At 45.5% G+C, this 144,179-nt stretch overlaps 2 protein-coding genes across 8 annotated transcripts; one reads left to right on the plus strand and one right to left on the minus strand.

Annotated features, from left to right (window-relative positions):
- Positions 1-349: 349 nt before the first annotated feature.
- On the plus strand, positions 350-5,995 carry DDX39A (DExD-box helicase 39A). The gene is made up of 11 exons (XM_030197142.1): positions 350-430; positions 944-1,153; positions 1,278-1,405; positions 2,113-2,205; positions 2,918-3,101; positions 3,215-3,333; positions 3,504-3,635; positions 4,547-4,656; positions 5,016-5,160; positions 5,397-5,544; positions 5,805-5,995. Exons 2-11 carry the CDS (start codon positions 946-948, stop codon positions 5,819-5,821), a joined length of 1,284 nt encoding a protein of 427 aa, XP_030053002.1. The 5' UTR covers positions 350-430; positions 944-945; the 3' UTR covers positions 5,822-5,995.
- Positions 5,996-17,475: 11,480 nt separating this feature from the next.
- Positions 17,476-99,681, minus strand: ADGRE5 (adhesion G protein-coupled receptor E5). 7 transcript variants are annotated; one of them, XM_030197134.1, is made up of 22 exons: positions 99,567-99,681; positions 78,258-78,320; positions 75,749-75,901; positions 69,422-69,577; positions 69,066-69,209; positions 62,412-62,558; positions 57,961-58,116; positions 57,176-57,337; positions 35,631-35,741; positions 33,676-33,734; positions 32,009-32,104; positions 31,478-31,649; positions 30,724-30,828; positions 28,857-29,056; positions 27,896-28,057; positions 25,367-25,558; positions 24,314-24,534; positions 23,651-23,717; positions 21,231-21,322; positions 19,726-19,894; positions 18,280-18,393; positions 17,476-18,141 (listed from the first exon to the last, which is right to left on the minus strand). In XM_030197134.1, the coding sequence occupies exons 1-22, from the start codon at positions 99,595-99,597 to the stop codon at positions 18,109-18,111; spliced, it is 2,805 nt and encodes a 934-aa protein (XP_030052994.1). In that variant the 5' UTR covers positions 99,598-99,681; the 3' UTR covers positions 17,476-18,108. The 7 variants fall into 7 exon arrangements, with proteins under 7 accessions (XP_030052994.1, XP_030052995.1, XP_030052996.1 ...); XM_030197135.1 differs by lacking the exon at positions 69,066-69,209; XM_030197136.1 differs by lacking the exon at positions 62,412-62,558.
- Between the last annotated feature and the right edge of the window lie 44,498 nt (positions 99,682-144,179).

Below are 144,179 nucleotides of genomic sequence, written 5' to 3' on the forward strand. Positions count from 1 at the left end.
TAATTCTCCGAGACCATTAGCAGACTACAATTCCCACAATGCTGTCTTTATGTCAGGCTACTCCTCTTAACTACCTTTTCGCCCTTACTAAATATGGCGTCACCAACGACAACTAGGCGGTCACTGATACACATCACAACCAATCAGGGCCGTATTCCGCGGACTTTCGGCTGTAATTTGACCAATCATCTGTCGTTTGGCTGCAAAGATAGTCGATTTAAACAAAACTCCACAGCCTTCAGTAGACGCGAGAGGAGTGGAAAGACGGATATCTCATTCAGCCAATCAGAAAACAAGAAGAGGGACTGATAGGCGGTCAGACTGACCAATGGGAATGGAGGAAGCCGTGTACGTGAGGCGGGGACGCGACGAAGGGAAACCGGCAGTTCCGGTTGGCGCCGAGGTACAGGAGAATCGCTGCGGTGGGCATGTGAGTGGCCTGGGGAGAAGGGGAATAGGGGGGTGAGAGCAGACCGTGGAGGGGGAAGGAGAAGGGAGGCGTGGGAAGAAAGATCGGGGAGGAGGAGAAGCGGGGACCGGTTTGGCTGAGGGAGGGGGTCCAAGACCTCCACGTGTGGAGGGAGAGTCCCGGGAACTTGACCCATCTCCCCAGACCTTCAAAGCTATCTGCTCCTGGCTTGGGTTTGCCCCCATTGTATGCTGGGTCTTGTAGTTTTGAGTATAAAATAATTTAAAAAAGACTACAAATCCCTGTATGCAGTGGGGTAAACGCAGGACTGGATCAGTGTGTCCTGATTACCCTACTTCTCCCTCCTCACTCTTCCCCACTCCCAGGTTGGAGGAGGTGGATAGTAGTAGTAGGGAAGCCGTGGGATTATGACCCAGATGCCCTCCTTTCTCTCTCTCTCCCTCCCTCCCTCCCATGGGAAAGATGGGGCACCCTTGGGAGGATCGCTGATAGCCTCTTCTTCTCCCCCCTAAGACATGGCAGAACAGGATGTGGAACAGGAGCTGCTGGACTACGAAGAGGATGAGGAGCCCCAGACCGTCACTGAGACCACCCCAACTCCCACCAAAAAGGATGTGAAGGGCTCCTATGTTTCTATTCACAGCTCTGGCTTCCGGGACTTCTTGCTGAAGCCAGAGCTGCTTCGGGCCATTGTTGACTGTGGCTTTGAACACCCATCGGAAGGTAAGTGCCTCAGCCTAAGTGCAAGGTCAACTGTCCCTGGCCAGCTGTCTTGAGCTTGGTATTATCTCCTTCACCCAGTACGGAGCACTTCCATTGCTCATGTGTGCCTCTCTTTCTCTTACAGTGCAGCACGAATGCATCCCACAGGCAATCTTGGGCATGGATGTCTTGTGCCAGGCCAAGTCAGGAATGGGTAAGACAGCCGTTTTTGTGCTGGCCACCCTACAGCAGATTGAGCCAGTGGATGGACAGGTAGGATGGCTGTCTTCAGGGTTCTCATCACATGTAAATATATTGGGCTGATGAAATTTATTTGTATGAAGAAACGTACACCCCCCAGGGAAGATGAAAGCTCCAGAGTTTTGGGGATCACATTGTAAAGTACAACACACTGCTTCACTCTCTGTTCTCTTGCTCTCTCCCTTTTCCTAGAAGGATGTCATTTCTTTATTTGCTTTTAGGTGTTTCTCAGGTGGTATATCAAAATAAGTTGAACCTTGAGAAGTCACAAGGTTAGACTTGTGCACCATTCAGAGTCCCTTTCAGGATATGAAGCAGTTTATAAAAGTCAAATTAAATTAAACCACCTGTAACTCCCTCGTTTTGAAGATTGGGGTCTCCCCTTTGATCTTGTTGGGGGCACAGTGGTTCTCTAGATCTGTGCAAGATCCCCTTCCCTGCTTCCTATAACAAGTTTTATTTCCTTTCCAGAGTTTCTTTAAATTAGTTGTTGTTAACCGCATTTCTGAACAGCGCTGTGTCAAATAAACTTGAGAGGGAAAATTTTGGGGTGAGGACCGTTTAAAGTGACGCCTGACCATCCCAATCATGGAGCTTCCTGGGATTCTTTGTCCACAATACTTCAGCATTCAGGAGTTCGCTTGGTTGCTGCGGAAAAAGGCTTTGGGCATAAAACTGTGTCTCTTTAACCCAGGCAGTCTTCTGTCTATGTCCTGCAGGTATCCGTCTTGGTCATCTGTCACACGCGAGAGTTGGCCTTCCAGATCTGCAAAGAGTACGAGCGCTTCTCCAAGTACATGACCAATGTCAAGGTGTGTGTTTTGTCTTTCTTGGCTACATGTGCTGATTTCCACACTTCAAGGCTGCCATATTAGGTAACTTTACCGATCCTGATCACTGTAAAGCCAGGTGTCCCTGTGTATCTACGTGTAGAATTCTAAGCCTGGCGTTGTGTCAGTGGTTATTTGTGCCCCAGGGCAAGTGATGGTAGGTGGATGCTTGTCAGCTGGCCCCGTATTACCTGCAATATTTACATTTATTGGTGAGATTCCAGCAAATTAGGTTGAGGGATACAGAGGGGAATGGAGGTGCTATGAAAATTCAGATTGCAGCTGGTTTTGTGACACTGTTCTGTTGTAAACATGTGTAGGAACAAGGTTAGAGGATTAATCTAGTGTGGGAAGGGCCAGGGCATCCCTATGGCTGTGCGGGGCAGGGGAGACAGGGCAAAAAATTGTTCCCTGTCTATTGTCTCCATCTGTGGTGGCCACAGTGCACATGGGGGTGCTAGAGGATATGTCACACAGGGGTAAGATTCTGGTTCAGGACACTCTGGTTGTTCAGTGTACACCATTTCAGTTGCTTAATAATGTCATGTGGTCCCAGCAGGGAGATTGAGGGGGGGGACCAAAAATGTTATTTTCCCTTGTATGCTCTATACTAGGACCTAACTCAAAGTATTTAAAGACCTGGTCTCTTTCCCCCTCTATCCTTCCCATTCTCCCACCTGCATTCTGCTTTTAGGTGGCTGTGTTCTTCGGAGGCCTTGCGATCAAGAATGACGAGGATGTACTGAAGAAGAGCTGTCCCCACATTGTGGTGGGGACTCCCGGCCGCACCTTGGCCCTGGTGCGCAGCAAGGTTCTGAGCCTGAAAAACGTCAAGCACTTTGTGCTTGATGAATGTGACAAGGTGCTGGAGCAGCTAGGTATGGAATAAGCAAGGGGTGGGAATTGATAGGCACCTGATGGTTTCTTCTGTCATTTGAGTATCTTCCTCACTATTATCTCTTACTCATCGTGCTTCTCACTCCTCTCGTAGATATGAGGCGGGATGTGCAGGAGATCTTCCGCTTGACCCCGCATGAGAAGCAGTGTATGATGTTCAGTGCTACTCTGAGCAAGGAGATCCGACCCGTCTGCAGGAAGTTCATGCAGGATGTGAGTAGAGCTGTCCAGTGTGTACCCCCCTCCCCCTGCCTCCTCAAGACATGTGTGGTCTGCAGGTCATGAGAGTGGGAATTCAAGTGGGCTGATTTTGTAACTGCTACCCCCAGCCTTAGGCATGATTCACTCCATGACCCTCCCTGCTCTCCTTCAACCCCCTGCAGCCCATGGAGGTGTTTGTGGATGACGAGACAAAGCTGACGCTGCATGGCCTGCAGCAGTACTACGTCAAACTGAAGGACAGCGAGAAGAACCGGAAATTATTTGACCTGCTGGACGTCCTGGAGTTCAACCAGGTGAGGGGACGGCTGATGGTCTGGGAGGGTGGCGGGAGGAGATGCTTCTGGGAGTCACTGTCTGTGACACGGATGGGACCTCTGATCCTGGGAGACCTGAAATTGTGAACAGGTTTGGGACTGAGATGGGAAGGGGACCCTTGCATTGCATCCACATTCCTTATTTAAACGCAGTACAGTACTTTGGATAACAGAGCAGAAAACACGGTTTAGGTGATGGCAGATAAGGATCTGCTGGTCAGTCATTCTGGCCTTTCGAGTTGTGTTTCCTGTTTCTGCAGATTCTGCTTAAGTCAACCCCAGTTCCCTCATGTCTTACTGCCAATCTTTGTAAGAACCAAAATATTACCAAAACTGCTGGGTGCCCTAGATAAACAGTCAGCCTTTCAACCCCCCCCCCCCCCCCAATAAACTTTCAGGTCGCTAACTTGCAATCTCAAAGATTTTGATCATTAAACTCAACAATCATGATTATCACACAAGTATTCAATAAAAGTGCCGGTCAAAGTAGGTTCTGGTGTTTTTTTTAAGTTTGTGTGGCGCAAGTCTGTAGTTGCTCTGCCAACCGCCTGGAAGCTGATGCCGTAGACGGCTGCCTGTTGTTCATAACGGTTGGGTCGGCCTTGATGAACATTTGAAAACTGAAAGATTGTGGTATACTAGGGTCCTTTGCTGAGGAGGCTGGAATCCTACCACAGGACAGAAGAAAGAGATCTATCAGCAGGCAGGTCCAGAGTCGTCCTAGTGCTGAGTAACTGGTAGATGGGGGATGGTCTCTGGCGTTGGCTCTTTTAACCATTTTGCTTCCAGGTAGTAGTTTTTGAAGTCTCTCCAGGGCTGCTGGCGGTTCAGGGTCACTGTGGTATTGTGGCATTAAGGGTGTATTACTCTGTTCTGTTTGTTTGGTACAGGTGGTCATTTTTGTAAAGTCTGTCCAGCGCTGTATCGCCCTGGCTCAGCTGCTGGTCGAACAAAATTTTCCAGCTATCGAGATTCACAGAGGGATGGCGCAGAAGGAGAGGTGAGTGGGTCGTAGACCCTGAGGACGGGGGTCCCGGGAGGAGAGATGAGGGTGCAGCAGATACTGGGGGCGGGGGTCTCTGGGGGAGGGCTGAGAGCGCTGCTGGTGCTGGGACGGGTGTGGGAGTTACCTAGGGGCACAGATAAGCTACTGTCGGGGAAAGAATACCAAAAGGGCCGTCTGCTCTGGATCTTCTAGAAACCTGGGTTGGTTTCTCTTAAAGGAAGCTGTTCTTTCCTGTACATTTTTCAAACCCTCTCTCCTCTACCTTGCCCTCGTTTTCCCCCTCTCCTCAGCAGTGTGGCATCCTCGCTTCTCTATCCTATTGTGAACCGTACCACCACCTTTTTCTCCTGCAGACTTTCTCGGTACCAGCAGTTCAAAGATTTCCAACGGAGAATCTTGGTGGCCACTAACCTGTTTGGCCGTGGGATGGACATCGAGAGGGTCAACATAGTCTTTAACTATGACATGCCAGAGGATTCAGACACCTACCTGCACAGGGTAAAGCTGCTGGGCTGGGTGCTGTGGCTGGAAGGTGGCAATGTAGGTTTCTTGCTGGGGAGGGGGGTATGGGGTGGGTAGCAGTGTGGGTTTCCTGCCGGGAGGGGAAGGTGGTAGTTGGATTCTCTGGTGGAATGGGTAAATGGTAGCGTTATCGGGTGATTGTGGGGACATTTCCTTTCCAAAACTGGCCTTAGACGGACTTCCTGGGATTCACGTTCTCTCCTTTTGCGCAGGTGGCTCGTGCCGGCCGCTTTGGCACCAAAGGCCTGGCCATCACGTTTGTGTCAGATGAATGTGATGCTAAGATTCTGAACGATGTCCAAGATCGCTTTGAGGTGAATGTAGCGGAGTTGCCCGATGAGATCGACATTTCCACTTACAGTACGTACCCTGAGGGGAGTCAGACATGCAGCATGCTCTCAATTGCCAGTGTGTGGGGATGGATGAAGAGATCAGCTGAAGCTGGGAGGACACGGGGGGGGGTGTAAGAGGATGCTGTATTCCACTTTTTGGGGAACAAATTGTGTAGTAGGCATAAGTACCCTCTTCTGTCTTCCTCTGGGAGTTCAGTGTATACCTGCCCCCCCCCCCCCCCCATTAAACCGCTTTCTCCTACCCCCCTCTCCCTTTCTCTCTTTCAGTTGAACAGAGCAGATAACTTCTGCCATCGCTGCTGCCGCCCTCTGGACCACCCCCTGCTCAGCGCGGTGGACGAGGATGACTGAGGTCCCCACCCCTACTCCCTTCCCAACTGGAACTGCTCCTTCCGCTCTGAGCTCCGTTTTTAAAGGAGGAGCCTGGGTCTATAGTTGCTGTTTTTAAAAATTTTTAATGTTTTTTTTTTTTTTTTTTTTTGTGTATAAAAATAATTCTTTTATTTGACAAAACCAACCTGCTCCTGTTTTCTTGTTTTGCATGCTTGTTGAATGTAATTGGGGGGAGGGGGTGGGAGCAGGACCTCAGCCAGCTTATATTGTACCGTCTTTCTCCCGCCCCTCAGTTTCCTGCTTTGGAGGAGGGGAGAGATGATGTGAGTAGAGAGCACCATTAATAACTGGGAATCAGCAGTGGCTGCCTGAGTTGTCATAAGTACATAAGTATTGCCATACTGGGACAGACCAAAGGTCCATCAAGCCCAGCATCCTGTTCCCAACAGTGGCCAATCCAGGTCACAAATACCTGGCAAGATCCCAAAAAAGTACAAAACATTTTATACTGCTTATCCCAGAAATGAGCAAGTGGATTATCCCCATTTTAATGATGGTCTATGGACTTTTCCTTTAGGAAGCCATCCAAACCTTTTTTAAACTCTGCTAAGCTAACCGCCTTTACCACATTCTCTGGCAACGAATTCCAGATTTTAATTACATGTTGAGTGAAGAAATATTTTCTCCGATTTGTTTTAAATTTACTACATTGTAGTTTCATTGCATGCCCCCTAGTCCTAGTATTTTTGGAAAGCATAAACGGACGCTTCACATCTATCCATTTCACTCCACTCATTATTTTATGTTTCAACGTTTTTTATTGATGATTCAACACTTGGAATAAAACAACAAAGTCATAATATCAAGTCATACGTGTATACATATATCTTAACTGCGTCATCAAAAGTTTTACATTTTCTCCCCCCACCCCCCAGGAGTAGCTTCACATTGAACTTCTTACTTCATGGTACCATAGGCATTACCAGTCTTATACATGAGTACATTTCTGCCAAGCATCACATATGCTAGGGCGTGCCTATGTAATTAAGCATGGCACTTCTTGCCTTGTGGGAGATACTTTGCAAATATTTAGTCCATATATCTATAAACCTCTTTCTTTTCTTAGGATTGCCAGAGGCCTCCCTGGCCTCCCAAAGCATTAATTCATGTAGCCTGTTTCTCCAATACCAAAAGGATGGCGGATCTACTTGCAACCAGTGTCTCAATATACATTTTTCCCCACTGCATATGCATTGCATAAGAATATCTCCATATTTTTGTCTGAAATCCCGTAAGCATCACTTTTATTCAAAAGCACTCCTCTCCAGGAAGGGAGCAATCTTTGTCCTAATAGATGTTCTAGATATTTCTGCATCGCTCTCCAATAAAGTTTTATTCTATCACATCTCCAAAATGCATGCATAAAGGTATTGCTGTCTCTACAACACTTAGGGCATTGGGCATCGGTTGTCCATCCTGCTCTTACCGCTTGTGCTTGTGTCATGTACCCTCTATGGATTACCCTATATTGACTCTCCTGCAACTCTGCCCCACCTACTTGTTTTGGAATTTGTTTTACCAATTTTGCAAAATTTATGCCTTTCAGCTCATATCCCAAATCCTTACTCCATGTCCCTTTTAATGTCTCATATGTACGTGGGGGGGGGGGGGGGGGGGGGGGGGGTTGAGCGACACCAGTGCTCTATGCAAACTCGAGATGGACACCTGTCCATGGGCATCCCCCCCTCAGGAAGTCGCGAATCCTCTGTCCCATCCTCGTACCCAGGGCTGCCTGGTCCAAACTAAACCAATAATGATGTAATTGTCTGTATGTATAATAATCTTTATTGGTTACTGAGAGTCTCTGCTGCAGGTCCTGGAAGCCATACAGACCACCCTCTTCACTCACCAAGTGTTCAAGCAGGGTAATTCCCATTTTTGACCATCTATCAAATATCCCTTTCTCCAGTCCCGGTAAAAAATCTCCATTCCCTCTCAGTGGGAGCTGATCACTAATAATGGGATTGTGGTTCCACTCCTGCATAAGGAAACGCCAAATGCTTCTCAACGGTTGCAGCAGTAAACTGCTACGACAAGTTTGTGGTAGATTTTTTGTTTGCGCTTGCAATAGGAAATTCAAATGCCAATGCCCAAATAGTGTTTTCTCCCAACTAATCGGTGTGTATTGATTTGTATTGAACAACCAGTCCCTTAGATGTCTCAGAAGGCATGCCTGATTGTATCTTTTTATACAGGGTAGCCCTAGCCCGCCTTGCGCCCATCCATTGCATAAATATTCAAAACGTAGTTTTGACTTCCTCCCCCCCCCCCCCCCCCCCAGAGGAATCTCCGACACATCTTATGTAGCTTGCGTATATCTTTACCAAGCAAATGTATTGGCAACAGCTACAGAACGTAAAGCCATCGTGGGAATATGATCATTTTAAATAGATTAATTTTACCTATTAAAGGTAAAAGTAAATGACTCCATCTCTTGAGGGTTCAGCTAGTGTCCTGTAACAGCTTTTCTATATTGAGTTTATAAAGTTTAGTGGGATCTATAGTTAGGCGCACTCCTAAATATCTGAATAATTCCTCCGTCCATTTTAACGGGAGGTGCCTTTGCCAATCTCTGACTTGCTCCCCCTCCCTCTGTAGGACCTCTGATTTCTCTAGATTTAACTTAAAGCCAGAGAAGTCCCCATATTCTGCCATACATTCCAAGAGGGCTGTCAATGATGTCTCTGGTTGGGTCACATGTGCTAATAAATCATCAGCGAAAGCTGCCATTTTAAAGGTTTCGGTGCCCATCTTGACTCCTTGTATATCAGGTGTTTGGAGGATATCTCTGATCAGTGGGTCTAATGTTAGAACAAACAATAAAGGCGACAGTGGACATCCTTGCCTAGTAGCCCGATGTATTGGAAAGGGAGGGGACAAAATGCCATTAGTCCAGACCTGGGCTTGTGGGAGATAGTAAAGTGCTCGGATCGCCTCTTGAAAAGACCCTTTTATGCCATAAGCGTCTAACGTTCCAAATAGGAAATCCCATACCACCCTGTCGAACGCTTTTTCGGCATCGAAACTTACTAGCACCGACGGTGTAACTTTCTTGGACACTGCCTCCAAGGTTACCAATATTTTCCTCACGTTTTTAGTGATAGTTCTGCCCTGTACAAATCCAACCTGGGACTCCTCAATAATATCTGGCAGTACTCGCGATAGTCGATTTGCTAATACTTTGGCAAACGGTTTTGCTTCATAGTTGAGTAACGATATTGGCCTGTAAGATTCTGGTTTCTGCGGGTCTCGCCCAGGTTTGGGAATCACAATAATCTGAACTGTTCTTAAAGTAACATAGTAGATGACTGCAGAAAAAGACCTGCATGGTCCATCTAGTCTGCCCACGATAAACTCATATGTGTATACCTTACCTTGATTTGTACCTGTCTTTTTCAGGGCACAGACCGTATAAGTCTGTCCAGCAGTATTTCCCGCCTCCCAACCACCAGTCCCGCCAGAACTGGGCATTTGTTTCTCCTGTACTATAGTATTAAACATGGATGTAATTGGTTTCGCTACTGCGTCCCTCAACATCTGTAGAATTCTCCTCTATACCCATCTGGGCCCGGTGCCTTCCCAAGGGTCCTTGCTGTATTGCCCATGACACTTCATCTACCGTTATTGGGGCATTTAGCATACTAGGCTCTGTGCACCTATTCGCGGAAGATCCCGTCCCTCCAAATACAGCTGGCGATCCAACGGGGGTGGAATCCGGGCAGCATACAATTGCCTATAATATTCTTGCAAGATTCTATTTATTTGGGCATCTTATTTTCTAAGTTCCAGTAGGTGAGTACAAGGTGTTATTTTTATAGGGCTGTGCCTAGGGGTTTGCCAGCCTAGACCAACATCTTTCCACTTCTATTGGCATATTTATAATTATATCTATAATAAGCGTAATTATGTTGGGCCTTATTGTGTAATCTCTCATTGAGGGTTTGCTGCAGTTCTAAAAGTTGGGCTTTTAGTGCGACAGTATGATGTCGTCCATATTCTCGCCATGCCCGCGTTACTTCCTTCTCTAAATGGAGTAACTCCTTCTCCCTGGCCTTTTTTTGATGACTTGTACATGCAATAATCTCCCCTCTGAGTACTGCTTTGGCCGTATCCCAATAGAGTATGGGAGTTGTCATGTGCGCCTGATTAGTGTCTTGGAACTGCTTATATTTTTTGAGTATGTATTCCCTGAAACCCTGATCTTTATAGAGACGGATGGGAAATCTCCACTGGAATGATCCCGGGTTGTCTTCTGCAAGTTCCCAGACAACCGTTACCATTGCATATCTGATATTTTAATGGGGCCTATTTCTGCGGCGTGAATTTTTGTAAATAAGGAACGGGTAACAAATATGTAATCAATCCTTGACATGGTGGCATGTGCGCAAGACAAGTGAGTATAGTCACGCTCTAATGGATGCAAGGTGCGCCACACATCCACCAGGTCCAAAACCTCACTTAATACCCCTATTCCTCTGGAGTCCGCACTCGTTCCCCTTTTCTCTCCCTGTGATCTGTCCAGTTTAGGATCCCCCACTGCGTTGAAATCTCCTCCAATCAGTAAGGGAATTCCCTCAAAACTTGTTAAATGATGCAAGAGTTGTTTATAAAACACCTTGTTGTATATGTTGGGGGCATACACATTACATATCACTACTGGTTGACGCTCTACTGTTAAGTGTACCATTACAAACCTCCCCGCTCCATCAGCGATGACTTTATGTGTGGTAATTTGCACCCCCTTCATAATTAAAATTATTACCCCCGCTTTTTTAGCCTGCGCCGGGGATTCGTAATATGAGCCCACCCACCAACGGCATAATTTCTCTTGTTCCTTGGCATTTAAATGTGTTTCTTGAAGTAATGCTATTGACACCTGTTGCTTATGAAGTGCCTGAAGTATCTTCTGCCTTTTGATCGGCGAAGAGATACCTCCCACATTCCATGTCACCACCTTGAGGTCATCGCGTGTTATCGTAAATTAAATAATGTGTTACCTTGATATCTTCTCTGATTGAGTGGGGTGGGCATCCCAGCCTATACCCCTTCCACTCATCACTAAACAGAATGCTACACGCATATGTGCATCTTGTGACTCTTAATGTGTTACCTGTATTCTCCTGTATCCCTGTGACCATGAAGTTCCTACTCCTCAACGTACCCCCCTTTACCCCTCTTCCACCTTCCCCTCTCCTTCCCAACATCCCCATACTCTTAACAGCCCCAAGGGAGCCCTTACTTCCGTGCCTCGATCTGGGATCCCAGCCTTGCCAACAATATATGTGTACTTTGTCCCCACCCCTCTTCAACCTTACAGACTTCACAAACATCATCAACATCTGCATAGCTGTAAACTCAGCCGTAACCAAGCACGAGCCTTCACGTCTTCTCTGCTCCTCCACTGTCTAGTGCTTGAGTCTCTCTTTTGCCGGCTAGTGAACTGTTCATGTAGTTCCAGACGCGCTGGGTCTGTCTTCCTCCAGCCGGTCCACGAACGCTTGAGCGGTTTCTACTGTATCGTAGTACCGCACTTCACCATTGTGTTGGATTCTTAATTTAGCCGGATACAGTAAGCTGAACCGTATCTGCTTTTTATGTAATAATCCACAAACTTGTGCGAATTGCTTGCATTGGAGGGAGACTTTGGTGGAGTAGTCTTGAAAACAGAGTATCTTATGTCCATCTACCTCCAGCTTTCCCCCTTTCCGCAGTGCCACTAACACCTCCATCTTATGCTGATAGTGAAGCAGTCGCATTATAACCACTCTTGGCTGCGTAGTTTTCTCTTTCCTTGGGCCCAGGCGATGTGCTCGTTCTATCTTGAGTGGCCCCGTCGTACTATGATTAGATAATAACTTGGCAAGCCAGGGCTCCAAGAAACCTCTCAGTTCCCCGTCCTGTATTGATTCTGGTAGTCCGACTAGGCGCAGATTATTCCTTCGAGAACGATTCTCCAAGTCATCCACTTTATCTTCTAGTGTTGAAACCTTTTTTTGGAGATGTTCAGTGGACTTTGTAACTTCTTGTGAGGAGGTTTCCACTTCCCCCAGTCTCTGTTGGACCTCCTGAAACTCATTGGTAAAGGTTGTTATTCTTTGGTCCATTCCCTCCAGCTTGACAATTATTTGCTGTAGCTTGTGGCTCATGGTTTCCTCCACCGCCAGTTTTACCTCTGTGACAATCTCAGAAGCCCAAGCAGAGCTCACCGATGGTGACGGCGGAGAATTTTTCTCCGCCATCTTTATGCCCCCGCTTTTATTCTTGTCCAACTCTTTCCTAGATACTCTGGTCGCCATACAATGTGCTGGGGTCGGCTAAAGTCAGATCAGCAAGATTTTATTGCTGCACTTTGTCTTGGTTTCTCAGTTACCGGCTGCTGTGGACTGGACAATCAATTTACTTATAGTGTACTGAGCTCCATTTTATGGTTGCTCAGTCCTACGTCTGTGGAGCTGCCTGGTCCAATCTTATAGTGTCTGAGTCTCTGCACTTTTACAAATCTCGGCCTGTACAGGCGTTATGCCTCTCCATGTTCTCCAATTCTACTTTATTTGTTGAGCACTCTTGTGGTCGTTTGCAGATGCTAATGGTGAGTTTTATGTGCTAATCTTTGCATGCTTCTCTTTCCACCGTCAGTCGCTTGGACTAATGCGCTGCTTTACCCCCTAAATCCCGTGTCCCACTCTCTCAGCCGCAGTCCGCCACACCCTCATCCAGCTACTCGCGCCACCGGCTCCTTCCGCCTTTCTGGATCCCACAGATGAGGTTTTTGTACCTTTTTTGTTCTATTTGTTTCCTTGATCCACCTCCCGCAACGGACCTTTGGCATGCCTCCCTCCTGGTTTTCTCGCTGGCTACTGCCGATTGCGGTTCCACGCGGGTGCGGCCGAGCGCTGGAGCGCCGAATTTCACCTCTCTGTCACTGCGATTCGGGTTCCCCGGCTCTCAGTCGTGTGTTAGGGTCATTTTTGGCCGGGGTACAGCGTCTCCGCCGTTTTCTGGGGGTGGAAGTGCTGTTTCTTGTGGGATCCCCGATCATCGCCGTCGGGAGCTCACTGTGCGGCGGCCATCTTGGTCGGCAGCTCCACCGGAAGTCCCCTCCACTCATTATTTTATAGACTTCTATCATATCTCCTCTCAGTCGCCTTTTCTCCAAGCTGAAGAGCCGTAGCTGCTTGGGCAGTCGTCCCATCCCCTTTATCATATCGTCACCCTTCTCTGCACCTTTTCTAATTCCACTGTATATTTTTTTGATCCGAGGGTCCCACTGCTCTTCGTACCTGTTGCACTGTAGAGAGACAAAAACGCCAGCTTCCCATTTCCCTGCAGGCCCTAGAGAGGAGAGAACTAGGGCATAATTTCACCCACAAGATCCCCCCCCAGCTTTCCTTCTACATCTCCCACTCTCTTCCCAAACAGAACACAAGAAATGGGTTTTGTTATAAAACTCTGAACCTTTAATTCCAAACAATCAGTTCGTTATCGAACCCACAACGGAGCAGGAGTGTGGTGAAGAGGAAGAGTAAACACCATGAAGGCATATAAGTGCCTTTAAAGAGAGTACCATACCTATAATCTTAAACTGTGTCTGCTGGGCTGCGGTGTGGGTGGTGAGGATTTGGAGATCTTGGGGGGGGGGGGGGGGCTACATTAGCCACACCATCGCAGGCGACCTGAGCTGAAGCCTAACCTTTAAATTAGTCCACAGAAACTTTTTTTTTTTAAATTGTGGGGGAAATAAACTAAAATATAGCAATCCAAGTGCATATGTCAAGTTTCAGCAATTAGACGTCACAGCTGAACATCTGCTTTCATTAACTAAAACCTTCAGTGACAACAATGCATTGTGGACCAGTCAGACGTATTAGCCATATATCTTTCTTTGAATTTGGTGCTTCATTAGTTCATTTTAAAGCATTTTAGCTATATTTAAGGATTAGAGGGGCAGGGTAGGGATGCTCCATTGCAATCAGAAGAGGAAATCTTTTTTTTTTTTCTTTCATTCTGATGAGATATTGGTAGGTGGGGGGAGGGGGAAGCAAGAGGGTAGGTAACACACAAAAGGAAACAATGGATGACATTTTGTGTTCAACGTGGCTACAATGAGTGCCTTGGATTATTCAGTGAGCTGTTTGTCTTGTTAGAGGAGCCACACGAGATAAGAGTTATCTTCTAAGTGTATCATCAATAAAAATTGTTAAATCATAACACGAGAGGGAGGGACGGGATATGGGATTGGGGGGGGGGGGCACTGTTCAAATATATTTGATGATGTACCATTATCTTGTTTACACTCAGATGGTTTTGTTTACAAATTCTCTTTGTTTTGTATATTGAAGGTGGTGATTGTTCATTTTGCTGAATCATCAATAAAAATTGTTGAAACATAAAGCATTTTAGCTATAAAAAATTTTAAACTTTGTCATTAAAGACATGAGTCGTATTTTGCTTGCCTGCGGCCAGGGGTATTTGGTCTACTGAAAAAATAATATTAGAATCAAACTATACTTTCTACGGATTCAGCACATCAAGACTCTGAAAAATTTCATTTCAATTCATCTTCATCACGCAGCTCTGCAAAATGGCAGCGGCATAATCCTTGGCAAGAAGCAATGGAGGTGGGATTTGCAAACCAGCCATGGGGGTCAGAATTCTCCCTTCCCTCTATGGCAGTGGTTCCCAAACCTGGTCCTTGGAGACACCAGTCAGGTTTTCAGCATATCCATAATGAATGTTCGTGAGATAGATTTGAATACAATAGATGCAGTGCATGTAACTCTCTCTCATAAATATTCATTGTGGGTACTACTACTACTAATAGCATTTGTATAGCGCTACCAGACGCATGCAGCGCTGAACATTTGACATAAAGAGAGAGTCCCTGCTCAAAGAGCTTACAATCTAGCCTGAAAATCTGACTGGCTGGGGTGCCTCCACAACTAAGTTTGGGAACATTGCTCTATGGTATGTTTTCGTTGAAAAGTAAGTTTCATGGTGGCTGCATAATCCTTGGGAAGAAGGAACTGAGACAGGATTTGCAAACAGCCAATCCAGCCATGGTTCCTATAGAGGTCAGAATTCCCCCTTCCCTCTACGGTATGTTTTTTATTGAAAAGTAAGTTTCAGGGTTTTAGATTGTTATTACAAAAATAAATACAGACTGATGTTTTCCTGAAAGTACAGGCCTGATCTACCAGAGGACTTTTTCCTGTTGTTGAGACTAATATTCCACCAGTGTCGTTATGCTCATATTAGCCCTCTCCTCAAGTCACTTCACTGGCTTCCTATCTGTTTCTGCATACAGTTCAAACTCCTCTTATTGACCTATAAGTGCATTCACTCTGCAGCTCCTCAGTACCTCTCCACTCTCATCTCTCCCTACATTCCTCCCCGGGAACGCCGTTCACTGGGTAAATCTCTCTTATCTGCACCCTTCTCCACCGCTAACTCCAGACTCTTCCTTTTATCTTGCTGCACCATATGCCTGGAATAGACTTCCTGAGCCGGTAGGTCAAGATCCATCTTTGGCCATCTTCAAATCTAGGCTAAAAGCCTACCTTTTTGATGCTGCTTTTAACTCTTAACCCCTATTCATCTGTACAATACCCTTATATGTTTTATCTTTAAGCTTAAATTGTGAAAACCCCGGCTGATTATTAGGTGTCAGAAAACTGAATCAAAAATCGGACTGTAAAGGTAGCCATTTGGGATTTCAGTTCCCAGCATGCACTACAGCTACACCGTGCTCAAGCCAGGGTTGGTCTGTTTGAATATAACAGAAAAAGGAGATAAAATTAATAACAGTACTTTAAGACACTAATTGTAATTATAGGTGCACAGAACCTGTGCTTCAGTTTCAGCTGCGGGCTGATTGTAAAGATTTCAAGCATTGCATCAGTCCAGTAACAGTCTTATAAGAGTCTAACAGATTATATGTAATTAAGCTCCATTTATCTGAGATTATTAAGACCACCAGGATCACTGGAGTCATTGGCGAGTGCTCTGATGGCCTACTTTATCCACTTCAGGCTGAAACTGATATTTTTATCCCAAGATGTGCTCAGGTTCAATGTGGCTTACGTAACAATTGAACGTTAGGTATTACAATAAAACATGTATTAACAATTCATGAAATATAATTGACAAATATAAATTGATCTACTATTGTATTAGGCTTTGTTGGAATATGTTTGTAAACAGAATCAACTATAATATGACATTAAACGTATTCAACTACTTAGGTATAATTCTGTTGAAGTTTTGTTCTTTTTACAATGGAAGATAATTACAAGTTATGATGAGTTTGGTCAAAAATACATTTGATAGTTGCAAGTTAATTCCTTTTCCTCTTTAAAGGTTCAGCTGAATAAATGCGTTTTCAGTTGACTACGGAATGACTTGTATTCAACCGTGTTTCTGAGCTGTTTGGGTAAAGGAGTTCCAAATTTTGGTACTTTGGTAGGGAAAGTTGGCAGTATGAATGTTCTTATAGTTTAATCTCTTACAAATGAAACTTTAGGTAGTCTCTGGAGGTTTTAGAAGCTTTTTGAGAGGGTAAGTCAATAAGGTCATTCATATAGGTATTCGAATATGCTTAATTTGAATGATATTCTTTTATTGGGAGCCAGTGAAAGCTGAAAAGACGAGGTGTGTAGGTTTTGTTTATCGTGGCAATCTGCAAAATAGCCGGACAGCTGTTTTTTCAAGTTGGTAATTTCTAATTCCAGCATATATGGAATTGCAGTAGTCAAATTTAGTTAGGACTAACGATTGTGTAAGGTGCGAAAGACAGGTTTGGTAAGTCTTTTTAATTTCCAAAGCGTATTGATGATATATAAGACTCAATGGACTGGTGCAGTGACTGTAAAGATTTAATCAGCCCGCAGCTGAAATGGAAGCACAGGTTCTGAGCACCTATAATTAGAGTTAGTGTCTTAAAGTACTGTTCTTATTCATTTTATTTCCTTTTCATGTGTTATCAAGGTGATATATTTATATTATTGTTTATCCCTATTTTTTTTTTATTGTGTTTGAATACAAGGCATGGCTGGCCCAATGCCGAAAACCAATGGCACCAGGGCTGCATTCTGTACTGTTCCATGATACCCCCTCTCCTGCCACCCGCCTGGATTATCCTGGCCAGGCCGTGAGTTACCATTCCTCTCCATGAATTTTATAGGGGGTGTTTTTCTCCCCGCCTTCCATGAGCTGATGCTGTGACTGGCATCTCCGACTCAGTGGCATGAGATACCGTAGTCCACAGCATGTCCTCTGTAGGCAAGTAATGGCTGCCCCTCTGTCATGCTCATTTCCCCCACCCCTCTCCATCATAGCTGAACTAGGTTCAAAGCCAGTTGTGGCCTTCTCCCTCCTCACTGTTGGGTGGAACGGATAGACAAAGAGTTAATTTGTCTAAAATTAATCGGAACAGATACATAAGTACATAAGTATTGCCATACTGGGAAAGACCAAAGGTCCATCAAGCCCAGCATCCTGTTTCCAACAGTGGCCAATTCAGGCCACAAATACCTGGCAAGATCCCCCAAAAAGTACAAAACATTTTACGCTGCTTCTCCCAGAAATAGTGGATTTTCCCCAAGTCCATTTCCCCAAGATATATACAGACAAAGACAAATAAATAAGTCCTTATATAGCCCCGGAGAAGTTAACGTCCCCTTCTCTGCAAGTCCTTCAGAGCTGCTGCAGCTGGTTAAGTGGCTGGTTGTGGGGGGTGAAAAGCTGCAGAAAGTTTCCAGCACCGGCAGCGGTAAAACCTCAGTTGTTCCTCTGTCCAGCAAGTCTGGTGAGCGGCAAGAATGGGGAAAGGCATCTGCCAACCTCCAGGTAGATGTTAGAGAAGGAAGAGGTCCGCTCAGGATGTTATGGGCTGGCTCTTCACCTGGGGTGGGCAGACGCATAGCTGCTTTGCAAATGAAAAGGCAACAGGAAGCCGTGGAAAGAAGCCACAGCTAGAAGCTCATGGAGCCGTGTCCCTTGACCTGTCAAGTCGGGCCTCGCATACGTCTGCCTGGCGGCTCCTGGAAGCGATAGCTTGTCGGCCAGTTCCCCACAGCGGAGGAGGAGGATGCGAAGGTTGTGAAAGAAGGCAGAGCGCTTTGATTGAGGCCGGAGCGCTGTCGTTCTCAGCACAGCTTCGAGGATTTCCGGTGACTCCTTTTCACAATCCTGACTCCTTAGAAGACTGGTTTCCCTGTAAGAAGAGAAAAAGTTGGTGAAGCAAGTGGGCAGAGGTAACCCGACGCCAGATCAGTATCCTGGGTCTCACTGGCATCAGGACTGAGGGCCATTTCCCCCCATTTTCCCCCCTTTCTCCCCCCCCCCTACATACCCGAGACTGCGAGGCAGAGGAGAAAGGGGCGGCAGAGCTGGTGAAAGGGGAATATTTGTCGGGTTCCTTCAATCTGAAAACGGCACAGAACCACCGGTGGTACTGCTCCCTTACCTGCAAACAAAGACAGAAATGAGATGGAATCCACATTGATCACGAAAGGAGCTGTTTTATGAATGCATACCGATGCTGCACATTGAGAGCATTCACTATAATGGGACTTGGGTGCTGAGATTTCATTGGAGAGTATCGGGGTAACCTGGAATGGGCTCACCTTACATTTAGGGACTTTGCAACTTCCGTGGGCCTGCATGGAAATGCGTGCAGGTGTTCAGCTCCCGCTTAAGCATGTAACGTTACCCACAAAAAGTGACAATATTCAGTATACTTAAACATAATCAAATGACGTATGAATATGAGCACCATGTTACAAAATTGTTCTTAAGTACATAGGTATGCATTGCCTTGCTGGGACAGAGCGAAGGCCATCAAGCCCAGTATCTTGTTTCCAACAGTGGCCAATCCAAGTCACAAGTACCTGGCAAGATCCCAGAACAGTAAAACAGATTTTATGCTGCTTATTCTAAAAATAAGTAGTGTGTTTTCTGAAGTTCATCTTAATAATGGCTTATGGACTTTTCTTTTAGGAAATTATCCAACCTTTTTTAAACCCTGCTAAGCTAACTACTTTTACCACATTCTCTGGCAACGAATTCAATTGTATGTTGAGTGAAGAAATATTTTCTCCAGTGTTTTTTAAATTTACTAGCTAGCTTCATTGTGTGTCCCCTAGTCCTTGTATTTTTGGAAACAGTTGACAGCTCTTAGAATACATAGGATCCAGCTTGAAGATTGGAAGTGTTTTCAGCACTGGGTAAGATACTGGGTCAGTTTGTTGCTGGAGGGTGTGGTAAAAGCAGCTAGCATTTACAGAAGGTTTGGACAGATTCCTGGAAGAAAATGCCAGAACTGTTATTAATGTAGTCCTGTTGAACGCCACTACGTCTCCTTAGGATGGGTAGCATGGAATGTTGCTACTTTGTGGGATCTTGTCAGGTACTTGTGATCTAGATTGGCTGCTGTTGGAAACAAGATACTGGGTCAGATAGATCTTTGGTCTGACCCAATATGACACTTCTTACTTAATCTGTTCTAATGAGGTTGCATACCATAACTGTTTTTGCATATTACAACTCTACCAGCTATGGACTCATTTTCTCCTGGGCTATTTGGGGGAGGGGGGTGTTCATAGCTCATGCAGTCCCTGCCTCTCTCAGCAGGAGGTGCTGTAGAGAATGGCACAGGAGCTGTGGATGTGAGGATAGCTCACAAATTCCTTCAGTCCCTGCCTCTCCCAGCAGGAGGTGCTCCAGGAAATGGTACAGGAACTGTTGGATAAGTCTCCTGTAAGAGGCTGTCTGGTGCCAGTCCAGAGGAGATTGTCACCTGTTTCTTCAGCAGGCAGTGTAGCAGGAAGATGAAGAGACCCTGGAAGCAGTTAAGGATGGTGAAGATGTATGACATCACTAGGGTGTGCCTGGAGAACTGGAAGATACCGAAAATCCAAGTCAAGCCCAGGATGCAGAGCTGGGCAATGGCTGTGATAGTGAAGGTCCTGCAGGTGGGGAGGGAAGAAAATAAAATAAAAGTTACTCCACGATCTGGCTCAGCACAATCTCATGGAAGAACTCAGCACTACAGAAAAAAACTTTACCTGTAATTAAACAATGAATTAATGGAAATCCAATTGAGAAAATATACATAGATCATGAATATTGATTTTTTTTTTTTTTTTTTTTTGGGGGGGGGGGGTGTTGACAGATTGTTTATTCCCTTAGAGCATTATCCAGTCCTGACATGGCTGGTTTAACAATTTAGTCCCACAAGCTAGATGCTAACCAGGGTGGGGATGAGAGGGAGGTTGGTTACTGGGTCATGGATTTGATATACTGTCTTTCTGGGGTACAACCAAAGCAGTTTACATAGATGCAAGATACTTTCTCTGTCCCTAGTGGGCTCACAATCTAAGCTTTTACCTGGGGCAACGGAGGGTTAAGTGACTTACCAGAGTCACAAGGAGCTACAATGGGAATCTAACCAGTTTGCCCAGTTCTCAGTCCATTCTCACCCCTTTCTGTACCCCCCACATACCCAAGACTGCGAGGCAGAGGAGAATGGGGGCGGCAGAGCTGGTGAAAGGGGAATATTTTGTTGGGTTCCTTAAGCTACTCCTCCACTTGGTTTAACTTGGGGAAGAGTGTTTCAGTTCAGCTAAGTCTGGCTCAACTTCATCAGCCTGGTACATTCCTGGGGATGCATTAAGAATAGCTCCCATGAAATTGGTATGTGGAGTGCAGGACAAGCCTCATGGTTTGAGGAACAGGCTAAGACTCAGAGCAACCATGTTCAAATCTCTCTGTGACCCTGGGCAACTTATTTAACCCTCCATTAACCAAGGTGTAAATGTATTTATTTATGAGGTTTTCTATACCATCTTAGTGGAAAAATATATTCAAAATGGTTTAAAATTAATCTCCCCCTCTAAAAAAATATAGAAATAAATAAATACATGAAGGGATAGATATTTAAACCAATTTACCTGGGCAGGAGATGCCCCTTCCTGGTTAAATCCCGGTCACTGGGTTATACCTAGATTTTCAGTGGTATGTAACTGGATAGTAATGCTGTTCTAGGGGGTGGATTTGAGATTCACATAGTTAGCAGCAATATTAAATCCTTTAAGTGGGTCAGTGCTTGGGTAAAGTTATCTGGTGCTGCTGATAATCTAGATATTCAAAACTAGTTCCTGGATTATGCCTGGCATTGAATATCCAGAGCCAAATTTAGCCTGTGGCAGTGAGCGCCTTTAAATTTGCTGACTGAATTCGGAGGGGGAGGGTGTTGATAAGTGTTTAGGGGAAGGCACACCTGGTGCTGACAGGGATTCTCACCTGATTTTCTTAAGCTTCTCGATATCTGGGTTAATAGTGGAAAACTTCTGTGCCAGCTTCCAGACAGTGATGACAAAGATGGCGGCGTTGATCTGTGTGAGATAGAAAAGGCATTGGTGCAACTGATCTTACCTTGTACACAAGGATATGCTATGCCTTAGGACTGAGCGATCTGTTACCTTCACCGCCCCTAGAACTTGTCCAGCTTGATCCAATCCTGGGTTTACCCAGTGCATGCTGGGACTTGTAGTCTTGCTTTTCATAGGGCATGCAATGGGGAAATCAGAACTATGAGTCCCTGCATGCAATGGGGTGAACCTAGGACTGGATCAACCCTGTCCTGTGAATCTGGATCCAGTTGGTAGCCTTAGTTGGGATCAGCAGGGAGGCAGGGGTTTGTTGTTCTATTGCCCAGGGGCTGCTGCATTGTGTTACATCTGCCAGAAGACACTGCAGAGAGTGACACAGGATGGAATCTTTTCTAAGCAGAAGATGCTGGAGGCTATGATGGAATACTTGGTGTGGGAGAACTTGCAGTTCCAGCCTCTCTAGCAGAATGCTTTGTAGGGAATGGTGCAGCAAGGGAGTTAAGGCAGTGATGAGTCAAGATGGTGTCTCGAAGAGAAGGGCAGGAAATTGTGCTGCTCTCTTTAGCCAAATCTCCAGCGATGGAGAAGAGATGTGGAAAGACCTGGGCTCACCCTTCGGTTCAGGCTTCCACTCCCCGACTGTTGCAGACTAGGACTGACCTTTGAAAACAGCAGCTGGCGCTTTGGGTGGCTCTGCCAATATGGCGGAGTGCAATTTGGAAGGGGCTTCGCTTAGTCCCTTGCTACGGCTTCCACCCCCGTGAACTGGAAGTGTTCCTGCAGGAGGGGATGCGGTGCAGTGGGGAGTGAATGTCACAGTCTCGGCTGATGCCGCTGAAGGGATTTCTTCTGCTGTGGTGCCTTCTCACTGTGAGATGGTGGAAGATGGAGCCCAAGGGGGTGTTTTACCCTCCCTTGGGGTGCTTGGAACAACATCAGTGCCTTTTGGAGAGCCTCTGGAGATGGTTATTTCATCAGCAATCAATACGGGAAGCTCTTCAGGGCCTAAATAGATCCCATCAGGTACTCTGTACTCAGTTTTTAAAGCATAATGAAAAGTTACCTCAAGAGCTGTATATTTATCTATCTCTACTGGTCAGAAGCCTGGGGAAGTAAATAATCCACCTGGAACTCAGCAAGCTGATTTGAACTTGACAGAATTCCTTGAATCGTGGTTGGCACTAGTAGCGTAGCCAGACATCCGGTTTAGGGCAGGCCCAAGATCAAAGTGGGTGGGCCAAAAATGTCATGTCCGCTGCTGCCCCACTCCCGCCCAAAGCAAAACCAAAATGTAACTTCCACCTCCCCTCCCAGCACCCTACCCAAAGTACACGAAATACCTGCGCAGGCGGGGATCCTCCAAGCCCTGCCAGCCAAAGACCTCCTTCCCGCCAAACGAGCTTCTTGGGCGGCCACCATCACTGTCCTGAACCGCTGCTGCAAGACACTGGCCACAGCCTGTGCTCAATTTCGCACATGTATGAAAACTGAGCATGCGCACAGTGGAGAGGCCTGCGACTGGCTGCAGCAGCTCGAGGACAGTGCTGGTGACCCCCCAAGAATTACACTCGTTTGGCAGGAAAGAGGTCTTTGGCTGGTGGGGCTTGGGGATCCCCACTAGTCACACTAAGGGAGATGTTTGGGTGGGCCCTGGCCCACCCATGGCTTTAGTTACTAGAAGGTCTACTTTGGTGGTTGCCTTTCTGTTGGAGCCTGACTGCAATTTGGTTCTAAAACAATACTTCAGACATGTGAATGAGCTGTTTTGTTGGCTCTCTTATTCATATATTTCCTGATTTGGTCTCCTGTCACCCAAGAAAGAAGAAAGAGCCTTTTGGCTTTCAAGTGGAGGTTCCTGGCTCTGCCAGGGACATTTCTATTCAATTTTCCTTGCCATTGTTATGTTAATGTTGGTGTTAATACTTATTTTTTGTTTTTGGAGACAAAGTAGCTCATTGAGGACCCCTTTTACAAAGGCCTGCTAACAATAAGCATACACTGAAAACGCTAGCGCACCTCTGTAAAAGACCCCCTGAGTTTTTGAATTCAAGGGAAAAATTAATGGTCCCTGAATAACTGACCTTATTGATTATATTCTTAACCAGTTGCTCATGTTCGCTGTGTACTTTTCCACTGTATACTTTGGGATTCATTGCTTATTTCTTTATCTTCATTCCCAAAATTGTTTTGCATTTCTTGTAATGCATTATTTTCTTCCTTTTTTTTAAATCATTTTTTCCTGTCATTCTTGGTATTGGTGGATGTAATATTTTAAAGTATTATAAAAAACAAAATTAAAAAAAAATCTATATAAGCAGTAAACACATTTACCAGTACAATCAGGCAGACAGGGGCTAGAAAACTCCAGTTGAATCCACCTTCCAGGGACAACCAGCAGCTGTAGGGAGGAGAGGAAAGGGGTTAGTGTCACGGCAGAGCTCAGACCCGGCCAGCCGGCACTCTGAAGAGAACATTTTTCTGGTGCTGCTCTTTTGAACAGGTGGCATCTTTCACCGTCCCAAACTCCTAGATGTGTAGAGCACTGGTTCCCTCATATGACCAGTTTATATAAACTCTTGTGTACACTAGTCTAGGTTTAATCTTTGCCCTGTCATTTTCCTGCGATTAGATGAGAAATGTTTTCATTACAATAACAAACAAGTGGGGAAAGCATGCAGAGCGTGGCTCATGGAATTCTTTCCAACACCTCTATGTGTGTATATGTATTCCCACATCTGTGTTTGTATCTGTGCTGCCTGTCTGTTTTTTGTCTGTGTTATGTACGTGGTGTGTGTGTGTGTTTGTGTATGTGTGTGGGCAGGTGTGTCTTTACATGCTTGTGGTATGTTTGCGTGTGCAATCTACAGGAAGAACATGAGTTAATTTAGGGAAGGGGAAAGGGAACAGAGACAAACCGATGGGAGACAGCAGACAGCACACACGCATATGCGTAGACACCTCATGGGACAGACAGATGCCATCTTGCCGACTCACTAGTTGTTGGTGCCGTATCCCTTGCTGTTGACAGCTGCTGAAATTGTCACAATCAGAGCAGGGATCCCGTAGCCTGCCAGGAACATGTATCTCTTCTTCAGGGTGTGCGTCTTGAAGACCTGAACCACCATCCGGTACAGCTCCACCCCCTCCAGGCACATCCAGCAGAAGGAGGCTAGGAAGAAGAAGTGTAGGAAGCCGGCCACCACACTACACGCTGTCTAGAAGAGAGAAGGACACCCCAGCCAGTGTCTCAGTAACTGCGACTTTTAGGCACAGCAGATCACACTTACACCTTCTGCTGACTGTCATCAAGCACCGCCTCTCTCCTTCCCATCTGGTCCTTATCATGCATCCATCATGCAAGTCTTCTCTCCTTTCCATCTTGCTTTCATCAGGAAGCTACCATGCACAGTCTTACTCCTGACCTGGCTCTCATCAGGAGATTATCATGCACCTCCCCCACTTTACTCCTTCCCATCCACCTCTCATCTGTGCTTTGTGCTCTGGAAATGGCATCCCTTCCTTCTTCCCTCTTGGCTTAAAGTGTCTCCATTTTTCTACTGCTCCTTCCTCACCCCCATAAAATAGAGCAAGATATCCCAGATTCTTGATAACTGTGTTTGCCAATAATTCTTCTATCTCCCCTCCCACCCATACCTGTAAGTATAAACTTTCATAATCACTGAGAAACCAGTGATGAAGGTCCTAAGAAAAAGCCAATTTGAAGGAGGCTTTTGAACCATGTTACAGCAATGAGGCGCGTGTCCTAACTCAGGGGTGGGCAACTTTGGTCCTCAAGGACCTTATATAACCCAGGCAAGATTTCCACGATGAATATGCATGAGAGCTATTAGCATAGAATGGAAGCACTATATGCAAATCAGTCTCATGCATATTATGTAAATCTTGAAAACCTGACTGAGTTGTGGCCTTCGAGGACAGTTGTTACCCACCCTGTCATAACTCCTGTCCTCACTGTCCCTACCCTTCCAATGATACCAGTTGCTGGAAGGTTCTGGTGCTGGTTAGAAACTCTTTTGCCATCCTTACCTGGTTGTTGGTCCTGGAAATGCCGGTGAGGAAGATGGTGTATGCCAGAAAAAGTGAGATGCAGAGGTGCAGGTGGATGGTATTGCGGGTGCCCTGAAGGATACGGCAGAACATGAAGGTGATAATGGAGAATAGGAGGCAGAGCAATGATATCACCAGGCCCACTTGGGTGATGACAGTCAGACGCCAGTCCTAGAGGGAAAAGGAGGCAGAGAATCAGAATTTTACGGCATCACCCATGAGCTGCTTCGGTGCTTTTTGACCCGGGTATGGAAAAAAGTCGGGAAGAGATTTCGTGTTTTGACTATTTGATTTATTTATGCTTTTTTCATTCTTTATTTTGTTTAACAAAAAGTCCATGTTTATATGAAATTTTTGTTCCAAGATAAAACATTGCATGGCAGATATAAACAAATTCACTTTGGAATATTTTTCTAACTCCTCTTACTCTCTTACTTATCTATACATGTTCCATCTTTGCTTATACCCTACGCTGTCTATTACATATTGTGTTGACATTGTAAGTAGTAAACTATGCCATACTTTGTATTGTTATTTGAATATTTTTTACTGCTGTAATTGCCTATTGCTCATGTTTGATTTATTCTTACTGTACACCGCCTTGAGTGAATTCTTTCAAAAAAGGCGGTAAATAAATCCTAATAAATACATAAAAATAAACAAAATGCAATAACATTTCCATTTATAATTTCACCACAATTAGCAAGACCCCATGCTGGGGGGGGGGGGGGGGGGGGGGCTCCTTACACTGCCTTCCTAAGTAAAAAAAAAATGTAACAAACAGAAGCTATGTAAACTCTATCAGCTTCTATTCTCCTTATTATCCACCCACCATCCCCTCGCCCTGCAATGATTACATGTGTTTTATTAAATATTTGTTAGCATTGCTTTTTATTTATCATTTATTGTGTATTTATTTGACTATACTTTCGCTTATTGCTTGGCAAATCAGAACGGTTTACATGTTAATACAACAAAATACACATAAATTAAAACTATTTAGAACTCCATTTAAAATAGGATAGCAGACAGACAAAACTTTCACACTAAAAGATTAAATCAATCAACTTAAACAACAAACACACAATAGCACCAACGCTCAAAAAACTGCTAAAGACCTGTGTAGTCGGCCAGTCAAACACTCAGTGTGTTTTAATGCTACCCGAAACCGAGAATAGGATTCCTCCAGTCTAATAGGCTGAGGCAACGAATTCCATAATGCTGGGGATAAAAAATAGAAAGCTGATGAGCGAGTGGATTCCCATCTTGCCTTAGAAAGCGGAGGCAAGACCAGTCTATTATCGGCAGGCGTGTAAGGGATGGTCAAGGCTGCAAGATAGGATGGGGTGGCAGTATGAAGTGCTTTACGGGCTCGTGTAAGGATTTTACATTTTATTCTAAATTCAATGGGAATCCAAGCGAGGGATGGCCCTATCGTATCTAGATGCCCGACAGATGACACAGGCCGCAGTGTTCTGAATAGTTTGTAAGCCTTTCAGATTGGATTTGGTTATACCAGCATAAATAATATTACAGTAGTCATACTGTGGAGTGACATAGGCATAAGATAAAGTAGATAATGCGTTTTGATCTAGCGAGTTTCTAACCGAACGTAACTGTCGTAGAAAATAGAATGATTTGGGATTGTAATTGTTGCTTTTGATATTTTTTTGTTAGATATTTGCTTAAATAGTGTTTATTTGTTGGTTTCTTTTTATTTAATTGTATTTATTGATTGTAATCTGCACAACATTCCTGTGATGAAAGGGTGGAATATAAATGATTAAACTAAATTTCAAGAGGTCACCTAAGAAACCGGAAAGGTCCTGAATGGGTCATACTTATGTCTTTACTGTGTTACAATTGCTATAATTCTCTCTTTGTCCACTTAATCTGGATTGTAAGTCACATTGAACTCAAGTTTTCTTGGGATAATGTGGGATATAAATGACAGAAAGAATGAATCATGGAAAAATGGAGCTAGAAGAATCCTAATTAGGCCATCTTAGAACCACAGAAAGTTGGGGTCAGAAGAGTTTTAAAGAGGTCATCTGAGAATCATGGAAAAATGAGATTGGAATGGACCTCAAATAATCATTTTAGAGTCATTGATAGAATAAAACAGGCAGGATCTCTTATACTTAAACTATCCCACTTAGATGTGCAACCCACTTGCTCTTAACTCAACTGCCAGTGATGAAGATTCTACCACCCTCATAGGTAACTTGTTTCAGGACTCAACTGCCATCATGATATGGTAATAGTAAGCTTGGACTTCCTCAGGTCATGCTTACCTTCCTCATCAAAATATTTTAATTCAGCCATGGCTTTCTACCCACCATCCTGATATCATTCGAAGCACTAGCAGTCAGACACTCTCCCTCCCTTCCTTCCCCCAAAACATTGACTTAGGAATCTCGGAAACATCCATGCTTTTCCCACATCCTCCTTGATGCAACTTAGCCTCCTTTATGGTGGTACCACAACAATTACATACTGTACACTCACCTCAATAGTATAATGAGCCATAAGCACGGCAAAGCTACTGAGGTGACTGCATGTACACATGGTCTCGGTGGCAGTCCTCTGAAGCTTACAGCAGCCATCCTGGGACCAGCGGTTCTCACTGTAGTTCCAGAATGCACAAATGATTTCTTTTTTCTCAACATCCTGAAAACAGAATAAGAAAAGTATACCTCTGAGTTTTTACAAGCAAGGTGATATTTTTTTAAAATTTCATGTCTGGCCCTCCACTCTGAAAGCAGTGGGGTATTCCAGAAGGCTTCCCAGCTACTTTCTGCAGTGGATGATGAGACCCTTTTAAGATCACTAGAGGGGGTAGACCTTCCCCTGCTAGTGGCACCCAGGCAGCTGTTTTCAGGCAGAGTTCAGAGAGAGTGGCTGGAGGGACTTGTTGAATTAAAGATGACCTGCATTAGAAATTCTGTGACTTCGCGCCTTCTGTTTCGCTGCACCCTACACCTGGAATAAACTTCCTGAGCCCCTACATCTTGCCCCATCCTTGGCCACCTTTAAATCTAGACTGAAAGCCCACCTCTTTAACATTGCTTTTGACTCGTAACCACTTGTAACCATTCGCCTCCACCTACCCTCCTCTCCTCCTTCCTGTACACATTAATTGATTTGATTTGCTTACTTTATTTTTTGTCTATTAGATTGTAAGCTCTTTGAGCAGGGACTGTCTTTCTTCTATGTTTGTGCAGCGCTGCGTACGCCTTGTAGCGCTATAGAAATGCTAAATAGTAGTAGTAGTAGTCTCCATGTTCTCACCGGAACTCCAAGCTAGCAAGGGATGTGCATTGCACCCAGTCATTAGGGAAGCTTAATACCCATGGGAGGTTCAGTGGAACATTGTATTCAGGAAAAAAGTGGGTACCTTCCCTTTCCTAAACTGTAACTGGAGCAACATACACCCCCCTCTCAATTTCTCCCACCTTCTGAAACTCACCTGGTGAGAGAAAGTGAAGTTGACAGGAGAACGTAAATTCTTAGTGTCTTCTGAGCTGACAAAGGCAGTCACCACGTTGGAGATAACCCTCATCTCTGCTTCTTCCCGGGAATCTGCTAACCCATTCCAGTCTTTCAGGCTCGCATTGGAAAGGACGGTCTTCATGTCTTTCAGGGTGAGGAGACCCATCACAGCGACCCCTGCAAAGGAAACAGAGAGCTTCAGAAATCCTACTACCCGAGGCTGAATCCTGCCCTCTCCATGGACAATGCAAATCATGCTAGAATCCAGTATAATTATGCATGTCGGAGGATTCTGTGCTGCTGGAGGTACCATATCTCATAATTCAAACACTCCATCTCATGAGAACACAAGATAAGCCATGCTGTCTGACCAAGATACATTGAGCGAAGCAACCAGTCTGGGGATTCACTAGCTCTGCAGTCTCTTTCTCCTAACTCTTTCATAAGAATATAAGCACCGCCGTACTGGGAAAAGACCAAGGGTCCATCAAGCCCAGCATCCTGTCTCCGACAGCGGCCAATCCAGGCTTCAATAACCTCCCTAATTTCAAGTATTTTGTTTTTCTTTTACTTTTAAATTTAGAATTCTTTTATGTCGGTAATTGTATTACTGAATTTTTACATTGCTTTGAGGGGCATAATCGAATGTCGCCGGCGAAATAGGCCGCCGGCGATCTATTTTGGCGGCGGCGCAACAGCTGGACGGAACCGTATTTTTGAAAAAGATGGCCGGCCATCTTTTTTTTTCCGATAATACGGTTTAGCCCGGCCAAATGCCAAAGTTCGCCGGGTTTGAGATCGCCGGTTTTGTTTTTCAGCGATAATGGAAAAAAATGCTGGCCATCTCAAACCTGGCGAAATCCAAGGCATTTGGTCATGGGAGGAGCCAGCATTTGTAGTGCACTGGTCCCCCTGACATGCCTGACATGCCAGGACACCAACCGGGCACCCTAGGGGGCACTTCTAAAAATGTTTATAAAATACACAAATACCTCCCAAGTGCATAGCTCCCTTACCTTGGGTGCTGAGCCCCCCAAATCCCCCCCAAACACTTAGCACCACAAGTGTAACAGGTGTGGGGGGTGGGGGGGTGGACCTGGGTCTGCCTGCCTGAAGTGCACTGCATCCATTAAAAACTGCTCCAGGGACTTACATACTGCTGTCAGGGAGCTGGGTATGACATTTGAGGCTGGCAAAAAAGTGTTTTATTTTTATTTTTTTAATGTGGGAGGGGGTTGGTGACCACTGGGGGAGTATGGGGAGGTCATCCCCCATTCCCTCCGGTGGTCATCTGGTCAATTGGGGCACCTTTTTGAGGCTTGGTCGTGAAAATTAAAGGACCACGTAAACCCAGCAAAATACTGCTTAACGCCGCTTTTTTTCCCCATTATCTGCAAAAGCTGGCCATCTGGTAACCACGCCCATGCCAGCCCATGTCCCGCCTTCGCTTCACTGCCGACACGCCCCTTTGAACTTTCACCGGCGCAGCGACGGGAAAGTGGCGATGGTGTCAAAAATGCCGCTTTCGATTATACCGATTTTGCCGCTTTTGCGAGATCGCCGGCCATCTCCCGATTTATGTCGGAAGATCGCCGGCGATCACTTTCAAAAATAAGCCTGTTTGTTATCTTTCTGAGGAAAGGCAACTAATCACATTTTTCACAGTGCTGCTGGAAGCATTGTCCATACCCAGGGCAAATGCATCTCAGAGCATTGCAGCATGGTGTTATGGGGGTGTATGTGGGGGTCTTTCATACCCAGGATATACCTCATCTCCTAGCATCCCATGGTGTGTCTGTTAACATTGCTAACATATTTTCCATTTTAGCAAACATGAACATTACCGCTGTTTTCTGGTCCTGCAGCTGTTTCCCAGTCAAGGTCCATCCGTGTTTCATTCTGATTCAGGTTTATGGGACTTTGTAGGCTGTTGTTGCCTTTCCAGATGCCTGCAACCAAGGCAAGAAGTGTTACATTCTTCCCACAGTATTTTGGGAAATAACAACAGTGCAGGAGGCGCTGGGAGTGAGGGATTTCACAGGTCTGCAGTCCCAGCTTCTTCCAGCAGAAGGAGCTGAAGGGAATGATACAGGTGTGCTGGGTGTAGGGGAAGCTCAGACTGAGCTCCTGTAGTCTTAGCCTTGCTACAGGAGGTGCTGTGGGGAATGTTGCTGGATGTGGGGGAGCTCCTAGCTCCTACAGTTCCAGCCTCTTCCAGCAGGAGTCACTGTAGGGAATGGTGCCAGAGTGCCAGCTAAGGTGGTGGGGGCCCTTATGGTTGCCTCAGTCTCAGTTTCTCCCATTAAGACATGCTCTAGGGAGTGCAGCACAGTAGAGCAGATGCTGGATAAAATGTTATCTTGGACAAGGGTTGTATTGAGCTCCCCCTGTCCTGTTCAAGCTTGTGTTCCTCTGGACTCATGCAGTAGGAAACCCCCTTTCCTCTTGCCCTGGGTCACACCCACCCACCCACTCCTTACAATACTCCCGGAGAAGAGCAAGATGCTGGTTAAGAAACAACAAAACACCTGCCATATAATTCAGTCTGTGAAAAGCAAGAATTGAGGGGCAGAATGCCATCCTGCTCCTCTTACTTACTCATTCTCGAGACACTTTTTATATCCGTGGTCCCGTCCTCCAACAGCCACATGAAGTCTTTTGCTGTCTCCTCCATGAGCTGCAGAAACTCACTGGCTTGCTGGTGCTTCTGAAGCTGGTTGCTGTTCCATTTTGCTTGAGAGAATTGCTTATCCACATTGTTTAAAATATCCTGAGAAGCCAAGACATTGGGGGTTAAAATGGGGTTCAGAATAAGCAAGGTCCTGAGGCCCCCCCCCCCCACCAGCCTCTCATCCCTCTCCCTCTTTACACTGATTAGAACTGCAATTAGTTCAATTACTTAGCAAAAAAATTCATAGGCTCTTCATAATAATTAAGGAAGCTCCGGGACAGTGGCTCTTATGTCCCCAGCAGTGTCACCATGCATTTGTTTGTCACTCAATGCAGGGAAGTATGCAGATCCTCAGCAAATTCGATAGCATTGCACAGTCGGAGGTGTTACTGCTTGTATTCGGAGCTGAGGTGGCGAACGGAGAACTTAAAAGCAATGCAACAGATTTACTTGTTTACCTGCAGCAGTTTTTCCCCCTGCTTGGGCTGCTTTCCAAGGGAGCTGCAGTTTGGCACGGAAGAATTGATGAACTTCTTCAGGCAGAAGATGAAATTCTGGAAGAGGCACCAAGGAAAGTCAAAACATGTAGCAACAGAGCTTAGACACTGATTTTTCCTTCAGTTCCTCACAACTATCTGTGCTTCTCCCAGGCTTTCTTGATTTCTGTCACTCTTTTGACCGCCCCTGTGAGGTAGTTCCATGCACCCACCACCCTTTCTTGATCTTCTTCCTCCATATACCCCCTTTGAATCTCATGCCTGACCTCAAAAGCTTTGCTTCTTGTGCATTATTTGAGATAACTGAATGTCTCTTTCATATCCTCTTGTCTCTCCCCTCCTCTTTTGCCTTTAAGTGCCTTGGGTCACTTCCAGCCTGTCTACATATAAACTTCCAGAGACATTAGCATGGGACATATAGAGGGGCATAATTGAACGAAAACGTCTATCTCCATGGGCGTTTATCTCCGAGAACGGGTCCGTGAAGGGGCGGACCGAACCGTATTTTCGAAAAAAATAGACGTCCATGTTTTATTCGACAATTTGTGAGCTGGGCGTTTTTGTTTTTCAGCGATAATGGAAAACGAAAGCGCCCAGCTCAAAAACGAATAAATCCAAGGCATTTGTTCGTGGGAGGGGCCAGGATTTGTAGTGCACTGGTCCCGCTCACATGCCAGGACACCAACCGGCACCCTAGGGGGCACTTTTACAAAAACAAAAAAAAAGGTAAAAGAGCTCCCAGGTGCATAGCACCCTTCCCTTGTGTGTTGAGCCCCCAAATCCCCCTCAAAACCCACTGCCCACAAGACTACACCATTACTATAGCCCTAAGGGGTGAAGGGGAGCACCTACATGTGGGTACAGTGGGTTTGGGGGGGTTGGACGACTAAGCATTAAGCAGCACAATTGTAACAGGTAGGGGGGGATGGGCCTGGGTCCACCTGCCTGAAGTCCACTGCACCCCCTAACAACTGCTCCAGGGACCTGCATACTGCTGCCAGGGAGGTGGGTATGACATTTGAGGGTGAAAATAAAAAGTTGTGAAACATCATTTTTTGTGGTGGAAGGGGGTTAGTGACCACTGGGGGAGTCAGGGGAGGTCATCCTCGATTCCCTCTGGGGGTAATCTGGTCATTTAGGGCACTTTTTGGGGCCTTATTCGTGAAAAAACAGGGTCCAGGAAAAGTGCCCTAAATTCTAGCTACAAACGCATACTTTTTTTCCATTATCAGCGAAAGGCGCACATCTCTCCTCGGCCGATAACCACGCCCCAGTTCCGCCTCCGACACGCCCCGTCAACTTTGTACGCTTCCGCGATGGAGTGCAGTTGAAAACGTCCAAAATCGGCTTTCCATTATACCGATTTATTCGTTTTTGTGAGATAAACATCTATCTCCCGATTTGGGTCGAAATCTAGGCATTTTTCTCTTTCAATTATAAGGTGGATAGCTTCCTACAGGTCTTTGTGGCTCCATACATAGCATCCTCTGGGGGAGGACAGAAAAGGAGAAAAACAGAGAGCAGGAGAATGGGTTGGACAGAGAAAGTAGGGAACAGACAAGAAGAGCAGAGGAAGAGAACATTTAATATGTCACACTTCTGCCAGTGGCACACTGTTGGGTACTTACATCATTAGTACTATTGCAGGTTTCCTGTTGAGAGTGGTTTGAAGAGTGGCAGCGGACCCCTGAGAAAGCAACAAGATGGAGCATTAGCGGGAGGGTTATGACTGCTGGCCACAAGTTTAGTCAACCCTTTAGGGGTTGAACAAACTAGCCTTTCCATGTCTCCTGTTTAATCAATTCTATGTCACATGTACTCTAGACTTTTCCCTTCCCACTTCCTTCAAGACAGCTAGAGGAGAGAAGAGGGTGACCCTCCATTACATTACATCTGGATCTTGTATTCCGCCAATACCTCAGCACTTCTAGACAGATCACATAGAAGAGGTCAGACCATAATGTCTAGGATGAATAATACATAAGTACATAAGTATTGCCATACTGGGAAAGACCAAAGGTCCATCAAGTCCAGCATCCTGTTTCCAACAGTGGCCAATCCAGGTCACAATATACCTGGGAAAATCCCAAAAAAGTACAAAACATTTTATACTGCTTATCCCAGAAAGTGGATTTTCCCCAAGTCCATTTAATAATGGTCTATGGACTTTTCCTTTAGGAAGCGGTCCAAACCTTTTTGAAACTCTGCCAAGCTAACCGCCTTTATCACATTCTCTGGCAATGAATTCCAGAGTTTAATTACACGTTGAGTGAAGAAACATTTTCTCCGATTCGTTTTAAATTTACTACATTGTAGCTTCATCGCATGCCCCCTAGTCCTAGTATTTTTGGAAAGCGTAAACAGATGCTTCATGTCTACCCGTTCAACTCCACTCATTATTTTATAGACCTCTATCATATCTCCCCTCAACTGTCTTTTCTCCAAGCTGAAGAGCCCTAGCCGCTTTAGCCTTTCCTCATAGGGAAGTCGTCACATCCCCTTTATCATTTTTCTCGCCTTTCTCTGCACCTTTTCTAATTCCACTATATCTTTTTTGAGATGTGGCGACCAGAACTGAACACAAATTACCACAGACATACTTTTGTAATAGGAATGTTTTAAATTCTGTCCTACAAATTAGATAATGTCTACAAGATCTAATTGAGCAAGGTAGGGAATTCCAGACAGCCACAGCTTGACAGACAAAATAAAGCAAAAACTGTTTCTTGGATGTGATCCTGCTTGGGGATGGAAAACGTTAACAGCAGAGCATCACGAACATTATGTATGGCGTTGTCTCGGTGTAAAAGAGATACTAAATCTGTCATTTATAAAAGCGCATCTCCAGACAAAATTTTAAAAATGATAGCGCATGTTTTAAATTTCACCCAAGCTTCAATCGGAAGCCAGTGTAATTTCAAATAAGGAAACGTAGCAGAGACACCTTTGTAGAAACCAAAGATCAAAAGTTCTGCGGTTATTCTGTACAATTTGTAGTTGTTTTAAGGATGTCATAGAACATCCGTGAAAAGCAATATTACAGTAGTCAAGTCTGGGCAAGATCAGTCCATAGACCAGCGATCAAAAATCTTCTAATTGCCATGAGTTTCTTTAGTAAATAAAATGATTTTTTTCACTACTATCTGGACATAAACTTTCATAGAAAACAAATTATCAAGCTCTACCCCTCCAGTGGGAAGCTGTCAAATCTGGTCTGTAGGGTACCAAAACTGAACACATGAGCTGCAGTTTCAGTAAAGAATCTTGGTTTCGGATTCTGGGGGCAGTGAAAGGTGGTTGGTTGCTTGGTGCAGTCGGATAAGTGCAAATGTCACCAGCAGCTACTGTGACTGCAGGAAGCAACCTAGAAATCCAAGAGAAAGCTATTACTGCACCTAACCAATAGAGGATGACTTCAGTCTTTGGTCAGCACTACCTCCAAGCAGGACTCTGCTGCTTACAGCAGGTACCCAATCCTCAAGAAGTGGAGCTAGCCATTGTGCCCTCAAATTAAGCATCTCTGGAACTAAACAACAGGGAACACCAACATCCGTTCTTTGTCTGTAGCTATTTAGACACTTACTTAGACAAGTCGGTTTCTCGTTGCTCCGCTGTAAGACCTTCTCTGAATAGATATAGCCTTTATCACAGGCACAGAAATTAGTGCCATTGATCTTGGTGCATTTATTGCGAGCTGTGGAAGAGAAAATCATGCAGTTATTAAAACACGGGAGACAGCAGGCCCGCAAGGACAAGTCGAGGAAAGGGAAGAATCAGGCAGGAACAGCAGGAGTTGGAGATTTTCAGTTCTCCTTTGCCTCTATGACCAGAGAGAAGGGACGTTGCTCTTTCCCAACTGTTCTTTCAAGATGAACATGGAAGGTCCATCACCTGCACTGCTCTGATGGACAGAGAATAGAGATGCATACAGAGCAGGTGTAAAGGAGTTCCCCAGAGACCAGCAGTAAACATAATTATTCATAGTCTACCAGCTGGTTTATTTTTTATTGAGCAGATTTGCTATACAATAAGTCAATAAAATCAAAAAGGGAAAGTGAACATCATAAAATGAAAAGGACAAAGATTAACCGACTATTCATGCTAGAGGGTAAGGATCAAGATTAGGGAGGGGGACAGGGACAGGGACAATAAAGAATACCAGGACACTGCTCAGTAACAATGGGCATATTGAAACCTGTGAAGGGGAGGTGGACAATAGTCCATATGCTAGTTCAAAATAAAGTTTTCAGATTAGTTTGAAATGCAGTAAATGACTGTTTTGCTTTGCTCTAAGGAGGAAAGTCATAACAGAGTTGCGGAGATAAAAAGAAAGCTGAGGTCCTAGTTGACTCGTAGTGTTGCCTTCTTTGGCAGAGGTAGTACGAGGCAGTGGGCATCAAGGGAACGTAATGCTACTCTATATGCAAGTGTTTCCCCAAGTCTTGCAGTTTCTTGGCCTTGAAGTTTCTGCTGGTGCATCGGTAATGAAACCCCCATGCCACTAAGCTGACTTCTGTCATTCCTCTCTTCCATGGCTGATGAACTTGTCAGATTTGGTGTTGAGTCTGGATTCATAGGAAAATCCATAGTTCTTAATAAAACTTAAACTGATATCGTTGGAGGGTGGGTTGGGAGTTACACCATGATCTCCATCCGTCCCTTTCCAATAGCCATTCAAAATCCCTTTCCATTTGTCCTGAAGATGATTATCTCTAACCCCCCCCCCCCCCCCAAGTTCTCTCTGTAGCTCTAGTCCCCCCCCCTTTCTAAGTTAAATTACAGGCCTCAGCAGGATATCAGTAATGTATGATTGTATGTATTTTCACTCAGTCTCCTCAGGTACTCATGGGAGCCTTGATCAGGGCTGTGCAAAGACAACAACAACAACAACAACAACAACAAGGAATTTCTGGAGTCCTTTTGCCAGACCCACCTTCCCTGCTCAGGAGGACAAGAACCATACAATCTAATGAATGAGAAATGGAATCAGTTTCCCAGATGCTAACTGAGGGACTGTTTAATTCTGAACTCTTTGAGCAGCTTCCAAAAGCTGTTGATGTGGGATGTGTATGTTCCTCCCCTTCGGTAAAAGTAATAATGCTGAGAGGAGGGGAGAGAGCCAGAGACGGGATGCTTGGAAGATGAGCGGAGAGAGAGAGGGAAGGCTGGGGAAAAAGGAGGAGAGGGATGAAAGAAATGGAGATGGTGAAAGAGTGAGACACATGGAAGGTGAAAGCAGTGGTGTGGTAAGAGAAGATGGCACCCAGGGCAGGTGACCCACCCCTGCTGCCCTTCCTTACTAGGCTACAGCTGCATTGCCTACAGCCTCATCAGTTCCTTATCCACTGCTGCCATAGGATCATAGATGTAGCAGTGATGGCCATCACCAAAAGGCAGTGGGACCTCCCAGCTGCGCTGACGACTCTGCAGCATCCCATCTTTCACAGAAACAACAAGTCTGTGTCTTAGGGGAGCAGGACGTTGCACGCATAGCTGGGAGGTCCCGCATTACCTTCTGATGACTGCAGGTCCCTGAGAGGCTGGATGCACGTGCAGCAGCAGTTGAGGTCGTAGGGGTCACATTTGCGTCTGGCGGACATCATTAATACTGGCACTTATGCTGATGACTGTTTTTCTGTTCTGGGGGGCTTGGAGAGTGGGGCCGGAAATAGCAGTGTGTCAGCCAAAGTTGGCATTGCTGGTGCCCTTGTTAAGATGGCGCCCAGGGCGGTCCACCCACCACCACCACCACCCTACCCTTACTATACTATTGGGTGAAAGATGGGGGAGAGAGAGAGGAAGAAGAAAAGGGAAGAGCTGGTGGGGGAGAGATTGCAATAAAAGACTGCTGGTTCAAAAGAGCTGCTCCATTTCCTCACTGTGTTTGTGGTTTTCAGTCCTCTTTTGTACTTGTGTTTATACAAAACTTCTATTCCACAAGTACCTAAACAGTTCTATGGGGATTACAACATGTAAACGAGAACTGGATAAACCCACCGTCCAGGAATTACAATCTCAGTACCCAACACAATCTAGTTCTTAAGTAATACGTATTCGTCAAATAACAACATTTTGAAAGACTTTCTAATAGTAATAGCGAATAGTTTGTAAGCACACAAATCTCTTTTCTGCCTTAGATAAGAATGCACCTTTGAAGAGTGTGAATGTCCTACCTTAAAACAAAAGACAGCCTTGGTACCATGGGGGCCTTCACCTCCTGAAAAGACAACTTCGTAAAGCAGAACATAAGTGGCTAAAAACAAAATCCAACACTGATCTCTCTTGTTTTCGTTCAAGACTTAGGGATGATAATCTTCACTTGAAAAAGGCGAAATTTGAATACATTAGCGAGTGACTGTAAAAAGTGCCAAATCTCTCAAAAGAACTTTCTTCCCTCTTTCATAAATTAACTAGGACAAGGTCTGTTGACATTCATACTCAACAGAATACTCTTCGCCCAGCAGCTAAGGTCCTAACAAACTACTTCATTGTTAAAGTTCAAAACCTAGTGAACTCTTTCCCTATTCCTACTGTCATGCATCTTACTCCACCCATCCCCCTTCCTCTCTCACCTACTGCTCTGAATACACAATCTCAACCTATGCCTTCCTGTGGTCCTCATTTCAGTCCCAAACTTTAATATCATTATCATAAATGATTAAAACAATGCACATCACTTCCTGTGCTTTGGATCCATTCCCTTTGAACTGGCTTACAATTTCTGAACTTGATCTGTTACCCAAAATTCTCTTAGTAATTAATACTAGCCTTGCTTCTGGTCTATTACCTGAAATCTGGAAGTTGGCAATAGTTCAACCAATTATAAAGAAACCGTCTCTTGATGCATGAATCCCTGCCCACTATCGCCCGGTATCAAATTTGTATTTCATGTCCAAGATCCTGGAAAAAAATGGATCTTGTTGGATCCTGAAAAAATATTGGCTCTTCACACCAAGCAATATGGTTTCAGATCTAATTTCAGCACTGAGAGAGCCCTAGCAGCCGTGTTAAATGAAATTTACTCTCAGTTAGATAAGCACAAAGTAGTACTTGCTATATCTCTTGATCTTTTGGCAGCTTTTGATTTGGTGAATCATGATCTCTTGTTGTCTCATCTGTCTTCTCTTGGTATAGATGGAACTGTTCTGACTTGGTCCACCTCCTATTTGCCACCAGCTCTTTCACCACTTCCTCTTACCCTCTAGCATGTGGTGTTCCTCAGGGATGTGTCCTGTTCCCTCTTCTTTTCAATCTATTTCTAAGTCCACTTGCCACACTAATTCAATCACATGGTATTTCATTCCACTTCTATGTGGCGATATTCTTCTTCTCTTTCCAACAGATCCATATAATCCAAATTTAGGTCCACTGCAAGTTTGTCTTGCAGAAATATCAGACTGGTTAACTTATCACATATTGGTGTTGAATAAAGAAAAAACGGGTGCATGTTGGTTTATCTGTTCTCTCTACTTTGAAATGTTTTGACGCGCTCATCGTCCCAGTTGAATCCTTCAGATACCTAGGTATCATCCTGGATTCCCATTTAACATTCACCCCACAAATTTCTGCACTTTTTAAATCTAGTTTCTTTTTTCTACATCAATTGTGATCCATCCGTAGATTTTTTGACAGATGTTGAGACTTCTGGGCCACATGGCCTCCACAGTTCATGTGACTCCCATGGCACGTCTACATATGAGATCAGCTCAATGGACCCTAGCTTCCCAGTGGTGTCAGGCTATAGGGGATCTAGAGGATGTCATCCACCTTTCCACCGATTTTTGCAATTCCCTACAGTGGTGGACCATTTGCTCCAATCTGACCTTGGGATGTCCATTCCAAATTCCTCAGCCACAAAAAGTGCTGATGATGGATGCATCCCTCCTGGGGTGGGGAGCTCATGTAGATGGGCTTCGCACTCAAGGAGTTTGGTCTTTTCAGGAAACACGTCTTCAGATCAACCTCCTGGAATTATGAGCGATCTAGAATGCTCTAAAGGCTTTCAGAGACAGGCTGTCCAATCAAATTATCCTAATTCAAACAATCAGGTTGCAATGTATTATACCAATAAGCATGGGGGCACCGGATCTCGCCCTCTGTTTCAGGAAGCTGCCAGGATGTGGCTTTGGGTGCACCAGCACGGCATGTTTCTCCAAGCCACGTATCTGGCAGGCATAAACAACAGTCTGGCCGGCAGATTGAGTAGGATAATGCAACCTCACGATTGGTCTCTGAACATGGATGTTGTCTGCAAGATCTTCCGGGCATGGTGCCCCCCTCGCTGGATCTTTTTGTCACTCAGACCAATCACAAGGTCCCTCAATTCTGTTCCAGGCTTCAGGCCCTTGATAGACTCGCATCAGATGCTTTTCTCCTACATTGGGGGACAGGCCTTCTGTATGCATATCCTCCCATACCTTTAGTATGGAAGACTCTGCTGAAACTCAGGCAAGACCGAGGAACCATGATTCTGAAGAAGAGGAAACCAGATCTGACGTGGCCAGAAAGGTGCTATCAGAATTCTGGAGTGTTTTCCGACCCTCATCACTCAGAACGAGGGGTCGCTTCTACATCCCAACCTCCAGTCTCTGGCTCTCACGGCCTGGATGTTGAGAACTTAGAAGTTGCCTCTTTAGGCCTTTCAGAGGGTGTCTCCCAGTCTTGCTTGCTTCCAGGAAAGATTCCACGAAAAGGAGTTATTCTTTTAAATGGAGGAGGTTTGCTGTATGGTGTGACAGCAAGGCCCTAAATCCTTTTTCTTGTCCTACATGGACCCTGCTTGAATACCTTCTACACTTATCAGTCTGGTCTTAAGACTAACTCAGTAAGAGTTCATCTTAGTGCAATCAGTGCTTATAATCAACGTGTGGAAGGTCAGCCTATCTCTGGACAGCCTTTAGTAGTTTGCTTCATGAGAGGTTTGCTTTTGTCAAAGCCCCCTGTCAAACCTCCACCAGTGTCATCGGATCTCAACGTCGTTCTCACCCAGCTGATGAAGCCTCTGTCACGTCTGTGGCCGTGACCACCCTCAGACTTACCTTATTCCTGGGGGTCAGCTTCCTAGCTGGCTCCTGTTTCTTCTGTCTGTCCTTTCTGAGCTAGCTCTGGCTCTCTGTGCTGGCTGCATCCAGCAGCATGACACTAATTGCCTCACTATACTGCATCTGTGGGTGTTGCCTGGGTTAGCTCTCTCTCTCTCTCTGTGTGCTGGCTGCTTCCAGCATGACTCTAATTGCTTCACTACACTACACCTGGGTGTGGGAAGCCTCTCTGTGTTTCACTGTGCTTTCTGCCTGCTCTGTGGTTTGTGCCTGAACAGCCTCCGTAGTGCTTAGAGATTGCTGCAGCTGTGCCTTTGGTGTTGAAGGGCTTTATTAAGCACTTAGAGACTGCAGCCTTGGCCTTTGCATTGCCAATGCCTCCGCAGTGCCTTAGGTCCCGAGGTTAGTGTGCTGTTTGCACAGTTAGCTTTCCTTGCCTTTTCTTGTGGGCTTCCAGCCCTTCTGCTTTGCGAGTTACTATCATCTGTGGGCCTTGCCTTCTGGCTCAGGGTATTATTGCTCTGTGGGCTTCCAGCCCTTCTGTGTCTATTGTTCTGTGGGCTTCCAGTCCTTCTGTGCCCATTGCTCTGTGGGCCTCCAGTCTATCTGTGTATATCCCTTTATCTGTGGGCTTCCAGGCCTTCTGGGTGTATTACTGTGGCCTGGGGGTTTCCAGCCTTTCTGTGGGCTTCTAGCCTTTCTGGGTGTATCTCTCTGACCTGTAGGCTTTCAGCCTTTCTGTGTATATTATTTTCTGTGGGCTTCTAGCCTGTTATCCCTGTGCAGTGGCTCTGCTCCCCGTCTGAGGTTGGTTAGCAGCTGATGCTGCAGCCATTTCTCTCCTTTCTATCTGTTAGCTACTGTAGCTCCAGTCTAACCCTTCCTCTGGCAAGCGTAGCTGTCATTCCCATTCCCTTGAGCTTAGCTTGTATGTAGCTCCTGTGTCCTCTTCCCTGCCTGTCTGCCTTGCTTTAGCCTAGGTACCTGGGAGCACCGCTGGATCCTGACCGGTTGTTCCTGTTGCTGGTTCCAGTTCTGGTTTTCCTGTAAGCCCTACCAGCTGCTCGAACCTGAGGGCTCAACCCTCGGGGAAAGGCAGCTAAGCGTAGGTGAAGCCTACTCCAGTGTGTTCCGGTCCGGTGCGTTCCAGTCCCGAGTGTTCCAGTGCAGGACTCCAGTCCGGGGTTCCAGTCCAGCCTTGTCTCTTCTCTGCTCCGAAGGTGATCTTGCCTACCACTGCCGCTCCTCGGCCGTGGTCCAAGGACTCATGTACCCAGGGTTCCCGGGGAAGAAGCCTGACAGAATGCCAAGGTCCTCGAGAACACGACAGCCTCCTTTTGAGCTACTGAATTCCTGCCATCTGAAGCACTTGACCTGGAAGGTCATTTTCTTGGTGGCTGTTACTTCAGCTCGTAGAGTCAGTGAGCTCCAAGCCCTGGTAGTTCATGCTCCTTATATTAAATTCCATCATAACAGAGTAGTTCTCCGCACTCATCCTAAGTTCTTGCCGAAGGTGGTGTCGGAGGTCCATCTGAACCAGTCAATTGTCTTGCCAATATTTTTTCCCCATCCACACACCCGCCCTGGTGAGGACAAGTTGCACACCTTGGACTGTAAGAGAGCATTGGCCTTTTACGTGGAGCGGACAAAGCCCTATCGACAGTCCGCCCAGCTGTTTGTTTCTTTTGATCCCAACAGGATGGGAGTTGCCATCGGAAAACGCACCATCTCCAATTGGCTAGCGGATTGCATTTTCTTCACTTATGCCCAAACTGGGCTGACTTTAGAGGGCTATGTCACGGCTCACAATGTTAAAGCCATGGCTGCGTCAGTGGCTCACTTAAAGTCAGCCTCCATTGAAGAGATTTGCAAGGCTGCAACATGGTCATCAGTCCACACATTCACATCTCACTACTGCTTTCAGCAGGACACCTGACGAGACAGTCGGTTTGGGCAGTCGGTGTTACAGAATCTGTTCTGGGTTTAGAATTCAACAACACCCTCCTAGGCCCATTTCTGTTCTGTTCCAGGCTCCACTCTCACTTAGTTCTGTTTGTTTTCAGGTCAATCTCAGTTATGTCCTTGCCGTTGCGAGGACCAATTGACCAAAGTTCATTGTTTTGAGTGAGCCTGGGTGCTAGGGATACCCCACACATAAGAATATGGAGCCTGCTTGTCCTCGGAGAAAATGAAGATACGTACCTGTAGCAGGTATTCTCCGAGGACAGCAGGCTCCGTATTCTTACAACCCTCCCTCCTCCCCGTTGGAGTTGTCTGCTTTTATCTTGTTTGATTTCTACATAACTAGTTCAGTCACACTTGTGTTGCGGGCGGGAAGCGGCTCGCGCATGCGTGGCACGCTTGGGCCCGTGCGGGCGAGCACTCTACAAACTTCGTTTTTTCTAAAGAAGAGTTCTGGTCTCCTGGGCCGTCGCAGATGACGACCCACACGTAAGAATATGGAGCCTGCTGTCCTCAGAGAATATCTGCTACAGGTATGTATCTTCATTTTATCTCGGCTGTTCACGTATTAATATCAAGAGACTTCAATTAGTGCAAAGCACAGTTGCTAAACTCATTTACCAATCTCACAAGTTTGATCATGTTTCCCTTCTGTTTCAAGAACTGATATGGCTTCCAGTGGAAAAACATCTTCTTTTCAAATTGTTGGCTCTCATATTTAAAGCAAATAGAATCGACATCCCTGATTACTTGACCTCTTTCACCATTCCATACTCTCCAGTACGTTTGCTATTGTTCCATAAATGATCATCGGTTAATCCTTCCATATCCAAAACAAGCTCGATTAGAATCTACCCGCCACCGAGCATTTTATTTTCAAGCCCCTTTCCAAAGAAATTCCCTCCCACTTGGTATCCTTTCAAACTGTTAACTCTCACTTTTATTTAAAACATTTTATTGAACCAGAAAAGGAACAAATACAAATACTGTAGATTCATGTCATCATTTACAACAATTTCACCTCCACCCATTTCCCCTTCCCTTCCCCCCACCCCTCCCATTCTGGTAACCTTTATCATGAGTCTAGTCCGGTGAGAAAATAAGTCGTTTACGTGCCACTGGGTGGAGTGTCATCAAAAAACGCTGCCACGTATATTTAAACTGTCGTTGCTCAGCAAATGAGGCCCTTTGCAAGCTACATCTTTCCAATCTTACCAAGTCTATCATGTGTGTTCTCCACACTGACACCGAAGGTCCATGCACCTCTCTCCAATACAATAAGATCACTTTCTTCCCATCAATACTGACTTGCGTAAGAATTGTAGCAAGCCTGCTGGGGGTCTATCCTCCAGCTGAAAGTCCTCAAATAGAATCCGCGCTGAAATTGGGACTGGTTTCTTCCAGAGCTGAGATGCGGTTCGCATGATCTGTGTCCAAAAGCTGGAAATGTCTGGGCACTGCCAAAACATGTGTGCTAAGGTGGCCAGGCCCTGTGCGCATTTAGGGCAGGCTCCCTTTGTATCCAGTCTCGCTCTGTATGCCCTCCTTGGCGATATGTGTAGTCTTAAGGCAAACTTATACTGTAATTCCCAGTATCTTGGAAATGTCTCTCTCCTTTGAATAGATGTGAAGTGCTGACGAAATCGATCCTCTGTTATGGTAATTTGTAAATCCTCTGTCCATTGTTCTATGAGTTTCTTGAAGTTTATTTCTTCGGTCGTATCCTTGAGGTATCTATGATGAAAACGCAGTGGTACTGCAGTACTAGCATTTAAGGTGAGTGCTTCGCTCAACACATCCTGCACATCCTCTGTCAGATTAGACCACCCCAAGGAGGTAATGTAGTGCTTTATCTGTAAATAGGCAAGCCAGTCAGTGTGTTTTAAGCCAAATGACTGTCTGAGTTCGGCAAAGGGTTTAACAGTTCCCTCCTCTGTTATCATTTGGCTTATATATTTTATCCCTTGCGCTGTCCAGTGTCGGAACTCTCTCGACTCTGTACCTGCTATAAAGTCTGGATTATGGTTGAGGGGCAGATACAGAGTGCTCGCTGCAGAGAATCCATGTCTCCGACAGAGCCATCTCCAGGCCGCTCTGGATGACCGCAGCATTGGATTGTTCCTTATGTCCCGAACCCGTGTTCCGGGTATTGTGTGCAATAGCCAACTGAGATGTGCAGATGGCATCAAAGCCTCCTCTACTGCTCTGTCCGAAAAGTCACTAGTCTCTGCGATCCAATCTCGTATGTGTCTCATGGCACATGCTACGGACAGATATTTAATGTTGGCTAGTCCCATACCTCCCTGTTCTTTAGGTTTCTGTAAACTAGAGACTGGCAATCTTGGTTTCCGTCCCCTCCATAAGAATCTTTGCAAGGCGTTATGTAATGTTCTTTCCTCTTTTCCCCTCAGCGCTAGTGGTAGCATTTGAAACAAATACAGCCAGCGAGGCGCTAGCATCATGTTAAATAATGAGATGCGTCCCACCAGCGTCAAGGGGACCCCGCCCCAAAGACCCAACAATCTTTTTGTTTCAATAAGTAATGGAATTACATTTTTCTCATACAATTTCATGGGATCAACAGTAATGGTCACCCCTAGATAAGTAATTTGTTCCCTAGCCCATGTTAGTGGAAATGTCCCCTTCCATGTCAATTGAGTCTCCTCTTGTATTGGCATTGCCAAGGATTTGAGGAGGTTCAATTTGTACCCCGAAAGGGTACCATATTCCTCTATCACTTGGAGCAGCCTGTACAAGGAGCTCTGCGGTTCACTTAAGAGAACTAGGAGGTCATCCGCATATGCGAGCACTTTAAGTTTACAATCTTTCAGACACACTCCCCCTATATCCTCATCTGCACGAATCATGCATAGTAATGGCTCCAACACTAAAAGGAACAACACGGGAGACAGGGGGCAACCCTGTCTGGTCCCACGGCCTATGGGAAAGGAATCTGTCTGTACTCCATTTACTAACACTCGAGCCTGGGGCGCAGAATACAGAGCCTGTATAGCATTCAGATACCACCCATGCAGTCCCACCCTCCGCAAAGTGGTGAACAGGAAAGGCCAGCCCACCCTATCAAATGCCTTTTCTGCATCTAAACTCACCATCAGATATGGGTTACGGCTGGCCCTTCCATGTAGTAATGCAGCTATTAGTCTCCTAACGTTGATGACAGACTGCCTTCCCTTCACGAACCCCACCTGATCTCCATGTATCACCCGGGGTATCATCGGTGACAATCTCTCTGATAAGATTTTGGACAAGATCTTTATATCCACATCGATCAATGAAATTGGTCGGTAGGAACCCGGGTGCATGGGATCCTTCCCTGGTTTGGGTATAAGGCTAATCAGCGCTGTATTGGTGTATTGGGGGAATTTCTTTTCTTCTACTACTGTTGTATAATAATCTAATAAGGGACCAGTGATCTGGTTCTGCAAGATCTTATAAAATTCTCCCGTGTAGCCATCTGGCCCAGGGGCCGAGGAGTACTTTAATGCTTTGATGGCCCTCTGAATCTCCCTAGTGGAGATTGATGAGTTAAGTGCCTCTGTCATCTCTTCCGACAGATGTAGCATGCCAGATTGTTCTATATACTTCTTCATTTCCGCTTCTGATCTCTGTGGGATCTCTGGTGCATATGTTTTTGCAAAATGATTTCTAAAGATCTTAGCAATCTCTATGAGATCTGTAATGGGAGTACCATGTTCATCCTTCACCACTGATATGTAGTGAGGTCTCCGCATTCTTTTAGCTAAGCGCGCCATCATTCCCCCAGTTTTTTCCCCAAATCTAAAGAATCTATATTTCTGGTATAGGAGTGCTCTAGTTGTTCTCTCATGTATGAGACTGTTGAGTGCCACTCTAGTGGCTGTCAGAGTTTCATATGTGTTCTGTGTGGGCTGTCTTGTATATCTCTTTTTTAGGGCTCTCAGCTTATTTTCCAGTTCCACTATTTTGGCAGTTATTCTACGGTTTCTCCCACTGACATACGATATTATACTCCCTCTGATTACTGCTTTTGCAGTTGACCAGAACAGTATGGGGTCTTCTATATGCTGACTATTCGTGGACTCATACTCTTGCCATTTAGCCTGCAGATAAGTGGCAAACTCCCTTGAGGATGATAGGTAAGTTGGGAACCTCCATTGTGGTGTACCCTGAAAGTAGTGGGGCGCCTGTAAATCCACCCATATCATCACGTGGTCGGAGATCCCCTCGGGCCCTATTGTGGCTTCAGATATGTGTTGGAAGATGTGCTGTGTCACAAAACTATAATCCAATCGAGATTGTGTTTTATGTGCCCTGGAAATATGCGTAAAGTCTAGTTCCTCCGAATGGAGGAGTCTCCAAGGGTCTATCACCCCCAGCGCTGTGGTGAACAATTCTAATTCAGTGGGTGAGTGTGTGGGTCTATGGGACCCCTGCCCCGTGCGGTCCAGTGCTGGATCCATCACCGCGTTCATATCTCCAGCTAGTACCAGTTGCAGGTTTGGATATTTCTGACATTCTTTCAATAGGTGTGCAAACAGTTCTGTCTTGTTCCCTACAGGGGCATATAGGGCCACCAATAAGAACTCTCGTCCCTGCACATTTACCCGAAGCCCCACGAATCGCCCCTTTACATCTTTAAAAAGTAACTTGGCATTGTATTGTAGGGATTTACTAAACAGGATGGCCACTCCCCCTCTGCGCCCATCAGCAGGAGAATCATATACTTCCCCAACCCAATAACGTATTAATTTTTTGTGTTCCTCTGATGAGAGCCTCGTTTCTTGGAGGCAAACTATGTCTGCCTGTTGCCTTCTCAGAGCTTGTAAAATTTTTGTTCTCTTGGCTGGCGAAGTAATGCCACAAACATTCCAAGACACCATTCGTACACATCTACCTTTTTGTCTAACCATTATCTATGTACCAATATTCTTCTGAGCGTAATACTTTACATCTGAACCCTAGGGCGCCCAGCCTCACCCCAGAGAAGTCTAGGTTATCCATACCAGTATGTTTATTTGTTATCCACCATTTCCAGTTACTAGTTATTCGTCCATCTCTTCTCTCTTTCCAGACTATGTTAGATTTTTGTTCCCAGTTACCTTCCCCTCCCCCCCTTCCCTCCCCCTCCCCTAGCTTCCCCTTCCCTTCTTTGCCCTTTACATGTATCCAACCCACGTATGAGTCAGATACCCGGGTCATGTTCAATGCCATCGGCCCCAACCCTATCTTATATGGTGTCATTAACTCTCACAATACAATTATTTATAACATTCCTTCCAGCTATCTGGTTTAACAGTGAACGATAATCTCTGTGCATTTTCTGCTAATATTGCATTATCAAACAAACCACATTACCAGTTCAGCATTGGATGATAGCTGTTTCACTTATCCAATAATTGTGCCACATACTCTTGTGCAGCCTCAGTGGCGGTAAACGATTTCCACTGATTATTGTGGTGTATTTTGAGAATCGCCGGATATAGCAACAAAAATTTTATGTTGTGTTCGTGAAGCTTCTTGCACAAGGGAGTAAACTGCTTCCGTTGTTCCTGGAGCATCATTGAGTAATCCTGGAATATTAGAATTTTATGTCCTTTATATTGTAGTGTGGCGCGTTTCATGCGATATCCCCTGAGGATTTCTACCTTGTGGGTGTAATTGTGGACTTTTATTAGTACCGCTCTTGGAGTTCGGCGGCCATCTTGAAGTCTCCCCACGCGGTGCGCTCTTTCTAGGCATAAGGGCCCGAATGTGTCCGATAAGGCCAGTTCTTCAGCCAGCCACTTCTCTAGTATTGTCGAAAGATCCCTGTCTCCTATTTCCTCTGGGAGTCCTATAATTCGAAGATTCGCTCGTCGGGACCTGTTTTCTAGGTCGTCCATTTTCTCCTCCATCCTGCTCACTTTCTTTTGGAGCTGTTCCACTGCCGTTGCTGTTACTGGGCCCGCATCCTCCAGCGCGGAGACCCGATTCTCTAATTCTCCTGCTCTTCTATTGATGTCGGTAAGTAACGCTTCGATACTTACTATTCTCTCCTCTAAACGACTAATTTGCGGCTCCAGCGCTTTCCCAACTGCGGCTATTATTTGTGAGACTTGTTCCTCGGAGAAAACTGGTCCCTCCTGCTGCTTTTTCTCCTCCATTTTCGCTCCCAGCGCTTTCGTTTTCTCCTTCTCGCGTTTCACTCCCTTGCCTACCATTCCGCTCGGGGAACTCTCCAAATACTTTTCCATTCACTCCACTCCCTTGCTGTTATCAAGATTTGTACCAGAGTTGTCCCGTTTAGAGTTATAAAGTTTGATTTTCGGGTTGGGGCCTCGGAGAGCTAGCTCTGCACGTCTGGCTCTCTCACAGCATCACGTGACCTCCTCTAACTCTCACTTTTAAAGCACATAGAATCGGAATCCCCGATTACTTGTCCACTTTTACTATTCCATAGTCTCCAGTATGTTTGTTGCGTTCCATAAATGATCATCGGTTAATCCTTCCAAATCGAAAAGAAGCTCAATTAGAATCTACCTGCCACCAAACATTTTATTTTCAAGCCCCTTTCCAATGGAATTCCCTCCCACCTGGTATCCGATCAGAATTGTCCTTCAAAAAATTTTAAAAAGTGTTAAAAACCTGGTTATTTGAACAAGCATTTAAGTTAATTTAGCTTTGGGTCACAGGCTGTGATATGCTGTGTGATTCCCAATTCTTGTTTTCTTCTTTTGCGAGCTGGGTGGTGTATGTTTTCTTGTTGGATGTAAGAATCTGTCCTATTCATATATTGCAGTTCCTTTCACTTTCTTTTAAATTTTAAACTGTTATTAATTTAGACTGCAAACAACCCTGATCTGCGAGACAGTTGGGCGGTATAGCTAGTTTAATAAACTATAAACTAAACTATAAATCTGAAAAGGTAGCGAGTTCCACACTGAAACTACTTGATAATAAAGTGACGAGTCAAACATTTTCTGCAATTTAATCTGTTTTACTGGTGGAAAGTGTAACAACATCTGATTATGAGTCATGTAAGGCTGAAGGATAGGGTGCCCCCTAGCCTTGTACTGGTTCTGTATATATTCATATCAATACAAACTGAAGACAAATTTTAAACACTCCCCCTCATTTCCAGGATTCTGATCTCACTGCACAGATCAGTCAAAAATACAGTATGAATCTTATGTCCCTTAAATGAAGTTTCACAGATATCGATCAATTTATTCGAGGTGAGCAAATAATGACTCAACATCCAATCGCAAACAATATACTTGCCATAGCGAGATGCGAAATGGGAGCCTTTGTCGGACGTGCTGATAAAGTGGAACTGGGCACATCATGTAATGAAATAGTAAATAGAATTTCATAGATGAAAAGTGAAAATGATTAAAAACTGAGCTTGACATAAGGGGAAAGGTTTTGGCCTGTGATTGTGACTCTAGTCCTTGAACTGCCGGTAAAGCTGCAGAAGTGGAAGTTGTGGCTCTGAGGCATGTTTATCCCTAATTAATTGCACTGCCGCAAATACATTCCATAAATAAAGAGAAGAGTGTCTCACCATAACACCGGGATTCATTGGTGACAGGACCTTTGAAGGTCTGCTCTCCGGTCAAGGTGTGGAACCCTTTCCAGCAAGTGCAAATGAAACTGCCAGACATATTCCTACAATAGGCATTGGTCCCACAGACTGGGGGATCAAGCTGAACACACTAATCTATATCTGGAAGAAGAGGGTGAAGATCGATGAGGTTTTTTTTTTCCTTTCTCCAGATTTTTTTTATTGGTTTTAGTATAATGTAAATAGTACATAACATTAACCAAAAGAAATAAAAAGATGCATTATGGAGATATATAATAGATTATAGTGTGCCAAGGAATTATACAATTATAGTTATAATAATAATTCTAAGATAAGTAGTTGTTATCATTTATGTAGTTTCGTTTGTAATGGAATCAAGATAGGAAGCAATTGGAGACCATACAGTATTTGTTTTAATTATTGATCCTGTGAAAGTGGCGGAAGCCAATTCTAACTTGTGATACATTAGAACAGATTGCCACCAGAAATGTTCATTTAACATTGAAGAGGTTTTCCAATTATTTAGAATCACACGTTGTGCTATAGTAACTAATATCGATGAGTATGCATCATGGGTCGATTGTTTCCACAAATATATTCTGTAAAGTATGCACTGCCTAAAATTCAGTTGCATAATGGAATCCCTGTCTTGTAGAAATAGAAAGATGAATAAGGGCATAGCTCTTGCCACATCTTCCCCACCAGATGACCCTAACCGGGCTGAAACATCCAAGTTGTCCATGGAAAGTCCACCAGTGGCTCTGTCAGCTCCTTCACCATTGCCAACTTCTTATCTTACAAATCTTATAGGGTTTCGCCTCTGAACTGCTAAGACCGCTTTGCTATGTTTGGTCTAGTCTAACAGACTGAAAACAACTGATGCTAGCGTCACCGTTTCAAAAGACAATTCGAAATCAGAAGATTTTCAGCTCTGTATTCCCTGTACTTGGAGTTAAAATATGGAACTTTCTACCTATTCCCATCAGAACAGAAAACAGCTACCTCAACTTCAGGAAGAGGCTATAAACCTTTCTCTTCCCAAAGACTGCTTCATAAGAAATCCATTGACTTCTACCTCTTAGTATCATCCATTATCCTTTCCTATAATGTTTTTGGTCTCATGCATTACACCAGTGGTCTCTAATTGTTCTCATACCTCACACTAACATTATCGGCTTTTGTCTCACCTAGAATGTAAACCGCACTGAACCCTGGAAAGGGGATATTAGTGGTATACAAGAACTGATTTGATTTATGAAAGGGACACTTGTCAATTTTGCCTCACTGAGTGAGATGTCAAATTAGTTTATGAAAACAGAAAACAAGGGGCTCCTGGGAGCTCCCCACCCCATTCTAGGGCATCACTGGACATACCTCGGCATAATTTCTTAGGGTCCATAATGCTTTTCACAAATCCAGGAACACATTTACAGATATAATCTCCTATAATGTTGATGCATTTTCCATTGGGCTGGCAGAGTGTGGAGTTTTCCCTGCATTCATCGACGTCTGGAATGAAAAGATGACAATTGAGATGTGGTCGGAAGACTTCCAGTCATTTCCTGGTGTTTCCCCCCCCCCCCCCCCCCCCCCCCCCACCGAGCACTTGCTCATCTCATTCCTGTAGGAAGAAAAGTCAAGGATGGGTCTATTCCTTCCATGGTGCGGTGAGGGTGGGATGCAAGTAGCCGGCACTTTAAATCTTCACACATTGCAGTGAAATGTGTGCTATGCTACCGCTGAGAATCTATTCTAGAAGCAAAGCCACAAATATTCTCTAATAGCCAGTGTGCATGTCTACCGCCAAGCAAAAACATCAAACAGACAGTGAGGAAGGGGGCGCTGGAGAGCTTTCTGCCAGATGAACATGTGAAGGAACAAACACCAGTAAACCCTAAAAGCAAAATGACTTCCCAATACTTTTAAACAGTGCATTTTTCTAGGGAAAAAAAAGGCGCCAGTACTCAAACTAGGCCAACCATTGAGGATGGGGTGACAATCCACGGCTCTGTCCCTACAGTAGCCACACCCCACAGTAACCACACCACTGTGACCAGCCATGAAGCATATAAAAAGGCAGCATTTCAAATATTACACCAGTCCCTAGAATACCAATACGTCTCTTATTGGGAAAGCAGAACAAACAGGATTTTCTACACAGAAACTACACATCAGCAGAACACGTTACCTCAGTCACACGTACACAGAACATGAATATTAGACGTCATTAAAACACAATATATACTGGAAGGAAAAATCACAAGAAGTGCCACTTGTTGCTATGACCTGGGAAGGAGCAAAGCTGGGATCAAATTAATGCAATGAAAAGCAAATCTACCTGACGAATCCGGGTCATTTAGGGACAGACTGGGCCCGTCTTGATTTTACCCTCATTGCAGAAACTGGTAAGTGCCACCTTAACAAAATTCCCTATACTATTTTAGGAAGTGTAGTAATGAATAGCTCAACCTGAAAAGAGGCAGGCTTCCCAACCCAAAGGTCGCAGGTTTAAGGCTGGCTTGGGCATGATTGGAAAAAAAACATACTTTAAGGGAGCTGCATGAGTGGGGGGAGGGGGTATCTATGGAAGCAGGATAAAAGTTGCAGCTTTCTGAGCATCACTCAGAGTCAAAAGGTCTAAAAAAGACCCTCCGTCACCACAGGAAACAACTGGTGCCAAGGAAACGGATCTAAACCCACATACCCTGATCACAAGGAAGTTGCAATCCCTACAGAGAATCATAGTGAAACTCAAGGCATTAGAAGGGAGGAGGCTTCCCTTAAAGCCCAATTCTCCTTGTTTCAAGAGACAATAGAGGAAATTGAAGAAAGAGTTTCTTTGTTAGAAGATCCTGTGACACAGTTCCAGTACAAAGTTAAAATCACTTCTGAACTGAATAGAGCAAGCAATAAAAAGAAACACAAAAATAAGGCGTGGATTGTTTTATCCAGCTAGAGTGAAAATCACTGTGAAGGATAAGATCAAAACATTTGAGAACTCCAAGGTTTAGGAAATGCAACAGGGGGTCCAGCAAACACCAGGGGGAGACAGAGAGTTTGACTGCATGGTGATTTCTGATTTATGTCTGAGTTTTTGTAAGGTTCTTTCTTACAACTGGACAAACTGCGGAAAATCTAAGAGTAACCGAGATATTTGAGAGGAATTAAAAGGTGTATGGAGATGCGCTGTAGTCATCTGGATTTGCACAGAAATCTTGGAGACGTGTACCAGGCTATTCCCTCATTTGAAACATGAAGCAGTGACAGAATACAGAGATGAGGCTGTGAAAATGAATGATGTAACAGAGATCGTATATGAAAGAAGGATATTTTTGCATTATAAGTGGTGTGAGAACATGTCCAACTGACCCTCATTAAGTGTCAGTCTTAATGAAGGTCAGTTGCTATGGTGGTTCAGTGCTTCACATATACCAGGAAGAGAGACAGGATTCCAGAGAGATAGAGCGGGTCCTGTGCGACAGTTGGCGAATCTGTACCCATGATTGAGAAGAACTATCACCTAGAAACATAGAAACATGACGGCAGATAAAGGTCACATGACCCATCCAGTCTGCCCATCCTCTGTAACCCCTAATTCTTCCTGTTCCTAAGCAATCCCACATGCTTATCCCATGCCTTTTAAAATTCTGGAACATAGTAACATAGTAGATAACAGCAGAAAAAGACCTGCAAGGTCCATCTAGTCTGCCCAACAAGATAAACTCATATGTGCTACTTCTTGTGTATACCTTACCTTGATTTGTATCTGCCATTTTCAGGACACAGACCGTAGAAGTCTTGCCCAGAACTAGCCCCATTTTCAGGACACAGACCGTAGAAGTCTTGCCCAGAACTAGCCCCACCACCCAAATACCAGCCCCGCCTCCCAATCTCGGCTAAGCTTCTGAGGATCCATTCCTTCTGCACAGGATTCCTTTATGTTTATCCCACGCATGCTTGAATTCCGCTACCATTTTCATCTCCACTACCTCCCGTTGGAGGGCATTCCAAGTATCTACCACTCTCTCCGTGAAAAAATACTTCCTGACATTTTTCTTGAGTCTGCCCCCCCTTCACTCTCATATCATGTCCTTTCGTTCTACTGCCCTCCCATCTCCGGAAAAGGTTCGTTTGCGGATTAATACCTTTCAAATATTTGAACGTCTGTATCATATCACCCCTGTTTCTCCTTTCCTCCAGGGTATACATGTTCAGGTCCGCAAGTCTCTCCTCATACGTCGAGGAACAGTCCTCGACTCCATCACCTCCACCAGGAGGCCATTCCACACCTCCACCACCTATTTAAATGTAACCATAAAAACATGACAAAGATCCAGCAGGTTTATTAGCCAAATGTCAAAGGCTTTCACAGATTCTCCTTGTCAGAGGAATTGGAAGAAAGAGTTTCTTTGTTAGAAGATCCTGTGACACAATTACAGTACAAAGTATTAGGAGGAAATATTTTTTCACTCAATGAATAGTTAAGCTCTGGAACTCTTTGCCGGCGGGTGTAGTAACAGTAGTTATCATATCTGGGTTTCAAAAAGGTTTGGAGAAGTTCCTGGAGGAAAAGTCCATAGTCTGCTATTGAGACAGACATGGGGAAGCCACTGCTTGCCCTTGGATTGGTAGCATGGCATATTACTACTAATTGGGTTCTGCCAGCTACTTGTGACCTGGATTGGCCACTGTTGGAAACAAGATATTAGGCTAGATGGACCATTGTTCTGACCCAGTATGTCTATTTATATGTTCTTATGAGATCTGCTCCCTGGACATATAGCCATTGCATGAAACAGCAACATTACATGTACTTCTTAGTCAATGCTTCTCTTGACTCAAATGTGATATATTAAGCTCCATTAATGACCAGGGCTTTGTTTGAGACTTGGGGGGGGGGGGGGGGTGGTGTTGTTATAAAATGCATGCAGTCATACGGATCATGTACAAGGTTATATTCTGAAAACTAGGATTGTAAAAATTTATGCTTGGATCATAAAAAATAACAGATGGATGACAGCACGGAGGAGTCTGCAAGTTCAATAGGGGTGGTTCTTGGAGATACCCAAGGAAATAGCAATACATTCAATAGGGGTAAATCAAATGCAGTGAGTTTGTTCATTCTTTATTTGACTTTTGTAAACGCTGTTTATATGTTTCTTCTGGAGAATGATACGGAATCAATTCAGGAATGTGCAAATGGAGAATTGTTTGTGTATATGGGACAGTAGTTTATATGAAAGAACAGGATAAAATGATTGATATTTACTGGGAAGAGTAGGAGAAAAGGAGAAAATCCATCTGAGATACATGAGCTGGTGAAACTGGAAAGTGACTGAGTGGGAGAGAAAAGGGAGGTTTTCTTAAAGACCTAGTATTCGGGACCCAAGTCACCAAGTCCTTTCCCTGTAAACACAGACTGGATGAAGGGGTGAATCAGGCCTATAGGACTAGATTGTTGTTTTAGACCTATCAGGAGGCAGTAGGAGCTTTCCTGGGAAATGCAAAGTGTAGGAAAAAAAAGGCTCAATGAGTAGATAGCTCTTACAGGTCTTCTGAATATGATTTTAGGGGTAAAAAAGATTGTTCTAGAGTAATATCATAATTCTTGGTTCTGGAAGGATACAACCCCAGAAACTGAGAACAGTTTGGTGTATGTTGGTTGCTGAAACTAAAATGATGATGTAGCGATAAACTCTACAGTACATTGTTGAAGTAGTGTCTTCCCAGAGAGGTTAGTTACATGCAAAATGTATTAGAAAAACTCTCACAAATTCAATTAAAGTATATGAAAATGGACAGATTAACGGAGGGATGCTACCAATGCCCGATATTCCTGAAGAGAAAACTGCTCGTTAACTGTTGAGAATAGTGTGTTCCAGCTTGGAGCCCAAGAAGACAGCCTCAACTTACATCACCATGGACAGTCACCATGCAGGTTCTTGGTCTTCCTCAAGGGAGTAGCAAATTGTTGGATGTTCTTTTTACAGAATTCTCCAGGAGCTGTGGCTGGGTTCTTGATTTCAAGCATAATATCATGGCCTATTCAAATATTCTCATTCAAATATCTGAATCATCCATCCATACTCTGTAGGAACTTTTTTTTTTTTTTTTTGGCAGCTTTCACTTCTCCTTTCCTGTGTTGCATACATTGAGTTGTTCTTGATTGTAGAAATAAAGACACACACACCTTGTCTTCTAGACAGACAAGACCAGAAAAATATCTCCTTAGGGTATCCAGTTCACAAAAAAAGTACAGTGCCTTATCATGTTTCCTCTTCCACTCCTCTTCAATTTCATTTCTTAATTCTGATCATTTGGAAAGTTGTGAGTTGTTGTTTTGCAGGCAGCTTTTGAGTGCTGTTTATTTTTGTGTGAGGGTAGGCCTCAGTCTGGACAAACAAATGGTTGCATGGGACCAAGATGAGATCCCTGCATGTGCAACATGCCGTAACCCTCTATTACATGAAAATCAGCAAAAGCTGGAAGAAATTTTCCATTGTATTATTCATAATATGCAAAAACAATCTGGAATGTTGGCAAAAGAGAAGAGTGCCTCACCATAACACTGGGATTCATTGATGACAGGACCTTTGAAGGTCTGCTCTCCAGTCAAGGTGTGGAACCCTTTCCAGCAGGTGCAAATGAAACTTCCAGGTGTATTAATACAAGAGGCACTGGTCCCACAGACTGGGGGACCAAGGTGATCACACTCATCTATATCTGGAACAAGAGGGGTGAAGATCAATGAGCATGCATCATGGGTTGATTGTATCTGAAGCTATGGATGCATGTACTGTTCCTCAGGAGAGTCAGCTACAAAGCATGAAGGGATGCTCTATCCCTATGATCGTATTATATACAAACCATGCAGACAGACATCCGAAGGTCCAAGGCAATGATGCAGCACAAACCAAACATTGCTGAAAGAGCAGGTCAATGGTTAAGTCTTTGGAAGCAGCAGTCTAGTTGCACAAGGAAATTTGACAGCCCATTGAGGAAAAGAGAAGGTGCAAGAGAGAGACAGGAAGAGAAATAACATGGTAAAGAGTCAATACTGATCAGCTACAAATTGCAGAGGCAAGCTGAAGCTCTCTGAAATAACGTAACTATTAGGCAGAAGGAAGAAAGGGGTGAAGCCAGAGACAGAGGAGCGTATGGACAATAGATACGCATCAGAGATGAGGATCATGCATAGACAAAATTTATCGTCTCTTTGAGCAGTAGCCATATGACTTGGAATATCATGCAGGAGATCTCTTCACCAATTCTTGAGTGGCACAGAGCATGCTCAGACCATAGGAAACTGGGAATGGTTTGCTGGGATTGGAGAATAGGTTTCTCACCCTCACATTGAGATTCACTGGTGCTCTGAAGATTCCCTATCCTAGGCCTCACTTGGAAGCCCGTATCACAGTAACAGGAGAAACTGCCTTGGGTGTTGAGGCACCTGGTATTGGGACCACAGGCTGAAGGACCATTTTTAATGCATTCATCAACGTCTATGGTGAGAGAAAGCACAGAGTTAAATTGTTCTCAGAGAAACACAGAAAATGTTTCCAACATGCTGATGAGAAACTCTGAGGGCAGGGTCGGCCTGGGCCAAAGATGGGTGGGCAGAAGAACTCTGCCCTGTCCCACAAGTGATTTGGTCCCACTCTCTCTCGCCTGCATGCCATAGGTCTCTCAAATATCCCCCTCCCCTGCATACCTTGTAAATAGCAGATTTTCACCGGCAGTGAGCAGCAGCTAATACACACTGCTCGTGTTGGCCCCACAGCCTTCCCTCTGAGGCAACATCCAGTTTCCACATAATCGGTAATACATCAGAGGGAAGGCTGTGGGGCCGGTGCGAACAGTATGTATCAGTTGCTTCTTGCTTCAGGCGATGATCTGCTATTTACAAGGTATGCAGAAGGGACAGTTGTTGGGAGTTTTTGGCTGGTGGGGCTTGGGGATCCCTGCCAGCCACATCATAGGTGTGCTGCTACTGGGTGGGCCTGAGAACAAAGTGGGTGGGCCTGGGCCCACCTGGGCCCACCCTTGGCTACGCCACTGAGGGCATGGAGGACCCTTACCAAGACACAAGTGCTCATTGGTGCCCTTGAATGTCCTCCTTTCCCAGATATGAAGCACATATCCCAAAACCTCATAAAGAGTCAGAGTGATCACTAGACAAAATGGTGCCTGAGGGCAAAAGTAGATCTTTGTGCCCCCCTTCCCAATGGAAATCTGGGATGCTCACTTCTTGCGGGTTATCTTACCACCAGAGTTGGGTCATCCAAACAGATCAAAGAAAGCTACTGGATATGGTGATTTGGTAGATTCTGCCTGGATATGCACATTTATACCTGTCTGCATGCTGTGGACAGCACTGTCTTCTCTGTCTGTGTAACATGAGGGCCTCAAACATTATGTTAATGAATGTTCCCTCCCCCACCTCACTTTGATTATTCTGACCAATGCATCAGATTTAGAAACCAATGTAAAAGTCAGACCTCCTCTCCTTTTCTCTTATATATACTATCTGCTACCACATTTGCTTATTTCCGATCTGACGAAGAAGGGCAACCTTCGAAAGCTAATCAAGAAATGTATTAAGTTATGTCCAATAAAAAAGGTATCAACTTATTTTCTTTTCCATGTTTTATTTTGTTTGATTTCTATTGATAACCTTTAAGAGTGGACTAACACGGCTGCCACAACTCTCTACTTTACAAACACAGAAATTTACAGGTATGAACAAACAGTTGACCAAGCTTCGCCAAGGTTCCCTGTTAAGGGGGTTTGGGATTAATGTCCAGAAACCTGCTTGCTGTAATCTTTCACTGATCCAGCTTAAGGAACCATGTGTCCCTTGGAATGAGTGTGATGAAAGATTTCCCCATGTTCAAGAAAAGCCGGAAGACTTGATGATTTCAACAAGTATTTCCCATTTAGTGATTTTAAGAAAGTGCCTCTTGGTGGCCAGAGTATGGTGTTATTGGTTGTCTTCTGATGTGTTTCAAGGACTTGCAATGTTTTTACAGTACCTGGTCACTTGATTTCATTCAGGATTTCTTTTGGTGTACCACATTATTATACTGTATCTGTTGTATATTGTTACTTTTCTATTTGTTCATTTGATTTTGTCTCTTTGTTTAACATACTGAGAGTGAGGAAATTTGCAATCTAGAAATGTGAACTAGTAATATATCACTCAGGGCATCTCTTAAATGTACTTATGTACTTAAGGACCCTACGGTAGGAGTAGCCTAGTGGTTAGTGCAGTCAGTGGCGTACCAAAGGGGGGGCAGTGCGCTCCGGGTGCACGCTGCTGGGGGGTGCCGCGGCGCGCACCTGTCGGCTGCGAGTTTGAATCGCTACGCTAAATTCTCTCGTTCGATGCAGCTCCCTCCCTCTGCCCCGGAACAGGTTACTTCCTGTTCCGGGGCAGAGGGAGGGAGCTGCAGTAAACGAGAGAATTTAGCGTAGCGATTCGAACTCGCAGCCGACAGGCATGTGCCACGGCACCCCCCCTAGCGGCGTGCACCCGGGGGGGTGTCATTTTGCCGGGAGGGGGGGTGCTGCACCCAAGGGGGGGGCGCATTGGCGATCCGCCCCGGGTGTAGTCGACGCTAGGAACACCACTGAGTGCAGTGGACTTTGATCCTGGGGAACTGTTCCTATTGCAGCTCCTTGTGACTGTGGGCAAGTCACTTAACCCTCCATTGCCTCAGGTACAAAATAAGTACCTGAATATATGTAAACCGCTTTGAATGTAGTTGCAAAATACCACAGAAAGGTGGTATATCAAGTCCCATTTCCCTTTCCCCCTTTCTTCCTTGGCTTTTGGGTTGCAGTGCACAAAAAGACATTCCCACTTATGAGGGAATTCAGTCTACTGCTGGCAAGGATGGAATGCCTTTCCCAATGAAATGCAACTTGACCCAGGGGCACTGGAACACCTTTTTGCTTGGGGAGGTTTAACCTCTACCCTTACCCTTCTCCAAACTCCACAGTTATTGATGTTGTATAGGGTATAGTTGGTTGGGCCACGGTCCCAGAAGCCCACCCTGTTTGACTACCTATACCTATACCTACTGCCCACTATCAGTCTTCTTGATTCCATATCACAGAAGATAACTGTACAAGCTGGACCTCAGAAAGCTCACTCCACTTGGGAGAAGGTTGGTCATTCCAAGGTTTCTTCCACTAGCATTGCAACATTAGATTTTAAAGGTGTCGTAGGTGTTGTAGTGATCCATTCTAGTGCCAGGGGTTTGCAAGGCTATACAGCATGAGCCTTTGGGTAGAGTAATCCACACATTCATCTGGCGGGCAGCCATAACAGATAAATGGAGGAATGCCAACTCTGAACTTTCTTGTGCTATTGGAGGAGAGCATAGGGCATCTTGTGTCAATGACCCAGCGCTGAGAGTGCATGAGTGAGGATGGCCATCCTCCAGCACCTTACTAAAAAATGTGTGCCCTTGTCTCAGTAAACCAGACCAGAGAGAGCCTCCCTCCTCTTCCGTAGCAATTTATCCAAAACTGGAGACGTTCTTATTCAACCTTAATAAGATTATTATAATTTAGGTTAGAAAAGATTACTTCCTCAATCTCTTGCCAAAAACTTTGAGGAGAAAGGGAAATGGGGATGGGGAAAAGGAGGACGTTGGCTGACAGAGACCTCCAGTTATGAATACCTTCCCCCCCCCCCCCACTTCATAGCAAGTCCCAGAGGATGAAGCATGATGAACCAGCATTTGCTACCTTCATGAATGCACCAGACAACAGAAAGCCAGGACAGCATCACTGAACCCTTGATCCGATGGTGGATTGGGGGAGTGGGGCGGGATTTTAGACTGGCCACCAGCTCTATGTCTGTTACTTGCTTGTGATGGGACAGAAATATTTACCTTCACAACTTGCCTCCGTTTTATTTGTTGTCTCCCAAATTTGGTTTGGAAACCTAGCAGGCAGCTGCAGTGGTAGCTTCCAGGTGTGTCCTTACACTGGGCAGAGGGGCTGCAGCCTACCACATTGGGTAGCTGGCATTCATTTACATATAAAATACAAAAGTGAACACTCTGAAGTCTCTCAGAGGAGCTCCTGTGCCCTTAATATAAAGTGTGAACTCTGAGTGGCCTCAGCTCTACCAACTGCAATGAAATCCAATCATGCAATGGTGAAAACATGCCACAATCATTACTGACACGCTGCTGGAAATACAAACTCATCCTCATTTCTTTCTTTCTTTTTTTTAAAGTTAAAATTTTTACTAGTCTGCTAAATATCTTACAACAAACATCTTAACCACAGACCGCGATAGATTTGTTCGTCTCCAGGTCAGAGCAGATCTGGCGAGAAAAGGGTTGTGTGAGGGTCCTGCCAATAACTCTGCCACGCTGTACTCAGTGTTCAGACTTCTCCCGGTACAACAGCACGTGTGCCACACACAGCCACTGACTCCTGCCCGTGGATGCCTGTTCTCACTATCTAGCCATGTGGTTGGATGTCTGCCGGGCTGAATGAAAGAGGTCACCCAGTGCCATGCAGCAGTGGAGGAGGAAGAGAAGTGACCACTTCAGCACAGTATATCTTTTCTACATCTGGATTTTTCACAAAGGGGGGTTTATACATAAATTAAACCCATCTGTAGCTTCTCATAGTATACATTTGGATTTAGAAACGTGAACACAACATAGAAAAGTCTTTTCTACTTTGAGCACTGTCACTAAATATTTGATGTCATTGTTCCCTCTGTTACATGGCGCATATCTCACTTTCCTTTGATGTACATGGAGTCACTTACCTAGGCACCGGTCTGTTTTGTTAATAATAGTCTTGTTTCCAGATGTTGACTGATAACCGTTGTTGCACTCACAGTGATAGCTCCCTCCAGTGTTCACACAGGTCGAGTTATCGGGACAGGTGTTCGAATTCTTACACTTGTCTACATCTGCAAGATTAACAAACTATATTAATTAGAAATGTGCCCAACTAAGGTTATCAGCTAGTATCTTTCTCATCACCTTTTGCTATGGCGAGAGGTGTCAGATGGAAACGGAAAAAGAACTTTTTGGCACAGGTCAACAGCAGCACCCCACCCCTCTTGTACAGAAATTAAACTGACACCAGCGCTGTTGTCACGTTCCTCACCTGTTCGGCACTCCTCCAGACTGACTCGGGCCACGGGTTACTCAGAAAGGGCTGAGGATCAGGCTTAGGAAGGTCTGTTTCAGTTTCTGTTTCCTAAGTCTGGCAGCCATCATCTAGCTTGGATCAAGCCCACGGCCATCTTGGTTGACTCAGGGGAATCAGCCATGTTTCGGTTTCCTAGTCCGGCAGCCATCATCCGGCTTGGAGCAAGAACAGCAGCCATCTTGGCTAGCTCAGGAGGGGGCAGCCATCTTGTATACGAGAACAGGAAGGAAGCCCATATTTGGGCGTTGTGCTTCTCTGCTGATGGGGGCAGCCATCTTGGAACAGCTGCACTTGGTTGAACCTAATCCCTGCACTATTTAAAGCCCTGTTTCCAGTCCTTCCATGCTTCGGCTTCTATTCACTTACAGGTTGTGGTCATCTGTTCCAGTGGTTTCCTGTGTTCCTGACCTTGGATTGTTTACTGACCACGTGCTGTGTTGCTGCCTGCCCAGACCTTCGGACTGATTCTTGACTACACGCTGTGTTGCTGCCGGCCCAGACTTCGGACTGTTTTCGCTGCTTCGCTGACTCCTTGCTCCGGGACTGTGTCTGCGCTCCCGCTTGTCTGGTCAGTGTTCACGCAACCCCGCTGGTTCCAGAAGTCCTGCCGGCCGCTTGAACCCAGGGGCTCAACTCCTGGGGGACAGTGGCTAAGTGCAGGTGAAGCTTGGGGTTGTCTGGCTGCCTGACTGAGCGCGGTGGCAAACCTGGAGGAATTCTTGCGGCATTTCCGGATGGTATTCGACGTTCCTGGTCGACCTTCTTCTGCCTCAGGGGAGCTGCTGCGGATCCAGCAGGGCTGCGGGTCGGTCGAGGCATATGCCGTCCGGTTCCGTACTTTGGCCGCGGAACTCAGGTGGAACCAGGAGGCCTTAACGGCCATTTTCTGGCAGGGTCTGGACGGCCAGATAAAAGATGAATTGGCCGGCAGAGAGATTCCCGCTACTTTGGACGCCCTTATTGCACTCTGCACAAGAATCGATATCCGGTTCCAGGAGCGAGCCCAGGAGAGGGCCATGCAGCCGGCAGCGCAGAGATCCAGATGCCTTCCCCGTTGCCCCGAGATGCCCAGGTCCTTCGAAGAGGGTTCGGAAAGAACCAAGGAGGAACCCATGGTAATGGGGCGGCATCACCTGTCCAAGAAGGAGAGGGCCCATCGCCTCCAGAATCAGCTATGCCTGTACTGTGGACAGGCCAGGCACTTCACGGGCTTCTGTCCAAACAAGCCTGGGAGATCGGGAAATGCTCCGGCCCGAGCCCTATGAAGGGGGTGGCTCTGGGCCAGCTGTCTGCCCTTCCAGACAACTTGCTCTCTGTTCCCATACTGCTCCAAGGAGAGAGTTTCCAGGCTCATTCTAGGGCCTTGCTACACTCCGGGGCCGGAGGGAACTTTATCGATGCCGAATTCCTGTCGCAGCTAGGTGGCTCCACGGCGCCCTGTCAACCGGAGCTCAGGGTCACCTCCATCCAGGGGGATAGCCTTCCTCGAACCATCACCCGGATCACCTCGCCCCTGTGTCTACAGGTGGGGGCGTTACATCAGGAGATGATCCAGTTCCTGGTTCTTGCCTGAGCCATTCACCCGGTGATCCCTGGACTGCCTTGGCTCCGACTACATGCTCCTGTTATTGACTGGGCCACCGGGGAGATCGGGCAATGGGGTTCCCGGTGTGTTGAGCACTGTCTCCAGCAGGTCAAGCTTCCTCTGCCGCTCTGCTCAGCTAAGCTTCAGACTCCACAGGAAGGGTCGCCCGGGCTGCCGGAGGACTACCAGGACTTCCGTGATGTGTTCAGTGCTTGGGTGGCTGACACGCTGCCTCCCCATCGGTCCTTCGACTGCGCCATAGACCTGCTGCCAGGAACCAACCCGCCTAGGGGGCGCCTTTACACCTTGTCCCGGGAGGAGTCCCGAGCCATGAGGGAATATATCCAGGACAATCTTTACAAGGGGTTCATCTGAGCCTCCACTTCCCTGCAGGGGCCAGATTTTTCTTTGTTTCGAAGAAGGATGGGTCACTTTGTCCAATCATTGATTACCGAGGGTTGAATAAAATTACCATTAAAAACCGGTATCCGCTTCCACTCATCCCGGAGCTGTTTGACCGTCTTCAAGGGGCCAAGATCTTCACCAAGTTGGACCTACGCGGGGCCTACAACCTGGTACGGATCTGGGAGGGAGATGAGTGGAAGACGGGGACACTTTGAACATCGGGTGATGCCGTTCGGCCTCTGTAATGCTCCAGCAGTGTTTCAGAATTTTGTTAATTTTATATTCCAGGACCTGCTTTACTCCTCAGTAATCGTGTACCTGGATGACATCCTGATTTTTTCCTCCTCATTGTCACAACATGTTTCTCATGTCTGCACAGTGCTCCAGCGCCTCCGGGAACATCGGCTGTATGCCAAGTTGGAGAAATGCTCATTCCACCAACAGAGTCTGCCTTTCCTGGGATATATCATTTCCTCCACCGGGTTACAGATGGATCCCGGTAAATTGACAGCGATCCGAGACTGACTGGTGCCCCAGGTTTTGCGGGCTTTGCAGAGGTTCCTGGGGTTCGCAAACTACTACCGGCAGTTCATCCAGGATTACTCTCTCATCACGGCTCCTCTGATGGCCCTCACAAGGAAGGGGGCCAATGCGAAGAACTGGATGTCGGAGGCATTCTCAGCATTAACCACATTGAAGAAGGCCTTCCTCTCTGCCCCGGTACTCCACAGTCCGGATCCTACTCAGCCTTTCCTGGTGGAAGTGGACGCCTCATCCCTGGGAGTAGGGGCAGTCCTCTCTCAGACATCGGCATCCGGGAAAAAACATCCTTGCTTCTTCTTCTCCTGTAAGTTCACCCCCGCGGAGCGAAACTATACGGTGGGGGATCGGGAGCTTCTAGTGCTCAAACTAGCTTTTGAGGAATGGCGATACTTACTGGAGGGAGCAGCACATCCAGTGACTGTAATAACCGACCACAAGAACCTGCTCTATTTGCAAAATGCCACCAGACTGAATCCTCGCCAGGCCCGGTGGTCTCTGTTCTTTGCCTGGTTTGACTTCCGTCTGATCTTCAGACCGGGGGAAAAGAATGTCCAGGCGGATGCCCTGGCCTGCAGCTTCAAGGCTCCCGAGGACCAGGAGGAGCCCTACCCAATGTTGAACCTGGCATGCATTCCCGCCATGCCCGGGGCCAGTGACACTTACCAGAAGGCTGTTCCGGTGGGTCTTCGTAGGAAGGTGCTGCGCTGGGGGCACGCTTCCGAATTTGCCGGTCACTTCGGTTTCCACAAGACCCTACATCTGATCTCCCGATCGTATTGGTGGCCCCGGATGGCGCAGGATGTTCTACAATACGTATCTACCCGAACTAAGTCTTCACGTCAGAAGCAGTGGGGGCTGATGCAGCCCATGCCGGTACCACAGCAGCCATGGGAGGACCTGTCTATGGATTTTATCACCGACCTGCCACCCTCGCAGGGCAACACGGTCATTTGGGTGGTGATCGACCGGTTCTCCAAGATGGCCCACTTCATTCCTATGAAGGCTTTACCCACTGCCGCTACACTTATCGCAAACTTCATCACACACATCTTCCGGCTCCATGGACTGCCACAGAGGATCATTAGTGACTGAGGCTCGCAGTTTACCTCGCGCTTCTGGAAAGCTTTGTGTTCAGCTTTTGGGGTTACCACTTTATTCTCGTCTGCATATCACCCCCAGAACAATGGTATGGTGGAGCGGGTCAACCAGATTGTGAAGGTGTTCCTCTGGGCCTACTCTAACCAGCGTCAGGATGACTGGTCTACTCTGCTACCCTGGGCTGAGTTTGCCTATAATAACAATCTGCATTTGGCCTCCCGGACGACACCTTTCAGCACCATTTATGGACGCCACCCGCATCTATGTACCTCTGCCAATTTCCCCCGCAGAAGTTCCACCTCAGGTGCAGTCCACCATCTGTTCTTTTCAGGAAGCTTGGAAGAAGGTCCAGGAACAGTTATGACGAGCAGCGGTCAAGGCCAAGGAGACCTATGACCGTAGAACACAAGCGGCTCCCACATTCCTGCCAGGAGAAAAGGTATGGTTGAGCACCCGATAACTGAAACTGCGGCTCCCATCTCTGAAGTTTGCTCCCCTTCATTGGACCTTTTGTTGTACGATCCAGGATAGGAGCAGTGACTTACCGATTGCATCTACCCAGCCAACTCCGGGTGCACAATGCCTTTCATGTGTCCCTCCTGAACCTTTCCGCAGGTCCAAGTGGCATCCGGAGCCCAAGAAGGTAGCTGTGCCAGAGAGTGATCCTGACCCTGAGTACGAAGTGGACCGGATCCTGGATTCAAAGCTGCGTGGGGGAAGGTTGTTCTACTTGCTCTCTTGGAAGCACTACGGACCTGAGGACAACTCCTGGGAACCAGCTAGCCATGTTCATGCTCCCGAGCTAGTCCAGGAATTCCACTCCCATTACCCCTTGAAACCTGGACCGGGACGAGGAGGGGGGCTTCCGGGGAGGGTACTGTCACGTTCCTCACTTGTTCGGCGCTCCTCCAGACTGGCTCGGGCCACGGGTTACTCAGAAAGGGCTGAGGATCAGGCTTAGGAAGGTCTGTTTCAGTTTCTGTTTCCTAAGTCTGGCAGCCATCATCTAGCTTGGATCAAGACCAAGGTCATCTTGGTTGACTCAGGGGAATCAGCCATGTTTCGGTTTCCTAGTCCGGCAGCCGTCATCTGGCTTGAAGCAAGAACAGCAGCCATCTTGGCTAGCTCAGGAGGGGGCAGCCATCTTGTATACGAGAACAGGAAGGAAGCCCATATTTGGGCGTTGTGCTACTCTGCTGATGGGGGCAGCCATCTTGGAACAGCTGCACATGGTTGAGCCTAATCCCTGCACTATTTAAAGCCCTGTTTCCAGTCCTTCCATGCTTCGGCTTCTATTCGCATAGAGGTTGTGGTCTTCATCTGTTCCTGTGTTCCTGACCTCGGATTGTTTACTGCCCACGCACTGTGTTGCTGCCTGCCCATACCTTCGGACTGATTCTTGACTACACGCTGTGTTGCTGCCGGCCCAGACTTCGGACTGTTTTCGCTGCTTTGCTGACTCCTTGCTCCGGGACTGTGTCTGCGCTCCCGCTTGTCTGGTCAGTGTTCACGCAACCCCGCTGGTTCCAGAAGTCCTGCCAGCCGCTTGAACCCAGGGGCTCAACTCCTGGGGGACAGTGGCTAAGTGCAGGTGAAGCTTGGGGTTGTCTGCCTGCCTGACCGAGTGCAGTGGCACTCCATCTTCGCCGTGCTCAGTTGGGGCACAAGGGCTCACGTTCCCAATCATAACAGCTGTGTAGGAACTTTCTTATCTTCACAGGTCATCTCTGTTTTATTCGGAAACTGCTCTCTCCCAGATTTGGTTTGGTGACCTTGCAGACCCCCTACAGAGGTAACTTCCAACTGTGGTATTGCACCAAGCAAATGGGCCAGAGTTGACCAGGTCGGGTAGCAGGTAGGCATTTATCATCTGTTGCACAAGAGCGAATACTCTGAAGTCCCTCAGAGGTACCTTAACATAGTTTCTATGGCTCTTGACCGGTGGCATGTGATATACTGAGAGTGAGCAGACACTGAGAGAAAAAGGGTGGCCACGGTCCAGTAACCCTGTACTCCATGCACGGGCTTCTCCCGGTACAACAGCACACGTGCCACACACGTACTCCTGCCCATGGATACCCACTCTCACTATCTATCCATGTGGTTGGATGATCCCTGTGCATGTCCACCTGGCTGAATGAAGGCGGTCACATCTGGAGCAACACTCAAGCCTTGAAACAGCGGAGAAGGAAGAGAAGGGAAGAAGTGACCGCTCCAGCAGAGTCTTTCTATTTTATTCACAAAAGGGGGTTTACAAATAAAATTAAAATCAATTTCTAGCTCCCAGTAGTTTGAGAGTAGCCTAATGGTTAGTGCAGTGGACTGAGAACCAGTGGAACCAGGTTTAATTCCCACTGCAGCTCCTTGTGACCTTGGGCAAGTCACTTAACCCTCTAATGCCCAATGTACAAAAACTTAGACTGTGAGCTAGGGACAGAGAAAGTACCTGTATATAATAAAAATGTAAACCATCTTTGATTGAACCACAGAAAAGCGGCATTTCAAGCTCATGATCCTATATCCCAAAAGTCTTTTCTACCTTAAGTACCATCACTAAATATTTGGTGTCATTGTTTCCCCTGTTATATGGCGTATATCTCATTTCCCTTTGACACACGCGGAGTCACTTACCCTCGCACTGGGCTGCTCCTTTGGTAAAAGTGTTTCCAGATGTTGCCCAAAAACCCTCTTTGCACTGACAGTAATAACTCCCAATGGTGTTTGTACAGAATGAGTTCTTGGGACAGGCGTTCAAAATCTTACACTCGTCCACATCTGCGAGATTAAGAAACCGCGATAATTAGAAATGTGACCAGGAAAAGTCAACAGTTCTTTTTCTTTTATTATGGCGAGAGGTGTCAGGTAGAAATGGAAGTGGTCCAGGTCCATAGTAGTACCCCTCATATACTGGAATCCTAGGCTGACCGCTAGTGTAGTGTCTGTTACTTCTCAGGGCCTCACTGGTTATAGGACAGGAACTTTCTTACCTTCACAGGTCGTCTCAGTTTTATTCTTGAACTCCTTTTCCCCAGATTTGGTTTGGTAACCTTGCAGACAGATACAGTGGTAACTTCCAATTGTGTTCTTGCACTCAGCATTCAGGCCGCAGTCGACCAGAGTGGGTGGAATACATTCATTAATATCTGTAACACAAGAATGAACACTGAAGACCCTCAGAAGAATTTCTGTACCTTAACCTGGAGTGTGAGCCTCTCCTGTGACAATCACAATGAAATCCAAATATGAAACAGTAGACAGGTGCATTACTGAGGTGCTGAGAATAGAAACCCTCTCACTTCTGTCCTTTTTCAGGCATTCAACAAATATTTTCTGAGACTTTTGATAGGTGGAGAGTATGGGCAGAGTGAAAAGAGAGATGTATAGTGACCATAAGCCCTTAGTTTGTCTGAAATGTGGTTACAAATTTCTTCTGCTATAATGGTAGTAGATGTGCTACTTGCAGTCGCCGGTTGTGTGTTCGTGTAGGTCCTTCTGATACCTGCCTGGCTGCACAAACAACAGTAATCAAAAACAGCGAAGATGACGCAAAAAACAGAAAAAAGGAAAAGAAAAGGAAAAACAAAAAACAAACAAAAAACAGCAGAAAAAAGGAAACCAAAAAATTGAAAAAATACAAAAGGCACACAAGGAAGAAAAAACTACAAGAGAAAAATTATGAACAAAATATGAAAAACAAAAAGAGACGACAAAAGCAAAATGAAAAAAAACTAAATGAATTTATTAAGGTGATATGACTCGACACAGCTGTGTTTCGGCCCAACTGGCCTGCGTCAGGAGTCTGTTACACCATGTATATATTATCTGGTAATATCAGTCCTTGAAGGGTAATCAATTAAACGCACCTTTATGCAATAACACTCTACCTTTAAAAAGGCTGTGTGCACGGTTTGGCAAAAATCGTTATAGAAGACTCTGGTACAGGAGATGTATGTATATCTCATTAAAAAAAGCTACAAAGATGCTTAGCGTTCGCTGGCAAATGACTTTTGATATGTGGAGAGTATGGGCAGAGTGAAAAGAGAGATGTATAGTGACCATAAGCCCTTAGTTTGTCTGAAATGTGGTTACAAATTTCTTCTGCTATAATGGTAGTAGATGTGCTACTTGCAGTCGCCGGTTGTGTGTTCGTGTAGGTCCTTGTGATACCCGCCTGGCTGCACAAACAACAGCACAGAACTCTCAGGTAATGCGGTGGCCACAAGGAAGGAAAGGGGTAAAAAGAAATCACCCTTTCTGAGTCAAGCATCTTGCAGGGTGTGTGTGTACGACAGCTGCTTTAATGGCAGCTCATAAACTGACTCTCAAAACATAATTTGTTTCTTTCCTTCCCTGTGTCCAAAACTGAACATGAAAACAAGGTTGAAACAGGTCAAACTTTACTGGGCTGGAGGTGAAATAAGTGAGTTAGTTCAGATACAGAGCTACGATTCAGGACAGTCACTTAACCTCTATGTCGACACTGCAAGCATGAGCCCTGCCATGTACAGCCTAGTCTGTAGACATGGATGAGTCTATACGAGTCACACTCCGGCTGATATTGAAAGCAAGTTAACTATCCGGAAACAGCCACCAACTGGTGAACTCGCTTGCTCATAGCTATCCGGTCATTTTCAGTGGCAAGCAACTAGTCATCCTTGCTGAGTATGCCCGGTTAGTGCCATAGAAAGAGTAGAAGTAAATCGATTTTTTACTTATTCCAAAAGTACAAAGACTAGGGGACACTTGAGGAAGTTACATGGAAATACTTTTAAAACAAATAGGAGGAAATATTTTTTTCACTCAAAGAATAGTTAAGCTCTGGAACTCATTGCTGCAGGATGTGGTAACAGTGGTTAGTGTATCTGGGTTGGGTAGCATGGAAGCATGGAATGTTGATACTCTTTGAGATTTTAAATGGAATCTTGTTACTCTTTGGGATTCCAGAATCTTGCTATTCTTTGAGGTTCTACATGGAATGTTGCCATGATTTGGGTTTCTGCCAGGTACTTGTGACCTGGCTTGGCCACTGTTTGGGAAACAGCATACTGGGCTAGATGGACCATTGGTCTGACCCACTATCGGCTACTCTTATGTTCTAACTTAAAGCCGGCTATGTCGGGGGTGTTCTGGGGGCGGTGTCTGGTTAGATCCTGATATTCAGATCTAACCAGCCAGGTTTAGCACATAAATAGGACCATATGCGCTAATCCCTGCTCGTTTAAGTCTGAATATTAACCAGTCTTAAGAATATAAGAGCCAGCCATATGCTACCTGACTTAAAAAAAAAGAAAAAGAAAACAGAAAAAGCAGAAATTCAATTCAGAAGCCCACACAGGGCCCAACATTGGATATCTGGTTTTAGCGCCGGTGGCAGACAAAAAACCGCTGTCCGTCACGCATGAATATTGGCCGGACTGTTTTTATTCGTTATTAGTATCATAACAATGTTATTTGAATGCCGTTCTCCATCCCGCTCTCTGTTGGAGTTCCTCAGGGATCTGTCCTTGAACCCCTTCTTTTTACAATCTACACCTCTTCCCTGGGCTCCCTGATCTCATCTCATGGTTTCCAATACCATCTTTATGCTGATGACACCCAGCTTTACCTCTCCACACCAGAAATCACTGCGGAAACCCAGGCCAAAGTATCAGCCTGCTTATCCGGCATTGCTGCCTGGATGTCCAACTGCCACCTGAAACTGAACATGGCCAAGACCGAGCTCATTGTCTTTTCACCAAAACCCACTTCTCCTCTCCCTCCACTCTCTATTTCAGTCGATAACACCCTCATCCTCCCCGTCTCATCTGCCCACAACCTCGGAGTCATCTTCGACTCCTCCCTCTCCTTCTCTGCGCATATCCAGCAGACAGCCAAGACCTGTCGCTTCTTTCTCTATAACATCAGCAAAATTCACCCTTTCCTTTCTGAGCACACCACCCGAACTCTCGTCCACTCTCTCATTACCTCTCGCCTTGACTACTGCAACCTACTCCTCACTGGCCTCCCACTTAACCATCTATTCCCCCTTCAATCCGTTCAGAACTCTGCTGCATGTCTTATCTTCCACCTAGACCGATATGCTTATATCACCCCACTCCTCACTTCACTGACTTCCGATCAGGTACCGCATACAGTTCAAGCTTCTCCTACTAACCTACAAATGCACTCAATCTGCAGCCCCTCATTACCTCTCTACCCTCATCTCCCCTTACGCTCCTACCCGAAACCTCTGCTCACAGGACAAATCCCTCCTCTCTGTACCCTTCTCCACCACCGCCAATTCCAGGCTCCGCACTTTCTGCCTCGCCTCTCCCTATGCTTGGAATAAACTTCCTGAGCCCATAAGCCAAGCCCCCTCCATCCCCATCTTCAAATCCTTGATCAAAGCCCACCTCTTCAATGTCGCTTTCGGCATCTAACCATTATACCTCTATCCTGGAAATCTAGACTGCCTCAATCTTGATTGACTGCACTTTTTGTCCTTTAGATTGTAAGTTCCTTTGAGCAGGGACTGTCCTTCTTTGTTAGATTGTACAGCGCTGCGTAACCCTGCTAGCGCTTTAGAAATGTTAAATAGTAGTAGTAGTAGTAGTAGTAGGTTGAGCCCCTAGGTGCGGGCGGCCTGCAGGACTTATGGGATGGAGCTGGAAGCGGGGTGATGAATGTATCGGCCAAGCAGGCAGCAGGTCAAGAGAGTAAGCCAGGTACAAGCCAGTGGCAGTCAGTAGGCAGGCGGCAGGCAAGAGAGTAATCCAGGTACAGGCGAAAGTCAGTAGGCAGACGGCAGGCAAGAGAGTAATCCAGGTACAGGCGAAAGTCAGTAGGCAGACGGCAGGCAAGAGAGTAATCCAGGTACAGGCGAAAGTCAGTAGGCAGACGGCAGGCAAGAGAGTAATCCAGGTACAGGCGAAAGACAGTAGGCAGACGGCAGGCAAGAGAGTAATCCAGGTACAGGCGAAAGTCAGTAGGCAGACGGCAGGCAAGAGAGTAATCCAGGTACAGGCGAAAGTCAGTAGGCAGGTGACAGGCAAGAGAGTAATCCAGCTACAGGCGAAAGTCAGTAGGTAGGCGGCAGGCAAGAGAGTAATCCAGGTACAGGCAAAAGTCAGTAGGCAGGTGGCAGGCAAGAGAGTAATCCAGGTACAGGCAAAAGTCAGCAGGCAAGCAGCAGGCAGAAGGGTAATTCAGGTACAGGCAAAGTCAGCAACGAGGGAGCAGACTACAGAGTTAGAAACACCTACCAAAGTAGAAGCCGAAGCATGGAGTCCAGGGAGAGCTCAGATGATAAAGTGCTGGCGTCTGACATCAGCAGGGAGAAGGGGCACAGCCAAAGGACAAGAGCATGGGAAGGAGGAACCAGAAGACCAATAGGAGAGAAGCAAGAGAAGCCAGGCAGAGGAAGAGCAGACCCAGGTGGGTGGAAACAAAGCAATCAAGGTGCCTGGAAGCCAGGCAGAGAGAGAGCAGAAACAGGTGCATGGAAGCAAAGCAATTAAGGAGCCTGCAACCACCGCTCTCTGAACAAACCCAGTGAGGACTACACACACATGGCTCAGGCAGTGACAGTCAAGTGTGCTTGTCGATGGGACCCCACGCAGCCCGAGGACACCACTTGTGTTGAGGTGGGGGACATGACAATATTCCATCACTGTTATGCTTGCATCATATTATATCTCTGTTATTTGTATTTCAGTGCTGTTAAATGTGTATATTTTTGATCCTGTTTCATGGTAGTCCTATTAGCTTTCAATTTGCTGCATTTAAATTTTCCTTGTAAGTTTGATGATGAACTGTACCTACTGTACACCGCCTTGGGTGAATCTCTTCATAAAGGCAGTTAATAAAGACAATAAATAAATAAATTATTACATCTCCCCCTATGTTCCCGCCCGTAACCTCCGCTCACAGGACAAAGCCCTTCTCTCAGTACCCTTCTCCACCACTGCCAACTCCAGGCTCCGCTCATTCTGCCTTGCCTCACCCTATGCCTGGAACAATCTCCCTTTACCCATACGCCATGCCCCCTCCCTACCCATCTTGGTGAGTTTTAAGCAGAGATTTGAAGATGGGTAGGGAGGGGGCATGGCGTATGGGTAAAGGGAGATTGTTCCAGGCATAGGGTGAGGCAAGGCAGAATGAGCGGAGCCTGGAGTTGGCAGTGGTGGAGAAGGGTACTGAGAGAAGGGCTTTGTCCTGTGAGCGGAGGTTACGGGCGGGAACATAGGGGGAGATGTAATAATTTATTTATTTATTGTATTTATTAACTGCCTTTATGAAGAGATTCACCCAAGGCGGTGTACAGTAGGTACAGTTCATCATCAAACTTACAAGGAAAATTTAAATGCAGCAAATTGAAAGCTAATAGGACTACCATGAAACAGGATCAAAAATATACACATTTAACAGCCTTCGGCGCCTAACCGCTCGAGAAATATAAAATGCCCCAATCTATCCACCCTATCAGATTAACTGTTCACTCGTCCTCTAGATTGTTCACTTGTCTTTAGATTGTTCTCTTGTCTTTTAGATTGTAAGCTCTTTGAGCAGGGACTGTCCTTCTATGTTTAAATTGTACAGCGCTGCGTAACCCTAGTAGCGCTTTAGAAATGTTTGTTACTAGTAAATTATTACATGGAACTTACTCTAGTGTCACACCAGTTAATGCTAAGGTGGAAGTTATTAGTAACTAGGTCTCAAAATACCGCTGTGAAAAACCTACATCGCTAAGAAATTTGATCGTGTGATGACCCTGTTATATGAGCAACACTGATTTGCATATCCAGTACGGAATTTATTATAAAATCTTGTTTCTTGTTCAGCTGTTCCTAACCTCTAGATCTTACACGGGGTACAAATCACAGAAGATCTTCAACTCACTCTTCCCCAAGGTCGGAACTTCCCTATGGAACTCCCTCCTCACCGCCGTCAGAATGGACAGTATCTATATCGGTTTTAGAAAAACGCTAAAAACCTTCCTTTTCCCAAACATGGCATCATGATCCCCCATCACCACACCACACCCCATCCTCCAGTACGTCAGTACTGGTTCCCCACAGATTACACCATTATCGCCTCTGGCGGGCGCCTGCCCACTCCTTCATGAAATGTTCTAGCCTAACCTTTGTAAACTGAACTGAACCCTGACAAGGGGATAGTACCGGTATATAAGCCTGAACCTGAAATGAATTGAATTTCTCAGGTATTCAGCAGTGGGGGTATCTTCGTATTTGGACTGAATTCTCTTCCACTCTTCAAGTAACACACTATGCCCCAGCGCCTCGCTTTTCTGAGACAGAATGTGAAACTCCTCTTACCATCACAAGACTCTTTTATATCGGTGAAGGTAATGTTCCCAGAGCGAGTCTTGAATCCTGGTTTGCAGGTACAGTAATGGTCCTTTTGCCAACTTGAACAAACAGTATTATCAGGACATGGGCTCTCAGTCCTGCAGTTATTAGTTCCATTATCTGTAGAGAAGTAGAAAAACAGATTAGATCCCCTTTATGTATCTCATGTTCACTTGTTTTACAGTTTCAGATCTGTATTCTGGCTACTGCAAGGGACACAACATGAGTGAAAACTTTGGAAACTAAAAATGAATACAGTCTGCAAATCTGGGGAAGATTTATCCATCAGTGTCATTACTAACAGCGGGACGGTATCAACAAGGGGGTCAGAGATCCTGATAGGGAGGAAATGGAGGTGATAGAGATGAAGGGCTGTATCTGAATTCAAGAAATCCTGGGACCAGCACAAAGGATCTCTGAGGGAGAGGAAGGGATTGTAGAGATTAGTAGTTGGGTGGATGGACAGACTGGATTGGCCATATGGTCTTTATCTGTCGTCATTTTCTATGTTTCTATGTACAGAGGATCTCTGAAGGGATTGTAGATATTAGTAGTTGGTTTGGATGGACAGACTGGATAGGTCATATAGAGGGGGATAATCAAATAGGGGCACCCATCTCTAAGGACGGCCCCGAAACAAGATGGACGTCCATCTTTCGTTTCGATAATACGGTCAGGGACGCCCAAATCATGAAATTTAGGTCAACCTTAGATATGGTCGTCCCTGGTTTTTGGCAATAATGGAAACTGAGGACGCCCATCTTAGAAATGACCAAATCCAATCCATTTGGTCGTGGGAGGAGCCAGCATTCGTAGTGCACTGGTCCCACTAACTGAATGGAAAAGCCCTTCCCTTACCGATCAGGAAAGGAAAGGGCAGTTGAGGATGTCCAAAATGTGGATGTTTCTGTGAGAAGGACATCCATGCCTTTGCTATGCCTCCGACACCCTCTTTATTTATTTATTTGGATTTTGGATCACAAGTAGCAGCAGCAGCAGTGGGATTTGAACCAGCCACCTCTAGATTGCAAGACCAGTGCTTTAATCACTAGGACACTCCACTCTACTTCATGCCCTTGAAATTTGGCTGTCCCTGTGGGGGGCAGTTGAGGACGTCCAAAATGTTTGAAAGAAGGATGTCCACGCCTTCGTTATGCCTCTGCTGACACACAATACCTCCCCCCCAGGGACCTGCATACTGCCCCCCCCTACAGGGATGGCCAAATTTCAAGGGAGTGGAGTGGATTGGAGGAGTGGCCTAGTGGTTACAGCACTGGTCTTACAATCCAGAGGTGGCTGGTTCAAATCCCACTGCTGCTACTTGTGATCCAAAATCCAAACAAATAAAGAGGGTGTGAAAGGCATGGATGTCCTTCTCATAGAAACCCACATTTTGGATGTCCTCAACTGCCGTTGCAGGGATGGAGGCATAGCAAAGGGCATACTCTAAAAAGACAGAAGTTTTTGAAGTTGTTTTTTTCGGGGTGGGAGGAGGTTAGTGACCACTGGGGAAGTCAGGGGAGGTCATCCCCGATTCCCTCCGGTGTTCATTTGGTCAGTTCGGGCACCTTTTTGATGCTTGGTCGTGAAATAAAATGGACCAAGTAAAGTCGGCCAAATGTTCATGAGGGACTCCCTTCTTTTTTCCATTATTGGTCAAGGACGCCCATCTGTTAACCACGCCCTGTCCTGCCTTCGGTACACTGCCGACACGCCCCCTTGAACTTTGGTAGTTCCCTCGATGGAAAGCAGTTGAGGATGCCCAAAATCGGTTTTCGATTATGCCAATTTGGGCGACCTTAGGAGAAGGACGCCTATCTCCTGATTTATGTCGGAAGATGGGCGCCCTTCTCCTTTGAAAATAAACTGGATGGTCTTTGTGTCACTTTCCATGTTTCTATGTACAAAGGATCTCCAAGGAAGAGGAGGGGATAGTAGAGATTAGTAGTTGGTGTGATGGACAGACTGGATAGGTCATATGGTCTTTATCTGTGTCATTTTCTCTGTTTCTATGTACAGAGGATCTCTGAGGGAGAAGAAGGGATTGTAGAGATTAGTAGTTGGGTGGATGGACAGACTGGACAGATCGTATGGTCTTTATCTGTGTCATTGTGACATCACTGATCAGGTTGGCTGTTATTGATGGAATGAGGCATTATGACATCACAATATCAACTCTGATTACCAGAGACTGAAACTGGTCACACTAAGTGGGGGGGGGGGGGGGGGGGGGAGTTAAGAACGTGGGTTATTTTATAGCTAACTTGGGCTATTTTAGTACGGATCCTAGTTTTGCAATGAGACCTAGTTACTAACAACTGGGGTTAACAGTAATAACTTACCCCTTAGTGATTACGACTTACATTTTTAAAAATCTCTCCCTGGATCCTTTATGAGTGGGACAACAAAACAGGCACAGGTTGATATACAAAATATACAAAGACCACAAACATAAGGAATTGTTAGTCAACATTACCTAAATCTGAACCATCTGTCTTATCAGATGCAGCCACTGGTGTCCACCCTGAAAAGCAGATACCTGTAAAATATAAAAACACAGGTAGTAAATCTCTGGAACCAGGGGGTGATAACTCCCCCTCCACCACGTTGTGTTTTCCTTCAAGAAGATTAATATGGATGGGCTCAATGGTCAGATCTGCCCCAGTGAGCCAGTCTCTGGAAGGGAAAGGGAAATGGGACTTGATATACTGCCTTTCTGTGGTATTTTGCAACTACATTCAAAGCAGTTTGCATATATTCAGGTATTTATTTTGTACCTGGGGCAATGGAGGGTTAAGTGACTTGCCCAGAGTTACAAGGAGCTGTAGTGGGAATTGAACCCAATTCCCCAGGATCAAAGTCTGCTGCACTAACCACTAGGCTACAAGCCAGACCCAGCCTTTTGACATCTGATGCAGGAAGGGAGGTGGGGGTGGGGTGGGGTGGGGTGGGGTGTGGGGGGGGGGCAATGCATGCACTGCAGATTCCAAAGTGCACTGGAATGGGGGGGGGGGGGGGTAAGATTTGTTTTAAAAACCAGGACTGGTCCAGCTGGCCATTCTTCTACATAATAATGTGGAAGATGATGGCAAAACAAAAATGCATTACCAGTCTGCCCCATTTTTTCCTTTCCTCATTGCCCAGCCTATATCCCAGCCCTAGAGTCTGACCACATGGAAAGTATCTTTCAGGATAAGTTTTATTATCACGCTTGGGGTTTTTTTTCTATCCCAGATGGCTGAATGCCCAAGATCCCCCACTTAATTCACTCCCAACACTCCTCCCTCCTCATATCTAAGATCTTGGAGCCAAAGGGAATCTCATTTTCTGTAGCCTCTGCATTTCTCGAGAAAGGGCCACATCATGAGGGAAACCCTGCTCACTCACAGATCCATGAATGGGAAAAATAACAAAAAAGATTCAGTATATTGTGTATTTGCTCTGCAAGGCAGCTGATGGCAGGAGAACATTTGACGAATGTAGCGGAAAGCTCCAGAGAAGGTGAGAAGCCAGAAAACTCAGGGGCCAATATTCAAATGATTTATGCTCCTAGATCGTCCTCTTTGAAAACTTACTAGGGCTCAGTGCCTGACTTTATACTCAAAATTTAGATCCATCAAAAGTGGCAGATTTAGGGTGAAAAGGAGCTTAGCTCTCATAAATCTAGGCATATGAATGGCAGGCCTTAAATTTATGAGCATAACTTTTAAGCTCCTAAATTAAGATGAATTTTCAGCTAAAAACTTAGGGCCGTTGACTAAGCTGCGCTGTAGGCATGCTGGCGTTTTTAGCGCGTGCGAACACTAGAGACACCCTTATATTCCTATGGGTGTCTCTAGGGTTAGCGTGTGCTAAAAACGCTAACGCACCTTCAGTGGCTTACCAAGGGGGGGGGGGCGGTGGGGGCGGTCCGCCCCGGGTGCCAGTGGGTGGGGGGTGCTCCGCTCCCGCCGCCTCCCGTGGTTGTTCCTGCGGCGCCGCACATTTAAAAAACCGGCGAAGCAGCATCGCAGGCAGCGCCTCGTGCCCTGCTTGTAAAAAAAAATCAAATCTCCTTCCCCTCCTTGTCTTGACGTCGACTCGGGCCTTCCAATCAATTTGATTGGAAGGCCCAAGTCGACGTCAAGACGAGGAGAAGGAAGGAGATTTGACTTTTTTTTTTACAAGCAGGGCACGAGGCGCTGCCTGCGACGCTGCTTCACCGGTTTTAACGGGACTGAGGTGGGGAAGGAGAGGGGCGAAAGGGACTCGGGTGGGGGTGTTCAGAGGGGAGAAGGGGACTGGGGTGGGGGTCTCAGACAGGGGAGGGGAGAAGGGGACTGGGGTGGGGATCTCAGAGGGGAGAAGGGGAGGGGAGAAGGGGACTGGGGTGGGGGTGTTCAGAGGGGAGAAGCGGACTTGGGGGGGTCTCAGAGGGGAAAAGGGGAGGGGAGAAGGGGACTGGGGTGGGGATCTCAGACAGGGGAGGGGGAGGGGAGAAGGGGACTGGGGTGGGGATCTCAGAGGGGAGAAGGGGAGGGGAGAAGGGGACTGGGATGGGGGTGTTCAGAGGAGAGAAGGGGACTGGGGTGGGGGTCTCAGACAGGGGAGGGGAGAAGGGGACTGTGGTGGGGGTCTCAGACAGGAGAAGGGGAGGGGAGAAGGGGACTGGGGTGGGGTGTTCAGAGGGGAGAAGGGAGCTGGAACTGGGGGCTGAAAAAAGGGGCAGAGAGAGAGAGGGGACAGATCCTAGATGGAAGGGGGAGCGAGAGGGAGGGCAGACCCTGGATGGATGGGAGAGGGAGGGCAAATGGTGGATTGAAGGGGCAGAGAGAAAGGGCAGGCAGTGGATGGAAGGGATGGCAGAGAGGGCAGACACTGGATGGCAGAGAGAGAGAGAGAGAGAGAGAGAGAGAGAGTGAAGACAGATGCTGGATGGAAGGAAGACGGTGAAAAGAAGATGAGGAAAGCAGAAACCAGAGACAACAAACTGTAAATAAAATATATATAGCTGTAAATAAAATATATATATATATATATATTTTTTTTTTGCTTTAGGATAAAGTATTGTAGATGTGTTAAATGTTTATAATAGAACATGTAAATAAGGTAATATTTTTATTGGACTAATTTTAATACATTTTGACTAACTTTCGGAGAACAAAACCCCCTTCCTCAGGTCAGGATAGGATACTGTAACAGCACTATACTGTACTGACCCGAGGACGGAGGTTTTGGCCTCTGAAAGCTAAATGTATTAGTCCAATAAAATGGTATTATTTTACTTTCTATATTTGTTTTATTTCTATTTGTTAATTTGTAAAGTGGTGATTGGTACTTGTTAGGTTTTTTTTTCAAATTTACATCTGCTGTCTTTATATTTTGCACAGTACTAGGGGACAGTTTCTGTTTCTGTGGTGTTGCATTGTATGCAGAGTCTGGCATTGGGGGTTCAGTTTAATTTTTGTCTAAATAGAAAGTTTATGATTACTTATTCTATAGTGGATTAGGGTGTATCTGTGTTTGTGAAAAAGACATGGCTTTCAGTTGGCATTGACTGTGCAGGATCTACGATCTGTACTATTCTGTCTGGTTTCGTTTTACAATAGGTGAATTGATGTTCTAGTGCTCACTGTAGTGTTTAAGATGCTTTCCTTTTCCTTGTGTGACTCGTAGAAATGACTGCTTATGGTATGGTAGAATTGCTCTATAGGTCCTGAGTGTTTTGTATTCTCGGCATGCCTAGTACTGGATTTGGGGGGGGGGGGGGGGTGTTAAAAAATGACCGGCCCCGGGTGTCAACTACCCTAGGTACGCCACTGCGCACCTTAGTAAACAGGGCCCTGAGGTTCCTACTGCTTGTTATAAATAGATCTCTGCCACCACCTACCACCTCTGACTGCTCAGCCAACACCTCTCAAAGAGTCATCCACAGCCCCTAATTACTGCCCTGTGATTAGGAAAAATCCTGTGGTATCCAAACTTAAGCATTAGAAACTCTCCTATTAACTTCTTTATCACCACTTGGCTTACCTAGCCCTGTAGAGATACCCTGTTAGAGACAGTCCCTGTCCTGTGGTACAGCAGCTGTGTCAGTGAAACTTGTCTGAACAGAAATGTAACCTGACTGTTTTCACCTCAGTCGTTCCTGTGTCACTCAACTTTGGCAGCCGTGGGTTTTCCTCCGGTCTTTGTGATGACATTTTTTCCTGGTCCAGGAAATATTAAACAGGGTTTCCAGCCATCAGGGGGATGGGCTGGTTTATTGGTCACCAAATCCCAGCCTTCAAAGGCTCGCCCCCAATCCCTGAAACAGATCCAGGAGTTTTGGAACTCTGTAATTAAAATTCATTATATAGTTTCCATATGTTCATTTGCATGTCTCGGTTTGCCTGAAATCTAAGATGTTGGGGACCAGCTGCACTGAGCTGCACTGGGTAGGTGGGCGAGGGGGAATAAAACCAGGACAAACTCATGAGGGGAGGAGGGGCAGAAGGAGAAGATGATGTATGTTCATCCACTACCTCTGATTCCTTGTGTACCCTCTTGAGGAGCTTATAGGTTGACCCACCCCAGCTGCACGTGGTGCAAATCTCATAATAAAACCCTGCAAGCCCAATGCAATTAGGCTGATTAGTATGGGGAAGGAGAGGGTGGTAGGGTAGAAGCCCAATCCTTCATGTTTCCACTGTCATCCTTCGCAATGAGATGTGCCAGGATGGATACAGGCCGAAAATGTTCAAAAGCCTTTTTGTCACAGACTAAGTTAGGTGGCCTCCCTATAACTGGTAAAATTTTTCACCTTTAGCAGAGGCAAAGTCCTTAACCCTACAACACAACAAAACCAAAGCTCATATTGGACATAACTTAACTCTTCCTCCTTATGATTCCCCAATGTGTCTGTCACACATGACCTTTACTTTAGCACAACCTCACTCTGCATTTGTTCAAACCAGTATTGGCGATCGCCTCTACGGTACAATGTAAGCCACATTGAGCCTGCAAATAGGTGGGAAAATGTGGGATACAAATGTAACAAATAAATAAATAAATAACTATAGCTTAAGAACAGCCAATGGGTGGGTAAAGCTTTCTATTTAGGGCAATAAAACATTACCCCCTACGCATCTATTAAAAAAACACAATAAAACATTACCCCACACATCTCCATAACAAATCCAATAAATCCATTAACCCACACATATCCATAACAAATACAATGAAACATTACCACACATATCTATAAGAAATACAATAATCATTATCTTTACATATCCACAAGAAACACAATAAATAATTACCCCATACATATCCACAACAGATACAATAAAACTATTATCCTATACATATCCATAACAAATGTAATAAAACATTACTCCACATGAAAGAGAATAAAACATTACCCCATACATCTCCATAACAAATCCAATAAATCCATTAACCCACACATATCCATAACAAATACAATGAAACATTACCACACATATCTATAAGAAATACAATAATCATTATCTTTACATATCCACAAGAAACACAATAAATAATTACCCCATACATATCCACAACAGATACAATAAAACTATTATCCTATACATATCCATAACAAATGTAATAAAACATTACTCCACATGAAAGAGAATAAAACATTACCCCATACAAATCCATCACAAACACAATAAAATGTATTGTATACTTATCTACCACAAGCACAATAAAACACTACCCCCCTATGGATTCATAACAAAACCAATAAATCAATTACCCCACACATATCCATAACAAACACAATAAAACATTACTCCACACATACCCATAACAAATCCACTACCCCTCCCCTCTCACTCTCAATCTCCCAATCAAACTCTCCCACCCCAGCACCCTAACCGTGGCCTACCATTCACTCCTCTAGCCCTCTGAATCCTCAAATAACCTGAACCAACCCCAGTCTCATTTGGATGTACAGAAAAGGAACATATTATACAACTGTTTTTCTCCTTTTCGGCATCCCAATGCCTCACGGATTCCATTATAGAATATTGTTGTAACCCAACTTTGGCACACATAACATTTATGTGGTCATGTGAATGTGGCGGGGATTCTGTATGTTATAAATGTAAGCAACAGCCCCACTGACACCCCTCCCAATGTTCTGCAATATAAACAGAAGATCAGGAACCTTCGCAGGCTCACAAACAAGCTAAACACAGCAAGGGCGACAAAATGTCCAATACACGAAAGCTTTATTCACAACATCCAGGACTCGACATGAGTCTTGTTTCAGCCAAAAACGGCCTGCCTCAGGAGTCTAAAAACAGTAAAAGTGCATATACACATATATAAATAAATAAATAAATACAATGATATCTTGACACAGTATAGATGAATCTTCATCAGAATCCCATACAGAAATCCTACAAATAATTATAAAGAATGAGTATAGCATAAATAGATGATCTATATATATCAGAATTCCATGTAGATGTCCCACTGATACACATAAAACATGAATACAGCATGGACTGATGAAGAGCAAATTCCATGCAGATGTCACATTCATACATGTAAAGCAAGAATACTGCACAGAGAGTTGCAGGCATCACACTGATTATACAGCAAGAATACAGCACTGACAGATGAAGAGCAGATCTTAATCAGAATTTCATGCGAGTGTCACCGAAGAGTCATTTTCTATTTGTAAATGCCATCAACGTTTTTATGCTATTTACCTTACAAATGCAAAACAAGGCTTTTATGCTAAGTTAAACAAAGAATCTAAAAAGCCTGCCCAGAAGTTGGTTTTTATCTTTGCACACTGTCCTGCACCTTTAGCTGTGCCCACTAATACCATGATTCTACCTGCTGAGTCCTTTGCTCAGCTGTTTCCCATTGGTTACAGCCCTTGTGCAGATGTTCTCTGTTCCTTCCTCTGTGCAGTCAGTGGTTTGGCGTTCTTTGGCTCTGTGCCCAAGTATTTTGTCCTCCTGAATGGCTTTAAACACCTCCGCCTGGTCTCCTTCCGCTTGCTCTTGACATTGCCACTCTCTTTGTTCAGGTAGAAGCTCTTGTGTCCTTGTTTGACCCATTTTGAAACCCACAATTTGGACCTTTCCTCCCCGACCAGTTAACAGCTGTTTCTAATATCTGCTTCCTTTCAAAGATGGCAGAGAAGATAGTTGCTCTCCTGTTTGAGCTCATCGTCCGTGTCAGCTTCGATTTCCGTGCTGGGCTACAGTCCAGAAACAGTTCTGACCCAATTTTTAAGCTTGCTTCATGGAAACTTTGATAATGATCAGATAGGTTTTGGTGGTGTCGGTTGATCTTTCTGCTGCATTTGATTTTGTGAGCTGCACGCTTCTTTGCAGACTTTCGGGGATTACAGACACCGTTGTCAATTGGTGCCACTCTTTGTGCCACGATTGTTCTTTTTCACTAGCTTTCCACATTCACTTTCTCGTCGTTCTATCCTCTTACTCATGGAGTCCCACAAGACTATTCTTTCTCCGCTGTTAGTCAATCTTTTCTTTAGTACAACGTCATGATATTAGTGCACATTTCTTTATAGGAACAGAAGAACATAAGAGTAGCCATACTGGGTCAGACCAATGGTCCATCTAGCCCAGTATCCTGTTTCCAACAGTGGCCAAGCCAGGTCACAAGTACCTGGCAGAAATCCAATTAGCAGCAACATTCCAGAACCCCAAAGAGTAACAAGATTCCAGAATCCCCAAGAATAGCAGGATTCCATGTAGAACCCCAAAGAGTAGCAGCATTCCAGAACCCCAAAGACTAACAACATTCTGGAATCCCACAAAGTAGCAACATTTAGAACCCCCCAAAACAGCAAGATTCTGGAATCCTAAAGAGTAACAAGATTCCATGTAGAACCCCAAAGAATAGCAAGATTCCATTTAGAATCTCAGATAACAGCAACATTCCATGTTACAAATCCCAAGGCAAGCAGTTGCTTCCCATGTCTGTCTCAATAGCAGACTGGACTTTTCCTCCAGGAATTTGTCCAAACCTTTTTTATACTCAGATACGCTAACTGCTGTTACCACCTCCTCCAGCAAAGAGTTCCACAGCTGAACTATTCGTCGAGTGAAAAAATATTTCCTTCTATTTGTTTTAAAGGTATTTCCATGTAACTTCCTCGAGTGTCCCCTAGTCTTTGTACTTTTGGAACATGTAAAAATCGATTTACTTCTACTCATCATGATATTTTACTTTTCACTATGGGGGTCGATATGTAGCCCATGGCGGTAAGCAGCTTGCAAGCTGATCACAGCCATAGGCTAAGAAGAAGCTAACTTAGCTGGTTCTGTCCATGCTCTGCCCCTAGCCCACCCCTAACCTAGCCGGTTAGTGCTTTGGTCATCAAAGGTGATGTTCAGCAGCACTAACTGGTTATATGCAGGTGAATGTTCAGAAATGGCCAGCAAATAACACTGGTATAAAGCATGAATACAGCACAGAGAACGGAAGCAAAACATGAACACAGCACGGAGAACTGAAGCGCGGTCCAGAGAGCATCCACTAAAATGGTCAGTGGTTTTCATCATAAAGCATATGGGGACAGACTTAAAGATGCCATAACCAAACTCTGTAAGCCACATTGAGCCTGCAAATAGGTGGGAAAATGTGGGATACAAATGCAATAAATAAATACATAAAATACTTTGGAAGAAAGATGGGGGAGGGTAGATATGACAGAGACTGTGATCTTGTTCTCCAGTTTCAGTAGCTGGAGAACAGGGTCACTGCTGGACAGACTTCTATAGTCTATGCCCTGAAAATGACAAGTTAATTGAAATCAGTAGAGGCAATCTCTATAATGGGGGCTTCTAAGTAATATTAAAAAAAAAAAAGGTCCAGCGCTGAAAAAGCATTTCTTTTCAAACTGTTAATACTGTATTGTACATCCTTCTTAAAAGTATCAGTGTGCAATAATGTACTAAACGTTTGAAAAGAAATGCTTTTATCAGCGATGGCCCTTTTTTTTGGAATATTACTGAAAATGACAAGGACATATCATGATTGAGTATACATATGTAGTTCACATCACACTTTATGCGATGAGTTATCCTGATGGGCAGACAGGATGGACTGTACTGGTCTTTATTTGCCATCATCTACTATGTTACTATGAGACATTTATTTATTTTTGTTACATTTGTACCCTGCGCTTTCCCACTCATGACAGGCTCAATGCAGCTTACGTGGGGCAATGGAGGGTTAAGTGACTTGCCCAGAGTCACAAGGAGCTGCCTGTGCCTGAAGTGGGAATTGAACTCAGTTCCTCAGGATCAAAGTCCACCACCCTAACCACTAGACCACTCCTCCTACGTGGCATAAATGCACAGGAGCAGAATCTCCAACTGAAAGGAAGCTCTGGAATGAAGGGGCATAGGATGAAGGTGAAAGGGGGATAGACTCAGAAGTAATCTGAGGAAATACTTCTTCACTGAAAGGGTGGTAAATTTGTGGAACGGTCTCCGGTGGAAGTGGTAGAGATGAAAACAGTATCTGAATTCAAGAAAGCTTGGGGCAAGTCCATAGGATCTCTAAGGGAGTGATAGGGAGAGTAGATGGCATGAATGGGCCGACTGGATAGGCCATATGGTCTTTATCTGCTGTCATTTTCTCTGTTTCTCTGTTTCTATGTTTCTCTGTTTCAAGGAAATCAGATATGAATCAGAATTTAAACACTCACATACACACATGGCTTGACTCACATCAGAAGACCCCACTGTGGTTTTTGATCATTTGATTTTCTTATCTAAATTGTGGGTGGAATTAGGAAGACGCGGAAAATAAGTGCCTACAGAGGGAACTGGATTAGTCTGAGAGACGTAGCGAGTGTGAACTCACTGATAACGAAATGAGTTTGTAAACTGGCTGGTTGCCAAGATGGAAACTTTGATCACAACCTACACACTCCAATGCTGGTTTTATGCCACCTTGGTAGGAAAGTCCCTGGGGCACATGGCAGCGCAGACTTCTTCAGGTCACCACCTCACCCCAACTCATCATAATGCTGATCCAGTCCTTGGTTTCACCCCCTTGCTGGCCTGGGCCAGCCCCTTCGATTGACCTGGGATAAGGTGGCAAAGGTTGGTATTCACCTAACTCCACCAGCATTGTGGGAGAAATCTTTGGGCACCAGATGCTGAGTTGTCCAGGCCTCTGTAACTAGAGGAATTCATTTCGCTCAGCCAACCAGAGCCATCCCATCCCCCACCCCTAAGGATTTCTTACCACACTGTGAGATTATATCAGAGAAAGGAGAACAGAGGCTCTATTCACATCCCAGGGAAGGGCAGTGGAGAGGGGGTGAGACAGTCTGTTTACACTGTTCTTAAGTACTGTGTATTTAGCAGGAGGACTTTGGTCTGGGAAGAAAAGATTAATTTATAATCTTTATCTCATAGACCTACCAATAAGAAATACAATCAGATCAACATGAACATGCCTAAACCTCCACTACCCAAGCTGTAAAGGACTCAAATCAACCTATGCATCCAGCTTCTCCTACATAAGCACACAATTGTGGAACACACTACCAAAAGCTGTGAAAACCATGTACGACCACCTGACCTTCTGGAAAGCACTAAAAACCAACCTGTTCAAAAAGGCATACCCATCCGACCCAACCTAGGTGCCTAACCTCGCAACACAATGAAATCAAAGCTCGTAATAGACTGTATGCAATTCTTCCCCTCTATGATTCCCCAATGTGCCTGTAACACATGAACCTTATTCGTCTACTACAACGCTCTGTATTTGTTTCACTACCGGAAATGGCGATTGCCTCTACGGTATTATGTAAGCCTGCAAATAGGTAGGAAAATGTGGGATACAAATGTAACAAATAAATAAATAAATAATTTATGGTCTACTGCCTGTCAGGATGGCATCCACTTTGGGGGCCGCTGCCATCTCATAGGGTTCCCAGGGAAGCTGTATTTCCACAGTCCTGCCCTCCACATCCTTTTCATAATCACCACCCATCACCCTACCTACCCCTTTGCCACAACATCTGGGTGACTCCCTTTCTCCCCCCCCCCAAATCCAGAGGTGTTACCAGTAAAGATCAGTGGGGAGACCTCCAAGGAGTAGCTCAGATCCCCTTAAAAGTGAGGGCAGACGGGTCCCTGGATTTACAGTCTTCAGAATTTGGAGTCCATTCCTGGAATTTTCCAACTAATTATCCCCCCCCCCCCAACACACCTTTATTAGAAGCAGCTATAAGCAAGATTCTGCTCTGAATGACATTCAAAGTTTCCCAGAACTGGGTATGACTGGGCTCTATTAACAAAAAAACCTCATTCTGAAAAGGGGTCAGGGACGGGATATTAGTCACCACACAGATTCCCTAGAAACCAGTAAAAAGCAATGTCTTTTCAGCATGCCAGTTGAATCTGCTGCTCTCCTCTGGACCAGCTCCAGACATGAGAAGAGGGTTAAAGGAATAGTGAGGGGGTAAAGAGAAAAATGTAGGAGAAGTGTGGCAGAGCATGAGGGACTGAGAGAGCGGGGGGGGGGGGGGGGGGGGCATACAGAAGAAGAAGGATACTTCTTGTTTGATGTCACTCACTGATTCCAGTCTACAAAAAAGAACAGGTCTCCTTCAACACCTCACCCAACCCAAGCAAAGGGCAGGTCTCCTTGAACATTACATGCACAACCACAGCCTGAGGGAAAGGCGGGTCTCTCTTAAGAATGCATATACTTTTCTAGCCCTAGAATAAGACATTACAGTATGGGCAGGTCTCCTTTAGCTCTACATAGACACCCTGATTCCAGCTGGAGGGAAAGGCAGGTCTCCCTTAGGTCTCCCTTAACATCACACACGGCACACAGTTTTCCAGTCTGAATAAATGCCAGGTCTCCTTTAATATTACATGTACGACCACAACCTAATAAAGGCAGGTCTCCTTTAACACTATACACATAACCTGATTCCAGCCTGGGGGAAAGGCAGGTCTCCCTTAACATCACAAGCACCATCTCAGCCATACAATAAAGCTGGCAAAATACATTATGCATCAGAAGATGAATGAATGTAATAGTCAGAAAGGATTTTCACTCCCCTGGGAATGGCTCAGAGCAATGGATCAGTAATGACACCCACCCAACATGATTCAATTACACATCCCCACTTTCTGTAATGAAATAGGTTATGGTATGTAATCATGTGGTTTGTGGCGTTGCTTCTGCCTCCTTTTCCTGAAGCCAATGGTTCTGCCAGTGTCTCCCACTGCAGAATCCTAAAGGAACTCTGCAGGGATATATTGGCTGCATGTTTGGGGGATGGGTGCAGGGTAAACCAGCTCCTAATCCCCCAAATCCAAACTTCTTGTCACTTATGTGTAGTTTTAAGCAAGGATATGCAGGATGCTGGTTAGTGTCTTCAGGTCAGGCCAGTTTTGTGGTGGATAAAAGTGTGTATATTTGTGTATGAATATGCATGTATGTGTGTATATACACATGTGTGTATGTGAACATGCATGTATGTGTGTATGTGCACATCTGTATATGTGTGTATGTGCACATATGTATGTGTGGTCTGTGCATGTGTTTGTATAAATGCGTGTGTATATGTGTGTGCATGTTCATGTGTGTGTGTGCGCATGTGTGTGTAACTATGCATGTATACGTGTGTGTGCATATGTTCATGTGCATGTGTGTGAATTTGTATGCATGCATGTGTATGTGCATGTATATATGTGTGCATGTGTGTTCATGTGTCTGTGTGTGCATGAATGCATGTGCATATGTGTGTGTGTGCTTGTGTGCATGTGTGTGTATATTTGTATGCATGCATGTGTACATGTATACGTGTGTGTTCATTTGTGCATGTATATGTGTGTGTGTTCATGTGTCAGTGTGTGTATGTGTGTGTGCATGTATGCAAGTGAGTATGTTCATATGTGTATGTGCATGTGTGTTTGTGTGCATGCTCATGTATGTTTGGGTATGTTTTGCAGCTAGCACTATGGTTGTAGTCCCTCTATAATAAGAGATAGAAGTTCTCTGTTGACACCCCCTCTGGATATATCCACATTCCCCTTTCCAACAGAAAAGTTATACATACATTGAGGGCAGCTTTAATTGGGAACCTGTGTTCTATTCCTGTGAGTTCAGGCCTTCTGCAGAAATGAGTCACTTCCTAGATGCTCAGCAGCTCAAAATAAAGACAGAAGTTTCAGAGTTTGAAATAATTCAATTTATCCGCCACATCTTTGGAGTGGGCGGTGCTGCTCAGGATACCATCTGGGAGTATTTGGAGGATGGCAGGGCCCTTCCCTTTCACTCCCCATAGCACTGCATGACAATATGGGGAAGAAATTAGGTCAGTGCCAGGAGCAGCATCATTTATCCCTGTTACACCAGGGACACTTCCTGAAGGGCCCTGCCCTCCTCGCTGGCTGAGACCCCTGTCCTGGTCACAGAGATGAGACTGCTTCATCCACTTTACCTAATTAATTATGAACAGCGCACAATGTGCCTTCTCCAAGGACAAGCAGGATGCGTCATCAGCCACATATAGGTGACGTCATCCGACGGGCTCAGAGGGTTTTTGAAAAAAGTCCCTCTGAGCTATTGGAGAGCTTTTTCTGTCCAATGGGAGCCGCCAGATGACGTCACCTGTATGTGGCTGACTTATCCTGCTGTCCACGGAGAACCTACGTTACAGGTAAGTAACTACACTATAATCGGAAGCTCTAGATGTGCTGTAGATACCTTGAAACCCTCCTACTCTACAGCACCGTTGCTGGGTACAGTGACCATCGGATCAGGGAGCTGAACATTTGGGGGAGAGGAGGAATTCTCTATAGATTGCCTTAAGTTAGGGATGATGTGCACTGAGTTCTGTTGCCATTAGAATTCTGGTGTAAGTCCGTATTTACACGTCTAACTTTAGGGGTCAGCACTTAAGCTAGATCAGCGGCTGCTGTACATCCTCCTGCCTCACTGTGGGCAGTTAGACCCATAAATGCTAATATTCTCCAACCCACTGACAAGCCTCTGCATCCCCCCCCCCCCCACGATGTTGCATGCTCTGGAATTTGAGCGCGCAACTCATAGAATGGTGACAAAGGGTAGTTATGCCCATAACTGTTCTATTTAAACACCAGTCATAGCCTATTACTGCTTCATTAAAACCAACTATCTGCTCATTATTAAATTAACTTATGCAAATTTGTATGTGTAACTTTCTAAAATTAGGGGGATAGGGCATAGGCAGACTAGATAGGTGATACAGACTTATTCTACCTTCATTTTCTACATTTTCATGACTCTGATCCGGAAACTTAGCTTTCCCAGTCTCTGCCCATTAGTGCCTGTGTATTGTGCTGTCACAAGTCTTCAGGCGTCTGTCCCTTCCCCTGCCGCTAATGGTCCCTCTGTGTCTATCTCAGACTTGCTGGAATTCTGCCACTGCTTTTGGCTTCCCATCACATCTGATCACCAGATATTTTTGTGGTAGGAAGAGGTCAGTAAGGAGAGGAAATTGAGTACAATGAATAATAGAGAGAAACAAGGGATAGGCAGAGGGGAGGAGAAAGGAGGGTCATGGGGGAAAAAAGTACAGCAAAACTGAGAGAAAGGGGGGAAATGGAAGCAGTGAGTGTGTTTGTGGTTCATCCATTTGTGGAAATGCCTGAGAAGGAGAAGGAGGTTAGAAAACATAGAAACATGAGGGCAGATAAAGGCCATATGACCCATTCAGTCTGCCCATCCTCTGTAACTCCTAATTCTTCCTGTTCCTAAGCGATCCCACATGCTTATCCCATGCCTTTTTAAATTCTGGAACAGTCCTCGACTCCACCACCTCCACCGGGAGGCCATTCCACGCCTCCACCACCCTTTCTGTGAAATAATACTTCCTTAGGTTACTCCTAAGCCTATTCCCTCTTAACTTTGTCGTTTGCCCAGTGGCGTTCCTAGGGGGGGGCGGTGGGGGTGGTCCACCTCGGGTGCACGCCGCTGGGGGGGTGCCGCGCGCACCTGTCCGTCGTTCGTTCCATGCTCCCTCTGCCCCGGAACAGGTTACTTCCTGTTCTGGGGCAGAGGGAGCATGGAACGAATGACGGACAGGCGTGCGCGGCGCCCCCCCAGCGGCGTGCACCTGGGTGCGGGGTTCTTTCACAGGGGGGGGTGTACTTTCACCGGGGGGGGGGGTCGCTCTACATCCGGGGGGGGGGGGCGCTGCGCATCGGTGATCCACCCCGGGTGTCAGCCCCCCCTAGGAACGCCACTGCGTATGCCCCCTCATTCCAGAGCTCTCCTTCATTTGAAAAGGCTCTCTTCCTGTACATGAATGCCCTTGAGCTATTTAAACATTTCTATCATGTCTCCTCTCTCCCTCCTCTCCTCCAGCATATACATGGAAGAGAGGAGGGAGAGAGGAGACATGATAGAAACGTTTAAATAGCTCAAGGGCATTCACTTACAGGCAGAGAAGCTGGTGCTTATGGTGTGCAAGGAGATGTAATTATCTGTGCTATATAGTTAGTGGTTGCTTGTGACACAGAGGCAATGTTCATGTGGTTGTGCAATGAGGGCAGGGATGTGAAATGTGTGGTGTGAAAGAGCTGTGCAACTGTTTGTGGAAATTAGAATATGTGCACATATGTTTGTTGCAGGAAGAAGGTTTGTGTGTGCTTGTGAAAACCAGAATTTGTGCACATGCGTTTGCGACAGGAAGAGGGTGTGCATGTATGTGTGTGTGTTTGTGTAAACTAGAATGTGTGCACGTGTGTTTGTGGCATGTAGGAAGTGGTGTGTGCAGAAAGAGTGAAAGTTTGGGTATGTATAGTGGATTCACTTTTTCTCTCTTATTCCTGTTTCAGTTTTGCATTTTAAACCTTTTTTTTTTAATCTAGTCTGATCTTTTCCCCTAGAGCTGGTGAGGATAAGGGGGGGGGGGGGGTGGCAGAACCTTCTTAATCCTGTCTGAAATGGATCAAAGGGTCTAAATAAAGCAATGTGACACAGTGGGGGTGCGCACTTGTTAGCATGCTGGAAAATATTGACTACATGCAAAATGAATGTAATACATGTTACCCCACAAATGATGGGTCTAAAGTGGATCAAAAATGTTTTATTCATACAAATGTGTGAATTGACCCCCAAAAGGCCAAACAAATTGAAAATGAACTGAAAATGTTTTCCATGTCCACCACCCTTCGCAGCCACATTGTAAGGGTGAAAGTACAGTGGTTTTTAAATTATAGGGGCTCCTGCTCTGAGCCACCAAAATTATGTGTCTCTTGCGACTATGATTTAGAAACCTGCAAACATTCTACATTAAATTGAAGCTTCTAAGCCCTGTCCTCCTAGGCAACCTACAGCATCATGGAAACCTGGTATATGCAAATGTGCTTCATGCATATTTATATCCTGAAACCTTGACTTATGGGGACCCCAAGACATGTTTGGAGAGTCCTGAACTAAATAGACCCTAGCTACAGCGGAAGGGTGAAGGAATGAGAGAGGTGGGGGGACGGGACACTGTGTTAACCCACAGAGACCAGGCAATCCTTATCTTCTGATATAGTCTGTATTGCTCTCCATATTCCTCTTCCTTCCTGCTCTCTGATCCCATTCTCCCCTTCTCCCCCTGCCCCCCATCCTCTCCCACTTTTATTTCAATCCCCTGCTAAAGATCTGCTCTTGGGAATTTACGTAACCATTGAGAACTGTTTCCCCCCTTGGGGAACTTTATGAATGATGAAGTTATAAATGGGCGGAACCCAGGAAACAAAATGCCAAAACAGGAACACGGGATGGGTTTCAGAAGCTCAACGGTGTGAACATTCAACTGAAAACCAAAAAGGAGAAGCTGGCTTAAAAGCGGAAAAGCCTCTAGTGAGATGGGCAGCCTACAGCAAGCAACCAGGGTGCAACAGAGTGAGTCCATTACAAAAAGCACAGCGATGCCCTGCTCCAGAGGAGGGGAGGGGGCTGGAAACACAGGTCCAGAAATATGGAAAAACCTGGGAAGAGGGGAGAAGGGAATCTTAGTAAAGTGGGTTCTGAAATCCTAAACCAGTGAAGATTTTGGGACTCCCCTGACTCCATGCCACCTAGCCAAGGTTTGCGCTTTTCCATTAACTCCCTCTCGCCCCACCTGGAGAGGTAATAGGATCCAGACCGTGCCTGATAAAAACAAATCACCCTGGAACACTTATGGAGCTTGGAAGAAAAGCTGGTTCTGCCCAGGAGTTTTAAAACATTCCCCACCATAGAGCTTTGGCTACTGTGAGCAGCACTGACTTCACACAGGATCAATGAAGATGCCCCATGGAGATGTGCCTTGAATGCCAAGGTCACGAAGGCTAGCAGGACATCATTTCACTAGTCATGGTGGAACCGATTTCACCCTCGCTGACATTCGGTCAGTCTTGGTTGGCCTACACAACCGCATCCATTCCCAGCTGCGGTCCAATCAGTCCCTCCAGATGGGATTCATCCAATGCCGTCTTCCTGGTGCAGCAAGTTGGAACAAGCGTGCTTCGAAAGGACTCATGGCGGGGGAAGTAGTTTCTCTCTACAGCAATAAAGAGCGCAACTTTTTCCGTGGGAGGATATGATGCTTAGCGACTTCTACACAGCTCTGGGAATTTCCTTCCCTGAACCACAGCTGAGCCACAGGCACCTGTTCAGTAACTGAGCAGCTAAAAGCAAAGCCCGGTGGGTTTTGTTTCTTTGCAAAATTAATCATTTGGGGCTGCCCCTAGGTTATTCTGATGCCTGTAGACAATAACCTAGTCCTAATTGTACTCTGCTGCAAGCATGATGGTTTAATTCTTCACGCTCTTAGGGGAAAGCAGAACTATAATTCGCTACATGTTGTGAGGGGGGGGGGGGGGGGGGGGAGGTGAAGCCAGGACTGAATCAGCCTTTCTGAGCTAACCCAGGTGAAATACAGATCCTAGCTCCAGTTTGTTGGGGGAGGGTAGGGGTCTGGGTGTTCTGGGGTGGAGGGTGGAGATGAGGGTCAAACCGCTTAACCCAGTCCTGGGTTTTAAACCCCCAATTTAATCCATGCACAATACCAGTACACTTGTAACCAGGCACTGGAGGAGAAAACCCTCCATACTTTCTCAAAGCACCTCTCCAAGGGAGCTGGTGTCAGTCAAGAGGCAAGCAGTGACAAGAATCAATATGAGAGGGCTGGATGGGATACATCCGAGGGTACTGAAGGAAGTTAGGGAAGTTCTGGAGGCTCCACTGTCTGAAATTTTCAATGCTTTCTAGAGTTCGGATAGTCCCAAAGGGCTGGAGGAGGGTGGACGTAGTCCCTTTCCACAAAAGTGGAAGTAAGGAAGAGGTTGGGAACTACAGACCGGTAAGTCTGATTTCTGTGGTAATTAAATTAATGGAAACGCTTTTAAAACAGAGAATAATAAAGTTGTTGTAATCCACTGGATTATAGGACCTGAGGCAATATGGTTTCACTAGAGACAGGTCTTTACAGATAAATCTGATTAATTTCTTTGACTGGGTGACCAGAAAGTTGGATCAAGAGAGAGCTCTAGATGTGGTGTATATAGATTTTAGCAAAGCCTTTTACATGGTTCTGCCTAGATGACTAAAAAATAAACTGAGTACCCTCGGTATAGGCCCTAAAGAGACTGACTGGGTTAGTAATCCTGTTTAGAAGGAATGGTTCCGCGGAATCTTAGCGGAGATTGGGTGGCGACGTCGGTAATTGGGAAACAAAATGGGAGCTGGGCAGACTTCTACAGTCTACGCCCTGGTCTACTACTAGTACTTATCATTTCTATAGCGCTACTAGACGTACGCAGATCATGACTGAATAGATAGGGATGGGCTGAGTGTAAATTTTAAGGGGCTTCAACATTAGCTCCAGAACTTAGTACAAGAAGAGTGCTGGGCAGACTTCTACCGTCTGTGCCCTGAGAATGGCAAGGACAATCAAACTCGGGTATAAAGTATCACATACCATGTAAAATGAGTTTGTCTTGTTGGGCAGACTGGATGGACCGTACAGGTCTTTATCTGCTGTCATTTACTATGAGTAGATGGCAGAAGGCAGTGGTAAATGGAGCTCATTCTGAGGAAAAGGACGTTACCAGTGGTGGGCCGCAAGGTTCGGTTCTTGGGCTGGTTCTTTTAAACATTTTTGTAAGCGATATTGCTGAATGGCTCTCTGGTAAGGTTTGTCTTTTGGCGGATGATAGACACCTCTGATGGTGTCTATAACATGAGAAAGGACTTTTACGTGTGAAAGAGGAGCAGGAGTTGGGTGGGATCGTGATGATCTTAAGGTGGCCAAACAAGTAGAAAAGGCGACAGCGAGAGCTAGAAGGATGCTTGGGTGCATAGGGAGAGGAATGACCAGTAGGAAAAAGGAGGTGATGATGCCTCTGAATAAGACTCTGGTGAGACCTTCTGGAGACTGAACCTTCAAAAAGATATAAACAGGGTGGAGTTGGTCCAGAGGGCGGCTACTACAATGGCCAGTGGTCTTCACCATAAAGCATATGGGGACAGATTTAAAGATCTCAGAATGTATACTTTCAAAGAAAGGTGGGAGAGGGGAGGTATGAAAGACACATTTAAATACCTCCATGGGATAAATGCACAGGAGGCGAGTCTCTTTCAATTGAAAGGAAGCTCTGAAACGACGGGACATAGGATGAAGGTAAAAGGGGATAGAGTCAGAAGTAACCTGAGGAAATAGTTCTTCCTGGAAAGGGTGATGAATTTGTGGAATGACTTCCAGGTGGAAGTGATGGAGATGAAAACAGTATCTGAATTCAAGAGAGCTTGGGACAAGTCCATAGGATCTCTAAGGGAGTGATAGGGAGAGTAGATGGCATGGATGGGCTGATTGGATAGACCATATGGTTCTCTCTCTGATGTCATTTTCAAGATAATGCTACATATCTGATGTTCCATGCCTTTGACAAGCTTTCCAGTTTCATAACATAGTAACATAGATGATGGCAGATAAAAGACCTGTACGGTCCATCCAGTCTGCCCAACAATATAAACTCATTACATATGGTACGAAGCGTTACAATATAAACTCATTACATATGGTACGAAGTGTTACATCATATGATGTAACGCTTCGTACCATATGTAATGAGTTTATATTGTTGGGCAGACTGGATGGACCATACAGGTCTTTTATCTGCCGTCATCTATGTTACTATGTTATGAAACTGGAAAGCTTGTCAAAGGCATGGAACATCAGATATGTAGCACTATCTTGAAAACCTGTTCTTGGTTTATCCTTGCCATTTTTAGGGCATAGACCGTAGAAGTCTGCCCGGCACTGGCCTTGTTCTAAAATTTCTGAAGTCGTTGTCAAAGCACCCGAAAAACCCCACTTCGGCCCATCCAAATCTACTCATCCTCCGTCAGGGCACAGACTGTAGAAGTCAGCCCAGCATTGGTTTTCCTACCTAATCTCCCCTACGCTTCTTTGGATCCGATCCTTCTAAAAACACCCTTCTTCTGGGTCTCTTCATTGTGACTCTGGGCAAGTCACTTAACGCTCCATTGCCCCATGTAAGCCGCATTGAGCCTGCCATGAGTGGGAAAGCGCGGGGTACAAATGCAACTAAAATAAAATAAATTTCCCTGTCTCCAGAGGGCTCATGGTTCGGGTCTGTACCTGAGACAATGGAGGGTTAAGTGACTTGCTCAAGATCACAAGGAGCAGCAGTGGGACCTGAACAGATCTTTCCTGGTTCTATTGATGCCTCCACCGGTAACAATGTCCTTAGTTTGGGGATTATTTTCTTCCCTGTAGCTCCTGCCTTTTCTTTTGGACTTCCAGCTTAATTAGGACCAGCTTTGGCACCACATTCCTTCTTTCACCACCACTGAGAATTTTATTCCCTACCCTCCTTCCCAACCGTGTCTGCCATCCTGGCGACACTCAGTATCTGGCGTGATCACATTCTTGAGCGAGCCAGTAGGTATCATTGACTGGAGAATCTGTCCGACTTATCAACCCTCCAAAGGCAGGGGTCTTGAGGGGTTGCTACCACTTCCACATCCCCAGACCCCAGTCAGGAGCTGCACACAGGCCTCCTGCATGGCAGGACAGGCTGAAAAACTTTTAAATAAAACACACCCAAGCAAGACTTCCCTCTTTCTGAGGTATCTGAAGTTACCCCTCTGATCCCTCATTCACATCTGCTTTAATACTTCTGTCCTTGATCCATGGCTGACTCATAAATTGCAGTCTCTTGGTACAGGGAAACGTCCTTAAGCACCGTCTGATGCTACCAAGTGCCAGGACAACACAGCCTGTGCTTCCCAATCCATTCCCATGCAGTAGGAAAAAAGGAGAGCCTGAATAAAAAGCTAGGCTTAGCTGGTTAAATCTCTGTGAAGAAAGAACATGGCAGCAAGGCTCTGCAATCTTTTTGCTTGCACTGTGGCTGCTGACTCAAGATTTGACTCTGATTTTAATATCTGCAGCAGTTAAGTTCCCCAGCAGTAAATGAAACAGAAGTGGTGTAGTGGCAGAAACACAATTACTCCCCTTTCTTTCGTTTTCTTAGGGAACTTCCACGCCTACATGAGATCCATCAATCCCAGGGCAAAAGAGGCACCAGAAGTTTGCAGAAAAGCCGGAGTTTATCCAGGACAGACAGTGGAAGGACAGACAGATGGAGGCTTGTTTGACAGACAGACAGATGACCATTCTGATCTAAGTTAAGTTTCCCATAGAAATCGATTTGGAAGATAAGTTGCCAGAGTTACCATTAAAACAGAGACATATATCACAGTGAAATACAGCTGTCCTTACCCAGAATGAACAAACTTCTTACTAAATCCATAATCCAAAGGGTGAGTAGGAAAGTCGAGGGCAGAGAAGCTCCGGAGGACCACCGGCTGGCACCACGTTCAGCCCCAGACTGAGGGCAGCAAGGGGCTGGCACAGCTGTAGTGACAGGCTTCACTGGACCCTCCCAGGAAGACGCATGGGCTGACACATCAAACCGGTGCCAAAGTGGGAGGGATGGAGAAAGCCTGGGTGTATGGGGAGAAGAGAGAGAGAGAGACATGTGGAATCCGTGCCAGGCTGTCTTTGTGCACACAGCTGGCTGGCAGAAACAGCTGGGGCAACAGGCAGAGACCCGGCTGCAAGGCTGGGCACAGAAGTGTGAAGCTGGAGTGGTAAGAAGTCCTCTGGAAGGACAGAAAGAAGGTGGGTTGTGCCTTAGTAAGGATTCCTTCAGCTCTGTGTATGATGCTGTCTGGTAGGGGGGGCATGGGAGACAGTTTTGCAAATGACTGGGGGGCACAGCAATGTCCCTCATTGCTCCACAGCACTGGAATTTATATATATATTTTTTTTTTTTGGGGGGGGGGGGAGGGGAGAATGAGGCTTTGCAGTATTTCACAGCCAAGGGGTAGGGAAGGGAAGGGAAATGGGACTTGATATACTGCCTTTCTGAGGTTTTTGCAACTACATTCAAAGTGTTTTACATATATTCAGGTACTTATTTTGTACTAGGGGCAATGGAGGGATAAGTAACTTGCCCAGAGTCAGCAGGAGCTGCAGTGGGAATTGAACTCAGTTCCTCAGGATCAAAGTCCACTGCACTAACCACTAGGCTACTAGGGGGGGGGGGGGTGTGCAGGGACCCTTTGACTAAAGTGTATTAGAATCTGAGCTTAGCGCATTTTAAGATGGGACTTTCCTATGCACTAAGCCCAGAATCAATACAGCATTTAAAACATTCTTCAATGATTTCTTTTTTTCAGGTTGCGTGTTAATATTCGCATTAGCGCACCTTATCTGTAAAAAGTTAATGCACAATCACTTACTGTCTCCTATTTCGGAGGCACCACTTGCTCCTGTGCCAACTCAGCACCAGCCCTTTAGTGCAAACCAATGCGAACGCGCTAGCTAATGTTTCCATGCCCATTCTCCATCCATGACATGTCCCTTCCCTAAAAAATATATGTAAAAAAAATAGCCAATGTGCAAGTTAGCACATGCTAACTGGAAAAGTGCCACATTTAACACGTTTCACGGCATTCTGTTTTTCAACATGCAAAGCGCGTTACAGCTTAATGCCCTTTAGTAAAAGGATCCCTTAATCATTCACTCGCGTATCCGGTAACATTCACATAAAAATGGCCCCTTACTGATTACCGACTAGTTGAACAGTACATGCCATGATGGGAGGGTAATACTTTGCCGGTGGTTGGGCACAGGGAAGGATGTGGGTAGTATTTACATTTATTTATTTTATTTATTTACATAGTACCGTAAAGGTGTTCACCAATTCCGATATAAACAGTTACACAGTGATGTTGTGGTAGAATAAGGTTCATGTGGAGCAAATATATTTACGCAGGTAGATCACAAAATGCTATATTTACATGCATATTTATTTTGTTACATTTGTACCGCGCTTTCCCACTCATATATGACTAATAACTGGCAGCGAGAAGGGGCATGGTCTGGATGGAGCAAGGTGCGTAGTTTGAGAGGCGCAAAGGGCGTGGCTGAGCGGAGCTAGGGGTCTGGCCTGAGCGGAACAAGGTGCAAGATCTGAGTGGAGCAAAGGGTGTGGTCTGAGCAGAGCAAGGGATGTGGCCTGAGTGGAAGGGCAGAGCAAGGGGCATGGTCTGTGGAGCAAGGGGCGTGGTCTTAGCAGAGCAAGGTGTCTGACCTGAGCGGAGCAAAGGGTGTGGTCTGAGCAGAGCAAAGGGCGTGGTCTGAGTGGAGCAAAGGGCATGGCCTGAGCAGAGCAAAGGGCGTGGCCTGAGCAGAGCAAGGGATGTGGGCTGAGCGGAGCAAAGGGCGTGGTCTGAGAGGAGCAATGGACGGTCTGAGTGGAGCAAGGGTGTCGCCTGAGTGGAGCAAGGGGGCGTGGCCTGGGCTGAGCAAGGGGCATGGTCTGAGCAAGACAAGGACATGGCAGGTTCAAAGACATTTATTCCCCATTTCAAATGAAGATTAACTCTCGGACTCTACATATGGCACTCAAATTGCATGCGCAGATTTGTGTGAGTGCCCAATTTAATTGTGTAACAACTACTACTACTACTACTTAACATTTCTAGAGCACTACTAGGGTTACGCAGCGCTGTACAATTTAACACAGAAAGACAATCCCTGCTCAAAGAGCTTACAATCTAAAGGACACGTGAACAGTCAGACCGATAGGGGCAGACAAATTGGGGCAGTCTGGAATTCCTGAGAGGAAGAGTTAGGTGCCGAACGCAGCATTGAAGAGGTGGGCTTTAAGCAAAGACTTGAAGATGGGCAGGGAGGGGGCTTGGCGTAAGGACTCGGGAAGGTTGTTCCAAGCCAATTGACGCCAATAATTGGGCGCTAGCAATAAATTTTTGGTAATTGGCAACAATGTAGATTTACGTGTGCATCTTGCTAAGCTATTCAGTAAAGATGCGTGCGTAATTCTCTTAGTGCGTAAGTGAAAAGGGGGCGTGGTCATGGGAGGAGCATAGGCGGATCAGGGGCGGTCACTAAAGATGCATGCAGTATTATAGAATTCGAGGGATTGACGCCTAATTTAGGTGTGAGGATTTATACCAGGTTTCAGTTACTGTAAATTCTCTTGCCCAAAGCTGAGCGCGGATCCTGGCTAGGCGCTGGTCAATAAACGGTTCCCAACTCAGAGCGCTGTATATGAAATAGTGCTCAATGCTCATTTTTTTCAGCACTTAAATTTAGACGCCATTTATAGAATCTTCTCCCAAAATGACAAAAGAAACCTGTCACTGCAATAACATTGAGATAATAGCTGGATATGTTTCCTGGATCATAAAGATAACAGATGCTTTATCTCACTATGTTACTCATATTCTTGTGTAATTACTAATTGGCTTGGAAGGCCCCGACGGTTGGAGCTGCGGAGGAGGACCGTTCGATCCACCATCTTGGTACCTGCGCCGTTGGTCTTCAGCTTTCATCAGCCTCTGGTGATCGTTGCCTCTCTCCTGTCCGCCTGCTGCTGCTGCTGTTTTTCTCAGTGCTCGTTTGGGGATTGTCTTGCTTGGACCTGCTCCAGCCCCTCTGTCTTACCTGGATCTTCATCATCCCTCTTGGCTCGCCTGGATTTCTGCCGTCTATCATAGTCCCTCTTCCCTTTCCCTTCTTTCCCTGTTTTTCGACCCTAGCTATTATATTGTAACATAGTAACATAGTAGATGACGGCAGAAAAAGACCTGCACGGTCCATCCAGTCTGCCCAACAAGACAACTCATGTGTGCTACTTTTTGTGTATACCCTACTTTGATTTGTACCTATGCTCTTCAGGGCACAGACAGTATAAGTCTGCCCAGCACTAGCCCCGCCTCCCAACCACCGGCTCTGGCATAGACCGTATAAGTCTGCCCAGCACTATCCCCGCCTCCCACCACCGGCTCTGGCACAGACCGTATAAGTCTGCCCAGCGCTATCCCTGCCTCCCAACCTCCAGTCCCGCCTCCCACCACTGGCTCTGGCACAGACCGTATAAGTCTGCCCCACACTATCCCCGCCTCCCAACCTCCAGCCCCGCCTCCCACTACCGGCTCTGCTATCCAATCTTGGTTAAGCTCCTGAGGATCCTTTCCTTCTGAACAGGATTCCTTTATGTTTATCCCACGCATGTTTGAATTCCGTTATCGTTTTCCTCTCCACCACCTTCCGCGGGAGGGCATTCCAAGCATCCACCACTCTCTCCGTGAAGAAATACTTCCTGACATTTTTCTTGAGTCTGCCCCCCTTCAATCTCATTTCATGTCCTCTCGTTCTACCGCCTTCGTATCTCCGGAAAAGGTTCGTTTGCGGATTAATACCTTTCAAATATTTGAACGTCTGTATCATATCACCCCTGTTTCTCCTTTCCTCCAGGGTATACATGTTCAGGTCAGCAAGTCTCTCCTCATATGTCTTGTTACGCAAATCCCATACCATTCTCGTAGCTTTTCTTAGCACCGCTTCGATTCTTTTTACATCCTTAGCAAGATACGGCCTACAAAACTGAACACAATACAAAACTGAACACAATACTCTAGATGGGGCCTCACCAACGACTTATACAGAGGCATCAACACCCCCTTTCTTCTGCTGGTCACACCTCTCTCTATACAGCCCAACAACCTTCTAGATACAGCCACTGCCTTGTCACACTGTTTCGTCACCTTCAAATCCTCAGATACTATCACCCCAAGGTCCCTCTCCCCGTTTGAACCTATCAGACTCTCGCCACCTAACACATACGTCTCCCGTGGATTTCTATTCCCTAAGTGCATCACTTTGCATTTCTTCGCATTGAATTTTAATTGCCAGACCTTAGACCATTGTTCTAGCTTCTTCAAATCCTTTTTCATGTTTTCCACTCCCTCCGGGGTGTCCACTCTGTTACAGATCTTAGTATCATCCGCAAATAGGCAAACTTTACCTTCTAACCCTTCGGCAAGGTCACTCACAAATATATTGAACAGAATCGGCCCCAGCACCGATCCTTGAGGCACTCCACTACTCACCTTTCCCTCCTCCGAGCTAACTCCATTCACCACCACCCTCTGGCGTCTGTCCGTCAACCAGTTCCTAATCCAGTTCACCACTTTAGGTCCTATCTTCAGCCCATCCAGTTTATTTAATTGTATTTATTTCACTAGTTCATTGTTAAGCCGCTTTGGGGCTGCAACACTGCGGCAAAAGGTGGGGTATAAATGACATAAGAAAAAAAATAAATAAATTGCATCTTTACTCAGCTATGGCAATAGCCAGGGCAGAATATTGTAAGCCACATTGAGCCTGCAAATAGGTGGGAAAATGTGGGATACAAATGCAACAAATAAATAAATAAATAAATAAACAAACAGGTTCTGTGCTGGCTTCAAACCCGTTGAGGCTGTGAGAATGTCTGTGCGTATAGCTGAGTGTGAGTGTCTGTGTGAGAGAGTGACTATCTGAGTGTAAGTGTGTGAGTGCCAGATTATATCGGACTGGGTGAGTATATATGAGTGTGTCTGTATTGGAGTGGATGAGCGTGTCTTGCATGTCTGTGTCTGACTGTGGTGTGTGTGTGAGCATGTTTGTGTGACTTTGAGTGTGAGAGAGCATCGGTGTGAATGTGTCTGAGTATGTGTGAGACTATCTGAGTATGGGTGAGAAAGTGTCTGCATTCGAGTTGGAATGTGTGTAAGAGAGCATCTGAGTGTGTGTGTGTGTGTGTGTGTCTGTCTGACTGTGTTTGTGTGAGCAGGTCTGTGTCTGTGTGCGTGTCTATATTTGAGTGTATGTGAGAGAGTATCGGTATCTGACTGTGTGGGTGAGAGTCACAGGATTTATTGCACATCTGATGTAAAAGAAAATATTTTTATTGCCTAAAGCCCTGCAAAAGGCCGTTCCCTGCCGGAGTCAGCTGACGTTAACCCTCGCAGGCCTGTGCTGGGATTAAATTATAGTGCAGAAAAAAAGAGACAGGAAAGAGAATAAAAATCTGTAATTCCTGAAGGTCTGAATTTCCTTTCTGTGAACTCACTTCTCCTGCCCCCGCATTCTCCACTTCCCAGCTGTTGGGATTCCATGATAACTGATCCCATGTATCCAGCACTTCCTTCCCACGCCCCCCACTCTGATATGCTGTGTCTAGGGGTAAGGCTCCCCCCCCCCCCCATGATCCCAAGATTTCAGCACCCATGAGGAGGGGGCTTTAAAGCCACCTAAAGTTTCAAAAAGAGATTGGAGGATTGTAAAACAGTGACAGAGGAGTGGAGCAGAGGGAAGCTGGAAGGGGAGCATGGCAGAAGTGATGGGGAGAAGAGTAGAGGGGCACAGCAGAGGGGGAGAAGAGGAGTGGGGGCACAGCAGAGGGGGAGAAGAGGAGTGGGGGCACAGCAGAGGGGGAGAGGGGCAACATTTGTCAGCTGGCATCATCAAGGACAGCCCTGGTTTTGGAACATTGCATGCTGGGACTTGTAGTAATGATAACACCTTTCAGGTATGTTTATCCACCTTCCCAAATGATGCTCAAGACAGCTTACAGTGCTTTTAGCTTTATCCCCTGCTCCAAAGAGCTTACAGCAGGGATAGGCAACCTTGGTCCTCGATGGCCGCAACCCAGTTGGGTTTTCAGGATTTCACCTATGAATATGCATGCACTGCTTCCATTGTATGTAAATAGATCTCATACATATTCATTGGGGAAAATCCTGAAAACCTGACTGCATTGTTGCTTACCCCAGTGGGAACCAGAAGATAGAGTGATTTGCCCAAGGAGCAGTGTTGTTTAGTAACTAAGTAAATGTAATTAGTTATTGTACTTAAGTAAATTGTAAAGAAGTACGTACAGGAAACATTTCTTACTGTTACTTTTACTGAAGTAATAATTTCACCAGTTTTACTAGTTTTACTCAGTTACATCTGATGCTTGCAGTTAAAAGCAAAAGCGGAAGCAAGAGGTAAATGATGATTCCTTGGTAAACCAAATGAAACACTAAAACTGGGACAGGATTTTGCTATTGCAAACCTCATCATGCAAACAGTGAATTGTCTCATCTTAAATTTTGCTGTTCCGTGAATATAATCTTTAACAGTGGAGTTGCCTGTGTTTGTTGCCTGGTTACTGGTCTCCAGCCAAACAGAACAGTGATGAGTTGGGTCACTTTAAAGCGGAGATGAAGTTGAAGCTGGCTGCAGTTCATGGTGAACAGACTGCTGGTCATCTCAAAGAAAATTTTACATTGGGGTGACTGTCCACTGGATTGATAGTCTTTAGAAAGGAAGTCTGCTTCTCTGGCCTTAAGACTGAAGGGCTCCCATACATTTGACATTCTTGCATCAGTTCTCAAAAATATTATAAGTACATAAGCATTGCCATACTGGGACAGACCAAAGGTCCATCAAGCCCAGCACCCTGTTTCCAACAGTGGCCAATCCAGGTCACAATACCTGGCAAGATCCCAAAAAAGTACAAAACACTTTATGCTGCTTATCCCAGAAATAAGCAGTGGATTTTCCCCAAGTCCATTTTAATAATGGTCTATGCACTGTTCCTTTAGGAAGCCGGCCAAACCTTTTTAAAACCCTGCTAAGCTATCACCTTTACCACATTCTCTGGTAACGAATTCCAGAGTTTAATTACACGTTGAGTGAAGAAATATTTTCTCCGATTCGTTTTAAATTTACTACTTTGTAGTTTCATCGCATGCCCCCTAGTCCTAGTATTTTTGGAAAGAGTAAACAGATGCTTCATTTATTTTTATTTTTTTTTACATTTGTACCCGTGCTTTCCCACTCATGGCAGGCTCAATGCGGCTTACATGGGGCAATGGAGGGTTAAGTGACTTGCCCAGAGTCACAAGGAGCTGCCTGTGTCTGAAGTGGGAATCGCACTCAGTTCCTCAGGACCAAAGTCCACCACCCTAACCACTAGGCCACTCCTCCACTGTTGCTACTATTTGAGATTCTACACATGGAATGTTGCTATTCCAACATTCCATGTAGAAGTCGGCCCTTGCAGATCACCAATGTGGCTGCGCAGGCTTCTGTTTCTGTGAGTCTGACGTCCTGCACGTACGTGCAGGACGTCAGACTCACAGAAACAGAAGCCTGCGCAGCCTTCTACATGGAATGTTGCTAGTGGAATAGCAACATTCCATCTAGAATCTCCAATAGTATCTATTTTATTTCCCACTCATGGCAGGCTCAATGCGGCTTACATGGGGCAATGGAGGGTTAAGTGACTTGCCCAGAGTCACAAGGAGCTGCCTGTGCATGTTTACCTGTTCCACTCCACTCACTATTTTATATCTATCATATCTCACCTCAGGCATCCTTTCTCCAAGCTGAAGAGCCCTAGCCGCTTTAGCCTTTCCTCATAGGGAAGTCGTCCCATTCCTGTTATCATTTTCATTGCCCTTCTCTGCACCGAATTTGCTCAAATTGTTAGAACAACAACAGTGAGAAATCAACTCCCTGTAATGTGGCACCAAATCAGAATGTGAGACGACTGGACTGCCTTTGAACACCCTTGTTTTACTTTAGCTCTATGAATTTTGCTACAAATGTGAACTGGAATTATAATATGTCACAATATTTTTGTACATAAAAAATAGGAATCTACTACTTACTACAAAACTTTCTCAAAAAGCAGTATTAGAAAACAATAGAAAGTTCTCTTTTATAAAATGACTAATATACTAAACATGTGTAATAAATATTTACCATATTATGTTCATGTGTATCAACCTTTATTATATATCAAAAAATCTATGAACAATTTCTAAAACAAATATTTAAATTTCCTCACACCCACTCAATCATCCACATCCCGTAATAGAGTCACATATTGAGTCAAATTCTAGGACCCAGTCCTAGTGCAAGAGGTCCATCAAGAAACCTTGCTCAAATGAATGTGCTTTCAATTCAGACATCGGATAAGCTTATCACCCAATAGTAGATTTTCTATTGCTCCATGGGTAATGCTCTCAACAACAGTTTTAAAATTTGGCATTCCACTTTAATCTTCTCCTTTGACTTCTTAGGACAATAAAACGGTAAGGATGTGAGTAATCTGTCTTTTGTTCTTCAGCCAAACCTGGTATTTCTTAGCTCTACACAAGTTTTATGTTTTGCCACAAAGGCGTCCTCGGGAGCTGTTAGCTATTTGAAACAAAATATATCATTCATGGCCCAGCATAGCTGGGATGTCTTTCTATTGTTTTCTAATACAATATTTTTTTAGACAAGAATCACTTACACCAAAAATAATTTTTACAAAAATTGATTAGCGGTTTTGGTTGGGGTTTTTATCCAGGGCCGCCGAGGGGGGGGGGGGGGGCAGGGGAGATAAATTCCTCCAAGGGGGCCCAGCGCCGCAGTCCCTGGTCTCACCCACCCACCCTTGGCTCCGTCGACAGCCCCCCCTCTGTCCGCCACAGCTCCTCACCTCCATGTGAAAGCGCAGTGGCAGATTGCCTCTCTTTGGGCCTTCCCTCCCTGTGTCCAGCCCTCATTTGATCTAACTTCCTGTTTCCGCGAGGGCGGGACACAGGGAGGGAAGGTCTGAAGGGAGGCGATCTGCCACTGCGTTTTCACATGGAGGTGAGGCGCTGCCAATTTGAATGCAGGGGGCCCGGTGGCGGACGGAGGGGGGCTGTTGACCGGGCTGGGGGTGGGTGGGTGGAGACTGGGGGCAGCGGCGGCGGTGGGGCCCCGGGGGCGGCCTTGCCCCAGGCCCGGCTCAGTCTCTCAGCGGCCCTGTTTTTTTCTGATGATAGACGCTGTGAGCTGTGGTTTGAATGTCAAAACATTGAATGACAGCAACATTCTAATGGTGCCGCAGTCATTTGAGTCCATCTGAGCTCTTCTCCCCACCTTTCCGATATGGTGCCACATTACAGGGAGTTAATTTCTCACTCTGGATTTTGAATTGAGTTTAGACATTGTTGAGTGAAGTTTCCTTTTCATATTTTGTTACTTTAGAACAACAGGCAATGATTCCAACTTTGTGAAAGCCTTCTCTGAAACTGGACACCATGACAATAATTGGGTTTCTGCCAGGTACTTGTGACCTGGTGGCCACAGTTGAAACCTTCTGCTCAGTGTGCTGCCGTGGCTAAGAAAGCAAATAGAATGTTGGGTATTATTAGGAAAGGAATGGAAAACAAAAATGAGGATGTTATAATGCCTTTGTATCGCTCCATGGTGTGACCGTACCTCAAATATTGTGTTCAATTCTGGTCACCGCATCTCAAAAAAGAATAGTGGAATTAGAAAAGGTGCAGAGAAGGGCGATGAAAATGATAAAGGGGATGGGACGACTTCCCTATGAGGAAAGGCTGAAGCGTCTAGGGCTCTTTAGCTTGGAGAAAAGACGGCTGAGGGGAGATATGATAGAGGTCTATAACATAATGAGTGGAGTGGAAGGGATAGACGGAAGGGTCTGTTTACGCTTTCCAAAAATACTAGGACTAGGAGGCATGCGATGAAGTTACAAAGTAGTAAATTTAAAACTAATCGGAAAATTTTTTTCTTCACTTAACATGTAATTAAACTCTGAAATTCGTTGCCAGAGAATGTGGTAAAGGCGGTTAGCTTAGCAGGGTTTAAAAAAAGTTGGGAATGCTTCCTAAAGAAAAGTCCATAGACCATTATTAAAATGGACTTGGGGAAAATCCACTGCTTATTTCTAGGATAAGCAGCATAAAATATTTTGTACTTTTTTGGGATCTTGCCAGGTATTTGTGACCTGGATTGGCCACTGTTGGAAACAGGATGCTGGGCTTGGTGGACCTTTGGTCTGTCCTAGTATGGCAATACTTATGTACTTATGATATTGGGTTGGATGGACCATTGGTCTGACCCAGTATGGCTACTCCTATGCTCTTAAGATAACGATGAAGATGCAAGTGATGAATTAGACAGCACCACTTCTAATGCAGATGATGATGATAAAGGAATTCTTCGCTATACAGAAGTCCAGTGTTTCGGACAGAGATTCCTTTGATCAGTACCTGTAGACCCAGTCAGAAGACAGACTGAATGCTCCACTTCCTGCTAGTGTAGTTCTTGAACCTTTTTTTTAGTTGTCCTGGTTTAATAACGACTCACAAGCACTCTTGCACGAGTGTCAGTCGCTTTCAAAATTTAGTTTTACTAAAAGCAAAGTGGATTGAACTGTAGAGCAGTAAAGTTGGGATAAAAACATTAACAATAGTTGCATTCATTGTAGTTGTGATATTTTGACTTTTTACTCAAAACGTATTATATTTAGGCAATAACTTTTTTTTTTTTTTTACTTTCACTGAACATGCTCTTCACTATACATTTCTTTTTACTTAAGTACTTTAACCCAGTACTTTGACCAACATTGGTAGGAAGTGGGATTTGAATCTGGCTTCCCCCGAGTGCAAATGAAATCTTTTTTTTTTTTTTTTTTACAAAGGGGGAAGTGGAACTTCTCCTTTGCTAACTGATGCAACCCCACAGGAAGGCTGAAGGACTCTCTTGACCTGGTAACCCGGAGAAAAAGCTCCAGCACCCATAGGAGACCTGGATCACAGTGTACAACACATTTCTCGAATGCCACTGTCGCTGTCCTTGTGCCGCCTGGGGCAGACGTGAAGATTAGCAGGCACCGGAGGACTCTCAGATGGCTTCAAGATACTGGTCACAGGCTGAGCTGAGCCAATTCAGGCTTTTTTTCTGCCAGTTCTGGCAACCGCAATCCTTACAGAAACCAAAAATAGAGGAGGGACCTCAACTAGACCAGTCCTGTGCCTGAGGGGGGATTGGGATCTGCAGCCTATTATGAACATTTTCATTTTTACTCTGCTGCATTCCTGTTTCGGTCTTACTCTTAGGTCTTCTCTCTGTGTCTCCTAAATACTTTCATTATTAGTATGTCCTAATTGACTTTCCATTAAAAAGTTTGCAGCTGTCTTCAGCCATCTGTGCTGTATTCACATTTTATATGTGCTGATGTGTTGTCTGCATGGAGATCTGATGAAGATTTGCTCCTCAGCCATCCATGTTGCACTCACACTTGATAACGTATTGCTGTGAAATCTGCATGGTAATGTGATGAAGATTTACTGTGCAGACATCCGTGCTGTATTCACATTTTATATGTATTAGTGTTACGTCTGCATGGGGATCTGATGAAGATTTGTTCCTTAGCCATCCATGTTGCACTCACACTTTATATGTATTGCTGTGAAATCTGCATGTTGATGTGATGAAGATTTACTGTTCAGACATCCGTGCTGTATTCACATTTTATATGCATTAGTGTGACGTCTGCATGGGGATCTGAGGAAGATCTTTTCTTGCATTTCTGGTGAATGAGCGAAGGACGAACCAAATGTCCATGATACAGATGGGCGGGTCAAAAAATATACACAAATGAATTATGAATCTGTGGGGGTCTGCTCCTTTTCTGTACATGAGCAGACCCCACAGAGCTTGTCAGTGAGGATTCATTCGTGTATGTTTTTTGGCCCATCTGTCTGTATCACGGACATTTGGTTCGTCCTTCGCTCAAAAGTGAAATAGGCTCTTTTGGATGAACTATCCATATGACCCCTGATGTAGGCTATATGCCGAAACACGGACCGCATCGAGTCCTTTTACAGTTGCATCAATAAAGCGTTTTCTCCATAAACAGCTCCAGTGGTGGATACGTCCTTGAATTAGACTCTACTTGTTTGGTCCTTTCTAGTAAACCATCTTGTTATGTGTCTCAGGAAAGGCGATATAGTGAGTTCAAGAAACCATAAACCACATATGTTATTCAGTGCAAAACAACACGAGAAGGGATGTTACACCGGTGAGACAGACCAGAAGTTAAAGAGAAGATAAATGTACAGAGACACAAGATCACACAACTCTGTTGAGGAACATTTTCCATGACTAGATCACTGAACCAGTGATCGTCTCATCATAAGGATCCTAAACAGGAAATTCAGAGCATCCAGGAATAGAGTTACCATATGGCTCTAGAAAAAGGAGGACAGATTGAGCCAGTCTGGGTTTTACTTCCATTGCTTTCAATGGAAGCAAAACCCAGACTGGATCAGTGTCTTCTCCTTTTTCTGGAGCCATACGGTAACCCTATGCAGGAACATAAGACATTTGAACTAAAAATGATCAAATACTTCAATATTAATCTAAAAGGACTTAACAGAGAGTCAGGTTTTTTTTTTTTAACTCACTGCAAGACATAATTCTGCTGTCTCCGTGTCCTTTTCTTATCCCTCTGCAAATACATCAATCCCCCTCTCCACTGTCCCCCACTTCACTTTTGCATATGGCTGCCAACTGGATCCAGATTCGAAGGACAGGGTTGATCCAGTCCTGGGTTTACCCCACTGCATGCAGGGACTTGTAGTGCTGATTTCCCCATTGCATTCCCTAAGAAAGGCAAGACAACAAGTCCCAGCATGCACTAGGGTAAACCCAGGACTGAATCAACCCTCTCCTGCAAATCTGGATCCAGTTGGCAGCCTTCCTTTAGCATTGTCATGTAATCTGTGTTTCATTTCTGAGCTCAGAAAATCTCGGTTTGGCTTGGACTTGCTCATTCCAGTTTGACCTGCTTAAGAAATTCTCCACCTTAGTCTAATAAAACAGATCTAACCTTGTAGACAGATTTATTTATTTACATGTCTTGTTCAATGAAAGCTGTAAGTCTGTGTGCATTCAAGTTTTTGGATTTAGCTCACACCTTAAAGTGTGAGCTACATTCAGGTATCTCCCTGTTCTCAGGTGGTTTACAATCTAACCCCCCTGTTTACTAAGCTGCGCAGGAATGCCAGTGGCATTAGCACGTGGCTTAGTAATGGGGGGGGGGGGGGGTAAGTTGTACCTGAGGCAATGGAGGGTTAAGTGACTCAAGCAAGATCACAAGGAGATTTAAAGAAGGCTTCCCTGATTGTCAGCCAAGTATTTTAACCCAGCAGTTCCCAAACTGTGCACTGCAGCGAACTCACAAGGGAGCTGTAGCAGACCCCTTCCAAAATTGTGGCTGGCCAGTGGGGATGCCCAAGCAAGCCCTACCAGCTGAAGAGGTCCCCCTGCCCAAGGCCAGAGCTCCATGCTGCTTGAGCAGCAAGCAAGCAAGTTGGCATGTTTCAGCTGGCATGCTCAGTTCATGCTGAACTTGGGTTGTCATATGGCTCCAGAAAAAGGAGGACGGATTGAGCCAGCCGGGTTTTACTTCCATTGCTTGAAAGCAATGGAAGTAAAACCCGGCTGGCTCAATCCGTCCTCCTTTTTCTGGAGCCATATGGTAACCCAGCGTGAAGAAGCATGCCACCAACTTCCTCGCTGCTCGGGCAGCACGGAACACAGGCCATGGGTAGTGGATCTCTTCTGCTGGAGGGGCTTGGGCATCCCCACCAGAAAAAGGTAGGACTTAACACCATGGGGAGTGGGAGACCTGAGAGGAAATGTATGGCCTAGGGGGGTGCCATGAACCGAGAAAGTTTGGGAACCCCTGCTGTAACCGCTAGGCCTACTCCTCCATCCAGTTAGTGTCTACCTGTGTGCACCTTGGGAATCTGAATACTGAGGGAATGATTTCAGATGCTTGTAGGTGTTATTTTTTCTGGAAAAAGGACTCTCACTGTCCTTCCTTCTCTGGCTAGAACAGACAGGAGAGCTTAGCATATAGGAGCCAACTTTTCAAAATGATTGGGGGTGCTAAGCCCAGTGGAAACAACCCCTTCCTGGACCCGTATAAGGAATTTTCTCAATATTGGGGGTGCTCAAGCAGAGCCCACTCCTATGGCTTGGCATGTTACACCTGCATTGCTGCTTTAGGTTCTGAGGGGGAGGAGGAGGAGTTGGGTGGCTCCTGCAGGTGCTTAGCAGGGAATTGCTGCCAGCCCTGGGCAACCTGCCCAGTCTTGGCAGCTTTGTTTGATTTTCTGCAGAAGCCATGTATAAAGTACCACATCATGTGCAAGACAGGACAACAAAAGGAGGCCACAAGGCTGCAAGAATCTGAGCTCTCATCTAAACAGCGCAGCTTGACTGTCTGCCAGAACCAAACCTTTGCATTTCTAAGTAATCTCTAGCTGCAGAGTAGGTACAGCACAGGCAGGAAGTTTCACACACTGCCACAGTATAGTACAGACACAGCACAAACGTTATACACAAGTAACCCAGGCTACCATAATCTCCTTCCCCTCCCCCTATTACCCAACATAACACACACAAACCGTTCTGGCATACAAAGTCACAGCTTTCTTGGACGAACAGGCAGTACAGCTCTGCTGAGTCAGTCCTCATTTGCAGTGTGTACGCTCATTCCCAGCCCTCAGTCTGCACCCCTTTCATGTTGCACCTCTATCCAACTCCTTTGGGTGCCACGGACCTCCATACCTGGGTGGTACAGCACCCTTTCACTGCACTGCCCCTTGAGATGGGTCTTGGGGACAGTGGCGTTCCTAGGCTGGCTGACACCCGGGGCGGATCGCCGATGCGCCCCCCCCCCGGTGCAGCGCGACACTCCCCCCGGCGAAATTACACCCCCCCTGGGTGCATTTTACCTGCTGGGGTGGGGGGCGCGTGCCTGTCGGCTCCGAGTCCGCTCGTTCCCTACTGCTCCCTCTGCCCCGGAACAGGAAGTAACCTGTTCCGCGCAGAGGGAGCAGCAGGGAGGGAACGAGCGGAGTCAGCCAACAGGCGCACACTGGAGCCATATGGTAACCCTATGCGCAGCACCCCCCCCCCCAGCGGCGTGCACCCAGGGCGGACAGCCCCCACCGCCCCCCTTGTTATGCCACTGCTTGGGGGTCTGCTTTTCCCAAACTGCAACAACCCAATTCCCTCACACTTGGCTCTCACCCCCAGGAACAGAAAAGAGGCCAGGCCACCTAGCACCCCATCTTTATCCTGTACCTGAAGCTCCCATGGTATTTCCCTTATCTAGTAGCCAGAGTCTGCGACCTCATCCCCTGGGCAGGGGCAATGAACCCGATGACTGTCACCTGTCCGGGCACTCTGACCCAGGGGCTCTTTCTCTCAACTCTGGTATAACACAGGTGGCATCAGGAGCAGCACAAGCACACATACCCACACCCATATTCTCATAGAAATGGAAGGGCGGCTAATGCAAGAGTGGAGGAGTGGCCCAGTGGTTAGAGCACCAGTCTTGCAATCCAGAGGTGGCTGGATCAAATCCCACTGCTGCTCCTTGTGATCTTGGGCGAGTCACTTAACCCTCCATTGCCTCAGGTACAAACTTAGATTGTGAGCCCTCCTGGGACAGAGAAATATCCAGAGTACCTGAATGTAACTCACCTTGAGCTACTACTGAAAAAGGTGTGAGCAAAATCTAAATCAATAAATAAGTTTTAGATTCTGTTCCTACTATTTGAGATTCTACATGGAATGTTGCTATTCCACTAGCAACATTCCATGTATAAGCCTGCCCTTGCAGATTAGCAACGCGGCCGCGCAGGCTTCTGTCTCTGTGAGTCTGACGTCCTGCACGTATGTGCAGGACGTCAGACTCACAGAAACAGAAGCCTGCGCGGCCGCATTGGTGATCTGCAAGGGCAGGCTTCTACATGGAATGTTGCTAGTGGAGGAGTGGCCTAGTGGTTAGAGCACCAGTCTTGCAATCCAGAGGTGAATGGATCAAATCCCACTGCTGCTCCTTGTTATCTTGGGCAAGTCACTTAACCCTCCATTGCCTCAGGTACAAACTTAGATTGTGAGCCCTCCTGGGACAGAGAAATATCCAGAGTACCTGAATGTAACACACATTGAGCTACTAATGAAAAAGGTGTGAGCAAAATGTAAATAAATTTCTTAATAACTTTCAGGACTGGTGTTTGGCCAGCAAGGAGGTTTGGAAAGGGAGCAAACCCCATTGTAGTTGTGCTACAGTCCCTAAGCCTGAATGAGAGATGATCTCTAATTTCTTCTTTCCAATCAGTTGGATCATAAAAGGAAGAAGTGGACAAGGCAGAAACTGTGGTCAGGAGCCAACCCTGAGGAAAAGAGTCTTCATCATATTTCAAAGCAGAGACAATGTTTTATTTGGATCTTTCAAGATTCAACATGGTTTAGAGAGAGAGAGAAATAGGCTCCCCCTCCTACCACCAGGCCCACCCAAGAGAAGTTGCTTAGGCTGCAGCACTGAGGCCCAAGAAAAGCACAAGCCTGGGAGAGCCTCAAAGTGGTGTGATTAGAACCGACAGCTGCAAATTCTCTACTGCCTTCCTCACCCCACCTCTTGCACTCTCCACAATAGCATCACCACCACCATAATAACTAATCTTGGTTAAAGGAAGCTGGACTGAAACCTCATGTGGGCAGGAAGGGTGGGTGTGGCACTGCTGGTCAGTAGGGATGGCTTTTAGCAAATTCCAGGCTTTGAGGCTTTTCAGCTGTTGCCTGGCATCTGAGGTAAGGCTAGTAGGTGCAGGCTGAGTGCTGGGTGTGGGGGAGGTAGATGAGTTTCTTAGTTTACCTGGGCTCCGGACTGCTGCTATTTGCTTATAAGGAACAGGTGGAACCAGTCCTGAGTTTATTGGGGAAGGACAGGGTCACTAAGTTTTACACCTACTGGGAGTACCTGCTTAAACTGAGCAAGAGGGTAACCTGGAGAAAGACAGGGAGGTCTGAGGTAACTGTCTGCAGTGGGGTGGGGTGGGGAGGGGAGGGGAGGGGCTAAGCACCAGAGGAAATTATGGCAAAATGCTGAGAGCTCAGCAGCTGAAAATATCAAAACAGACTCTGGAAAATGCAGGACACAGGAATCTCCAGGAAAATCTTAACAGTGGCTGAAAAAAAATACCAAAATACAGAGTGCTCAAGGACTGAAAATACCAGAAGAGGCTCCAGCAAAATACAAAGTGTAGTTACTGAAAATACCCCAGGAGACACCTATGAAATACACAGGAAACTCCAGGGATAGGCTGAGGACATCGGTATTGAAATTACTAGAGGAGACACTTTCAGAAGGCAGAGATGACAGTAGCTGAAAATACCAGGGGAGACTCCAGCAAAATACAGAGAGCACAAGAGCTGAAAGCCTGGAGATGTGCTAGAACAGAACTTGATATGTGATATTTATCTGTTACGGCAACACTGTGTTTGTGATGGAAATGTGGTTTATTTGTCATCTCAAATTGGAGAAAAAAAAAAAAGGAACAAATGCTGACAAGTTTAGTTTGGAGTTGTGATTACGGGTTGCTAATTTTTCCCTCCTCTTCGTGTTTTGCTCTTTTCTGTAGCACTCAGCACTTTCCGCTCTCTTCTTGACTCTGTGCAGCTCAGTGCTACCCTGATCAATTCTTAGTCCCTGGTAGGTCTGCAGGAAAGCTCTTAGCACCTGCTGTCCCAGCCCCTCCAGCAGGAGATGCTGTAGTTAATGATGCAAGAGTGCTCTCTGTTGGGATTGCTCACAGCTCCTGCAGTACTCCTAGGAAGCACTATAGAAAATGGTGCCTGACTGAAAATTAAAAACAGGAAAGCATTTTGCCACATGCCCTTGCTAATGTCAAACTCCGGCATCCATGCCGTTTATTAATTATTTATTTTTCAGGATTTGCCCCTTCATTAAGCTCAGTATGCTGCCTGATCGCAAAGTGCACTGGAAAAGGAAATCATTTCTTCTGTTCTCAGGTTGGGGGGAGAAAATAATGTGTTTGCCTGCTAGGATGTAGCATATCGCTTGAAACGTAGCAGGGGAGCTCACCAGTACAAAGGGGAAACAGAAGGTGTGCTAGTTCAAGGTAGGTGTAAAAGACGTTCTCAGCCTTTTCAAAGGAAGCACAGTTCATGCATTCTGTTGCAAAATTAGAGCTTAATGCATTTGACTAATATACTCGTACCCATTGAGCCTGACTTACCTACAGCCTTGAATAAACTGATTACCTGTCTATCATCAATTCAAGAATGGGCTAAACACAATAAACTTTGCCTGAACCCAAGTAAAACTGAGCATCTCTGGGTTCCTAACACAAGTGGATACATACCTGACATCAAAATCCTTTGTAGGAAGTATGAACTCCCCCTCAAATCGCAAGTCAGGAACCTTGGAATACAGTTAGATTCAACACCTACTGTGATTCACCAAATCCAAGCTACCTTCAAGAGCTGCTTCTACTATTTGCGACAGCTACGCTGCCTCTTTCCTTACACCGAGAAGGTAAATCTTATCCCAGTTGTGCATGCCATGATAACATCAAGACTGGATTACTGTAATGCACTCTACAGCGGTCTGACTACAAAGGGCCTGCACCAGCTCCAACTGATTCAGAATGCTGCAGCAAGACTCGTAGAAGGTTGCAAGTGACGTGACCACATCACACCATTTTTGCAAACATTGCCTATTAATACAATACAAGGGTAAATGTAAAACTCTATGGCCTTGAGTGCCTGAAGAATAGGATGATCCTCTACACATCTCCCAAGGACACTAAGGTGCTCCTGAGGAGTGTTCCTAACCACACCCTCTCCAAAAGACATTACATGATGTGATACCCACAAGAGAGCCTTCTCCTCTAGTAGCCCCCACACTCTGGAATGCACTGCCTGAAAGGATCCACTTAACACAAGACTCTCTCTATTTCAGGAAGCAGGTGAAAGCTTGGCTCTTCAACCAAGCCTTTAATGGAAGAAGTAACTAACTTGTTAGTCTCACTTACACACACAAGGAGTGACTTGGGCTGCCCATACTGCAGCAGGACATGTTTATCCACTTCTACCCTAGCTGAGATAATATTTAACCATCTCTCTGACCTTATATGTGCAACTTTCTTTAAATTAGTCACCTTACTTTCTAACTCCTCTTACTCTCTTACCCAGGGGTGTAGCCAGACAACAGATTTTGGGTGGGCCTAGGCAAGAAGTGGGTGGGCACCCAGTGTTCTCCCCCCCCACCACCACCAACCACCACCCAAAAAATATCTCAGCTGGTGGAAAAATGCTTCTTTCCACTTTGGCAGTCTGCAGCAGCAGGTGCTGGTATCGTGGAGAGTAGCGTTTTCATTACCATCAGGAGAAAGCCTTCAGCTGGCCGAGCTTGGGATCCCACCAGCTACCATTAAACGTGTGCTACTGTTGGGTGGGCCTGAGTCCTGAATGGGTGGCATGCCCACCTGTGGCTACGCCACTGCTCTTACCTATCTATATGTTCCATCTTTGCTTATACCCTTCACTGTCAATTAAAATGTTATATTATGTATTGTGTTGGCATTGTAAGTAGTATACCACGTCATACCTTGTATTGCTATTTGAATGTTTTTACTGCTGTAATCGTGTACTGCTCATGTTTGATTTATTCTTGTTGTACACCACCTTCAGTGAATTCCTTCAAAAAGGCGGTAAGTAAATCCTAATAAATAAATAATAAATCAATTTGCATGCGTTATAAAGGATACCCTCCTAGCAGTTCAATATATATGGGACTCTCCTCCTCTTTGGTGAGGTGTCTGGTCATCCCATCACCCTGAAAAATATTGAAAATTCTGTAACCTGGAAATGGATGCTCTTCCATTGGTGTACAAGTTCTGTTTAATATTGTCACTATACTGAGTCTTTAAAGGTTCTTTTCCTCGATCCACTAAGCAATCCCGTCCTAGAATGCTAATATGGAGAGTAAAGGAGGACTGACTGATGACCCAGAACCATTTGGCACCTCTGTTTCACTGCTTTTTATCTCTTCTAACCACTGTTGGGAGACCTAGCTGTAGGGGATAGCGGATGGCGCTCACTGTTTCTGAGAGTTGACTAGATGGTAATGTGGTATGGTTGGAAGCCCTTGTGATACACTACTTCTTACATACAGTGGGGGAAATAAGTATTTGATCCCTTGCTGATTTTGTAAGTTTGCCCACTGACAAAGACATGAGCAGCCCATAATTGAAGGGTAGGTTATTGGTAACAGTGAGAGATAGCACATCACAAATTAAATCCGGAAAATCACATTGTGGATAGTATATGAATTTATTTGCATTCTGCAGAGGGAAATAAGTATTTAATCCCTCTGGCAAACAAGACCTAATACTTGGTGGCAAAACCCTTGTTGGCAAGCACAGCGGTCAGACGTCTTCTGTAGTTGATGATGAGGTTTGCACACATGTCAGGAGGAATTTTGGTCCACTCCTCTTTGCAGATCATCTCTAAATCATTAAGAGTTCTGGGCTGTCGCTTGGCAACTCGCAGCTTCAGCTCCCTCCATAAGTTTTCAATGGGATTAAGGTCTGGTGACTGGCTAGGCCACTCCATGACCCTAATGTGCTTCTTCCTGAGCCACTCCTTTGTTGCCTTGGCTGTATGTTTTGGGTCATTGTCGTGCTGGAAGACCCAGCCACGACCCATTTTTAAGGCCCTGGCGGAGGGAAGGAGGTTGTCACTCAGAATTGTACGGTACATGGCCCCATCCATTCTCCCATTGATGCGGTGAAGTAGTCCTGTGCCCTTAGCAGAGAAACACCCCCAAAACATAACATTTCCACCTCCATGCTTGACAGTGGGGACGGTGTTCTTTGGGTCATAGGCAGCATTTCTCTTCCTCCAAACACGGCGAGTTGAGTTCATGCCAAAGAGCTCAATTTTTGTCTCATCTGACCACAGCACCTTCTCCCAATCACTCTCGGCATCATCCAGGTGTTCACTGGCAAACTTCAGACGGGCCGTCACATGTGCCTTCCGGAGCAGGGGGACCTTGCGGGCACTGCAGGATTGCAATCCGTTATGTCGTAATGTGTTACCAATGGTTTTCGTGGTGACAGTGGTCCCAGCTGCCTTGAGATCATTGACAAGTTCCCCCCTTGTAGTTGTAGGCTGATTTCTAACCTTCCTCATGATCAAGGATACCCCACGAGGTGAGATTTTGCGTGGAGCCCCAGATCTTTGTCGATTGACAGTCATTTTGTACTTCTTCCATTTTCTTACTATGGCACCAACAGTTGTCTCCTTCTCGCCCAGCGTCTTACTGATGGTTTTGTAGCCCATTCCAGCCTTGTGTAGGTGTATGATCTTGTCCCTGACATCCTTAGACAGCTCCTTGCTCTTGGCCATTTTGTAGAGGTTAGAGTCTGACTGATTCACTGAGTCTGTGGACAGGTGTCTTTCATACAGGTGACCATTGCCGACAGCTGTCTGTCATGCAGGTAACGAGTTGATTTGGAGCATCTACCTGGTCTGTAGGGGCCAGATCTCTTACTGGTTGGTGGGGGATCAAATACTTATTTCCCTCTGCAGAATGCAAATAAATTCATATACTTTCCACAATGTGATTTTCCGGATTTAATTTGTGATGTGCTATCTCTCACTGTTACCAATAACCTACCCTTCAATTATGGGCTGCTCATGTCTTTGTCAGTGGGCAAACTTACAAAATCAGCAAGGGATCAAATACTTATTTCCCCCACTGTAGCTTGGGGTCCTTATAGACTTCTTGGTGTTGGAGAAGACTTGATATTATTTCAGACTGGGAAACCTAGTTGCAAGAAGGTAACAGTTATGTACAGATGTTACCTGATGCTAGGTCCACCTTGAGAGTCAGCACCTAAGAAAAAGATCTAGGTGTCGTAGAAAATATGCTAAAATCTTCTGCTCAATGTGCAGTGGTGGCCAAAAAAGCAAACAGGATGCTATGAATTATTAAGAAAGGTTGGTAACCATGAATACTATTATGCATCTGCATAGCTCCATGGTGCAACCTCACCTTCAGTATTGTGCTCAATTCTGGTCGCAGTATCTGAAAAAAAGATATAGCAGAATTAGAAAAAGTTCAAAGAAGAGTGACCAAAATGATAAAGGGGATGGAACTCCTCTCGTATGAGGAAAGGCTAAAGAGGTTAGGGCTCTTCAGCTTGGAAAAGATGGCTATGATTGAGGTCTACAAAACCCTGAGTGGTGTAGAACGGGTAAAATTGAATTGATTTTTTACTCTTTCAAAAAGTACAAAGTCTAGGGGACACTCAATGAAGTTACATGGAAATACTTTTAAAACAAATAGGAGGAAATATTTTTTCACTCAAAGAAGAGTTAAACAGTTAGCCTATCTGGGTATAAAAAAGGTTTGGACAAGTTCCTGGAGCAGAAGTCCATAGTCTGCTATTGAGATAGACATAGGGAAACCACTGCTTACCCAGGGGTTGGTAGCATGGAATGTTGCTACTACTTGGGTTTCTGCCATGCATTCATGACATGGATTGCCCACTGTTGGAAACAGGATACTGGGCTAGATGGATCATTGGTCTGACCCAGTATGGCCATTCTTATGTTCTTATGATGAGCCTTAGACGGCGCTGCCCTAGGCAATTAATCAAATAAATGCAACCTTGAACCTTAGAGACCACACACAGACCACTTCTTTGGAGCTGACAGGAATGGTCTAGAGATGCTTCCAACATTTAGTCTTATGGTCCCATAGGAAGGGACCTGAGTGGTCTCCAAAACTCTTGTATGACTGCCTCAAGGCTATTTTTGGACAATTCCATCCAAAACAAGACATTGCACAGACAGTTTTCTGTTCAGAATTGGGGGGGGGGGGGGGGGGGGGGGTTGTCGGTGTGTGGGAAACGTCTCCAGCAGTTTACACTTCCCTCAATGATGTTAAACAAATAACAATTTATTTACCCAGAAAGGTAATACTTGGTGAATGATTCAATTAAGGTCCAACATACAGAGTCAGTGGCCAGGGATTAGAACTGAGGCATGGGGGGGGGGGGGGATAACATTACTCCTCTCAAGGCCACACACATAGTCTATGATAGAGCTGGGGGTTTGGAATCTTAACCTAGGCAGTCTCCTGACTTCATGGTATTCTCCTACCCCTTCCAAGTAGATCTTTCCTCTGCTCCTCCATCTCCCCTGAGGTCGCTCCGACAGCCCTTACACTACAATGACCCCTGTCTTTGCCCTTCTCCCATATCCTGCATTAGAAAGAGGAGGTGAACTTTGAGGTGGCCTCGATAGTTAATGCCAGCTTGTTACCATCTCTGCTTTTAATAGGTACATTTCATCTTGAGTTATAGTGCAGCTATAATCTGTTACTGACAGAGCCATTAGTAATTAAACAGATTTATGTCTAGGGAAGTTTTATAAATGTAAAGAACAGTTGGCCGTGGACCAAGGTCACTGTACGCCTGGAAATCATCATCTAGGTGGGATGAGGGGAGCAGGGAAAGCGAGGACAGCAAATCCGGCCTGAGGGGATAAATGTACAGGTTACTCAGGCTTGAAGATCTTTATCTGCTCTGATGGAGGGAAAATTTTAAACCATATTCCTGGGCAGGTTGGTCTGGCTAAGAGTATACACAGACCTTAACAGCCAGATCAAACAGAGACACTCCTCCAGCTAGCCCAGTGGCTCAAGTCAGAAGCACTGTGCATTGTCATACAAAGGTTTCCAAGAGTGGAAGAGTAGCCTAGTGATTACAGCAGTGGGATGAGAAGCAAGGAAGCCAGAGTTCACATCCTGTTGCTGCTTCTTATGAGCTTGAGCAAGTCACCTAACCTTGCCTTGCCTCGCCTCAGACACAAACTTACTGTAAGCCTGCAAGGAAATAAGGAAATACTGTATCTAGTGTGCCTGAATGTAGGTTCAGAAGTGAAAGGCTTCAGCTAAATTCAGTTCCAGAGTCAGGTCTTCCACTCCCAATATTTGGTCCTGCTGGGGCTGTTACAGAGCCGGTGGTCACAGCCACTGGAGAGGCCAGGGTAATCATGGTCCTTATAAATGATGATGCCTGCTAGCTGATTTCAGGGCCCAGGATTGCAGAGTTCCAGAAGGTGCTTTAACCCTGACTTGGAACAGTCACTACAATGATCAGAGTTCTCATGCTGGAGGGAAAAGATATGAAATAGAGGAAAAACTCCCCAGTATATGGTGCAAGATCCCAGGCTCTAGTTGAGCTGGAAGTACAAAGGAGGATGTAGCTGCCATGTCAACAACAACAACAACAAAAAAGAAGTGTTCCTGGGCCTGTTTTTAGGTTTGGGGGAAGAAAAAAATCACATGTACATGGGATTTAGAAATATATATATCCTGCTAGTTTACCTCATCTCCCTTCTCTGCCATCCACGCAAAGTAGCAGAGGCAAAGTCCATTGACTCTTTTAGCCCACAGTTCAGTCAGTAGCTAATTTTCAAAGGGTAAAACGTAGTTTCTCTTAGAATTTAATTTATTTGAAAATTCCCCCCCCCCCCCTCCCAGGCTCCCTAACCCCCTTCATACAAGGGCTAGGACTACACAAGGAGCCAGGGACAGAACTGGGGATCAGAGGGGGAAATGCCTTTTTTCTTAAAAACTAAAGTGCATTAAAATTTACCAGCTATCAAGTGTTAATGACCAAATTTAATGTGCGGTAGTTGCACAGCTTTTGCTAGGGATTCATAAGGACGTAAGAGCTGCAATACTGGGACAGACTGAAGGTCCATCAAATCCGGTATCTTGTTTCCAATAGTGGCCAATCCAGGTCACAAGTACCTGGCAAGATCCCAGTAATACAGATTCTGTGCTGCTTATCCTAGAAATAAGCAGTGGATTTTCCCATCTTAATAATGGTTTGTGGACTTTTTTTTTTAGGAAAGTATCTAAACCTTTTTTAAGTCCTGCTAAGCTAACTGCTTTTACCACATCCTCTGGCAACAAATTTCAGAGTTTAAGTACACATTGAGTGAAGAAATATTTTCTCTGGTTTGTTTTATATTTACTACTTAGTACCTTCATTGTGTGCCCCCAGTCCTAGTATTTTTAGAAAGAGTAAACAAGCGATTCATATCTACCCGTTCTACTCCACTCATTATTTTCTAGACCTCTATCATGTCTCCCCTCAGCCGCCTTTTCTCTAAGCTGAAGAGCCCGAGCTGCTTTAGCCTTGTCATCCCATCCCCTTTAAAATTTTCTTTTTTTTTTTGTTACATTTGTACCCCGCGCTTTCCCACTCATGGCAGGCTCAATGCGGCTTACAGGTACTTATTTGTACCTGGGGCAATGTATTCGTTCTCTGTACCTTTTCTAATTCTGCTATATCTTTTTTTGAGATGCAGTGACCAGAATTGCACACAGTATTCGAGGTGCAGTCACACCATAGAGCAATATGAAGGCATTACAACATTCCTTTCCTGATAATTCCTAACATTATATTTGCTTTTTAAATTGCTGCTGTACACTGAGCAGAGAGTTTCAACGCATCATCAATGATTATACTTAGAGCCTTTTCCTGGGCGGTGACTCCTAATGTGGAACCTCGCATCATGTAGCTATGGTTCGGGTTCCTCTTTCCCACATGCATCACTTTGCACTTGCTCACATTAAACGTCATCTGCCATTTAGATGCCCAGTCTCCCAGTCTCGTAAGGTCCTTTGCACTTTTTCACAATCTCCTTGCGATTTACAAACTCTGAATAACTTTGTGTCATCAGCAAATTTAATTACCCCACTAGTTACTCCCATCTCTCGATCATTTATAAATGTTAAAGGTCCCAGCACAGACCCCTGGGGAACCCCACTAACTACCCTTCTCCATTGAGAATACTGACCATTTAACCCTACTCTCTGTTTTCTTTCTTTTAACCAGTTTTTAATCCACAATAAGACACTACCCCCCTATCCCACGACTTTCAAATTTCCTTATGAGTCTTTCATTATTTACTTTGTCAAATACCTTTTGAAAATCCAGATACATAATATCGACTGGCTCAGCTTTATCCACACTAGGCGTACAGGCTCAGGAAGTCTATTCCAGGTATAAGGTGCAGCGAGGGAAAAGGAACGAAGTCTGGAGTTAGCAGTAGAGGAGAAGGGGGACGACAAGAGAAATTATCCAGCGAGCGGAGTTCACGGGGAGGAATGTAGGGAGAGATGAGAGTGGAGAGGTAATGGGGGGGGGGGGGCTGCAGAATGGATGCATTTAAAGGTCAGTAAGAGAAGTTTGAACTGTACGCGGAAGCGGACAAGGAGCCAGTGAAGTGACTTGAAGAGTGGGCTAGTGTGGGTAAAACGATTTTGGCGGAAAATAAGTCGTGCCGCAGAATTTTGGACAGACTGGAGAGGAGAGAGATGGCTGAGCGGAAGACCAGTGAGAAGCAAATTCAAATAATCCAAGCGAGAGGTGACAAGGGTTTGGATAAGGGTTCTGGTAGCGTATTCAGAGAGGAAGGGGCGAATTTTGCTAATGTTGTAGACAAAGAAGCAACAGGTTTTGGCCGTCTGCTGGATGTTAGCGGAAAAGGAGAGGGAGGAATCAAAGATGACTCCTAGGTTGCGAACAGATGAGACAGGGAGGATGAGGGTGCCATCTACTGAAATAGAGAATAGGGGGAGGGGCGAGGTGGGCTTGGGGGGAAAGACAATAAGCTCAGTTTTGGCCATGTTCAGTTTCAGGTGGCGGTGTGACATCCAGGCAGCTATTAATTCAGAGATGATACATTTACAGCGCATTGACTGCATTGCAGATAACACCAGTGCACTTAATATCTCCTATTGAGGTACTGCATATCAAGCATAAGGCACAGCCTCCCTCTTTCATATATAAGCTTGGTTTGCCAGCATCCTTTCCTGGTCTGTGCCCCCTGGTACCACACTAGGGTGATGGGAGATGAAGTATGTCCTGATTATGGAGGATAGAACCTACTGCAGCATAGTGTACCCCTAAAACAATGTTGAGGTATGGGAAATGGACCATGTCCTCCTTATGAAGGTCAGCATCTCTTTCAGCACCGTGTCCCCTAAAAACATGCTAGGGTGCTGGGAGCTGGAATGTGTCCTGAGTATGAAGGACAGCATTTCTCTTAAACCACACTAAGGTGCTAGGAGATAGAGTGTGTCCTGTATATGAAGAATGATGCTACATAACACTATGTCCTGGGAGATGGCTCATATCCTAGTTACAAAGGAAACATCTCCTGCAGCACCATGCCCCTAAGGTCCTGGGACATGGAGTATGTCCTGAGTATGAAGGATATCTCCTCTCTAAAACTACATTAGGGTGCTTGGAGGTGGAATGTGTCCTGCATACGAAGGATAGTGCCATCTGAGAGATGGATCACGTCCAGGTTACAAAGGATAACACCTGCAGTGTCATGTCCCTAAGGTTCTGGGAGTGAAGCATGTCCTTCATATGTGGGACATTGCTCCATAACATCATGCTGCCTGCCAGGCCCTTTTTAGAGTGTATTTGGAAGAAATGACTGCAGATGGAATTCACATGCTGTGTCTAGCTCAGTTTAATACAATTTTAATACCTGCTTCAACACAAATGCTCTGAGGAGAGGGGAAATGGACAGGGGAGATGAATTTTCTGGATCTTCTCTTCACTCGTTCCCTCTTGTTACCCTCTGGTCCAGATCTTTCCTAAGAAAACCAGCAACGAGGAGTCTATGTACAGAACGGGAATGGGGGGAGTGATGTAAAAACAGGCATGAATCAGACCATCTCCTTATGACACAGAGTCATCTGGTCACCTGATCTAGGGTTGCTGCCTTACCTGGGTCAGCGGTACTTGCATCCCTTGACAGGAACAGAGCTACATTTTCCAACATGAATTAGGAGGAAAAATGGGGTATCACCGGTACTGGATCAGTTTGTCCGGGTTGACCTAGCTAAGGTGGTGGCAATTACATCTGATCTAAGAACATTAAGATTGTTTTTGCTAGTAACCTTCCTCTGCGGAAAGGGGAAAGTACAGAGGCCACTTTTTTCAAAGCTTGTTTGCTTGCGTCTGCTTTCTTGTGGTTGTGGTGTCATAAATGAACATCCAGGTTTGGGGGGGGGGGGGGGCAGATGGGAAGGAAATGACCTGAGGGGGTGGAGGCATGTATAAATAGAACAGTTATAAAGCCCAGTGAGTAAGGAAACAGCAGAGAGAAGTCAGCAAATCACATCCTCTCTGATGTTACTACCACATTTAAAAGGCTGACGGACCTCTGGGCTTCTCTCTACCCAGGGGTGAGGACAGGGACCCAGTGAGCCCACATTCCAAGCCTTTGCTGATGCTCCTGTCCCCCCACCCCATGTGTTCTGATTACAAAGGAGAAATGTGCCATAGAAGAAGTGAAACCGAAGGGACATGGAGCACATATTTTGCACGTCTCCTGACGGCCTATAGTGTTGTGGTCCAAGAAACTAATAGCTTGATGGAGAAGATGAGAAGATGGAGACAAACTTGAGGAGGGGGAAGAGAGAGATGGACAAGAATGTAAGGGTGGGGAGGGGGGATGCAGAGGATTCTGACAAGAAAAGAGGAGACAGAGAGGAAGGTGGTGAGGTGGGGAGGGGAAAGATGGAAATAGGTGATAGGAGTTTGAGCAGGAAGAGGCAGATGGAGAGGAATCCAAGAAAGGCACAGACAGAAAGAGGAATCCAATGGTATGGAGAGATGAGGAAGACTGTGGTGGGGAAGAAATTATAGAAGGATGTGTGGGTGCCTGATGAAGAGATGGAAAGGGAAGGAGGAGGGGAGGAAAGGAAACTTGATTGGAAAGTTCATGAGGGAGAAAACGGGGATGTAGTAGAGATGATATTGGAGGGGGAGACAGGAAGATAATTGAAGAGAGTAGGAAGGGAGAAGCCTAGAAGGAGAAGATGTCAAAAGGAGGAGCAGAAGGGAGGAATAAAGAAAGAGAAGGGGTAAGGAGTAGGGAGATGCTGATATACCATAACAGCTGCCTCCTCCTCTTTAAAAACATTGTCAATCTGCCCATGAATGTCATATAGGAAATTCAACTGAATTTGAGGTTGAAAGGGATTTGCACCCAATTCTTTGGATAATCGTGTTTATTATACTCTAAATGAGCCAGAGGGAATAATTCCGCCTCTTCTTATGTCCGCTCACAGCCCACAACTTCCAACCCCTCCCTATATCCTGTGAGTCTCTCAACTGAGACTTCCCAACTGACAAGTATCAAAATTGGCAATCTGAGTTGGGTTTAATTTTAAATTCTCTTTTTAAGAAAAAATAATTTCCAGTTACAATGGAAAACGTTAGCACAGAGCCAGTCTTTAAGTAATGTGGAACCCATAGTTCAAGGATAGAGATAATTAAAAAAAGAAAAACCCAGACATTTGTGAGTATAATTTTAGCCTACCAAAAAATGTCGCTTACCACAGACTAATTGGTTCCAGGCCTCTCCAGTATCCAGAGCCGTGGGCACCTCCACTTGGGAAATTGCCAGAGTACTGGAGTTTAACTACATAAAAGCAGAAATCTCAAGTTAAGAGGGGTGAAGACGGCTGAATTGTTAAGACTTGTTTAGTTCAGGCAACCTTACCAAATGAAAATGACCTGGATCACGGGTTTGCTTGTCTTAGAAAGCATTTTGATAATGGTGTAAAAACTCTGTAGAGAGAGGGAGGCACAGATGTATTCACTAGAATGAAGACAGGAAAGGGGATATATATGACACAAGCAATTGATAGCTAGCAGGCTTCAGGAAAGTACCAGAAGGAAGCATTTTCCATAGAATGAAAAACTTAAATTTGAAGGATTGTTATATGAAGTGGAAGGGAGTGAAACTCAAAATAAATATGAGGCTTTACCACCGAGAGGGTGATGGACATCTGGAACAGAGTTTCTTTCAGCATATGGCTTCTTTTATGCCGTCATTCTCTCTCTCTCTTCCTTTCCATCCCATCAATTGAGAAAATCATGATTGGGTTCGATTAGGATACGACACAACTGGTTAAGATCTTACTGTGGCTGACCTTGCATACTGAAGGTTGGATTTAATTTTGACCTATGACCTATGAAAATTGGGGTTGGGCTTGACTGGGGTACAACCCACCTGGGTAGGTCTTACTGTGCCTGACCTTGCATTCTTAAGGCTGGTTTAGATTCTGACTTGTGAAAATTGGGATTGGATTTGTTTGGGATATGACCCAACAGGCTCTTATTGTGGTTGACCTTGCATTCTTAAGACTGGATTTGATTCTGACCTATGAAAATTGTGGTTAGGTTTGACTGGGTTATGACTCAACTGAGTAAGGTCTTACTGTGGGTGACCTTGCATTCTTAAGACTGGATTTGATTCTGACCTGTGAAAATTGGGGTTAGGTTTGACTGGGATACGACTCAACTGAGTAGGGTCTTACTGTGGTTGACCTTGCATTCTTAAGAATGAATTTGATTTTGACCTGTGAAAATTGGGGTTAAAATTTGACTGGGATACGATTCAACTGAGTAGGGTCTTACTGTGGTTGACCTTGCATTCTTAAGACTGGATTTGACTTTGACCTTGAAAATTGGGGTTGGGCTTGACTGGGATACAACCCAACTGAGTAGGATCTTACTTTGGTCGATCTTGAATTAGGACTGGATTTGATTTTGAGATGTGAACATTGTGGTTGGGTTTGATTGGGATAGGAGCCACCTGGGTAGGGTCCTTCTGTGTTTGACCTTGCATTCCTAAGACTGGATTTGATTGTAACTTATCAAAATTAGGGTTAGGTTTTACCTAGAGGAAATTAGATTTTACCAACAATAGCATAGTTAATCTGGCTTTTTAACAGGTATGGTCGCATTTACTTGGCTAAACAGATGTGGTTGCCATGTTATTTCACTCAAATATACGGAAATAAAGATTAACACCCCCATAATATTCTAATGTGACCTTTTCATTGAAGTAACTTAATACATTTCTTGACTACCTTTCAGAAGCTAATACCCCCTTCCTCAAGTGAAAAGAGTAGTTAGAGTTGACCCTACATGTGTGGGAATTGATTTAACCTCTTAATTCTCGCTATATTAAAAGAAACTGGAATCAAAGCAAAATGAAATGTCTTTTCAACTTTAAACAGAGCAAAGAAGGATGTAAGCTGTTTGGAGCAGCAGGTACAACTCTGGCCACTATTCGTGTGAATTGCCATTTATCTAAAGCAGGGGTGGGCAACCTTGGTCCTCGAGGTCTGCAATCCAGTTGGGTTTCAGAATTTCCTCAATGAATATGCATGAGATCTGTTTGCATACAATGGAGGCAGTGCATGTCCATAGATCTTAATCATTCATTGGGAAAATCCTGAAAACCTGATTGGGTTGCAGGCCTCGCGGACGAAGGTTGCTCATCCCTGATCTAAAGGCTAATTCATACCCAAGAAAGTTGTAAGAAGTTGCCAGTGAAATAGTTGGTCCACATCTCATACGGAGTGGAGCATGGAGGAAAAAGCATTTGATAACCCCTGGACTTAGACAGTTGAAGATTTGGATAAGCACAAATACAGCGTCATACAGAGGCTTCTACACATTTATAACAATTCTGGAAAAGAATCAGGGTGTTAGCAGCTTTCAGGTATTGTAGCTGGGTGACTCTGAGGTTAACCCTCCTAGTAATTAGGTACATAGTAACATAGTAGATGATGGCAGAAAAAGACCTGCACGGTCCATCCAGTCTGCCCAACAAGATAAACTCATATGTGCTACTTCTTGTGTATACCTTACCTTGATTTGCATCTGTCTTTTTCAGGGAACAGATCGTATAAGTCTGCCCAGCACTAGCCCCGCAACCCAATCTCCGCTAAGCTTCTGAGGATCCATTCCTTCTGCACAGGATTCCTTTATGTTTGTTTATCCCACGCATGTTTGAATTCCGTTACCATTTTCCTCTCCACCACCTCCCGCGGGAGGGCATTCCAAGCATCCACTACTCTCTCTGTGAAAAAATACTTCCTGACAATTTTCTTGAGTCTGCCCCCCTTCACTCTCATATCATGTCCTCTCGTTCTACAGCCTTCCCAACTCTAGAAAGGGTTCGTTTGCGGATTAATACCTTTCAAATATTTGAACGTCTATCATATCACCCCTGTTTCTCCTTTCCTCCAGGGTATACATGTTCAGGTCAGCAAGTCTCTCCTCATACGTCTATGTTGATAAAAACCATAAAGGTTTGGAGTAAATTTGTGCAACTTTCATTTTTTAAAGTTTTGTGATCAAAATTCTGTCCTTAACTTCCTATGGATTCCAGAGATTATAAATAAAATGGCAAACTAACATCTAATACTTTTTTTAATTAATAAGTGTTTCTCATTTTTTTTTAAAGACGTAATTAGTCCATCCATACCTGAGGCTGAAATTTTGCAGGATTATTCGGTTGATATTCCTCTATCCTGTGGTATAAAAGTCACATACCCCCACTTTTGGCAATTTTTTTTACTATATGCTGGAGAGAGAGAGGAACAGAGGGGGAAAAATTCTTAAAGCAATCAAGGGTGGGACAGGCACAACATAGAGGAAGTGAGCAAGGAAACTGTATAGGGATGTTATAATGGCACCTTGTTTTGTATGTTGACTTCACATAACATTATATAATTAAACTATGCTATAGCCACAGTGGCGTAGCCAGGAATTTTTAACAGGGAGTGCATCTCCCATGCCCCCTGTGCCCCTCCCCGGTAACTTAAAATCACCTCTGCTCCAGTCTTCACCCAGGCAGTGGCAGCGGTTTTGATAGGCTGCCTGTGGCCTGCACCTGGACTTTCTGTCTGAGCCATCCCACCCTTCATAAAACAGGAAGTTGCATCAGAAGGGGTGGGACGGGTCAGAGAGAAAATCCCGGTGCAGACCTCAGGCAGCCTATGAGTACCGCTGCCACTGCCCAGGTGAAGACTGCTGAAGATAGGAGCAGAGATGATTTTAAGGCATGGGTGTGGTGGTGGGGGGAGGGTGTCTGACAGGGGTGTATACGCAACACATTCGCCTTGAATAAATATGCTACTGTGTAGCCAAATTATTAGGCAAACTGGATGGCCTATATAGGTCTTCATTTGCCATCCTTTAGGAGTGGAGGAGTAGCTTAATAGTAATGGGCTGAGAGCCAGGGGAGCCTGGTTTGAAACCCACTGCAGCTCCTTGTGATCTGGGGCAAGTAACTTAACCCTCCATTGCCTCAGCCCTACAGGGATAGAAAAATGCCTACTGTATCTGAATATACATCTCATTGATAGGTTTTAGGTGACATTAAAATAATATCAAAACTATCAATTTTCAAAACCGAGGTTGAGGTTTAATGTAGTCAAGCTGGAGATGGCTTCATTTGTCATATTTTACCTTCATCTCATGTCGTTTAAGTTCAGGTATTGACATGGGGGGAGGTGGGGTGAGTAGGCATAATGAGGAATGAGTTTGATAACATGAGGCTTGAGAATGGGGCTCACCTAACATGGTTTAGAATTTGGAGTGAACCAGTCAAGCTGTACGTAGTGTATCCATGGTTTGAAACTGGGATCTTTCTGCCTGGGTCAGTCATGGAGTCTCTCTGAGAGAATGCGCTGGAATATGAGAAAATCCTGATTATGGGAACGCAGAGGGCAAACCAACAGGGGTTAATAACCCAAACTAATCATAGGCAGACGGGATGCAGATACATTGCTAATTTGCTCCAGAACTGAAGAAAGGGAGACCTGTATCCCCCAGACAAGCAGTCATTGTACACTGAACTGCCCAAGGGCACCTCTCACACACAGAGAGAAAACAGGGCCCTCCCTCAGTCTCTCATTTTCTCCTCTGCCCTCTGTCACTGGCATTTGATTTGTTTGAATTTCTCAGGGACTGGTATTCGGCAAATGCTTACATGTTTTTATTTCAGTGTGATTCTGCAGGCTGAAATTTAACAACAGAAAGCCAGGTCTAGGAAGTAGGGTCTGAGCCAGTATTTGATCTTTCTTTTCTGATTGTTAATTTTATAGCCCCCTACTTTCTCCTGTTTATTTCCCTGAACCGTTTGCCGCAGGATGTGGTAACAGCGATTAGTGTACCTGGGTTTAAAAAAGGTTTGAATAAGTTCCTGGAGGAAAAGTCAATAGTCTGCTATTGAGTCAGACTTGGGGAAGCAACTGCTTGCCCCGGGATTGGTGGCATGGAATGTTGCCACTCTTTGGGGTTCTACATGGAATCTTGCTATTCTTGGGGATTCCGTAATCTTGTTACTCTTTGAGGTTCTGGAATGTTGCTGCTCTTTGGAGTTCTACATGGAATCTTGCCATTCTTGGGGATTCCGTAATCTTGTTACTCTGGGGTTCTGGAATGTTGCTGCTCTTTGTGGTTCTACATGGAATCTTGCCATTCTTGGGGATTCCGGAATCTTGTTACTTTTTGGAGTTCTGGAATGTTGCTGCTAATTGGGTTTTTGCCAGGTACTTGTGACCTGGCTTGGCCACTGTTTGGAAAACAGGATGCTCGGCTAGCTGGACCATTGGTCTGATCCAGTATGGCTACTCTTATGTTCTTATGCTGCAAAATGGGAATAAAGATACTTCAGAAGTCTACTCATCGAGCAAAGTTGCCTGACCATTAGGCAAGAGTAGGCATCTTGGGAAGCAGAAGTGAGTGCTCCAGTATGCTTCTGGGGCTTTTTCCTCCATTGACATAAAATCATATAGTTCAGTCTATGCAGTTACTATTATCAATAGTGGGGTGATATTTTTCACTTTTTGATATTTGGCCCGTACTCCTCAATATTTTTATTGCAAGACTAGGCAGTCGCCTAGGAGGCAGCAAAAAGCAGCTGCAGTCAAAGCAAAACAATAGGTCTTTACAGCCCCACAAACTCAAAGAACAATCCACACATCCTTTAACCTGCATTTTTATAGGATGCTTGAATGATGATCAAAATCTTGGGAGTGAGGGCTGCAGGCTAAGGGTGTAAAAGTCATTTGGGGGGGATGTAAGGCTGGAGGTTCACTTATAGAGCCAACTGCCCTTGCACCAGCTCTGCAATGGAAAAATTGTATGTGGGCCTGGCCCTTATTTGCAGTTTGTTTATTTGGATTTTTCTCATACCTTTTATTACATTCAGGTACACTGGATATTTCTCTGTCCCAGGAGGGCTCACAATCTAAGTTTGCACCTGAGGGTTAAGTGACTTCCCCAAGATCACAAGGAGTAGCAGTGGGATTTGAACCAGCCACCTCTGGAGTGCAAGACTGGTGCTCTAACCACTAGGCCACTCTTCCACTCCAGTGGCAGGAGGCCTGGGCTTGATTGCCATGCTAAACCTTTGGTTCCCCCCCACCAAACAGACTGGGGCTGGGGTGGGGGAGAGGTGAGGGATGAGAGGAGTAAGGGAGACTCTGTCACAGTGTCTGAGGTCAGGGATGGGTAGACCAAGGGAGAGCCCACAACAGTGTGTGGGCTGAGGGATGGGGGAGTGAGTGAGACTTCACTGGAGTGTGAGTGAGACTTCATATCTGAGGTCAGTGACGTGAGGAAACGTGAAACTCCATTGTGGAGTGGCTGTGAGGTCAGTGATAGAGGAACGAGTGAGACTCTTTATAAAGATCACTATGTTTTACTTTTTAAAGTTCCCTCTCTGAAGATCAAGATTGTTAAACACGTTTACCAAGACTCCTGAAGAAGGCACTTTGAGTGCCGAAACTCAGCACTGTGCAGAGTCATTCCTTTATTAAAATTTGCTACTCCTACTCAGCATTTTTGGTCTGTTTTGAAGAGCCTGACTCCGTTCCCACTTTTTGTCTTTCCGTGTTATTCCCCATGGGATGTTTGTGTCCATTCCACTGCTGTGGTTTCTCTGCGCCCTTCATGGTGTGTGACAGAACCAATTAGACTGCTGGACTGGTCATGTCTGCCATATTCTACTCACCCGTCACCATTTTGAGCTCGTGAACAGGGTACAGGATGATCCCCTTAAGACCAGAGTTACAGAATACACAAAACAAACCCTCTGGGGACTTCGCCCTCCCCCCCTGAAAGAACAGCAGGGTTAGTTAGCAAAGCGAAGCTGGTCTTGCCTAGTGAACTCATTCCAGAACCATTAATCTTCAGCTATGTCTCATTTATCTCCATAGTTTTTGTGTGTGTGTGTGTCGGGGGGGGGGGGGGGCATTCTCTTAGGGAGGGGGCATTCTCTTAGTTTGTCTTTCCAGTACCAGTATTACAGTTTCCATCTGCTCCCATGTCAAGGAGAAGGAGTGACTATGTCCCAGACAAGAGTTATGCAGCCAGAAAACAAAAAGAGGCCCTATCAGGATGGTAGTGCATGGGGGTGGGGCAGACAATCAAGGCCAGCTGCTTCCATTCAGAGGCAAGACAGCAGGATCCAAACCAAGATGCAGGCAGTAGAGAGCATCCCAAGGAGTAGGGGAGTGGGGTGGTGGATGATTTTTTTTTTTTGAAGTTCTGAGTGCTTGCTGCAGCGGTGGAGCGTGACGTGATTATACCCCTGGCTCTTCTCCCCTCACTTCTTTTCTTGGTTCTGGTGTTGGCGTGAGGGCCTCATTTCTGTAACCAAAGCTCGTTCCAAGTGGGAATGTGAGACGCTGTCACTCTGTAAATGTCTCCCACTCTCTCTCTCTCCTTATGGGTTGTAAATGCATTTTATGGATGTTGTATTTCAAATACACATACACATTTTTGTGTGGTACGGATGCAAGATGAGAACACATACTGTAAAAACCTGACAGCTGACGTCTCGGTTGCGTCTCCAGACCTCCTTAACTCAATTTAAAATAGACTTGAAAACCCTTCTTTTTTTAGATGCATATACATGAGGCATCAGGGCAGGAGAGTCTCCTTGTGTGTATTCCTCCCCTAGCATTTCTATCAAATATTGTATGTTCTGCCCCCCCCCTTTCCTTCAATCTGATGTGTTATTCAGACACTTTTCCTCTGTTTTTATATTCGTTTGGAATGTAAACTGCCTAGATGGCAAAGCCGTAGAGCAGGGTAAAAAGGGTGAAGTAAACTTGGAAACTTGAGACTCTGGAAAAGCGTCCGGAAATATTTCCATGATTTCTCTGTGCCATGAAAAGAAATGGCCTAGAAAAACCAATAGAATCAGCAGCAGAACTTACGAAAATCTCGCCAACATGACTTTTGGCATAACGAGACAAACCATCTTGATGGCTGCATTTGCTTTTCCAGTTGTGGAAAAAGGACATTCTTGACCAATAGCAGAGCTCCCCCATCTGCCTGTGCTTCCTCACACAGTCTCTGACCAATAGCAGAGCTCTCTCAGTTGCCTGTGCTCTCTCCATTACATCTGACCAATAGCAGAACTCTCCCAGCTCTGCACTCCCTCCCACAGTCTCTGACCAATAGCAGAGCTCTCCCAGCAGCCTGTGCTCCTCTTAAATCTCTGACCAATAGAAGAGCTCTCCCAGCAGCCTGTGCGCCCTTCCACAGCCTCTGACCAATAGCAAAGCTCTCCCAGCTGCCTATGCTCCCTTCCACAGTCTATGACCAGCTGCCTGTGCTCCCTCCCACAGCCTCTGACCAATAGAAGACCTCTCCTAGCTGCTTGTTCCCCCTGCCACAGCTTCTGTCCTAAGCAGAGCTCTCCCAACAGCCTGTGCTCCCTTCCACAGCCTCTGACCATTAGCAGAGCTCTCCCAGCTGCCTGTGCTCCCTCATAACCTCTGACCAATAGCAGAGCTCTCCCAGCAGCCTGTGCTCCCTCTCACAACCCCTGACCAATAGCAAAGCTCTTCCAGCTGCCTGCTGCTCCCGCCCACAGCCTCTGACCAATCAAAGAGCTCTCACTGCTATTTGCTCTCTCTACACAGCCCCTTACCAGTTAAAGAGCTCTCACTAGTGGAAAATACATTTTGTTTGAAGTTCTGAGAAAGCTGCACTTTATGATGGATCAAGGTTCCCAGGGGATCCTGTCTCACAGGGAGTTTGTAGCACTGTCCAAGTTGTCTAGGGAGTGGAGGGGGGGGGGGGGGGGGGGGGAAGGGGGGGCTCTCTTGGACGGCAGAGGTTCTCTGCTGCCGCCTTTCCCAGGCACTCTGCCGTTGATATAAACCAGACTGACAGGAAGGAGGGGTTGCAGCTCTTAACCGCTATTCCCATACAAACAATATTTTGTACCAGTAAATATGGGAACATCTGGGCCAGCTGTGCTGCCTCTGCACCTATGAATCTTTTCTCTGCTTAAAGTCCTGAAATCTCCCTCCACAACCTGTCCCCACCCACTGGCACAAAACAGTCTCCATCTCTTCCTCCAGTAGCCCAAGGTCCCCTAACATTTCTTTGGCATAGACTCCGTAGGCTCAGGCTGTCTGTCTGTTTCTATATCGTTTTCCAAAGGACTTGACAGACAGAATAAAATGTCACCGTGACTCCGTTATCATCACCAGTATTACTCAATTACCACTGAGAAAGTCTGATGCTCACACACACACAGAGTCAGTGGCAGAGCTGGGGATTAGAACTGAGGAACAGGGAGATAGTCGCTCTCCCTGAAGTCACATACAGAGTCTATGACAGAGCCATGGATTAGAACTGAGGCACAAGGAGATAAAGCGATTCACCCCGAGGTCACACAGTCAGTGACAGAGCCGGGATTAGAACTAACTTAAGGCACAGGGAAATAAAGTGGCTCACCCTGCGGCCACACACACACAGTCAGTGGCAGAGCCGGGGATTAGAGCTGAGGCAAGGTGAAACGTGCAGGCTTGAAGTCATTTTGTCCTGAGCGGTGGTCAGTGCTGGCTTTAAGCCTTCCCTTGATGACCCTCCTGCTGCACGGGACTGATCGGATGGTCGTGGTGACTTCCAGGGCTCCCCTCTGTACCCTTATTCCCATTGGGGTCCTGGACTCTTCCTTAACCACCCACAGATTAAATTGAGCTAAAAATTGTTTTGGATTTCTGTAGAGATTCTCCAGAAGAGGTGGATGAAAGATCTGTTGGAGTACGGAGCGGCTCTGCATGATGGCTCTATTAAGGCCTGGCTGAGCCACCTGTGACTAGGACACCTGTGCTGTGCCTGAACCAGGGACGGCAAACTGATTCCAGGAGCATGGATTGTGAATCTATGTTTTGTAATAGCATATTGGATTTAAAAGCATGCATGTACACATTTAAATGCACTTTCTGGTGAAAAGTCTATTTTCCACCTACCCCCATCTCCCACGGGGATCACATGGTGCTATCTCAGGCCTATATCAGTCCATGTGGCCAGTGGAGCTGGTCAGCTCTTGCCTGGTTGCTCACTACACTCGTACTGTGGAACAGCTTCCAGACCAACTATGGTAGGCATTATTCTTGGCATTTAGAACTAAAAAATGAAATTGCAGATCTGTGATTAGTAATTTGTAACTTATCTTTAAAATCAAGCATGGCACCTGAAGATTGGAGGGTGCCTAATGTAATGTCAATTTTTAAAATAGTTCCAGAAGTGACGTGGGAAATTATAACTGGTGAGCCTCATGTTGGTTGCCAGGCAAACTGGTAGAGACTATAATATAGAATAAAATTACTGGGGTTAATGGGACAAAGCCAAGGGAAATCTTGCTTCATCAATCTACTACATTGCTTTGAAGGGGCGAATAAACGTGTGGATAAAGGTGAGCCGGTCCATATGATGTATCTGGATTTTCAGAAAGCAGTTGACAAGAAGGCTCATTTTCAAAGCACTTAGCCTCCCAAAGTGCTTTGAAAATATGCCTCCAAGATCTCTCTTGAGAGACTCCTGAGGAAACTAAAAAGTCATGGGACAGGAGGTAAGGTCCTATTGTGGATTAAGACATAGCAACATAGGAATAGACGGCAGATAAAACCAGCTAGTCTACCCAGCAAGGACACAAGTTACCTCCTCTGTGGCTTTGCTTAGGATTGTACCTGCCACTTCATGCAGGGCTACACCCTTTGTAGTCATTTGTTTTGCTTTGATCTCATTCTCTTACTGGATAGGGAGGGATCCTCAGTATTTATCCCATGCCTTTTTAAATTCCCTCACTGGTTTTGTTCCAACCACCTCCACCAGGAGGGCATTGGAAGCATCCACCACCCTTTCAGTGAAAAAGTGTTTCCTGATGTTGCTTTTAGCTTACTTTCTTGCAGTTTCATTTCATACCCTCCAGTTCTACAGCTTCCCTGTCTTTGAAAATGGCAATTGCTCATTAATACTTTTCAAGTGTTTAAATGTCTGTATCATATCACCCCCTGCCTCTTCTCTCCTCTAGGATATACATATTCCAAGTCTCTTCTCATAGGTCTCCTGGCACCAGTGGCGTACCAAGGGGATGGGGGTGGTCCGCCCTGGGTGCACGCCGTTGGGGGGGGGGGGTGCCGCGGCGCACGCCTGTTGGCTCCAAGTTCGCTAACTTCGCTCGTTTGCTGCAGTTCCCTCTGCCCCGGAACAGGTTACTTCCTGTTCTGGGGCAGAGGGAGCTGCAGCGAACGAGTGAACTTAGCGAACTCGGAGCTGACAGGCATGCGCCGTGGCACCCCCCCAGGGGCGTGCACCTGGGGGGGGTCATTTTGCCGGGGAGGGAGGTGTCATTTTGCAGGGGGGGGGCGCATCGGTGATCCGCCCCGGGTGCCATCCAGGCTAGGAACGCCACTGCCTGGTACAGACCCCACACCATTTTGGTTGCCTTCCTCTGAACTGCTTCAAGTCTTTTAATATCTTTAGCAAAATACAGCCTCCAAAACTGAACGCAGTACTCCAAGTGGGGCTTCACCAAGTACTAAGATAGAAAACGGAGAGAAGGGTTAAATGGCCAGTATTCTCAATGGAGAAGGGTAGATAGTGGGGTTCCTCAGTGGTCTGTGCTGGGACCGCTGCTTTTTAACATATTTATAAATGACCTAGAGATGGGAGTAACTAGTGAGGTAATTAAATTTGCTGACGACACAAAGTTATTCAAAGTTGTTAAGTCACGAGAGGATTGTGAAAAATTACAAGAGGACCTTAGGATACTGAGAGACTGGGCGTCTAAATGGCAGATGACATTTAATGTGAGCAAGTGCAAAGTGAGGCATATGGGAAAGAGGAACCTGAACTATAGCTACGTAATGCAAGGTTCCACATTAGGAATCACCAACCAGGAAAAGGATCTAGGTGTCATCACTGATGATACTTTGAAACCCTCTGCTCAGTGTGCAGCAACGGCTAAGAAAGTAAATAGAATGTTAGGTATTATTAGAAATGGAAAACAAAAATGAAGACGTTATATTGTCTTTGTATCGCTCCATGGTGCGACCGCACCTCGAATACTGTGTGCAGTTCTGCTCACCGCATCTCAAAAAAAGATATAGCAGAATTAGAAAAAGTACAGAGAAAGGCGACAAAAATGGTAAAGGGGATGGGATGACTTCCCTATGAGGAAAGGCTGAAGCGTCTAGGGCTCGTCAGCTTGGAGAAAAGATGGCCGAGGGGAGATATGATAGAGTTCTATAAAATAATGATTGGAATGGAACGGGTAGACGTGAATCATTTGTTTACTCTTTCCAAAAATACTAGGACTGGGGGGCATGCAATGAAGCTATTAAGTTAGTACATTTAGAAGAAAATAGAGAAAATATTTCTTCACTCATTGTATAATTAATCTCTGGAATTTGTTGTTAGAGAATGTGGTACAAGTTTAAAAAAGGTCTGGATAATTTCCTAAAAGAAAAGTCCATAAGCCATTATTATGATGGACTTGGGAAAACCCACTGCTTTTTTTCCTAGGATAAGCAGCATAAAGTTTGTTTTACTGTTTTGGGATCATGCCAGGTTCTTGGACCTGGATTGGTCACTGTTGGAAACAGGATACTGGGCTTGATAGACCTTCAGTCTGGCCCAGTATGGCAACGCTTATGTTCTTCTGTATTGTCTGGCTTTCTGTCTCCTTCTGTACTACGTCCATCTCCCATTTTCCTTTCATGGCCCCCACAAATCCAGCTGAAACTTGCAATCCAGACAAAGCCTTCGTTCTGATTGGAAACACTTGTAAATAAGTCTAAACAATAAGAAGAAAATAATTTGTATTTTAAGTTGAGTTTCGCAACATTTCTTCCCACTTCCTCAGGGCTTCTGGGGACACTTTCTGACGTTTTCCAAAACCAAACTTTTCCAGGCAGAGAGAAGGGGAATTCTAGAAAAATATGTCGGGGGGGGGGGGGGGGGGGTGCTGGTTTAACAGGGAGCTTGGACTGCAGCTCAAGGACCCCTGGGGCCCTCCCATCCCCTGCACATAGGGTTACCAAACTTATGCATGCCTGGAGGTTTGGTCCATGGTGTTCAGTTCCCCTCAAGGACATTTAAGAAGTACAGGTAGAAATCCAGAACCAGAGCAGCTGATCCCTGATAACCTGGAGTGTTAATTGGGGAAGGGACATGGGGGGGGGGGGGGGAGCAGCAACTGGCTCCATTAATTCAGGATGAGTTGATTTGATTTGGTTTTATACCTTTCTGAATGGGATGGCAGGTCCTATTTGATAGGGTTGCCAACCAGATTGAGATTTGCCCTCAGGGTTGATTCATTCCAGGTTTTACCTCAGTGCATGCAGGGACTTGTAGTTCTGATTTCCGTCATTGCAGTTCCTAAACAAAGCAAGACTACAAGTCCCTGCAGGCAATGGGGTAAATCCAGGGCTGGATCAACCTGTTGAGTGAACCTGGAGCCAACTTCAAAAGCTGTGTCTGGGTATGAGATGGCTAGGAGTGGACCTAAGTCTTCCACCTACAGCTTTCTCACCCATTCACCATCTCTTCCACAACCACATTTCCCCTCTTCTCATCCGTCTTCCACTGTCTCTGGAATTCGTTGCCAGAGAATGTGGTAAAGGTGGTTAGCTTAGCAGAGTTTAAAAAAGGTTTGGCTGGCTTCCTAAAGGAAAAGTCCGTAGACCATTATTAAATTGGACTTGGGGAAAATCCACTATTTCTGGGATAAGCAGCATAAAATGTTTTATACTTTTTTGAGATCTTGCCAGGTATTTGTGACCTGGATTGGCCACTGTTGGAAACATAATTCTGGGCTTGGTGGACCTTTGGTCTGTTCCTGTATGGCAATACTTCTGTACTTATGTCCTTGGCCTCTCTCTGCTTTTCTCTCTCCTTCATCTATTGCCCCTCCTTAGGCCAGTCTCTTTGGGTCTCTCTCTCATTTTCACCCTCACCTGTCCTTCCTCCTCCCCATCCCCATGCCTCCTCCTCTTTGCCAGCAGAGATGGGTCAATTGCCTGGCAATTGGGGGCTTTTAGCTTTGCCATGTTAATAAATTTTGGGTTGGGGGGGGGGGGGTTACGAACATGGACCATTTTGTTTTCATCATTGTTAAGCTGTATAGAGAGAGGTGTGACCAGCAGAAGAAAGGGGGTGTTGATGCCCCTGTATAAGTCGTTGGTGAGGCCCCACCTGGAGTATTGTGTTCAGTTTTGGAGGCCGTATCTTGTTAAGGATGTAAAAAGAATTGAAGCGGTGCAAAGAAAAGCTACGAGAATGGTATGGGATTTGCGTTACAAGACGTATGAGGAGAGACTTGCTGAACTAAACATGTATACTCTGGAGGAAAGGAGAAACAGGGGTGATATGATACAGACGTTCAAATATTTGAAAGGTATTAATCCGCAAACGAACCTTTTCCGGAGATGGGAAGGTGGTAGAACGAGAGGACATGAAATGAGATTGAAGGGGGGCAGACTCAAGAAAAATGTCAGGAAGTATTTTTTCACAGAGAGAGTAGTGGATGCTTGGAATGCCCTCCCGCGGGAGGTGGTGGAAATGAAAACGGTAACGGAATTCAAACATGCGTGGGATAAGCATAAAGGAATCCTGTGCCGAAGGAATGGATCCTCAGGAGCTTAGTCAGGATCGGGAGGCGGGGCTGGTGGTTGGGAGGCGGGGATAGTGCTGAACAGACTTGTACGGTCTGTGCCGGAGCCGGGGTTGGGAGGCGGGGCTGGTGGTTGGGAGGTGGGGATGGTGCTGGGCAGACTTGTGTGGTCTGTGCCCTGAAGAGCACAGGTACAAATCAAAGTAGGGTATACACAAAAAGCAGCAAATATGAGTTATCTTGTTGGGCAGACTGGATGGACCGTGCAGGTCTTTTTCTGCCGTCATCTACTATGTTACTATGTATCTACACCTCTGAGAAAAAGGCCAAGGGAATCGAGAGATTTCTCTGCTTCTGATGTGAAATTTAGTTTAAGCCGCTTCTTTGTTCAGACAAGAATGTGGAAAGAAGTTACCCTTTTCCCGGAACAAGCTGCCCTGTGAAGTGACTGGACGATACTGCAGAGAGTTGAAA

The sequence above is a fragment of the Microcaecilia unicolor genome, chromosome 3, assembly GCF_901765095.1.
Source record: "Microcaecilia unicolor chromosome 3, aMicUni1.1, whole genome shotgun sequence".
NCBI classification, from domain to species: Eukaryota; Metazoa; Chordata; class Amphibia; order Gymnophiona; family Siphonopidae; genus Microcaecilia; species Microcaecilia unicolor.

Excerpts from the sequence above, each read along its gene's own strand:
- DDX39A (XM_030197142.1), top strand. The coding sequence starts at position 946 with ATGGCAGAACAGGATGTGGAACAGGAGCTGCTGGACTACGAAGAGGAT. Across the intron at positions 1,154-1,277 it reads CTTTGAACACCCATCGGAAG|TGCAGCACGAATGCATCCCA; the intron begins GTAAGTGCCTCA and ends TTTCTCTTACAG. Across the intron at positions 3,334-3,503 it reads GCAGGAAGTTCATGCAGGAT|CCCATGGAGGTGTTTGTGGA; the intron begins GTGAGTAGAGCT and ends AACCCCCTGCAG.
- ADGRE5 (XM_030197134.1), bottom strand. The coding sequence starts at position 99,597 with ATGGATTTAGTAAGAAGTTTGTTCATTCTGG. Across the intron at positions 29,057-30,723 it reads TGCAGGACCAGAAAACAGCG|GGGTCGCTGTGATGGGTCTC; the intron begins GTAATGTTCATG and ends TTTCCTTTGCAG. Across the intron at positions 18,394-19,725 it reads ACTGCCTGCTGAAGAAACAG|GTAAGGGAGCAGTACCACCG; the intron begins GTGACAATCTCC and ends CTTTGTTTGCAG.